Source organism: Centroberyx affinis, unplaced genomic scaffold (genome assembly GCF_046629955.1).
Source record: "Centroberyx affinis isolate AG114_WGS23_722 - 3 ecotype Tasmania unplaced genomic scaffold, CSIRO-AGI_Caff_v1 ptg001038l_1, whole genome shotgun sequence".
In the NCBI taxonomy this organism is placed as follows: domain Eukaryota; kingdom Metazoa; phylum Chordata; class Actinopteri; order Beryciformes; family Berycidae; genus Centroberyx; species Centroberyx affinis.
The window spans coordinates 1-144,179 of record NW_027279595.1 but is presented as its reverse complement, the minus strand read 5'-3'; the positions used below and the strand labels follow the sequence as shown (position 1 = coordinate 144,179).

Here is a 144,179-nt window from a genome sequence, read left to right as displayed (position 1 = left end):
TGCATAATTTGTTGAAAGTTGCAGGTTCACCCCGGTACACATAGTAAATATATATGATACATACCAAAGAAACAAAAACCTGAAGTAATGTTGAGTGGGTGAGGTAAAGGCAGAGATTGACAGTTTGAATACAGAGGAGATAAAGAGAGTGTGTGTATGTGTGTTTGTGTAAATCTTCCTTCATCTGCTGCACTGAACTCCAGATGTAAACATTGCAGCCTCGTAAACATTAAAAATGAAGACTTTACAAATGTCTTTGAAGGTAATAAATGTATTCAACGTAGTCATTGGGGTGCAACAACATACTTTGTGTCTATATGAGTGAAATTATGAATGTAAAAAAATCCATGTTGTTTACATGGATTGTTGGTCACATGTTGGTCACATGTTGGTCATCTTTAAATACTTGAACCTAGGATCTGTATTTTGCAGAAATGTGCAAGTGTATTGTGTTTATTTTATGTCATTCTTAAACTCACCTGTTTGTTGGATTTAACTGCAAAGTGCAGAGATAAATTCAGGAGGATTTTATTTACACAGAAATTCGATACATTTCAATCAATTACCACTGGAGAAAAAACTGAGTGGACTCGGAAAGCAAAAACGGCATTGCTCAGATGGAATGTGTTGGGATCCATGTTGTGTATATTGAATTAGATATAGAGTGGAAATTGAAATATGTTTCAGTGCTCTGAAAATTGGACTCCTATTGTATTCAGCATGAGTTTCAGCCGTCATTGAAGGACGGGTTTCATTTCCCACTGGGGCCACCCAGGCTAAAAATGCAGGCTTGGTGCTGTAAGTAGCTAATGGTGCTTTGAGGCATTTTGGATGAAAGCATCAATTAAACAGCCTATGTTATATATAATAGAAACTAGGTGAAGTGGCTTCTTAAAGTAAATGCATCATCGTATGTTTACACCGGCTGTGTGAGATCCACTGTTTCACACTGAGAAAGAGTTATGGCTGGTGTTGCTCAGCAACACTCCTGCTTTATGTTTCACATCCAGCAATCACTACAGAGACTGATAGACGTGGAGGGAAACAGGGAGATGATGAAAGAGAGAATCATGAACTGTTCAATTTTGAAATCATGTTAAAATAACTTGATCGTTCCAGAGGAATCGCCCGATTGGGTTAAAACATATGTCAAGAAAAAAGGAAAGGAAAGAAAGAGAGATGAGAAGGAGTGGGAGAGCCAGGGAAAGCCTCCTGCCCTCCCCATAGCCCCGAAGCCTGAGGCGAAAGGCAAGCGTAACACATCAAGCGTAGTGATCTGAATCACCTGAGAGAAAGTGTGTGTATGTGTGTGTGTGTGTGAGTGAGACATGAACAGACAGAGAGAGTGGGAGAGAAAGCAGGAGGGAGAAAGAGGTCACGAGCCTAATACCATGCTCCGAATATCACGTTGGGAATGTTGTCAAAACATCACTGGGCCTGAGTCTCCATGTGTCTTTTTAATGTGTGTGTGTGTGTGTGTGTGTGTGTGTGGGCGAGAGAGTCAATACTGTAGGTGGCATATCTGTGCGTGTGGGTTGGTGCGTGGGTGGGCAAACCTCACCTAAGTAAGTCTCTGTGTTTTTTTTCATCAAGGCTCCCTGCCAGCTTTATATCAGTGAAATGTGCCATTCTGTAGATGCTCAGCCACTTTAGAAATCATTTCTGGTTTTTGGCTTTGATTAGGCGCAGAGTCTGGACAGAATAAGGCCACGCTGAGTTTGTGCAACAATCCACCCTTACCTTTTATATACAGTAATCACACAAGACATAAATCATAATATACGGTTTGAGGGGCGCGAGGGAAAATGATCCAGACAGGCCGGGGGGGGGGGGGTAGCTCATATGCTGCATGTCGTCCAGACGAGCTTTGTAACGTGTTTTTACAATGCATAGAGTAATTTGTCTTTTTCTCCTAGATATCAGTAATGGTGGGTGCCATTGATCTCATACCAACCACCATCCAGTTGACAGCTATTAGCTCAGATATACTGTCCTGTCTGTGCTGGGGATGAGCCTACAACCAGTGTATGAAATTCACTTTTTGGCTCACCTGGTAAGGACAACAAAAAAAAACATACCTGCCAAGAATCATTTTTACCAGCCAAAATGACAAATACACTTTTCATAGTTTCAAGTAGAATCAGGTACTGTGTGAAACATTCAATAATGAGATGAGAGCAGATTTAGAGCGCTCTTACTTACACAATAGATCTTCTTTTGTCTTTTTTCTTTTTGATGGCCTCACACCTGCTATGTGTCGCCACATGGGAAGAAAGTTAAAAGTTTGCAGAAGTTCAGACGCTAGCGCTTTGTGTCGAGCCAGCGTTAACAGGCAGCCAGTCAGGAGCCTGTTTGAAAAAGAGTCGTTGTTTTGCTTTGATTTGATTGGCTCGCGGTCAGAGAGTGTACAGTGGCCAGCAGGGACAAAAGTTTGAGAAAAGGTAAAACTGAAGGCTGTATTAGAGCCGAGGGATTCAAATGTTATCATCTCAAAAAGTATCGTCAGTGCGGCAGGTGGTCCTTTACTGATTTATCAGCCAAAGACAATTTTATTTTTTAATTTCGGACCCTGCCTGCAACCGTTCGGTTTTTCGGTCAGCCTCTCCACCTCTCCACCAAGCTTCTCAGCATCTCTCCTGCTGGTCTACAGTATAAACATTTAGACTTCATTCGGTAATTTTCCTGTCAAAGAGAGATTATGTGTCTGCTCCGCAACTCCCTCTGGTCTCCTCAGAGAAGTGTGTCACCAAAAATGGATTCGAACAGAAATCAGATCACTTTTGTTTTTCTCAGCAGCAGTGCAAATATTTTGGGAGTGGGGAGATTGGGTTTCTCCTCTCTCTTTTTTTTTCTTCTTCTCTTTTTTTTTTTTTAACCGCCCATCGCTCCAAATTGTCGTATTGGAAAAAATCCTCCGCGTGGATTCTGGGCCAGGAAAGTTTTCCCCCGAGCTGCAGGCTTGGTCTGTTTTTATGGTGCGCTGAGAGGCTAATTGGCTTTGCAGACGGCCCTTCCCCACGCTGACCCACGGGTGCTAACGGCCTCAGCACCCATCCAGCCAGTGACAGGTTCACTGTCGCTGGCTGACTGGCCTGGGAAAATGAGCGGGGTCAAAACAACTTAAAAGACTCTGATGCGTGTGTCGTGTGTTTGTGTGTGTCTGTCAGTGTGGGTGTGTGTGTGTGTGTGTGTGTAGGCAGACAGTATTAGTTAGACAGGTGAGGAGCCTCTTATGAGTCACCAGGAGACTCTTATTAGATCCAGAAATCTCCCTCAGCAGCTTCTGGAAAATGACGGCTCACGTTTCGATCTGACGCGCTCCCAAATAAAAGGCTGAGTGGGATGTGAGCGATGTTTTGTTAAAGCCATACGTCTTTCACATGTCATTTCTGTGTGTCTTTGGCTTCCCGCACTGATAGAAATGGATTACTGTGTTTGAAGTCCCTGACAGATTTTAAGGCAAATCATCTCCAACCTCCTACATGAAACTGAATCACTCCTGAAGACGGACCTCTACAGTTGGGAAAAAGAAGGGAAGAAACGGGGTGTTTTTTGTTTTTTTTGCTTTAAACGTCAAACTCCCACCTACATGGCAATGTTTTGACAAGGTGGTTCTCCACATTAATCCTCCTTACATATGGTGTGTGGGAGGCAGACCCGGGTCAGACAGTATTTGCCAATATTTCTTAGTATTTGTTTTAACCCGTATGGAGTACCAGATGGGTGGGGTTTGCCGCAGAAGAGAATTCAGTGAGCAGTCCTGGAGGTAGCATGTTACTCTGTACTGCATTAGAGAACTTTTTCAATTATAATCTGTAATCTGTTATTAGTTACTTTTTAAAAATAGAATGTTGTTCCTTTTATATTTCTTTCATATGGTTTCATTTTTTTGTTTCATTTTGCAAATTCTTAAAAGAGAAAAGTGAAAATCCTGCAGCATCTCATGAAGACAACATGCTGCTAATTGAAAAAATGCAAACTAAGTATGCTTGATATAAAGAGATTGGCTTACTGCATTGCATTGTAAAACTAGAAGGGCACTCAGAGAGTGCAGACCTCCGCCAAGGTTCGTGCTATTATTGCTTGTTCGTGAGTCGGATCCGGATCCGCTCCAAAATTTAATGGGTTCTTCCTTGGCCCATGCTACACCCTTCCACAAAGTGTCATGAAAATCGGGCCAGTAGTTTTTCCATAATCCTGCTAACAGACAAACAAACAAACAGACAACCAAACAAATGGCACCAAAAACATAACCTCCTTGGCGGAGGTAACAATGATCCACAACATACTTGGCAGCACAAGCCATATTATAACGGCATGTTTTTGATAACGCAAAAGTACTCTAACAAGTTACTTTTAAAGTAATGATCACAACTTTTTCATATAAATAAATGTCCATTTTGCTACTCTCTACTGCTGATTGATACCATACAATACTGAATTACTCTATAGCCAGTTCATGAAAGCTTTACAGTTGCTGTCTCTCTGCATTTCATATGTACGGAAGCAACAGTGGTTTGTTTGGAATAAATAGAAGAAGGTACAAGAAATATAAGCAGTCACAGTTTACATTGAGTGTCTGTATTTATTACAGTATGTTGGTCCAGTGCCTACAAAACACCAAAGCAATGACCGCTTATCACCAAAAGTGTTGCCAAAATCAAGAAAATAACAAAATCAAAAATCAAATCAATCAAAAAAATCACCAAAAACAAAATCACTTTAATAAAGAGTAACTTTGTAACATAACTGATAACTTTCTCCAACACTGTCGATGAGTACCAGAAGGCAATCACAGGAAAGTATATGAAAATCAATTTGCCATACTGTTCTGTGATTAAAACAACTTACCTGGCACTATACGAATTATCCATCTGCTAAACAGTGTTTGACCCAAGTCTGGTGGTAGGAGGGGGGGGGGAACATGTGAGCATGCCTGTGCCTCCCAGCCCGTCAAAACAGTGGAGAGGGGGAGAGAGAGAGGGGGGAGCGGGGGGAAACAAAGATGGCCTCTGCAAATGAGCTGTGACCTGAGGCCGGGGGAAGGTGGGAGTCCCGTGAGGCGGTGTGGGATGTGGGCCAAACCGGGGCAGGGGGAGGGAATGTGAGAAGGTTGATGGGTGTGTGTGTGTGTGTGTGTGTGTGTGTGTGTGGGGATGCATCAGTCTCCAGACTCGCACTACCAGGTTTACATGGAGAGCCAGCACCAAAAAAAGAGAGCGAGAGTGTGTGTGTGTGTGTGTGTGTGTGTGTGTATGTACATGTATACATAGGCACGGACCATTTCCAGAGTGTTAATCCTCAAAGACACCCTGTCTGCGCTCGGCCCCTCTCCAGTCTCCAGCCCCGATCGTGTAAAACTAGGTCACGTTTTTATTGCGTTTAATTATGTTTTGTGAAAGCGAGAGCGCTCGGGTTACCAAGGGGGCTTGTGGGATAGACGGTGTGGAGTCCCCAGGCACAGGGCTACTACCCTGCCTGGTGTACATAAACAAAACACACGCAACACACACATACAAGCACATGCATGAGCTCCCAGCGCAAGCAAACGCACCGTGATGCTCGGCACATGCACTCTGTTTTCCAGGGGAAGTTCTAACACACACACACACACACACAAACGAACACACACATCACAATATAATTGGTCCATTTATCAGAAGATCTAATAAAGCATACGTAAAACCTGATATACGAGGCACTATTCCAGAAAAATGTTCTCGGACACATTGCCAGCTCTGAGAGATGTTCTGTGACACCAGAGAAGATGTTTTAATGGGATACAGCGCAGGGTCAGACAGTCAGATATGAGCCGCTATCTCCACTTAATGTGCTTGGCAAGACCAAACAGAGAAGAAGAGATGAGATGAGATGAGATGAGATGAGATGAGAACAGAACAGAACAGATGAGGTGAGATGAGATGAGATGAGATATGATACAGTTCAGCTTTAATTAGCAATTCATCGTTTAATAACTACTAAAAGACAATTGATAATATCCTACATTGTAGAATAATTGATGAAACATTATGAACCCAAATGTTGTCCTTCCTCCTCCTGCTCCATTAATGAAGTCTGACTCCTAAAAGAGAGTTGGGTTCAATACCAAATAACTTTAGTCTAAACCTGGGACTCGGGCCTAGTTGAAAAATAATAGTAGGGGAGACCGGGGAGTGTTGTAACAACTCAACAACAGTTGTAACATACAATCCATCCAATCAGGAGCAAAAAACCACATTAAAAGACTGCATGCTGACAATAAATTGAGATAAAGATTATAAAGATTTTTTTTCTCCTAAATTTGTTTTCTTTGCACAGTACTATTTAACTGTTAAAATTCTGAAACTTACAGTATATTAGGTCATTCGGCAGACTTAAGCATTTAAGAACAAGTGATTGGCTAATGCTGAAGTTACACCATGAGGACTCAATAGCTGGCTGTATAATGGCTGCCAGGGTTGAGGATAGTTGTCACAAATTTTTCAACATGTTACAACTAACCCCAGTTAAGTTGTAAGTTGTTTTGTTTTTTTAATAAATACGACTCAGTTCTAGGCAGACAGTGCAGACAATTTATGTGCACCAGTTCAACCAGTATACTAAGTTTTTGAGATGTGAGATGTCCAAAATATGTTTTTAATGATTTTCAATAGCATGTTTCTGATCTCATCTCTAGATTTCCCCATAGATTTTACCCTGACCACTGACAACCATTTCAGGCTACAGGGAAAAAAATTTAACATTTCTCTCCCTGTCTTTGAGACAAAATATCTCCCACTCTGTTTGCCTTGGGGATGCTGAAATCATTCAATTTTGCAACAGACACATCTGGGAATTTTACAGCAGAGTTTGGAAAATCTAATTTGAACGAGCCAAGAGATATTAACAGGAATGCAAAAAGTGTCGCAACACCCCCTGGTCTCCCCTAATCTTGCTGTGTTGCAACCCACCAGGAGCAGACTCACAGTCAGTTTTCACTTTGGACGTATGGTTTAACAATGGCCGACTTAGTCCAATGGCAGCTTGTGTTTTTTGGAAACTTCTTCCCCAAATTTGAGATGACAAGGTGTTACTTTTATTCTACCTAATGTTTTTTTCCCGGCCAAGGGAAGCTGGGGACACTGAGCACACACACACACAGGTTCAGGCACACACAAACTGACACTTACAGGTATTCAGGTATTTCCCTTCCAAAAAAAAAGGTACATTGGTGTACAGTACATACAGTACACCAGCACACACACACACATACACACTTGTGCTGCATCCCCTGTGAGGCACCTTCCCTTGACCACATTTATTCCCAAGCCCCAAACCCTAATTCTAACCCTAACCCTAACCACTAACTGTAAAATGGCCTCTTTTCAAAGTGAATACCAACCACGATGCCTTCAACTTCCACAAAACATCTTACCTCCAGTGTTCAAATCGGTCCTCAAGCGTGTAGCGATGCAAGCACACACACACACACATACACACACACATCCAGGGCACAAACAAACACAGCTGTTTTCTGTTCTGATCAGCTTTGTCCAACCATCACTTTCCATCTGTAAAGGACCATTGCTTTCCCGTTCTGCCTCACTGTTGCTCTTCCTATCATTAACGCCTTGTGTATTTACCATCAGATTAGTATTTATCTTAGTCGGACAAAGACCCCCATTTCCCAAACATCACATTTGAATTTTTTGTCAACAGATGCATTTCCTAACCTCGCCTCCCCCTCTCTAATGGATATGTCACAATTTACTGCTGTGTTTACCAGATTTCAAGGGGAGAGACGGATCCCCTTCGCGGTCCAACTTCTCCATAAACCAGCGTGTTTGAGTCACATTTCATCGGCGGACGTCAGGCCCCGTCAAACAGAGAGGGGTTGGGTTTCACTAACACGTTGCACCATCTTGATCCGGGTCCGGGCCAAACAGTCGATTGAATTAGCTGTCAACAGTAGATGTCTGGGCCGAGGACGGGACGCTGTGTTCGACCGCAAATCTACCTCAGCTGTTTGTTGATGTGCAGTGTGTGTGTGTGTGTGTGTGTGTGTGTGAGAGAGAGAGAGAGACTTGCAGTGGATGCTTTGGCTCATGTGTGTTGGCGGTGGTCATGCCTAGCGGCCTCAACGTGTTTATGAGCTGTTTTTCTGTGCAAGGTATCCACTCATACATGGTTACACACATACACACACACACATACATCTTGATATCCCAGTATGGAAATCCCCTGAATTTACACGATTAGAGTTGCTATATCAACAGCAAAGCTACAATATTAGATAACCAGAAGCAGACACCAGAGCAGCGCTGAGTCTGCAGCCTCGTGCATCATGGTAATACTTACTCATCTGGTTTCAAAGCAGTAGACTGAATCTCCTGGCCTTGCACCGGACTATCATGATACATGAGATGCTTGATTAACTGAATTTATAGCTACCTTTATTAAAAACTGTGGTATATGCTTTCATGAAGCTAGAAATTGCCTAGTGTTGAAGAAAACAACGGCTTGACATCAGTAAGGAAAACTACAGTCATTCTATACTAATTCTTATAGACAGATTCGGCACACTGGTTTTCCATTGCAATTTTGAACATATGGGACCCTGTCCAGAGCACACATGTATCACTATAGCAACAGCAGAACCATAGCAACCAATGTCATCATCAACAACAGCCATGGCGGACCTGCTGGAGTCTTTTTTCATATTTTGCCTGGGATTGTATCTTTCTTTTGAAATAATACAGCATCAAAACACAACCACTGATTGGTCTTTTTGGAGGAATTAAGATCGCTTTGCACTTTCTTGCCATCCCATAACATGATTAGCGATTGTATGTCTTCCGTTTCCCACTATTCCAGTGTTTGGTTGTTTGTTATTCCCCGTTGTTTACGTTTTGTTTCTTTCTCAACTTCCTCTGACTTGCTAATTTCGTTCCATTTGTTTACACCAGCTGGGTATTTAAAAATCTCGGTTGTAGCTGACCATTCACCCTGCTCATGCTTCACTTGTGCGATGACGACAATCCTGCCAGCACTCTTTGAAAGCGGTCTGGTATTAGATACATGAGGCTGTTGCATCAGCACACTGTTACTGTATCCTGTAACTGTGCTGAACAAAAGGTAATGGAAAAACATGCAGTTATATGACAGCACAGGTACAGTAGTGCAGTGGATAAAGCATATTAGATTATTGGTGAATCAAATCTGCACAACTATTTTGTATTTCTGTTCGCCTGTCATGATGTCATCAATGACAGGTTTTAAACATTTGGCTCTCTGACTAAAACGTATAGAAAACTTTGTAATGCTATCAGGCCTAAAAAAGCGGCTGGTAGCATGGCTAGAGAGACCCCACATGGCCGGAGTGTATCTGTCCTCCTTCTGTTTTGGTTTCCATAAACTCCCTGCTGTTGTCTCAGTGTTCAGTCCAATCCAACCCAGCGGCTAATCAGATTTGAAACATTATTCAGTCCATGATTAGAACAACTCAAACAATGCGTATGTTATTGTTTTGGGCCCCTTCTGATTTTTTTTTCCTTCATTGCAACTGTTTAATTGAAGCTCGAAAAATTAGGGCATGTTCATTTTTGGAAAGATTATATTGATTTTTTTTTTTTGTCCTTTTTCAAAATCTTACCCCAAATCTGTTGACACACTAAACCCAAACATCAGCGGGCTGCCAGATTGTTGCGTGGCTTGAGCAGTTTAAGAGGGTTAGCCCATAAGTCAAGCATATTCTTAATATTTGTTACACCTAAAACAATGGAGGGGAATATTGCGTAGTGTGTGTGTGTGTGTGTGTCCACTCACGTGTATAAGAGCACTTAGGGATATGAACTAGTTTTATTTACCCAGACTTGGCCCTGACCACCTCTGAAGCCCCGAAACTGTCCAGCTGCTTCACACTGACTCACATCTGGGCCGGGTCTGGTAGTGGTTAAGCAGTGTGAGCGCGCGCACACACACACACACACACACACTCACAGGCACACAGTAAATCCACTTACACATCCATACGTACAGAAGACATTTCCACTTTTCCCCCTAAAAAATGCCTACCTCAGCGACGTACGGTTGTTTTTGTTCCGCGGCCTTGTTTTGCCCCCAGACCCCCTTTTTCCAATTCTGTAAAACGTGAGCAGATTTCAAGGAAAAGCAGGGAGGCTTTTCCCGGGGGGAACGGGGGTGAATAAACACATCCAAAAACACCCACTGGCCCTCTCTCCTCCTCCCCTCTCTTCTTTCTGGACTCATCCATCCATCCAGCCTCAGTGACCCAACTTCTCCCCCTCTCTCTCTCTCTCTCTCTCTCCCTCTTTCTTTTTCCTTCACCTCCTTCCCTCGCACTCCCCCTTATTCCTATATACAGCTCCGTCAGTGTGCGGCTGCTCCAGTGAGACTGACCCACTTGGCAGAGGATCAGCAGTGTGGTTAGAGCAGGATAAACACAGGATCCCCAACCCACACACACACACACACACACACACACACACACACATATATATACACTCAACATGTTCAGTGCTTGCCCATATACGTCTCATGCCACCAGGTGTGTATAGTGGAGCTGTACAGTACAATGAGCCGCTTTAGAGTGCAGCTCACTTCCCTGGGTCGACCTGCAGATATTGTTCTGGTCTGTTGATCTAGATGGTTCAAATCTTTTGGTATGAAGCATCACAGACTGGCCGGGTTGGTAAACATGAGTGTCTGTGTGCTCTTTACTGGTTTCTGGGTATTGAAGTTGAAATTTTTCAAACTACCTCGCTGCCATTTGGAGCGGCCAACTTGCGAAGCTGCCTAGTGCAGCTTGAAATAAGATTAAAGATTGAGATCAGTTTGTAAGTCGATTTACACAAAGCAACTGGAATTTGTCTTTTGGAACACACCCCACTAAATATACACACACACACACACACACACACAAGAAATCCCCTTACAATATGCCTTTCATCAGAGAGGTCAGGGCTGGAAGCAGGGTCGACCACAGTGCAGCGGCTTGCTCCTGGGCACTTTGGCACCGAACCAAAAGCCTTTGGTGACTAGTCACTGTCAAGGCCTTCACCCAGCTGTTCTGAATGGACATATAGAGTTCACCCACTTATCCACTGAGTCACCACTGACTCATACTGAATGGTGCATTGGCTTAAAATAAAAGCTCTGAAAATGTCTTTTAGCCTTTTGGATTTTAGCCTTTGGAGTAAATGAGGATTTAATTTTTGGATTTCTGGACTCTTTTCAGATCCCGAGGTTTCGTTTGACTGGGTGATGCTGTGAAAAACCGCAGTGCAGACAGTGCAGACAGGCAGGCATGAGCCATGAGAGGAGGCAGACACACAAACACACTCATTTACAGACACTCACACACTCACGGTCCCACTCTGGCCACGTCTAGACACACACACACACACACCTAGAAAAGCACGTTGGCCGGTTTGCGCGGACAGGCACCGACACGTGCACACTTGCCAGATCTATATGCGCTCATGCAAACGCATACACACTCGCAACGCAGACATGCGGACACACACATGCACGCGCACACACACACACTTAACGCTCAACCACCGTCCTGCCGCGCTCGCTCACCCGCTCCTCTGAAGCGGAGGGCGGCCTGTCAGTGTGTGAAATGGTCTGGAAAGGAGCAAAAACAAGAAGAGGAGAAGTGGTTGAGAGGAATTCATCAAATCTCCCAAACGGGCAAAATCGCCAAAAAAAAAAAAAAGAAACGCCCCACCACATCGCTCAGCCTGCTGCAAGAATGCATATAGGTATGCGTGAAAATGATCACTTCGGGCGCTTTTCAGTGAACTCATACGCCGCTTCGTCTTGCAGGCTCAACGTCTGACTCATAGCTTTTTCCTCTGGCGATGCAGAGGGCCTCTTTGAAGTGAGCTGAGTGGGATATTGGCCTAATTGCAGCGACTCGCCAGATCCGTCGTCTTGCCATATGCTTCCAGACAGGAGAGCGATAGATCATCATAGGACATAAGCATACAAACCACAGTATGCCCGTGCAAGCATGCATACCACACACACACACACACACACACACTTTGCTGAGGCCTGAGCGATGTGAAGTTAGGTTCCTTCTCTAAGAGGTGTTTAGGAGGAGAACGATTTCCTGCCTCTCACGTCAAGTCCAGCTCTGCTCTGTATGCAAATATCTGGTCCCATAGGAAATATACTGGAGTACCTCAGTGTGTGTGTGTGTGTGTCTGTGGTGGTGGTGGTGGTGGGGGGGGGGGTGGACTGGGCCTTACCGTTATGGACTTTCTGTCAAAACAAAAATAAATCATATTGGACCTCGAGTTAGATTTGCTGCCTGACAGCAGGGGTTTTGCTTTTGTGGTTAGATGATGGGAGTACCAAGCATAGGGAGGGAAGTAAGAGGGTGTGTGTGTGTGTGTGTGTGTGTATGTGTGGTCTTGTACTTCTATCCTTGTGAGAGCCAGATTGAATTTTAGACCTACCGAGTGCGGACATTTTTGTGAAGTGAGGACGTTTTGGTTAGTCCTCACTTCTTCAATGGGCTATTTTAGGGTTAGGACTTGGCTTTAGGGTTAAGGCTAGAATTAGGATTAGATTTACGGTTAGGGTAAGGGTTAAGGTTAGGCATTTAGTGGAGAGAGTTAAGGTTAGGGATTAGGGAATGAATGTAGGTCTTCATAGGTCTTCATAAGGATAGAAGTATAAGGATGTGTATGTATGTGTGTGTGTATGTGTGTGTGTGTTTGTGTGCTTATCGTTTGTTTTACTCCAGTTAAGTGCCAGAGGGTTTGGTTTTTCCTAGGACAATACAATGAGTGCCAAGAAAAGTTTGGACAATCACAGCAAAGTATTTGAAAGTCAATTTAGGAAACTGCCATTGACAACTTACCTGAATTTCCCCCGAATTTCCCCTAAACCCCACCCATCTGGGACCTCACCCGGGTTAAAAACAAAGCACAAGGACGTGCCTGGATGCGTGTGAACGAATGAACGAGCGAGTGAATGAAAGCCATTATGCCGGGGCTCTATTCTCGGCGCGGTGTGGTCACACAGGAGTCGCAGTCATGCACCGGCCGGCCTCCGTCTCTCCTTCGGTTACACTCACACAACGGGCCTTGTTTACTTTGGTCGCGCTGACGTTGTCGCGCGGCGGGAAGCGCGGCGCTCCGCTAACGCTGACTGAACTCATTTCGGGGTGGAAAGTCACCGCCGTCTTCCTCCCGCGAGAGAGTGAGAAAGAGAGAGGGAGAGAGAGAGAGAGAGGGGGGCCAGACAGAAATAGACAAGCCCCGCTGCCAGAGACCCAGAACTAGGCTTCCCAAAACCATCCTGGCACCGAGGACGTCATTGTTCCACCGTTAAGTCAGCCGGGACGCTTGCGAAGGCGCATTAATATTCTGATATCATTCGGGATAGTCAAGTGTTCCGTTTTGGTGTCGGGGCATGTTAATGGCTTTGTCCTATTTGCAATAACCCACATAAGCTCATTCTGATCTTGAGAAGCCTTAATATGCTGGAATTTGGCGATTTCAGTGGGAATTCTGGGGCATGTAAACACCATATCCTGTTTCCAGTTGGTTGTGTTTCCATAGCGATATTCAGAATATTCTGTTAATGCATATATGGTGGGATATTTGTGGTCAGAAGATGTATATAAAGAGCTTAACCTGAATATGAAAATCCGAAATACTCTGCATGTCAGTGAAAAAAGACGATCTAAATTCTAGGAAAGCAGGTCAGCAGAACACAACAGGAGGCAGCGTATTTTCGGCTGCAGAAGAAGAATGCCGCTGATGTTTTTAACCTTGCGAGGATTACTTTTGTGGTAAAGAGTCGTTCTTCTTCTGTGGTAGGTAGCGCTTTTCTGACTGGACCTCGACCGAAAAAAGGCCCACCCACCACTAGCTTTCGGAGCAGTGATTAATACGCATTTGCACGTCTACATGGCGAGCTAGAACAGTATATTCTTTGAGACGGTGGAATCTGGGGAGAAGCGTTGGGCCAGGCCAGGCAGGCGCACATTTCCATCTTCTTCTACTGTAGGTCACATTTGCCGCATGCGTAAATTTCACACACGTTTGTAGGTCAGTTATGCGGGCATGGGAGCAGACGGGAGCAAAAAAAAAAAAAAAACCCACACGACTTCCATGGGCCAAGCTTGTAGTCGAGCCGCCCGGTCTTCGCTGGAAATTCCCAACCGGAACTTTCCATAGTGGGTGTACTGCGAGGCATGAATACTACTACTACTGTGAGTCACTGTTCACCTCAAATGGGGTCACAGTTGTTAGAAATAACAGGAGCAACCTCTCTTGAGCCTCTATGGTGCCACGTGTAGCATCTTTAAACATCAGTATATCCTTTTCCAATTAGCTGTGGTGCCTTGGTATAAGAGATGATTGATAGCCTCTATTTCACACTAGTGGTATTGTAAGTTTTAAGACCACATTTCCCATAAACCTCAGTGCTTCTTTCTGCAAAGAGGATGTTGATATTTGTCCCTCCTCCCCCTCCATGGCGTCACCCTGTGCATGTTTGTTTTCTCTTTGTCTTTACTGAAGAAGGTAAAAACATGTTAGAAGTTATTTTTCTATCAGTCTTTCACTCATTCCAGCATCTGCCATTGGAAGAAGCTCTGAAAGCTTTAGCTCTGTTTGCTCTGGAAGAACAGCGCCCTCTTCCTGTTTTGTGCCAGAAAGCAATCTCCCTTTGTGCTGTAAAGCAAAGCGGCAGATTTCCTGCCAAATCCGATCCAGTGGCACCCAATCTTCACGGCGATAGACTTGTTTGTTTATGGTAATTATACTAATGTCTCAAAACTGATGATTTACTGATGTTAAAATGCTACACATAGCACATGATGACCTTGCATGTTACCGTAAACACAATGCTACAGCTAATGCCAAGACGGTTCATGATGACTTTGCTGATTTTGAGTAGAAATGATGATATAAAATGGATTGAATGAAAGTGCCTGCAATTCACTCTGTGTTAATTGGCCCAAATGGGAGAATCATGCATGTGTGTGTATTTTCACATAGCTCCATTCCAAACAGCCACTAAAATTTAATGAGGAAACATATTTTTTTAACTTTTAAATCAATAAATTATCTCACCAGGTCTAGTCAAGTGAAGAGATAATGGCTAATGTTAACTGCTAAGAGCTCCTCAGTGATTCACTCCCTTCCATCTTTATAATTAACTTCCAACATTTAGCTGCTCAGCGCTCTTATCCCTCATTCAGAGCTCATTTGGCTTTCTCTCTCTCTCTCTCTCTCTCTCTCTCTCTCTCTCTCTCTCTCTCTCTCTCTCTCTCTCTCTCTCAGCCCGACAACAGGCAGTCGAGGAAAAGCCTGAATCATCAAAACAAACTGTAAACCTCCATGACCCCAAACATTCGCCCTAATGAGGTGGATTTCGTGTGTGTGTACGTCTGTGTGTGTGTGTGTGTGTGTGTGTGTGTGTAAACAAGCAAATGAGTAGGTGAGAGAGAGGTTGTGTGTGTCTGTCTGTGTGATGTGGCTTAGTTTGTTACAACCGAGCCAATAAAGATTAAAGATCCACATCATTATTGATATAAATGTGTGCAGTAAGCAGCTTCCCTCATTATTCCCTATAGCCGTTAATTACTCACATGAATCAAGTTTTAATTGGCTTTGTCAACATGACCTCTCCTTTAAGAAAATAGTGTTTAAGTGGATCAGAGTGGAGACTGTATGGCTATTCAGAATAAGTAATAAGTACTGTACATGTAGCTGAAGTCCGTCTCTGGCTTTTTAACTTAACTGATATTAGTAACTAACATTACAAAAAAAGTAACATTCCTTGTTCTCACCTGCATTTGAAGAAAAGTCACTGGTTTATTAAAATCTTTTTCACTCACTCGTGTGAGTTACTTGAAAAACATGCAACAATGAACATGAAAAAAGTTACTATGGCTAAAAATGTAATCTTGGAAAGCGAAAACTTCTACACCAACAAGAGAAATTAAGCTTCACAGATTGCATATCTTATATCCTTTATCCTATACATGATTGTACTGTGTATATACTCTTAGCATAAAAGGCCTCAGTGGTCTCGCTTGAAAGAAAAGAAGCCTGGCAAGAAAGCTAAAGAAAGATGACTAGACAGAGAGGGGAAGGGGAGGAGAAAAGTGAGCTGTATTGTTGACATTATTTGAGTTGGTGTGTACACAACACTGCATGAATCAGATTAATTTTGACTGAAGGACGAGTCGGTCTGACCCGGTCCGCCGCTTCAGAGCACAGAACATCACATCCTCTGTGTCTGACCTCAGAGAAAACATTCGCCGGTCCTCTCCTCCTTAAAAACTCCTCAGCGACTGAGGCGGACTGATTTTTTTTTTATCTCAGTTGGATTGAAGTTGATATACAAGAGGATCTGGTTCTGGTAGTGTTTGTTTTAACCTGGCTGGAGTAGCAGATGGGTGGAGTTTACCGCATCAGAGCAATTCAGGCGTGTTGTAAATGGCAGAAAAGCATCCTTAACTGATTTTCAAATACTTCTTTATGATTGTTTAAACTTTTCTGGCACTCATTCTGTTTCCTTATGAGGCAAACTCCACCCATCTGGCACTGAAGCAGGCTAAAACAAACTATGAAAAAAGTATTTGCATATACTATTTGAGCCAGTGTTCTGCACTCACAATACATAATCTGCACACACACACACACACAAACAAACACACACTTCCTCTTCCATTCCTCCCTATGCTTGGTACTCCCATTATCTCACCACAAAAACAAACGCGCCTCGGTTAGACACATAACAAATCTAACGGGAGGTACAGTAGGATTTATTTTTGTTTTGACAAAAGCCTGTAAGTTTAGAGCTGATCCCTGCTCGCTCACGTTAAGCGTATTGTTGTTCCTGCTAAAGATTAAGTGTGAATGAAAAATGGTGACAAGCCAGTTTATCTGCAAGAGATTAACAATATCCCAGCAATTAGTCATAGCCATAACATGTAAGAGCCATCTATCGAGGTTTGGTCTAATCTCTAGAGCGAAGAAGGGAGTGTGTGTGTGTGTGTGGTTATATGCACGTGCGCATGTGCATTTTGTGTGTGTGTGTGTGTGTGTGTGTCTAGGCTGAGCACCGCTAGGGAATGATTAGGAGGCGAAATAACCCAGTCAGTGTTTTTATTGGTCCTCTGTTGCATGTAGGCCAAAATACTGTGTTTATGATACCCCCGCCCACACACACACACACACACACACACACATCTCGGCATCTCAGCGACCCCCCCCCCCCCCCCCCCCCCCCCCCCCCCCCACCACCACCACTAATTTTTTCTCTTCTTCCAGCGATCTGCTATAATGCAAAGCCGACCTTAACAATCTACAGCTGTTTGAGCGCATGAGCCCAAAACAATGAGTTGGGCTCACATGACCCCTGGCAACACACACACACACACGCACACACACACACACACGCACACACACACATATGCACACAGATATACATGAATAAATACATGTGCACATATACAGTATGTGGGTATGTGGGAGTATATACAGTATATACTCCCTAACAGGTCATGATAACATGACTAATGTATAGGATGAAGGTTGTGAGAGCGTTATAAATCTCGCTTTTGTCCTCCAGTCTGCTCAGTAACAAATCTATTTTATTGCGACTTCATCAAAAAGCCTCTTTCTTGGCCATAACAGTGAATTAAACTCTGGACTATATGCAGTCTTAAAGGAAAAATCCACGCTAAAGCACTTAAACGCTGTTAAAAAAAAAAGATGTATATTTGAGATGTATGCTGCATTTCTGGGTCCATTCTGTTGTTTGTTGGTGTGTTTCTCTTATTCCGGTGGATAACTGGCCAAACGTAGACGCATGATCTCACACTGAGATATTTCCAGTGCAGCTATAATGGAGTTTGATTGCAGAAAAAATGTCTGCTATATCAAACATCAACTGTAAACGTATAGTTTTGGTGTCAGTGCCTCAGAATCAAAGGAAAGGGCTTCTTTCTAGACTCTACATTCAACAATCACACAGGGAGAAATCCATCGTAGAAGAGGCAGAGAGACCAATCCATCGACCAACCAGGCAGAGAGACCAATTTCTCCACTCAGGCAGGTTGAGGGGGTGGGTAGACCAAAAAAGAAAATTACAACACCTCATCACATAATAACTATTTTTTCCTTTAAATCTATAGCTGATCATACACAAGAAGGGACTTACCGAAGGCCTTGTCATGTGAAGAATCCACCAGAAACAGAGATGTAAGCCAGTTTGGGTGGTGGACCATAGTTTTATAGAAACCAGTCTCTAGCATATTGACAAGTAGATGTTATTGAACAAAAGCCACACAACTCTGACTGCATGACCCCAGCTTCCTTACTCCCAACATATCTTGTTTTTTTCTCAATAAAGAGAAAATGCTCTGGTTTTTGGAGCCAACGCCGTCTTGATGAAAAAGCGTTTCATCTTTGTTTTGTTTACATTCAGCCTGTCACATTATATGAGACGCTTGACTTTTATGATTGTGGGTTTGCAGTATTTCCCGCTGCAGCAGTCGGCTGAGGTTTGAGGCCTGCAGTGCTGCGGCTCTCGCTCGGCTTGTCTGTTTTCATGGGTGACTTTTATAGGAGGCTCACTGGATTGTCCAGGGACTGCAACCGGCCACAAACTGACACTGTGACTAGGCCGTGTGGTCTGGTCTCTACCAGGCCCGGGTCGGATAGTAGTCGCAAATAATTCTTAGCGTTTGTTTTAATCTGCTCGGAGTACCAGATGGGTGGGGTTTACTACATTAGGACACTTGAGATAGCGTTGATTTAGTTGTTAATAGAGATTGAAATACTTTTCTGAGGCTATCTTAACTTTCTGGGACTTGTTATATTTTCCTATGTGGCAAACCCCACCCTAAGCAGACAAAACAAAGCATAAAAAGTATTTATAAGTACTTTTTCACCCAGATCTGATGTGCATTCGGCTACATTGAATCTGAAAAATGTCAACCAACCAGTAAACCAAACCTGTGAAGCAACATTCATAAACCCAGTTGCATCAAATACATGAGAATGAGTGCAGAGAAATATAATCACCAGCTCTTTCTAAGAAACAGATCACGTGATTCCAGATTAATCCATATAAGATGTAGGTGAAGGGGAGTAGACAGGTAGATTTTCAAGCTTTGAGACTGAAAATGTTCTATGCTCGGTGTATATTAGGCTAGGTGACGAATCTACAACTGAAGCATTGAGGTAAGTTCAGAAAGCCTCCCTCTCTCCCTCCCTCCTTCCTTCCTTCCTTCCTAGAGAGAAGAGCTGAAGATCACGGCTGGCCTGCGACTTGTTGGTCTAGGCCTGTTGACATTTATGGGAAGTTTATTGGACAGTCTTGGCAATGGGACCGGCCACAAAACTGCCATGTGCCGAACCACGCGGACTGACGTGTGCTCGATTTAACTCTCCGTCCCAAGTCTGTGATATAACACTCAAGTCAGTCGGGAGTTAGGGAAAAAAATCCATCCTCCAGGTATTACAGAATCCATTTTGCTACTATCAAAGTGTTCAAACTGAGTAGTTGGCATAGACATTTCTGCGACAGTGTAGCCAAGTGGATAGAAAGATTGTCCCGTATCCAAATGGTCACAGGTTCAGTCCCTGCAACAATCAATAGCCCCCTTTCCACTGAGGGCCAGACCTGGTGCTTGAACTTAGTTCCAGAGTTCCTGACCCCTTTCCACTGGATGGCCTAGGCCAAAACAGGGCTAGTCCAGGAACTCAAGCCCCACTACTTGGGCCTTCCAAATCCTCAGGGCCAAAGCTGTTAGCCCTGATGCTTATACATCATCACATTCTATATTTTTTCAAATAGGGGGTGTTGCTTAGTAACGACTGTAACTGAGTGCAGCCATTCCTACATTAATGAGCATCTACCTGTTAGAAACTAGGTAATTCTTAAATCTGCATTATTTTCAGCTGCTATCTTAGAAAAAAAATGCATCTTGCTACACATAGAAAAATAAGACTGTTAAGAGTTGGAAACAACTTTTTAGCCTGATACCGTATATTAAAGCCAACATTGGCCTTATTTAGCTGTCTAGAAAATACCGCAATTACTAGGCTATCACTCACTTTATTGAGTGATAGCCAAGTTTGACACACAGTATTAAAGGACTAATGTTAAGTTTCTGGGCAGTTGCTGGACAGTGTTTAAATCACTGCCCAGCAATGACACTTTTTTTTATGTGAATGATGTTAACTTCATCCTGCAACCTACTTCTTTTTTTAAAACTTCCCACAAAGTAATTAAAACTAATGTTAACGATTATACGGTACATTTGACAGCAGCGTTGTCTGCCATGTTTGATGACAAGCAGTTGTGTAAGTTAGTTGTCATGGTTACGCAGGGACCAGGTTGCTCAGGGGAAACACTTTAACAAGTTTAGCCCAGTGCTTAATTTCCAGGCTAGAGTTCCTGGGCCACAGTTCTTGGGCTTTTGGCCTTCAGTGGAAAGGGGGCTAATGTGTCCATCAACAGCCATATAACCTGCCAATGTGTCCTTAAGCAACACGGAAAGAAATGAAAAATAATAATAATAATAATCCATCTGGGGTGAGAAAATTTCATTTTTTTTTCAAATGCAAATCAACTTGTTCCAAGACAACTTGTTCCTTGAATCAAATTACATTATTTTGACACTAGTTGAAAGATCTGCCTTATTTCAAGACTGAAGAAAATTCTCAGAACAGGTGAAACTTCACTGGAAGCAAGTGAAATTATTTCAACACATTGGCAGATTTTTAGGAAAACACTTGCTTTAAAGGGGAAATAAGTCAAATGTCTAGCACACAGTGACCACAATATATCTAGGGGTTTGATAGGGCTGTTGATCAATACCCATAATCATACCCATACCCCCCCAACACGCACACTCCATATGTACCAGAGACTTGCGTAGGAGGAGATCAGTTCTATTAATGTTGTTGCAATTCCCACTGGTCACCAGTAGAGGTCAATAATGGTCATAGATTACTTAACCCCTTAAAGAAAAACAAGACTTAAGACTCAGTATGACACTGAATGACTTGTTAAGAGACATCTGCCTGCTCACTCATTATAAGTCACTGGATGAGAGCGTCAGCTAAATTCTTAGTGTTATACGCATGTTGAGTCAGCAGTAGCCTCACGGTCAGAAAAATGAACTAGGTCGGGGAAGTGAAAAGCAGCAGTCTCCTTCTCTGACCATCACTGCAGCCTCCTGGGAGTAACACTGCACCCCCAGCTGCTCGCTGGCAGACTGTGCGAGACTGTGGTTGTACTGGGCCGCTCCCAGGTGTGAATGTGTGTATGTGTGTGAGTGTATGTGTGTGTAACCCTCCCTACAGCTAACTCCCCCAGGCTGTTCCTGTAAATAAGACTGCGCTCTCAGTTAACTTGCCCGGGTTGAATAAAATAAATAAACCCAATTACAGCTAGATAAATATCTCGCATTTTCGTTCCGCGCTTGCATCCTTGCGGGCGGATCGGCGGTTCGCAATTGAAGTTTGCAATCGCAGAGGTTTTGTAATTGTTGACTCATAAAAGCGTGACACGAGCCCAGTCCAGAACATCCCGTCCAGCCCAGAAACTCAGCAAATGACACTGAAACTAAATGTACTGTACCGCAGGACGCTTTAAGGGGAGGATTAGCTACAGCCCCTTTAGCCTTTTGCTGCGCTGGCAGCGGCGGAGGCGGGCGATACGTGCCAGTCGCTCGGGTCCCGATGATCCCCACTCGTAAAGATGCCACTCCGACATCTGAGAGAGGCAATTAAGGGAAGAGAGGAGGAACTAAACATCCAGCTCCATCAGTCTCTATTAGCGTCAAGGCTGGGGAAGGTTTCAGCGGCGGAGCGTTTTTTCGCGAACCGCCTGGCTCGGCAGACCCTCGCCTGGTGTGAATTAAAATGACTCGAGTGCATCTTGTGGGTTGTAAAATCCTGAATACAATGAAACTGACAATAACAACGCAGGAGAAGTTTTAGTTTCAAGTATAAGAATATATCTATTTTACCCCGTTTCACCGGGGTCCGTCTGCTTTGCTGCACCTGTTTTGGAGTGGCCCGAAATGTAAAGTGAGGCCCATGTGCTTGTGATTTGAAGTCATGCATAGTGTCTTTGTTTTTTTGCCTCCACTGCTGGTTTGTATTTGGCAAGCATCTGCAGGGAGTTTGTTCCAGAGAGTAGCCTATCCAGTGATTATCAGTGTATGTGAGGAGCAGAAGCTTAATATGATCGGAGAAGGAGATATCCAGGAGAGAGAGGGGGGGGAGAGGGAGAGAGAGAGAGAGAGAGAGAGAAAGGGTGAGGGGAACTTGGTGTTTAGTTATGAAGATGTATACTGCCCTCCAGTGGCAGTGGACAACATTTTGATTTATTTATTACTTTATTATGACTTTAAATAGTAATCAGACATCCTGAATTTTTCGTGGGTGTAACAATGTTGCTAATGTTTTCATATTAACTTTCTATGAATGAGATACATAGCATAGTCCATCTTCTCCATACACTTATGCATGTTTGTTTATGTGTAGAATATATACCAGAATAGAAAATATACCAGAATCATAGATCCACTGACAGTACAGTCATGCCATACAGAAGAAATGTCCACCTTTCTTCTTCTGACATAAAAGAAGTTAATACAATGTTTCTTTCTCTGTCTCTCTGCTCACCTTATCATACTATTTGTGAGTAATTGTTAGCGCTTGTTTCAACCTACTTGAAGTGCCAGATGGGTGGTGTTCACTGCATCAGGATGATTCTGATAGTTTGAGGTAAGTTAAGAGTGGTCTAAAGTCACTTTCAAATGCTTCTTATTTTGCAGTATTCATTCTATCTTCCTCTGTGGCAAACCACACCCATCTGGTACCACAAGCAGAGCAAAACAAACACTTTGCACAGACTGTTTCCCCTCCGTCTGCTTGCTTTGCTGCAGGCATTAAACTGCACAGTAACAACCTTGGCAGACACAACCGGCTGCTGTAATGTTTTCACCTCGCCACTAGAGGGAAGAAGAGAATAGCAGACAAAGTAACGACTTTCCAAGATATACTGTATACTGTATGCATGTATTAATGTGCTGATTTATCCATCTATCTGTCAGGTTCTGGTGGTGTCTTCCTGTTTTCCTCTTAACTTTACTGAAAACTTTCAACTGGCTTGGAACATTTCAAAGTGTTCCACACAAAAAGAAAGAACATATTGCAGGACACAGCAGACTGGGCAACAGATGTTTAGGTTACATTATGTTTCCAGATTAACTGTGTTGTGTGGATCTTTGTGTGTCTCTGCTGCATTCTGGTTAGCTGGTATGCGGCATGCGCTTTCACACACACACACTCACACACACACACACACACACACACACACACAGTTGCTGCGTCTGAATTCTTTACACAATTGTCACGTTCTTTACATACATCGTCCCCGGTACGGCAACCATCCTGTGCACCGTCATGTGCAGCATGTGACAGTTTGAATCCCAGCTGGGAAAATCTGGGCAGGGAAATTGAATGAATAATTCCCCCACCCCCTCCCCCTCCCCTCCCTCTCCCTCCCCCTCCCTCCATCAAGCACTATTCTAGAAATGCTCTTGTGCAAGGCACTGAACCCCCAGCAGCGGCTCAGCAGAAGAGCTCTCAGGTGTGAAAATTTATAACTGTATGAATGTCAAGCAGGGCGTTGCTTGAAAAAAAACAAGAGCTCAACAAAACCATTTCCAGGAAAAATAAAGGTTAAAATATGCTAATTTAACCATCATAACATTTTTTTTTGTCTGGTTAGTGTTTTGCTGCTGGCTACTTAATCAAACCTGCAAAACAGTGTAACATCCTGGCATTTTCAGCATAAAGCATTGGTTGGTAATGGTAATCAGCAAGATCCTCACATTTTTTTTTATGTTAATGACATCTTGCCAACAGAATTTATTCATAAACCAGGATTTAACCCCGTTTAAACATTGTCCTTGTTGGTGCAACCCAGCCTTAAAGTGGTAATCCTCAACTTGTTTTTTTCTTTCATTTTGTCTTCATCATTGCTGTGGTGTTTCTGCACTGCTCTTCCCAGAGAGCACCTGTCAATCAAACAGTGTGTCCAGTACTGTGACGTCTTCTTCCTTGGATTTTCTGTTGATGCAGTTTGAGTTTCTGTAGGTGGTGCAACACCCGATACCAGGTGTTGAGAACAGCAAATGAAAAAGCTTTCATGAACTGGCTATAGGTTGAATCAATATTGTGTTATATCAATCAGTAATAGAGAGTAGCAAAATGGTGGATTATTACTTTAAATTGTATCTATGAAAACAGGCTGCTAGTCAGTAGGTGCTGTTCGTTATTCAACAGGACATTCCTCTTTCTTCCTCAAAGATGCTTTAAAGATGGACTCAGTCTGTCTCTGGGAACAGAAATCAATGTTTTCTCCCTAGACCGTCACTCTAACCACTGAATTATCTGTCCGTCTGATAGAAGGAGAAAATCTAGGGATCAACTCTTCAAACATGTTAGCCTGGCAGCAGTACAGCTCCCCAGTCAGCAGGCTCCTTTGTTGGACTCTCTCCTCTGCCTCAAAACTTCAAGCCTAGACTCAAATGATGGTATAAATTAACGGGTTCATTTGCAGGTTTCTTCGTCCAGGGTTTCACTCCAGTTCGCGCTTATTACAACCAAATACTGAATTTTCTGTGATTAGTCTGTGTCGAATTGCTTTAGTTAAGTTTGTTTCTTTCTGTAAAATTGTGAGGATTTATGAAAACTGTGGCCCTGTCATTTTCTTAAAAGATTTTAGGGGATTGTTGATGCCTTTATGCACGAAAAGGTCAAAATTATAAGCAATTGCAAAACCAGCTCTTTATTTTGGAGGGGAAAAAGTCTTGTGATGACAAAATCACAGATTCCTGGAAAACTTAAAACAGATTTAAATGGTAATTTAAATGATAATTGGGAGACCTAGCGGAAGATCTGGGAATGGACGGAAAGCTGAGGGAATTCTTGACACACATAATAACCGTATTTATAGATTTATGTGAAATTCATGTTTAGATGTAGGATCTCAGTCAGAAAACTCTCTGTTGTAAAAGTCAGCAGTCGGGCCGCTGTGGCACCAGGGTTGTGCTCAATTTACTTTCAATTCAGTCAATTTAAATTATGAATTGAAACTGCAATTCACATAATAACAGCAGAGCCTTTATTCTCAGTTCTTTCTTTATAGACTATTTATACGAATTGAAAGGGAATTGACCCCAAACCCCGCATGGTACTATTACCTGATACAAACCCTCTGTTTCCCCTTCTCCAACTCTGTGGAGGTGTGAGAGGGGGAGGGGAGGGGAGGGGAGGGGAGGGGAGGGGGGGGTGGCTGTTAACCCTCCCTCCCCCTGTCTATTTGCTTTCCCCTCAAAGGGACTATGCGAGGAATGCTGGGAATCCGACTGATCCCGGTGCGTCCCGGTATGGCTCCCGGCGCTCCTGCTCGCTCACGTTCTGGGAACAGCAGAGCTGTACCTGAAACCGGACACCGGTTGGGCCGGCCCGCCGTGGGAAACCGGCTCGGGACGAAAATACACCCCAGAGAACGTTTGGGGGACATAGCTCAGCTCTACTGGTGGAGGGCGCGAGATCCCATGCGCTTGTAGCTAGTGGCTCAATTTAGGAACTCGCTCAGTCACTATATTGCACAAAGTGTAATTTGCAATATGTTTCCTGGCCTGTTCCCCCTGAGAAACACAATATGCAGCGTCTAAAAGCATAGCACAATAAGCTAAAGCAAGTGTTTCTCAACCTTATATTTTGCTTCTGGCATGTTTTTTTTTTACAAAAGCATCCAAGCACAAACTGAGACCATCCATTGGCTTTATTGACCAACAATGAGCCATGAACAAAATTACTATGGGGAAACTGGGTCCACATCTGGAAACCAAAGCACCGCTGAATAAAACAAAAACAGAGAAAAACCTAAGCTGGACCCAAAGCCGAGGCACCAGTACATTCAAACTGGGTTATTCTTGGTATAATATGTTGCCAAAATCTCTCCGAATCCCTGCAATGTGGTGCAATATACTGCTTCAAATACTGAGCAGTAAGTTAGTTAGAAGTGGGATACATTTTGCTTGATTAGCCCGCATAATAGCCTGCAAAAAATAGTTTGAAGATGTGGTGATAATCAGAGGTAATGGCTGAGCTGAAAGCTGCTTTAATCAAGCTTTTATTGAATCTTTTCTTTTTTTATCAGATTCTTTCACTTTATAGCTCGAGTGTTCTTCAACTCTGGGTCTCTAGTGTTTTTTTTCTCAGTCACACAGTCGATCCAATCCACCGCCGCTCTTCTCAGTCTGTTCACCTCACCTCACATCCTCCATTTTTCTCCTTTTCTCTCTCTCTTCATAGTTTTGTCTCTCAGTCTCTCCTTCCTACAGTAGTTTCCTTTCTAAACGTGCTATTCATCTCTCAGCCTGTCACGCTCACTTCAGTTGATTCAATTAATTTGATTCAATTAAAGAAGCTGCAGTATATTGTCATGATAAGATCCAATAAGATTACCAATTATCACCTTATCTCAAATTAGATTACAGTTTTTCTCAGTTGTTGACACATTAACGCTGTCACTGGAGACACAATGACAAACCTGATGCTCATGTAACAAAACCTTAAAACAATACAAGCACATTTTCTGCGTTTACCTCAGACTACACTTCCAAATCAGACTTTTTGCAAAACACGACACGCAATTCGGTGTATTTGGCACAATCTTCATAACTAAAATCCTCTTTGTTCACATGGAAAGCAGTGTCGTGCAAAATGCTGAACTGAAATTACCATTTGGCCACATCGATTACTCACAGGTACAAACACTGGCTGCTAAATTGAGCCCAACCTGAGTCGCTCCACTGTAGCTTCTGTTGTCCGTACTTTCAAAATGAGAATAGCTAAATAAGCTCTACTCTACACAATGCTACTGTTTACTGTAGCACTACATATACAATCAGTATTCAAATTGATGCAAATTGTGATTCATCATCAATCCTTCTATTTCTTTATTGTATCACATATAGACAGAACTGACAAAAAATACTACAAAAATTTACAAATACACTACATGTGAAACCAATACGAATATTACAGGTTAGAGTATTTCCAAATGGTTAAGGACTGTGGAAATTTCTGATAATGTATTTTCTAATCAGTATTCCTGTGTGGATATAGCTGAATATATGATCTAATCAACAGATGGCATGTGTGTAGTTTAGAAGTCGGTAGTTGATTTCTATTACTGTAACATGTCATCTGAAAAGAAAGCAGAGATTCTTTCACTTTGTAGCTTGAGTGTTCTTCAGTTCTGGCTTCCAAGTCTTTTATTGTATTTCTGTGTTTGTTTTATATTTGAGTGGTAACATGATTATCTTTTACAACAGGCTACTGTACATATAAGTGTATAATAAAGGTACTTATTGTACGTCGCTTTGGACAAAAGCGTCTGCTAAATTACATAATGCACTGTAATGTAATGTAATGTAATGTAATGTAAAGTTATTCATAGTGGTGCTTTCCACTGAGCACATCAGTGTGCAATTGGTTCTTAGAAAAATTGATTCATCTGATGGTGTGTGTGTGTGTGTGTGTGATTTGAATGCAAAATTGAATCTTGAGAAGACATGGTTTTGAATATAATGTTTCCTTTTGCAACCGATTAGTTGAGTTTTGCATTCTGTGTCCGTGCTTTTTGGATTTGTGTTTAGAAGTTTGAGAAAATTAGGTATTTCAGAACATGTGTGTGTAAAAAATTCAGAAAAACAGAAAACCCACACACACACACACACACACACACACACACTCCCCAAACCCAAGTATGTCCCCCTCCTCTTTGACCTCCTCATCAACCTCCTCATCAGGTCACATTCAGAAGGAGGTCGGTTGGGGGGGGGTTCTTAGCAGCAAAGGATTGTGGGAAACCGTGGAGAGGCCAATGAGAGCCCTCCAGACAGATCGCTGCCGGGCATCGCCACCCACCTATGACTGCTCTCCAACCGTTGCCTTGGCAACAGCAGCGCTTGACAGGAGAAGATCCTACTTTTTAAAAAGAGACGTGTGTGTGTGTGTTTCGGTGCATGTAAGTGCATATGTGTGTGTGTGTGTGTGTGTACATTTGTTTAAATCTTGAAAGCCAAATTCCTCACAGTTGACCTCCATACTTAACAACATTTTAATAAGCATCAGAGCGGACCTCTAAGCTACATAAAAAAATTAAAAAAATTTCGATACTGGCCAGAACGCTCTATTGATTTATTCCTTCGCTTCGATTTTAAAATAAACTTGGAAAAAGAAAAAAAAATCGGAAAAGATTTGAACATAATGACATTTGACGGATTCACATTTTCAGCTAGATTGAAATGTTTAAAGATTAGAATTAATCAGTACGTATGTCACTCTGTGTGTCTGTGTGTGTGTGTGTGTGTGTGTGTGTGTGTCTAGGAGGGCTGAATGTGTGTGTGACTGGGATAGAGAGAGATTTATTGTGTGTTTACACGTGTTTTCATGTTTGTATGTGTGTGTGTGTCTGTTTGCATCTGAAAGTGAGGTAAAGGCAGAGATTGACAGTTTGAATACAGAGGAGATATAGAGAGTGTGTGTGTGTGTGTGTGTGTGTGTTTGTGTGTGTGTAAATTTATGTATATGTGCATATGAAAGACAGGTAACAAGAAGATTGAATGTGTGTGTGTGTGTGAGAGAGAGAGAGAGACAGAGGCAGTGGGATAAAGAGGGAAAGATTTGTTGATGTGTGTGCATTTAAGAGAGAGGTACAGAGGAGAGATTGACTGTGTGTGTGTGTGTGTGTGTGTGTGTGTGTGTGTGTGTGTGTGTGTGTGTGTGTAGGCACTGTTACATTGGCGTGGGCAGTGTTGTTCATGTTTATTCATAGCAATGCTGATCTCCTCTCAGGTTTGGATATTTCTTGCTCTTTTCATCCCACCCTTCCCTCTCTCACCTTGTCTCCCTCTCTCTCTCTCTCTCTCTCTCTCTCTCTCTGTCCCTCTCTCTTCTTTTTGTTTCTCATCACTCTCTCTTGCTTGTCTTAGTCCAAGCAAATTATCTCTCTGCCTGCCTGTTTCTCATTTTCTCTAGGACTCTTTCTCCTATTCTCTCTCTCACATACACACACATACACACGCACACACACAGGTGTGGGTAGCTCAATAGCGGGGGAGAGTTGTGGTGAGCCTACACACACACACACATACACACACATTTAGAAGTGAGTCGTGACTAGTGTGGAGTCGCCTTCACAAGACAACTGAATGCACTCTGCAATGATCCTGGATTCCAGCTAGCAAACTGTGTTACTCAGTTACTTGCTGCCATTTGCAAATACAAGTAAAAAACTGTTGAAAAGACATAATTAAAGGTGCTAAGTGTAACATTTTAACATCAATAAGTCATTATCACATTCATTTTGAGACATTAGTGTAATTACAATAAACAACCAAGATCACTGATGAGAAGACTTTGCCTTAACTTTGAGAAACACTACCACTAACAATACCACTGGTATGAAATAGAGGCTACCAATCATCTCCACCATGGTTTCATTTGTTTATGGTAATTATACTAAGGTATCACAATTAATGTGACAATGATAGATTGATGTATAAAGATGCACCTTTAAGGAAACCTTCCACATTTGTCTCTCCACATATCCCTCCTATACAAAAACACACAGCACCCTGCATACATGTATTTGATCAGCCACAATAGCCGTGGACTGCCTTGCTCAAGCACTTGGGTAGTCTGGGCACTGCAGATGTAACACACAGGGAGCCAACCAGCAACCTTTTGGTTATTAGTCAGCCTCACTACCTGCCTAGAAATGACATGCTGACATTCACCAGTCAAAGGCTGTAATGTCACTATTCACCGATTCTGCTTTCAACTTTCACTAACTTCGTGACTTGCTCATCTATGTGGTCGAGTATATTTCATTTATCTGATTACGTGGCTCCTTCATCGTTAGGCTGCGTAACAACGTTCCAGCATCAAACCCGCACCGAAAACAGCCTTCCTTCCTCATCACCTGCCTCTTCCTCCTCCTCCTCTTCCTCCTCCTCCACTTCCCCTCACCATTCCACCCCTGCTCTGCGTTTGTTTGACTCTTGTCCTCTCTCTCTCTCTCTGTGTGTGTGTGTGTGTGCGTGTGTGTGTCTGTGTGTGTCATATTTTTGTGACATTTTTCCCCTTTTACATATTATTCCTTTGACATTTTTTGCTACCTAAGTGCGAGGCAAGATTTTCTCTCTCTCTCTCTCTCTCTCTCTCTCTCCCCTCAAACTGTCTTCCAGTCCGTATTTGAGTGCTGCCCAGGTACTTGAGTGGCTTTGCTGTGATTTCACAGGTTGCTGGCATTAGAAACAGACAAATGTGTGAATTATAATTCCCTTAAACAAATAGAAAATAGATATTTAGATTGGGTTCACTGTGATTTGGATGTAAATATGCGTTATGAGTGGGTGTATGTTTCCTCACTCCGTCTGTGAAAAGAAAATAGGTTTCAAAAATGTAATCCATTACATATTACTGATTACCTGATTAAAAATGTAATAATCTATGAAATAATCTGTTGAATTAGTTCAATCCAGTAATGTATTCTGACTAGTTCTTGTTATTTTTAGGTTGCTGTGCCTCCAAAATCGACACAATATGTCAGATAAAGTGTATTGTCATTTCCAGCCTAGTTTAAATAGAGATATTATCACCTTCTATGAGAAGAATAAACCAGTATTTCACATTGTGCGATCCAACAATGAATCATATTTATCGGAAAGTATCTGCATTGTGATGGCTGTTTTTTTTCAGCATTTGCAGCAGATTCCAGCCAGGAATTAACCGACGAATTACTGTAAAGCGCAAACACACCAACACACTCTTCTTAGTGCTTCTTGTCATCAGCGGGATTCACACTTGACTGTTGCCATGGCTCTGGGAGTCTGCCGATGTCTATCCGTCAAGGCCAGAGTGTTTGACAAAGATATTGTCTGGAACGATGATTCACTTTGCACTCAATAGGCAGGGTGTGTGTGTGTCTGTGTGTGTGTGTGTGTGTGTGTGTGTGTGTATGAAAAGTGTGTGTGTGGCGGAATGCAGAATGCAGCACATTTGTGTTTGTCCACTCTATCAAGGGAAACAAGAATATTAAAGTTCAACACAATGTCTGTCTCTACAAGCAGCCGCTCCAATAAAAGAGGATTAGCGAGAGGATTTGGCCTTCGACGTTATGTGATTTCAAATGTTCAGCCGAGTTCGGACTCAACACCCTCTCAATTCGCTCAGTTCGACATATAAAGTGAGGCTGCAGAGCGCATAATGGCGCCAGAAACCTTCAATCTTCTACAGCGTCAAGATAAGAACCTTTTTATAGCGATAGATTTCTGGGTTTTTGAATTTTGTTTTTCATAAAATCCACCTCCTGATTTGCATGAATTAAAAGGAGCATAAAAAAAACAAAACAGGTGCATGCTTAGTGTTTTTCACACACAAATCCATCAGAGATCAGACTGACTTTGCGGCGGATCCCGGGCTCCGTGTTGAGAATCTTTTCTGGCTGCGAGAGGCATTATCACTATTTCTCAGATATGAAATGTAGCATTTCTTCTTCTTTGTTGGAAGAAGGCAATGTGACCGTTCTTTGCCAGAATACACCCACGCGCCCCATGTGTTCTTGTTCTCTTCTCTTGTACACAAGGCACACACACACACACACACACTTGAATACACACCAGCCATACCCTGCATCGAGTCGGATCTTTCTGCATAGTAACAGGCTGCGATGTTGATGAATAAATGCTCGCTATATCAATACATGTATTGTGCCAATAGCTGACGGTGTGTATATGATTCTTTTTTTATACATAACAATGCAGCTAGATAGGTTCACAGTCACTAGATTCACTGACAACCAGACCGACACCAGTCCTGGACAGCAGGCGGGTTTGTGGAATATTCCCCAGGAAATATAACATTTTTATGCTTTTATCATCCTTATTATAGCATTCTTGTTATGTTGTGTATTGTGTCTCAAATGTGGATTGCTGCTGCGACGGTTGAATTGAATAAATTTTAGTCCCTACCCAGCAAGCATTTGATGGCGATATGCAGGGAGCGGCCAAGTTCAGCCTCAACCCAAACAAGCACAAAATTTCCATAATAATGATACTGTGGCATGGTAAAAAATCATATTAAAACAGCTTTGGAAACTGTTAGAACTGATGTTAGGAAGATATTTAGGTCCTGATTTCACAAAGCAATGCGGGTAGTTTTCAATGTTGGTGCAAGTTGTCTATCTATCTATCTATCTATCTATCTATCTATCTGTCTATCTCTATCTGTTGTCTATCTATCTATCTACCTCTCTGTCTATCTGTCTGTCTATATCATAACTCACAAGTAGTTTTTTAAAGCCTTTACACCCAGTGAAGTGTTTTCTTTCAAAGTGACATATTCACCATTTGAAAATAAAGGGACTACTACTCAAAATGATTGACAGTACAAAATTAAAATAGATGATGGTACTTTATAGCTAAAATCCTTGGTTGACACAGTGATGGTTCTTTTATAGACTGCATCCAGACATATTGAAAGATGAACTTCACGTCATGGCTGTTTTTTTCTAAAATGGATCTATGGTGTTTTGAAGCAGAACTCTTCACTTGCTAAACATGTATGCAGTTTTTCATCAACATTCTTTCAGCCTGGACTGTGAAGTCCTGATCCAATATCGTGATCCGCATCCCAATCCGAACGTCTAACACCCCGATTTTGGTCCAGGAGCCACCAGTGTAGAAACACTGCTCAGCTAGTGCAACTGCCAGGTTTATATTTTTAATCCTGGCTCATGAAACGCTTTGCTTCTCTTTTACCTCTCACCCAACCCCCTTTCCACCAGCATTCAAGTTTGATTTCTACATAGCTGCTCATAATTTAGTAGAAATTTAGTAGGATGGTAACATTTTACATCAGATCCTGTGTTTTGGTAAACTGACTTTGCTTTCGGTCTCTCTTAAGAGTAATTAACACTGATCATCTCACTGTGTCATTCAGATACTATTTGTTTCATTATTTGTAGCTACTAGAGAAGACTGGCCACGTGCCTAAAAACAGAACAAAAACAGAACAATAGTATTTTTATGTGACATGATGACATGATGTTGTCATGGTGACATCTACGTTTTTCACATTTTCATATTAATGAGAAAAAATTGATTTTCTTGAAACAATTATAACTCCTTAATGCTTTAAGATACAGAAATCATATTAATACTCCCCATGCGTTATGTGAAGATAGGCATGTTGGCATAGAAATAATTAATGTAATTAATGTATTAATTAGCTTTTTTACAGTAATGACCTCATTAGCATTACTGATTATGCTGCTATAGTATAGTCATCATGTCCATAACTGGGTGAAATAGTAAGCCATGCAGGTATTTGGGGGTGCAGCAATAGTGATGCTACCAGTCTGTCTTCATGCTTGTTAGCATTAGAAAGTTATGTATTTTCTTATTTCTTCTAATTTCTTCTGTATTTCCTTCTATATTACAGTCTATTTGAACAAAATGTCGTGGACAAAGGCGTCTGCTAAATGACATAATGTAATGTAAATGTATTTATGGCATAGACAGTCATAAGTAATCTGACATGGGTAACATCATGACAAGCAAACAAAACAAGAAAAAAAGATGTTTGATGATGATATTTAGTGGTTTGAATGGGAAACCATGTCCTTGCTCGTGTGTGTGTGTGTGTGTGTGTGTGTGTGTGTGTGTGTGTGTGTGTGTGTGTGTGTGCACACGTAACAACTCTACAGCTATGGCTTCATCCTTACATCTTCAGTGTGCAAACCCTAGCAGATTCACACACCTCCTCCACCTGTATAGACACCAGCAGGTGAATCCAAGTGAAAGCTTGAGCTCCCTCACTGATTTCACCAATTGCACCACTTCAGTCCAGAGTGGGAGATGAAGATGAAAGACAGATTAAAGAAGGATTATTAAACCACCATATTTTTTCATCTTTTTTTCTCCTGCCTTGTCCCTCCTCTCCAGGTGTAAAAAAAACCCCACCAAAAAACGTTTGATTGATCTTACTGAGTTATCTTGAGTCTCAGTTCAAATATGGGAAACCATTCTGAGAGCTTTTTTTTTTTGCCTCTCCAAGGTCAGCGATCACTCTGCTGCCATCCAGGGTGACTCATTTGCTTAAAGCACAAATTCCTTGAAAGTCTCAACGCATGTTATAATGGATGTTATTGCTCTCATGCTTGCACCCCCACAGTCTTTGCTGCCGCTGCGCCTCCCCACACACACACACACACACACACACTTTCGGTACACGCACACGCTCATACACCTACACACACACACACACACTGTCTATGGAAGCGAGTTGTCGAATGCTGTTCATGCATGTCTAGCGGAGTTGAGCTATGTGGAGAGGATCTTTGATCTCAGCCAGCCAGCCAACCAGCTTCTCCACTATTTGCATTTCGTCTCCTGGGTCTGTCGGCTTCTTGGCCCCTCACCAGCTTCAGATGCAGGTTACAGAGGTAGCCAGAGGGAGATTCCCACACATTCCTCTGTCTGTGTGTGTGTGTGTGTGTGTGTGTGTGTGTGTGAGAGAGAGAGAGAGAGAGAGAGGAGAGAGAGAGAGAGTGTGTGTGTGATTTCTTACATGCACAACCCCCATGTCACAGGCTAAGAATATAGCCGAGCAGTTTGTGTATCTGTTTGAGGGGTAAGTGTGTGTGTGTGTGTGTGTGTGTGTGTGTGTGTGTGTGTGTGTGTGTGTGTAAGAGAGAAAGAGAAAGGAGAAAGAGGGCCAAGTGAGAGTACCTGGGCCAGTTCCACATCAAAGTGCAGCAGGCTGACAGAGAGAGAGAGAGAGAGAGAGAGAGAGAGAGAAAGAGAGAGAGAGAGAGAGAGAGAGAAAGTGAGGAATAAAGAAATCGTGAGGGAGGGAGAGAGAGAAATGGAAAGAGATGGAGAGCAAGAGAGTTTGACAAGTTTGACAAGTCCAGCTAAAAGCAGCGACATTCAAATCGTGATCACATCAAAAGAAAATCAATCAGGATAACAATGGATAACACAGATATTAAAAAGCTACACAACTGTACTGCACTTTAAAAGAAAGGAGCCAAGAGAGGGAGAGGGAGACAGAGAGGAAGAAAGAAAAGCAGAGAGAGCGAGAGTTTTTGAATAGAGGAATGAGTGCAGAAATAGAGAGAGAAAAGTAGAGATAGAAATAGAGAAAGAATGAGTTGAGGGGAGAATGAGATACGAGGAAAGGCAAAGAAGAGAGATAGAATAAGAAGAGAAAAATAAAGAGGGAGAGTGAAAGATGTAGAGTGGCAGAGATTGAGAAGAATGGAGAGAGAGAGAGAGAGAAGTAGAGAGAGAGGGGTAGAGAGACAGAGAGGTAGAAAAAGAGAGAGAGGTAGATAGAGAGGGAGAGAGAGAAAGAAAGAGGTAGAGAGACAGAGAGAGGTAGAGAGAGAGGGGTAGAGAGAGAGAAGGGGTAGAGAGAGAGAGGGGGAGAGGTAGAGAGAGAGGGAGAGGTAGAGAGAGAGAGGCAGAGAAAGAGAGCGAGAGGTAGAGAAAGACAGAGAGAGAGAGGGGTAGAGAAAGACAGAGAGAGAGAGAGGGGTAGAGAGAGGTAGAGAGAGAGAGAGGTGGAGAGAGAGGCAGAGAGGGAGAGAGGTAGAGAAAGAGAGCGAGAGAGGCCTCTCCAGTAGGTCACTGAGTTTCTGGATCTCCGCTCCTTTTGTCCCACAGCACATTCCATAGCAACAATCTGACCAGTCAGCCAGGGAGCCGCAAAAATGAAACGAAATATAGAGGAGGAGAAAAAAGGAGCTAGCAGCCCACCTCAAACTGGTCCAGACACACTTCCAGAGGAGTTCATCTTATTCTGCCGCACGGACGCTGCAGTTTGACTTTCTTTCTCCCCAGGCCACAAACAAATTATACAAATGTTGTTGTTTTTTTTTTTACAGCAGATCCAAATTAGACTCGCTTCAGCGGCATTTACATTTGCATTCCAAATTCTCATTCCCAGTGCAATGTAAGGATTAAAACGTGATTTTTACCTACATTTTTACCTTAATTGTTTCAAAAAATACAAGTGAGGGTATAATCCTGCAAGCAAAGTTCTTAAAATACTTAATAATTTGACTCGGAATCCATAGCGAGTTTCACTTTACATAGCAGAAATAACATCATACCATATACCAACATCAGTATCATCTTTTAAGTCACTTCTTAAAACCTATGCTTATAATAGCCTTCCTCTATTTTAGTTATTTTCATTAGTTTTATTATTTATTGTATTCCATCTTTTAGATGGTGTTTACTATTTTGAAGTGCTTTATCTCTTATGATGATTTGACTTTTTAAACTCTATTTTTCTTGTTGTAAAGCACTTTGTTATTTATTATCAGTGCACACATTTTAGCGTAGGGGACCCCAGTGGGCATTGAACCCTTAACCCTGGCAGTGTTAGTGCCATGCTCTGCCCATTTGATTTCAATCACTAAAAAGTACTACTCAATGCACTAGGTATATAAAACAACTTATAAACTCATAGAGCTGTGTTTTCTTTACCATGTCCCTCTGTGAAACTGGGCCATGCTGTTTGATTGACGTCATTTGATTAAAGCCACACTCAGCTTCGCATGTTGGCGGCTTTAAATGGCAGCGAGAAGTGACTCGCTGAAAATTTTGACCTTCAATACCCACAAATCATGCGACGTGACGTCAATAAAACACATGCAGCGCGCTCGTATTCAACAACCTGTCAGGCCTGCGATGCTTTTAAAGGAAACCGAGGGGAGGAGAGAGGCGAAAGATCAAACGCTGGCGAGTCCAGCTCTCTCTGGAAGGAAGGAGCGCTGACTCACTGCTGTTTAGGAGACAGTTTGTTTTGCTCTTAAGTTTGGATTTGTCACTTCCGGTGGCAGAGTTTCATTTGGGCAAATAGGGCAAATGTACAGTCTTAGTTAGAGGAGATGAGATGCTCTTCTCTGTTGCAGCCTCACTTTGTCATTTAGGATAATAAGACAGCTGTAGCTTTACATAAAAATCTGTCCTAGTGCAGCTTTAAGCAACGCAAAATCCTCAAAATCCTCTGCAGGACAAATTCAAACTTCCCGACTCTTAAAATAACTCAAACTCCAAATTGAAAATTGCGTAACAATGCTAATCGTTTTTGGGAGAGTGAGACGCGGAATGAGATGCAAGATAAAGCCGATTTGTTGTTTAAGTGAAGTGCCCCTTTAAGCTGGTATTTTCAACTATGCAAATCAGCGCTGCCTAAACATAGGAATTCTAGAAATTACCTATTGCTCACTGATTTCACTGCTCTTAATGCATTTCCCTGCGCACCGGAGTCAGGGAGTTCGCTCTTGTTCCCATCGGTAATTTGAAATGTAATTACCCATCATTTTAGAGTGCTTCAGGAGCCCGACACCTACATCTCCCTCCCTCTCTCTCTCTCCCCCTCTCTCTCTTTCTTCTCTCCGTCGCTCTCTCTCCGACTGTTTTCGTATGCCGGTGGAGAATTGTATATTTTCCGCCCCCCGCACATTTTTGAGCGCTACCCCTACCATTACCTATGTAAATGATTCAGGCTCAGACAGGCGGATTACAGAACTACCTCTCCTACACCATGACTAAATGAGTGCTTTTACATGCACACGGCGCTCCGGATACCAGATCATATCCCTGTTAAGGTCATATTCGGGAAAAGCTGTTTATGTGCATCTTCACATAAACCCCCCCCCACCCCGGACCGCAAATACCCAAGTGTGCATGAATGAGCATATAGCATATTCCTGGCATTACAGTGGGAACGGAACCTATACAGTTGGAAAAAATTTGAATAATGTGTTCAGATGCCTCAGTAATATATATATATATGTGTTAATATGTGCATGTACCAGCTGTTATACTGGGGTCACTAATAATTGGGGTATGAGCTTCCCAGCTATTATACTATAGCTCAATTGCTATAGCCTACTCTAGATAGATAGATAGATAGATAGATAGATAGATTTCCTCGTATCTTATATCAAAATTCCCTTACTTTTGCTTTTACTTACTTTTACTTTACTTTTCCAGGAAAGCAATATATTTTTGGTGGTTACTTCATGGCAGTAGGCGTACATAAAAAATTCCAACCAACAATACCAATATCAGATTTTTGAACAATCCTCCCTCCCTCTCTCCCTCTCTCCGCCCCTTCCATCATATAAAACCTGCATTTTTGGGTGTTCACCCTCGAAAGTTTCCTTTTCCATGGTTGTTTCCCAGTGGCTGGAATTGAACAGTTTTGAACAATCTGGAATTTGTGACAGCTAATTGCGTTGGAGGAGGTGAGCGGTGCTGCTGAGTCACTTTCCGTGTTTGTTATGGTCCAACCCGCCCACTTTTGAACAGTCCCACGTTATGTTATGCAGTATGTCCCGTCCCAACATCATGTTACAACTGCAGATACGTCAAATTACGGAGGCGAGACACAAGTGAAGATCCGCAAGTTCGTGACTTTTTTAATTTTGTCTCAATCTTTGTCACTAAGTGCTCACAGCTGTGGTGTTTCTGCTCTGCTCTTCCCAGAGATCACCTGTCAATCAAACAGTGTGTCCAGTACTGTGATGTCTTGTTGCTTGGATTTTCTGTTGATGCAGTTTGAGTTTCTGTAGGTGGCGCTCTATTCTGTGTCTGTTCAGACATGGTGGCTATCACTGCTCATGCTAACTACCCAGTTCTTCTTCTATTTATTCCAAACAAAACGGAAACGTAAAACACATCACTTCCTGTGTGGCAGAGGATTTTTTCCGGGAAAGACCTACCAGACACCGAGGCCCTCATTTATGAAACGAACGTACGACAGAAAACTGGGTGTACGGTCATTTCCACGCAAAGCTCAGCATTTATCAATTTGGACGTGAGCGGAGGTTACGATCAAATCTCACGTCAAGTCTCAACTCGTGTACGCAAGTTTTGGAGTCAGCATCAGTAAATCTGGCTGAGTCGGAGAATTGTTATTAGACCATATATTCTGACTGGCATCTAAGCATATGCAGCCACATATTCATCACTTAAAAATATGTAGCCTATAGCAAAATATTCTATTTTGTAAAGGCCTACATCGACTATGTGTCATACAGCCTATCCCTAACATAAATAGGTATTTTCATATTGTTTGCAATTAACGGTGTTAACAGTTTTCTGGTGATTAATTACGATTAATTTCTCTTTCATTTTGAGATAGCCTACTTGTTTGAGGTCTGACCATTTTTTCTTCACCTAAATGTAAAGAATTGCGATACAAGCTTTATATTAGGCTACTATTATATATATAGGCTATAAATATCACGGATGTATAAATTAAATATTCAAACCTCAGCTGGAGTTCGATTGTTGATCGCTGTTGACCGCAGCAGTGATTTCTTTCCATACTGCATTTTTCCGACTTCCTTTGATGACTTTTCAGGCTGCCAAATAGAACTAATTGGTTCAATTGGACTTGGGACATAAGAGTTTCTATTTCGAGGCCGGAGAAGTTTCTCTTCTTGGACGTATTACGCCTCTCCATGTCGTAAACTCTGGGGGCGAGGCCTCTAAACCGAGAATATTTAGGGGCGTGATATTTAAATGACGATTGTTTTCAGTCGCCACATTTATCAACGCCCGATCATTCTTACGCTGTGATTGACGAGATACGAACGTTTCATGAATCACACGTGAACCCTGTCGTAAGATGATTTCTGCGCTCGGATCTGCGCTGGTTTATACGGTAGATTGATAAATGAGGGTTTAGAACAGTGATTCTCAACCTTTTATATATCAAGGACCCCTCATTTAGTTCACATTAGAGCCACAGACCCCCATTTGATGAGATTTTTATTTTTATTTTTTTTATTGTTAGATATGATTTTGTCCAGAATTCCATGATTATCTGTATTGTAGCTAGAGAGATAACAGTGAAACTATGAACAAAACAGTCATTCTTCTACATACTCTAATTGTGTTAACTTCTTCTAAATGAAATAATGGTGAAGTTTAACAATTCATCAATTTGCTCTGGACCCTCTGGAACCCTCTCGAGGACCCCAGGTGGTCCCCGGACCCCACGTTGAAAACCACTGGTTTAGAATAGCAAATGTAAAATCTTTCATGAACTGGATATAGATTGAATCACTGCTGTGTTATATCTAACGCTGATAGAGAGAAGAACGGTCATACTGTATATTAATATGAAAATGTTGCGGTTTATTTCTTTAACTTCACAGGAAACCAGATTTACATGAGAAAAACTTTGATCAAAACACACTTTTTGGATTTAATAATTCAAGCTAGTTCATTGATCCGTATTTATATCATTTTAAAGCACTGAAAGCCTGTGTTTCCATTTGGTCTAAGTGTAGCGCATCCTCTTAGACAGAAACCCAGCTCCATTAATGAGTTTTTTGAGGCCTCAAACCAGCAGCTAATTTGTTGTGATTAGATTTGACCCCTCGTGATTCCTCCGCTGAATCACTTGCATTGATTCTCGACCGATCGCCTCTCCTCCTCAAGCAGCGGGCGGAGCAGGGTGAATTTAGATGACTATTTATAACCCTGTTGGGCTGGAAGTTGCTCACATTCCCTTAGCTCCAAATTAGCTTGAGCCGCTGAACGGTTAAAACCCAAGCTTTGCGTTAAACAACTCATTAGGAGGGAAGGCAGTTGACACCTCAAGATGTTCTTGTTACCTCGTCTCTCCATTATTTCTGAGCTCCTCTGAAAAACTCTTCGAAAAGGGTAAAGTGTGACAAGCTCAGTCATGATCTCAACCAGAATTAGGCTTTTTCTGTGCAGCAGGGAAGTCAGGGAAGGAGATATAGCTATGAACAAAGTATTAGGGAAACTTACTCTTTTCAAGAAGTGCACTGATGAGGTGAATCCAGGTAAAAGCCATTATCCCTTATTGATTTCCCTTATTAAATCTCTACAAAGGAGGAGATGTAGATAAAGAAAAGCAGGGGGATTTTGAAGCTTTGAGACAATTGAGATGTGGATTGTAGTGTTGTAGTACTCGAGATCGGTCTTGGTCTCGAGACCGGTCTTAAGACCACATTTTGATGGTCTCGGTCTCGTCTCGGAATCGACTGCATTTTTACTCGGTCTTGACTCGGTCTCGGACAAAGAGGACTCGGAATTCTATTTCAAGACCAGTCGAGACCACAATTGCAGTAACATCATTACCTGCCGGTGCATTGTCTGATTTATTTATTTTTACTGTGATTGGATATAAAACTTTCCCCTTCAAATTGCGACCAATAACTTTGCCTATTTTAAGTTTGAAAGTTTATTAACCATTAAACGCTGCCACCCTCACCCCCTTCTGAGCTGCGCCAAGAAAGGGAACGCAGGATACAGGCGGAGAGAGCACCATGTGTGGCTGAAGAGGAGAGAATGAGATAATGCAATTTGCCTACAGAAATCACAGAGAGTTTTGCAAAACAGTTCTAAGAACAAACATCAATTCCATACAGGCCCATGGCCCGTTCAATTCAATGCGGTGCATTAAAGCATTGCGACACAGTTATCAGTTAAATTATAATTTCACTAACGTTACTTAAATTCCACAAGGTAATAACGTTACCATTAAAGTCTGTAGTGCAGCAGAAGACATGTTATCAGGTTACTGTTTATACCGTTACTAACACAGGCGAGTACATTGTGGAATTTTAAGTTTCACTTTCGTCTGCACAGCGGGGCTCTGGCAGATTGAGTAGGGGAGAGCGGGGCAAGTTGTCACATTGGTCAAAGTCAAAACACTATCACATAAAAACAATTTGTAGCATATACATGACAGTAAATTATGTTTCTTCTCATTTCAGGAATCAAAATAATTATACCTTGTGACATAAAAGCAAGGGTCAGCTATAACCTGATAATAATTTTGAATGTTTTAGTGAAGCTACGGTGCTCAGGGTGTTTTAACACTGTCTTGAGCCTTTCCAAAGGTCAGTGAAATTGAATTGCAATGTTTCAGATCAAAGGATTGCCTTCTGTCACTGAGTACATACTGTACATCCATTTGTATTTTACTTAAATTCCTAAATAATGCTTTCTTTCTTTTTGAATTTTAGCAGAGAAGTGGTGTAAATGTTGAGCCATCACTCTTGATTACATGGTCTTGAAAATGGACTCGCATTGGTCTGGTCTCGGTCTCGACTCGGTCTCGCCGCCCTTCGGTCTTGGTCTTGACTCGGACTTTATACGCTCTGGTCTTGGTCTTGACTCGGTCTCGGTTTAGGTGGTCTCGACTACAACACTAGTGGATTGTGCAAAAGGAGCAGAAGATTTTGTAGGCCTACATTCACTGTACGCCTTTCTCTGTTTCAGTTGGTAGGGATCACTTGTCATGTTTAAAATTCAATAGTCGGTGAAGTGCTGGACAGCTCCCAAGTGTGCATGTGAAGGCCAATTTTGAAAACGAGCACTCATGCTTTTGATGTTGCAGATGATGTCAGCCATGCCGACTTTTACATATCTGGCTGCCTCAGCTGTTAGAAGACGGTAAAATGGGTACAAGTGAATCATTTTCTAATGCTAACAGGCATAAAGAGAGAATGGCAGCATTGCTATAGAATGAGCGCTGGATGGCCTGTGTCTATCTATTCAGCCACTATAGGGAGGTAAAGACAACATCACATCCAGTATAGACTTTCCAGAATAAATTACTAAATATAAGCAAACTATGCAATATGTCACGGGATTTCAAGATATGTTCCCACAATTTGAGTTCAATTCAACCACAAATACACAAGTTCTGATGTCTTGAACATTGTAGGGATTACTTCATCATTTCTCTTCCTCTCCCCAACATCTGATGTAAATCTATCAAACGAGCAATCATTTTTCATAATAATCGCAATCAGGTCGCCCATAAAACATTCCAGGCCAAGTTTTCAAGTTTAGGAAAAAACTGTGGAAAATCACACATGATTTATATGTTTATGATGGGGAATGTGCTAAATTTAAGGGGACGGAGCAGAATTTCATGTCATTTGACTATATGAAGATGTACATCAGTGGGTCTATACCAGATGTGGATCTCCCTGTGTCACCCAGTTGTGCGTAGAATGGATAAAACTACTCCCATCAGAAGCTCCTCTGCTTGTCTCTGGATGAGTCACAGGTATCCGGAGCGCTTTGCTGAAGATGCTTTCGGCTCTAGAGCTCCTGCTGCTGCTGTCGTTGCCCTTCTTAAGACTCCAAAAACCCACCACCTCTTGATTACCGATGACACTGGAGAGTGGGCTTTGATTTTAATGGCTTCACTGTGTGTGTGTGTGTGTGTGTGTGTGTGTGTGTGTGTATGTGGATGTACGGGTGTGTTGAGCACCTGCGGGCGCGTGTGGGTGTGCTGGGGTGTTGCGCACGCATTCACACACACATACACACGCGCTATTGATGCGTAGGGGTGTGGAGTGGTCAACTGATGAGGCACTGTGGAGGCTGAGAGCTCTGGAGAGTGGTGTGTGTGGGTTGGAAGCCTCCTCTCCTCGCGGCAAACACACACACACACACACACATAACACACACACACATAGAGTAAAGCTGGGGGAGGTGGAGGCAGTAAAGCTTGCTCGCCGGTTGCCCATTGATCAGTGGAGAGGTTGGGAGTCTTAAAAGATGAGAGTAGAGACGGAAGATACCGGCATCCCGGAGGATATGGCAACAGCGGCGGAGAATCAGACAGACAGAAAGCGAGAGAGAGAGAGAGAGACAGAGAGAAAGAGAGAGAAAAGCCAGAGAGAGTGGAAGAGAAGCAGAAAGACAGACAGAGAGAGAGAGAGAGAGAGAGAGAGAGAGAGGCAGAGAGAGGGAGGGATTGTCTCACTCACCAGTCCATCTCTGTATGTGCACTGCTGCAGAGTAAGTCGAGTGAGAGACAGATGGAGCGCCGAAAGAGAGAGAGAGAGGAGAGATGAGCGAAGTGAGTGTGTGAGAGAGAGAGAGAGAGAGAGAGAGAGAGAGAGAGAGAGATGAAGGCGAGAGGAGAAATAAAGAGGCAGATCACGCCGTCTGGGTTGCCCTGGGTTTTAACTGTCTGGATCAAGCCTGCTGGTAAGCACTTGATATCTCTGTGTTTGTGTGTGTGTGTGTGTGTGTGTGTGTGATATGTACATATACATCTAGTGCTGGCTGTGTATTTGTATGCCTGTCTGTGTCTGTGTCCATGCCACTGCAGAGCCATGCCAGCCGCTCGTGTCTCCACAGTGCAGCAGCAGGCAGGATGAGTAGAAATCTCACCGCTTTCCACTGCAGACAAACCATTCAGTCTGTTATCTCTTCAATTAGAACAGCAGCAGCAGCAGCGCTCCTGCCTTCCACTGCTGCAGGATTCATTCAAATGTGTGTGTGTGTGTGTGTGTGTGTGTGTGTGCGCGCTGGCGAGAGAGAGAACGCAAGGTGTTAGGGTGGGAAAAATCACAGAGACTTGCTTGCATTTCAAGTTGTTGCCTGCGAGGGAAAGAAAGAGTGATGCAATGTGTGTGTGTGTGTGTGTGTTTGTGTATCCATGAATTGGCACTTCAGTGTTTTTCATGAAATGTCATCATCTGCCAAAATGACTTTTTTTTCCCCCCATGTGTAAAGACAGGTTCATGTAGTAGAGGGGATCGACAGACTGGTGGATTGTACTGATCCATCGCATGCACAAACCTAAAAATCCCATTAACAGAAACATGCAAAATGGAATCAGTGTAGTCTCTCTCTCTCTCTCTCTCTCTCTCTCTCTCTCTCTCTCTCTCAATTAGTCAATCAATAATCAATGATAGTAACACTGATAAATGTCAGCAACATCAGTGCTTTAAATCATGATCTTGGATGGTGTTGCAGCCTGTCGAGAACCTCCCTAACAAAAAAACAATCTCCATAGTATTCCTATAATATTCCTATAGTGACTCATAGTGTGTCTGTGGTACTGAATAGTGAGTTTATACTGACCTTATCAATACTTTATAGTATTTTGTTTTTTCTCCTATGGTATCAGCATAGTATTTCTATAATATTCCTATAGGGACTTATAGTTTTGCTCTTTTTTCATAAGCGCAGTATGCATTCTGTAGCATTTCACACTGGTTCCAGTAGCTGCAGTCTGTGTTAGTACATACAGTTGGGGATTGATGCTCTGCAAAATGTAAACTATGGGATGTCGGTAGGCTAAAGCAGGGTTTTCCCCAACATTTTCAAGTCAAAGAGTCCCAAATATATATAAGCTTTTTTCCCACCTGAGAACATTTTTGTAGTTCGACATGATCTAATATTGAATTTCATAACTGTCTGACTGCAGGAGAGCACAGTCATGCTCATGTATTCTCATTTCTTTAACTTTGAGGGAGTGAAATAATGAAAATGATAAATAAAATAGACAGTTCTGGTGCTCGTTTCTGATAGGCTGGAGCCACTGTGAAATAGCCAATAAACACACCTGTTACCGCATCATAATTAATTTAAATATGAATGCACCAACCAGAAATTACCCCTCATATCTACTTGTGTGGCTTAGCAACCACTTTGTTTGTCAGCCACTGTCGAAGAACTAGGCTGTATTAGGTGAAAGAATAATTATGATTGATTAAAAAATAAAAGATTTCTTGAACATTTAGATTTGTTTTATTACAGTGCTGTTTTATCAAAGCAATACGTTTCGAGATTTACAGTATAAGTTTTGATTTACAGTGATTTTAAAACAGCTGAGAGGGTTTTTAGTCATAGGTGTTAATGCAATACGAGACTCAGAATAGTGAGTGCAAATTTGATCTTGTAGTTTTTAAATCATTATCATAGACTGCAAAGATCACACACAAATAGCCAGAAATGTATTTGGAATTTATCATATCTACAAAAAAAAAAAAAGAGAAAAAAAAGGGGAGCATTCAGGTCCAATGTTCCCTCTAAACTGATACATCTAATAATTTATCATGTTGAAAGCAGTTTGGAAGTTTTATTTGTCTGCAAATGATATTAGATGCAGGGATTTTACCACATACATAGGGTTTAATAGATTGACACCCCTTGTTTTAGGCAACAGCCTCTCAGCTCTTCTAAAATCACTGTAAACCACAGACGCTTGTGGTATACTGGATTAAACTATCCCCCATTCTGCCGGGAAGAGGGGAGGGGGACCACTCTGGGGCCCCCGGGAGGTCCCCGGACCCCGGTTTGGGTACCACTGGGTTGCAGGCAGCAGCTGAAGAATCCCCTTTATGATATGGAGGCAACATGCGTTGACGTGTCGCGCTGCGCTTCCGACCACTAGTATCGGTATGCGTCTCCTGCACACAACACTCTCATGGGGACATGCGGCCAGCAGACAGCCACGGTAAGTGGACCCGCTTTTCATACGGCACTTTATTCCCCAGGCAATGCTCAATATCAACTTTCTCCAGCCTCGACCGCTCGTTGTTGTTGCTGCCCGTCGGGGAGAGGGAAGTTTAATAGACTTTTTCTCGTTCGTCGGCACCATTCTGCCTTATCGTATCCATGCAGATTGCGCAACACGGTGTGCGATCGGGTTGAAAACGTGAAAACAATTCAGTATTGTTGTTGTTATTCAATAGTAGTGGCGTTACTAACGGCGGTCCGTGGCCGAAATCCATCTCATCACCTCGTTTATTCTTTGCTTTAACCATGCGGGGCTTCCCCGAGGAGCAGATTTCAATCTGTCCACTTTGTTAAAAAGGGATTTTCACGCACCAATTGTCGTTTTTTGGGAAGCAAAGCCACATCTAGAGTGTTGTTGCCGACCGAGAATCAGTTGTTGTTTTTTTCCAAGTTAAATGGTAGCCTAGTTTGAGGGCCAAGTGTGCTGGTTGGTCCCGTGTGTGGGGGCAATGCGCAAAGTGTGTGGTCTCCAAGCTCTCCACCCCCGCAGAGACGCACGGTGGCGCACACACACACGCGCGCGCACAGGCATGTACGCACGCACGCACGCACGCGCACACACACACACACACACACACACACACACACACACACACTCGCTCTGTCTCTCACGGCCGGGCATGGTTGTCTCTGGATCTCAGGAATGCGCCCGGCGTTTTCTCTGTATTTTTCACATTAAGACCAGTTTGGGAACCGCTCTCAACCCGCTCTCTGAACCTCTGCCACCAGGGTCAAGCTGGCTTCAATTAAAGCGAAGGTTTCCGGTTATAACTTTCACAATAAAAGCCACATTGAGGAACGCGCGCAACGTTTTTGAGTGATGCAAAGTAGCCTAACCAAGTGAACATAACGAATATATTAAAGGAGGAATTTGTAGTTGCCTAAATGATTTTTTTCTTCTAAAATGTCCTTTTGACAGCATATGTTCATATGGTCATATGCATGTGTAAGATGCCATATTTCGGCTACAGCTTCACTCTATAATGTCATGAATTCACTATTTCACTGTAATTTTTGCTGATGTGTAGCTACAACATGGGTTAGGCTATAATAAATTTCGAATTTGCATCCGTTTTTATTTGGATTTTATTTTGACATTGGAGTTCACTGTTAGTTTAGTTTCACTTAATGATTTGCGAGAAATGTTTAGTTTTAGTTTTTGTTTCATGTAGTTTCAGTTTGAGTCATGCACAAGGACAGTTGCCATTCATGTAGGCTATCCACAGGAGTTTAGGACTAAAATGAAACTTTATCACTTTATCATTAGGTAAAAAAAAATGAAGTAGCCTAAAATATGGAAAGCTTCACGAATTTGTGGTTTCATAGTATGTAACTGTTAATGAAATGTCATGTGATTTTAACTGATTTCTAGATAGTTCTTTCCAATATCTTAATTTGACTGAAAGATGTATGTTGAAAGTAGCCTAATATTTCAATATTTTTCATTTATCTCAGTTAGTTTTGGAGGCAGTGATTACAGTTTTAGTCTTTTTCTAGTCTGGCTTTAGTGGCTTTTATTTCGAAGGCGAAATCACCTAACTTCCGGTATGCGTCTAGCGAACCGCGGGCGACTTGACGCAGCTGTAGGGAGGAGGGGTGGTATGCCTGGAGAGGAGAGAGAGGGGGAAATTCTTGTGTTTTTTGGTATGCGATTACCCAGTGGAGAACCCATGACTGAAGAGGAGGAGGAGGAGGAAGAATGGGCCGACTTTAGGATGCATTCCTGGCCCTCATCTTTAAGTTAACCACATTATTTGAGCTGCTGACACGTCGCCTCCTCACATGACACCCATGGGCTCCCAGCTGATACATTACAGTGGACAGAGTGGTCAGATGACCTCTTCAACTGAGGAAACAAATCCACATAAGGAACCAGACTTCCTATAGGTAACATGGCAAGGATGCTGCACAAATACCACAGTAAAAGTCACTATAGGAAAATTATAGTGATACCTTAGGAGAATAACAAAAAGTATTATGTCACCATAAAGTCGCTATTGAGTACCAATGGCACACTATAAGCTCCTATAGGAATAATATAGGAATATTATCATGATACCATAGGAGATCAAAATAACATAAGGTATGATGTCACCATAAAGCCACTTTGCGTACCAATGACACACTATAAGAATATTATAGGAATATTATACTGATACCATAGGAGATAAAAATACCATAAAGTATGATAATGTCATTGAAACTCACTGCTGAGTAGCAATAACGCACTATAAATCAATATAAATATATTATAGGAATATTATAGTGATACCATAGAAGATAAAAAAAAAAAAAGTACAATAATGTCACTATACACTCACTATTGAGCAACACATTCCCTTTAGGAATATTATAGGAATATGAAAGTGATCTATCTATCTATCTATCTATCTATCTATCTATCTATCTATCTATCTATCTGTTTATCATCTATGTGTCTGTCTATCTATCTACAGGCCACTTAAGGCTAGACTAATGTTAAATTACAGTATGTTTTTCCACTTCATGATCGGTGTGGTTTCCCCTGCTGCTCCGCTCCTGACAGCTTGATTGGCCTATCAGCCCCTGCAGGACTGCCTTTGCTCAAATCTTTTCTCCAACTGAGTCAAAGAACTGAATACAATCCGACACTTCTATCAAATTCCTTTTTTTTTTAATCACTAACAGCCTGTAAGACCTTCAGGTGGCCAGTGTCACACACACACACACACACCCTAGCTCACTGTTAATGTCACAAATACACTGACATTACATTTGACATATTAAATGGGGCTTGCCAGATTTGCATAAAACCAGCAGAGATTTGCCCATTCTTTGGCATCTCTGTCGAAAAGTAATCGCCCACACGCTAACGACAATTATTATAATGGACCGATTGTTGGATTATACCACCAAAGTGGTTTTAGCACACATCTGCATAATTGTTCTTAGCATATACGCTCCTGGCTGCCATTAACTGTTGCAGAGCGGAGGGTGATTGAGGAGTCTTTTGATGCTTGAAGAACAGCAGCAAATTGTGTGCCAACTGTGTGGGCGCTCCCTCTGTCTCCCTCTGTGTGTGTGTGTATGTGTGTCTTCATAATGGCATTGTGGAAGCGGGTTAAACTCTCAGGGTGGAAACGCGCTAAGCTTTGTCTAATTGAAGATTGTTTTTGGATCGGCTGGACTGATCCGTGCTGTTGACAGACGTGGGACCGGTGGGATTCAAACAGGGGTGGGGAGAGGTGGGTGTCACTGACAGGCGGCAGGGTGCTGTGAGGAGATGGGAGACCGTCCAATAACCTGAAGGCCCGGTGTGTGTACATGGCCCTGTGTTTTCCTTTGGGTGCTCTCTGTGGAAGGGGTGGGAGTGAAATCAAATATAGGTGGGGAAAGAGAAAGTGGACGAGTGACACTCCCCCTAATACTCTAAAGATGCAGCTCAGTGGCCAACAGTGGGACTGTATGAATATGAAGCAGGGTCTTGCAGGGAAACAGCAGGGTGCTGTGAAACATGTCGTCCCCCTTGAATGATGCAGGCAGCCCTCGGGCCAATCAGTAACACTAACAATCACATTTTTCATCAAAATCGGGCTGGTGGTGTAGCATTTATGGCCTTTCAAATTTTTACATTTTGACCTTTAATTATAACGGCCATCAGGACAATTAGTGTCATTTTTTTAAAAGCCACAGCACAGTGCGGAGATGCATCATCCATCTACGTCTCATCAACACTGGACCAGTGGTGTGATTGGTGTGAGTTAAAGACCCCATTAAATGGCATCTTTACTTTTCTTTTACTACTACTGGATTTGACGCACTTCCTGTTGGAACAGGATGTTGGGGTGGGACACAATGCAGTGAGGGATCATTCAAAAGTCTAAACCAATGGAATATGAGTCAGAGAGAGAAACGGTATTTGATTTTATGAGATGGGTGAGGAGGGGCGAGATTGATAAAATATCTGATGGTTTTATTGGTTAGAAATGTATATTTACGCCTATTAGTGCAGCATGAGGTCACCATGAAAGATACTCTGTTTTCCAGGAAGTAAATGTGATAGGAGTTGACTTCATGGGGACTTTAAAGATTTTTGACCTTTAGTCATAGCGCCTCCATCAGGCCAGTCAGTGACCCAGACCAACAGTCAAACCTCCTCCTCTTCCTCCTCTTCCTCCTCTCATTGCTCAACACTCCGCTTGAAAATAGGCCCACATCCCACACACAAACTCATGTTCTCTCTCTCTCTCTCTCTCTCTCTCTCTCTCTCTCCTTTTCTCTGAACAGCACTTTATGCTAATTGCTCTCGGTTTCCATGGCAATGTGCTGCACCTCTTATTTTTTTTTTTTTGGCAACTTGGGTAGCCAATTGCAAACATGCACCACATCACATCATTTGATTGAGGAGACAGTTTATATTGTTCTGGTTGACTGGACACATTTTCTATGTGTTAACAGCCTACATTTATCCCTGTATTACCGAGGATAACACGAATCAACTGAAGACTTTTTCCTTTGTGGTTCTCGGTTTTAAAGGAAAAATCCACCTTTGGATTCTTTTATAGTGTCATCAGTCTGTGATGTTCTAATTGTGTTCTAATTAACTTTTTGGCGCATCCACTTTCCCTCAACCTGCCTCGTCTACTTCTACTTCAGTTAGTGATTTCCTACATTTCCCAGAATGCCCTCTGACACCCCTCAGAGAACGGGCCTGAACTTGTTGCATCCAGCTGTGTGTTATACATGTGGGTGGCGCAATAGCGTTAGCAAATTTGGCTACGTTTAGCCAGTTATCTGCAGTAATAAGAAATACATTCCACTATACAATAAAACAATAAAATGAACCCAGAAATGCAAAGTACATCACCAACAGCTGTTTTTAACAACACTTTTTGGGTGGATTTTTCCTTTAAAAACATGGACAGCACACATTTACATTATGGTTTATCACTGGTGTGCACAGTCTACTGTATTAAAACAGATGTGATAGTGATATTACCATAAACTCTCATTATTAATCAATATACAGTATGTTTGTTTATGTTAAAACGTATGCATCTGCTTTGGGGTTTTCACTCAATGCATCTCCCATACTTCATAAAAGCATCAGAGCGGCCATTGTTTTATACATGGAGACATTTTTCATGAAGTTAGGAAGTGGAGTATGAGCATCATGTTCAACTTGACTGAATGAATCCGCAGTGTCAGCCTCTCTCTCTCTCTCTCTCCCTCTCCCCCTCTCTCTCTCGCCCGCCCCACCCTCCCGCTCAGCCATAGGCCTGTTCTCTGGGTGTCACACGTTACATACGAGTGAGTCACTTTGACACAGAGTCACACATGTCTATATATAAGAGTGTGAGTTGAGGGGGAAGAGAGGAAGCGATCGACGTGGAAAGGGGGCATGAAAACTGGCACAGGTGGTGATGAAGGGGGGGGGAAGAAACGACACGAGGGAGAGTCAACCGCTTCAAGGAGTATTGACGCTTTTGAGTTGAACCTGAGGGCGATAGCTTGAGAAAACAAAAAGGAGAGATTACCGCCGAGTCCGACTGACCCTCAGTTCATTACTCATTAAACACACAGGAATTCTCTCTCTCTCTCTCTCTCTCTCTCTCTCTCTCTCTCTTTCTTAGACTGGATGGAGGCAGACTTTAAAGGATAAGCATTCTTTGAATCCCACACATTATTGACACCTTAACGTGTGTCAATAACGTGTTTGATATATGATATATGTCAAATGGCATGGGCCGGATTTGAACCCATGCTGCTGCGATTAGGACTTGACCTTAATGGTACGCACTCTACCAGGTGAGAAATTGTTTGCTATAAAAAAAAGATATAAATCAGATATAATTGACAAAATAATTGATAACAGCATCATTAATAGGTGAGTTGCAGTTTCAGTTTGTTTCCATTTTGAATTGAATTGAATTGGAATTGGTGTGTATGGGGGATAAACAGGAGTATGGGGGGTAAACAGTGACCTCCTGTCAGTGAGCACCTTAAGGCATCCACCAACATAAACAAAAATCAATTATACTTTCAGAAAAGCATTAATTTATCATTTTTCCGCTTAAAAGACCCATATCTTCATTTTACTTGAATCTCTCTGATACTACTTACTCTGAACACTATGAATTGATATCATGAAGATTTATGTCAGGCTAAAAAGGTGGGCAAGCTATTCTGGAAATTAAAAGGTGGGTAAATTTAGGTGGGTTTACCCTCCACTATATCGCTGCGTGGGGCATAATATGAGAATACACTCAGTGTGTGTGGAACACTGTGCCACACTCAGTGACCCTGCGTTTTATGAATGGGCAGCAGGAAGCTCTGCCATTGGCTGAGATCGAGAGCCAATCAGGGGTGGAGATCATTTGCGGCAGGGGGGAAAGGGGGAAGGGGATGAATGGAAGAGTTAACGATTCAGACATTTTTAGAGGTCAGGGACCGGGGTGTGTGTGTGTATGTATATGGTGTGTGTGTGTGTGTGTGTGTGTGTGTGTGTGTCGCTCACACACTGACCTACTTGGTTTATTGCAGGCGTCTATACATAGCTGTGGGAAACACAGACGGACAATCGGCCCGGGTTAAAATTAGCAGTCAGGGCCACCTGTCTGCTTCTCACATAGACGGAAACGCAGGAGGACACAGAGCAGAGATGGAGGGAACAGGAAGGAAAGGGAAGAGGGGGGGAAGGGGGGGGGTGGAGGTAGGGAAGGCATTGATCACTCTGCTGGTTTCCCTTGTTCCCTCGCTCGCTCTCTCTCTCTCTCTCTCTCTTTTCCGCTGCTACACAGGGAGACATTGTTAGCCAGTTGAGGGGGGGGGCAGGTGGGGGGGTTATGGTCTGGGCCAAGCAGAGTTCACATACCTCTCCTCTGGATCACTGCCAGATTTCACAGAGGATATAGGTGGAAGATATAGGGGGAGAGAGAGAGTAAGGGGGGTTTAAAGTGCTACACTGACTTTTTGGGAGTTTGGCCCATTGGTCCTTACCCAATATGTGATGAGAGGATTGGCAAAAATTATCTCTGTGTGTCCAAGAGATAGTTCTGTCCAGTGTGCATGCTAACGCTTTAGCATACAATTCAAACCCATGCCATTGTGAGTAGGACTTAGCCTTAATGGTACACTCTACACTCTACCAGTTGAGCCATCAGGGATTCTTGGGTAGTTTAGGTTAATGACACGCACCTAAATCTTCTAGAATTGGTAAAATGCACATAGAATTAGACAAAAACAATGCACCTTCAAAGGCAGACTATCTTTCTTTCCACGAGAATTAAGGGCAATTTGTTTTGTTTACACAGTAAGGGTAAGGGTGCCGATCCTCTTGTCACATCTTGTTAACAGCACAAGAGAAGCTGTCTGAAAACACCTTTACGCCTCCTACAATTTGGAAACATTCAATATTGCACTTTTGATATTTTCCAAGTAATTCTCCCTCTCTACTTCTGGCTCTTGTACAGAACAGACTCTTCTCACCTGTATCCCCTCTCTCTTAACCTTGAATATCTTTATCACTGTATGGCACAAATTGAGTTTCCTGCTTTTGTCATTTCAGACAGTGAACAGGAAGCCTTCACCTTCTTTGTTAACACTCAAATTAATGGCATCTTGTTTCCTAGAGTCAAAATCTCTAAGCCTACACCCCCTATGTGTACCTTCTCTAGAGTTTTTAGATTTAGAGTAGGACGGAGTAAACCTTTAATATCTCCAAGAGGCCATTTGCTTTACAGCTAGGAGGCGGCAAAGGCAAAAATGCATTCTTACAACATGTATTAATACTATGACTAATTCAAATGCGCTCAAATGTTATTGAATATTAAATGTTGGGTGCTTAATTTCCCTCAGGGATTAACTAAGCATCTGTGTTGAAAGTACAGCATATATGTAGTCTTTCACTGTTCCCTTGCACTGTATGTGAGGTCCTGCTGTCCTGTGTGTCAGTATGTGCTGTAAATCCCCGTATTATTTACTGGTCTTGGTGATGAAAGTGATTCTCATCTTGACTCCTTTCTCTTTCAGGACTTGCATCAGACAATCCGACCGCAGCTCAACAGTCCAGGAGAAGCGGCAGAGAGACGCTAAACTTCTTCAACATCTGTCTTCAGCAGCCAGAACGGACACATCCACACTGAACCAGACTCATTCCACAACAACAACAAAAAAAAACGAAGCACGATTTTAATTTCGGCTTCAAGTGATTCTCGGCTGGATGTGTTTAATTACCGGTTGCCAGGATGTGGAGAGTGATTCATAGGCGGCCATCTTGGTGTCAGTGTGGGAGCGGAGGGACTGTAGTATCAGCTCAGATGCTAAGAGGCGAAAAGGGAGATGCAGGGGGAAGACAATAGAATTGAAAACACCAATTCTACATTTCTCTTCAGCAGTTTCTTTCAATCTTTAATCTGTGTGCCGATCTTTCTCTCAATTCTGTTCTTCTCCTGCATCTTCCTTCAGGAGAAATCATGAACTCAGCCAATGTCAAAGGCATGTAACAACTGCTGGAACAAAATTCAAACCTGCTTGTCTCACTCACACAGTGAGCAAGGAGTGAACAAGGAGGAGACGATATTAGGGTTTGACCCATATTGGTTCTTGAAGGCCGATATTAATATTTTTATATTAAAGCTGCTGATAGTTGATATTTTGGGCTATTCTGCATATTAAAATTTGACACATTTCTTGCCAAAAAATCAAAAACTTAACCAGGATTCAGTGTTTTCCCCCAGAATTGTATTCTTATCTGGGAGGAAAAGCAAATAATAATATGACAAACTATAAAAAATATAAAATTATATCCTCACCTCCATCATATTGGCAGGGGCCAACATTGACTGTTCGATTTTTATTGAAAGGCCAATATATATCGCTCTAATCCTAGACAATATCATGAGTCAAAATGCAGGGTCCAACACATGCCTGTGACATCTTGTGAAATCCAGTCTGCAAAAGACATGTACAAGTGCATTTGTTTGCCGTGTCTGAACTGAATTACATGACATTACATGACAAACACAATCCTGATGGGAAGCGAACCGTCCGGCACACTGGAGCAGGCAGGATGTGAAAAATGTCAGGAATGCCTGTGACAGCTTGAAGGTCCCACATTCAAAACACACTGAAGCCCAAAGTCGGTTAAGCGTTAGGCTACATTGTTGTGGCTGGTTAATTTTTCCATCATGTCAAACCGCAGGGCATTGTGGGTAATTTTTCATACTATTATATTAGCATTTTGCCTTTGATGTTGTCTCAGTCTCACAGGAAAACAGCAGAAATTGTGATATACTGTATGTTTACATTATACTGATGTTGGGAGAAATATTTGCCTTCTAAACTCACTATAGTTGAATTCAATCTAGTACCACACAATTTTTGTCATATTCCCCACTTGTTCCTTGGCACGGCACTGTTTTCTTCCTCATTCTTTCCTCCTGATTGCACTGTTGGCAGCTGGGAGGCCATCTTGGCTCCGAGCGGAGCCGCGGAGCCATTGGGTGTCCAGCAGTTGCTCAGTAGTCAGTGTAGATCCTGTGGGGCCGGCAGCAGCTACATCTGGCTACTGGGTCTCTGCTGGCAGCCATGCTTTCCACAAGGACCACGACATACTGTATGATCAATGACGGAGACATGCAAGTCTGCTGCGACAGTTTTAATGAATCCCCATATTCAGAAGCCTGTAATTGTTTAAATGTATTCTGTAAGTCTTTTTTGGACAGATCTGCCATTCATTTCTATTGAGATTGCTGTATTTTTGCTTTTTTCACAATGGTTTCTAGGTAAGATCCTGAATCCTGCAGCCTTTTTCTCTCCGTGCCCTTTAAATTTCAAAGAAGTCTTGAATGTCTACCCACCGTTAAGCAACAGGTCTCCAGCAGAGTTAATCCTTGCATGGGTGCATTTGAGGACAGTAGGAATTTTAAGCGAGACTAAAAATGAACTGGATGTTTTGACATGTGCTGGGTAACTTCTGGACCTGGCATACAGTGTAGGATTCTGTGTGGGTGAGTCTACAGCTACATTGTCTGCTGGGTTTCAGGCTGTACTCTTACACATCGGAGTCTGCGTCAATATGTTGCAAGTAATGTTTGTTTTGTTTAAATCTTACGGTAAGTTCTCCCACCTGTGATTCTGTGTATTATGGCTGTACCGCATCAGAAATAAAAGCTGTCCACGTTCAAGAAATGATGTTAGCGAGTACTGTGGTATGTCAACATTCAACACATGGATAATTTGACAACTTTGTGTTTATTGACTCATCATAAAACATTCTTCAAACAATAAAACAATTTTAAATGTCCGTTTCTGTACAATGCTTGCTAAGCAGTTTTATTCATATATAGAAAATGTAAGAGGAGTCGTGTTAAAATGACAAAACTCCTTCAAATTTAATGGCAGGTACTCTGGAAAAAATAACAGCATTCCATCAACAAATATTTTCAAGCAATAAATATGTATTTATAAATAGTGTAAATTTACATCAAGATTAGAAACATAACGAAACAAAATCACAAATTAAACTTTATTCCATAAGTCTATGTGCAACCCATTTTCTTTGTGACTTGGCTAGTAATTTTTTTTTTCTAAAATTTTCCTTTTTTTACCTAAGAAACAAAAACAAAACTGAACGTCATAGTTTCAAAAAGAACGAGACAAAGATAAAACATAAAAGCCGTAAAAAAAAAAAAAAAAAAAAAAAAAGGAAGAAGAAGAAAAAAAAAAAAAGAAATCACCTAAACTCTTCACATTACAAATTTTTTTTTTGGAGATTTTGCTGTCCAAAGAGTCTTAAAATTACTATCTACCATAGAAAAAGACCAGTTAGGCTAGTGCTCCTTAGAGGGGGAAAAAAAAGAAGAAAAATCCTGGGGAATTCAATAAAACAAGAGGGGAAGCCAAAGGTTCATCCTGTTACCAGAATACAAAAAGAGAAGAGGGAGAGGGGGGGAGAGAGAGAGAGGGGAAGGGAGAAAGGTTGTCAAGTCAGTAGTCTTTTAAGGGTGGTGTTGCCAGTTGTGACAGTTAACAATTATCTACAAAACATTTTCATCACGCATTAATAATCCCACTCCTCCCCCCAATCCCCCCTATTCCCAACCGTTTTTGATTAAGTCCTCCATTAAAATAGGGCAGAACCATTGTCACTAGAGGGGGGGAGGAGGGAGAAGAGAGAAAGAGTCCTGTATTGGGTTAGCGTGCTCGGTGGCGCCCCCCTCTGGGAGGGCCGGGCCCGGCACTTCAAACAGGTTGCATAGACAGACACTCGGCCGCCTCGGCCTCCAGCCGTCGCTATGGAGACCAGCCATGTGGGAGGGGGCGGTGGTGAGGGTGGGGAGACGGCCTTGGCTTTCCTGAATATCAGAAATGGTCCGTGTATGTAGGTGTGGTTTTTGTTCCTTTTTTGTTTTTTCTTTCTTAATACAAGTTCCTGTAAAATGGGCTTGATGGCTCCACAGCAGAAGAAGAAAGGGGGGTGTTGTCTAATGTCAAGATGAAGATGAATGAAGAGGAGGGGCCTGGGGACGAAGACGAGACAACAGAATTAGTCTGGCAACTGAATTCACTGGCTTGGGGTCTGTAGATTTCCTATCGCTGACTTTGAGCTAGGTTTCACACCAAAAGTTTGTATTTTAAAAATGAAAATACAATGTAAATGTTAAAACATCTAATTACATAAGGCACGCATTGCAAAATGATTGGGGAAATGTAAACTAGATGTAGACAGAAGTAAATGGGATATAACTCTAAAAGACACTGGCATTCTCCTTTAAGTATGAAAAGGCAGATCAAAAGTTTCCATTTTACATTCAAGTTGAAGTCCAAATGAATCATGGAGGTGAATAATACTTGAAGTAGAATTTTTCTGAAACGCTGATTTCCCCATCCTCACATAAATGTACAGATTTTTCTTTCAGTTTGATAGAGCTGAGCACTGTGTCTGGTGACTTACTAATGTGAACTGGTCGTAGACCTGCATGAGGTCCTCCATCCTGTACTGTTCCAGCACCACAAAGTTGTCCAGCGTGGCACTGCCTTTCCTGGCACAGTCCTGGCAGTGAACTACGTACTGCTTCCTGGACAGCAGCTCACTGCGCACAAACAGCAGGTTGAACACCTCCACCTGCAACACACACACACACACACACAAACAAACAGGTAAGGGGTGGCACAAAGTGCGTGAGTGACTCCATGCATTTAATAGTTACTGCAATAGTTACAGTTACAGGTTCTGTACAGTCCCACTGCACATATGTGGCAATAACATATAGACCTAAATAATTGTCCCCCACCAAAGGGGGGGACTATGTATCTCCGTCCGTTCGTTCGTTCGTTAGTCACACTGTTAACGTTGACTTTGTGCCGCTAGGGGGCAGCATTGACAATGAATGGGGACTCAGTGGTAAAGCAATACAGTTAAAGTTATCATAGGTAACATAATAGTCTACACACGCTACACACTTGGAGACATCAGACTGGGTTGATGTGTTGAAGTGAGAGTCAATGGAGAATTTTTGGGCAAACCTCTAACCACAAGACACTGTAGTTATTGTACAGTTGTTGGACTGTTGTACTGTTATTGCATCATCACTGCACTACCACTGTGCCTCAGTGTTAACTACTTATATCATATTACCACTTACCTACTGTGCAATACCATATATCACTTATCATTTAGCATTTATATTATTCATAACACTCACGCTCCTGGTGTTGTATGTTATATTGTATATTGTATTATAAATTGTATTGTAGTGTAGATTGTGTAATGTATGGATTGTATTTATTGCGTATTGTAGTTCTTATATTTTGTACTGTACGGAGTAAAAACAAACAGAAAATTACAGTTACTACATTTCAAGATATAACTTGTTAGCCTAATTCTGAGGAGAGTAGGCAACAGAAATATATGGTCAATCTGTCCTTTCATTGTCCCATACAAAAATGCTTATACAATTTCACCCATATTTCAAGTATACTCAGCAATCACTGACTGACCCAAGGGTGGAACTACATCACTGCTGGGGGACAACATGTTTACTATTTGCTTGTTATCATTTTATGTGAATGTGATCTCAGCTCTCTGGCTCCCTGGTTGATCCACTGCCTTCATCTCCTCTATGGAGAATACATTAATGTAACTTGGCTTGCTATTTCACATACAGCAAGTTGAAAAAATAGCTTATAACATACTGTATTACATACATAAATAGAAGCACTTCATATAAAACAATCTGATTTATTATAAAATACCAGAGTATGTGTTTCTTACGATCATCAAAAGATTTAGCTACATATATAAACATCACAATATATGACAAAACTGAGGAACCCAGGAGTACGTTCTCCCATTGTGTGACATCATCGAAATCATTTGCATACCAGGAGATGATTATGGGAGTTGTGAGTCTTAGCTGTGAAAACTCACAGCTAAGATGGAAGGATTCATAGTTCAACTTGAATTTTCAGTTATACAATATTTACTTGCTTTGATTCAATATATACTGCTTAATACAGAACAGACTGTTTGTAGAAAATGATTTTTACCACACCGTGACAAAGTTTGATAGCATCCAGATATAGAGCTGTAGTGTAATGGTGAAGACCATGGCACCGCAGTGAAAAACACTGATACCATTTCAAGATTTCAAAATATGTAATCGAACATTTTGGGTCAGAAGTCAATATGATACACAGTTGTGAGGTAAAATGACAGTTAACTTGGTCATGTCACTGTAGCTGAAGATTATTCTTCACAACGATGAATATCATGGCAGAGGGTCTACACCTACCTAAAATATACGGTCATGTGCATTGGAAACCGAACAATATTTTTTTTCCTCCCATACTTTTCCGCACATTTTGTGCGAATCCCTAAGTTGTCAAGACCTGCAAATGATCAGATTTAGACCTGCACAGACACCCGGGCAAATAGATTTGGTTCCAACCAAGCATGTTTAGGGGGGAGGGTGTTATTCGGGATGTGAACAGGAACAAAACAATCGAGAAACAATAGCCTTCCAATAGAAATAAGTATGAGTTGTGTGTCGAAAAAGCTGAAATCCTGTAAAACTTCACACCCGATGATGAAATGTTGGCGGCGGGCTCACTGACCTCACAGATGGTGCAGTAGTGGGCCGGCTCGTCCCTGCTCCTCGGCCTCAGCACCGTTTCCTTGCCGGCTGACGCCAAGGCTTCCTTCACCCACTGGCACTGCTTCAGCGTCCGCAGCAAGCAGTACCTACACAGGATGGACAGACATGCAAACACACGCGTCACATGAAAGGATTTCAGCCTGTGCAAACTGCAAGCTCAAACACTTGAGCAAACATATAACACAGCCACACAAACTCGACATGCTGACAAGCTTAACAATTGTTAGAGTAAAGAGGGAAGGATTTTGTGACTCACTTGATCATCTCAAACAGCTTGTGGTCGGACACTTTGATGTTGCGCGCCATGTTCCAGGAGAGGTGCACCATGGGAACCATGGACTTAACGCTCTGGAGCTTATTCCACTCGTACCGCTCCACAGCCAGCTTGTACTGGTGGGCTGAAAGCACAGTTTAAGTTTTAAGTTTATTTGCACAGTGGTAAAACAGACACAGAGAAATACAAAGCAAGTACAGATTGCATTCAGCCCAAAGGCACATTCATGGTTTTGCAAGCTACAGCTCGCTAGATAAAGCCACTTCAAAGACATTGTAAAAGTGCAAGTATCAGCCATAATCCATGTCAGGCAGGGTTGTAAATTCTAACTTCCTTTTGCTAGTAAAAATATGTATCTCCAGTAGTATACCTCTAAATAAACAAAGGAGATTTGTCCTCAGATGTTGCTGTAAGTAGTCAAAGATAGAGTCAACGGAGTAGCTTGCGGTTACGAGAAGAGGATTGTGGGAATATTTGCAGCTAAGGTGTGAGGATTCATAGCTCAGGTTAAATATTAACAATAGAATGAATTAGACACTGCTCAATAAAAAACAATTATAAACTGTGATTGATCGCGTTTAGGTATAGAGGAGCGAAATGTCTCACCTCTGACTGACGTGAATTTGCCTCACAAACTGATAAAATGTCATAATTACACAATAATCTGTGCAGGTGAGAAAAAAACCTAATAAAAACATCTCACTTCAAAACAAAACGACAGCAAAAATTGACTATTATTTACCAACAGAATCACTGAAATGCTGTGATTCTGGGACATTTCCATATATTCCAAGAATTTTCGAGACCTGCACGAAAACCCCCAACATTACTCCTGTATCCCATAATCCCCGGTTTACCGGTGAGAGGTCCGACGTTCCAGGCGATGTTGTTGCACCAGCCGATGGCCTGCACCCAGTGGACGGTGCCGGTGTTGAGCCACACCAGGTCGCCCGGACGCTGGATGAACCGGTAGATGGGGACGTCGGCCTCGTACAGGTCCTCCAGGTTGGGCCACCACGAGCCCATCAGGAAGTTGATGTTGTTCCTGGAGGGGAGGGAGGAAGGGTTGGGATGGATATACGTATGGAAGGACACAGGGAAGAGGGGGTGTAGGATGGAAAGAAAGAGGGGAGGCGATAAAAGTAAAGAAAATAATAAAGGAATGAGGAAGTGTGGGGAGTAAAGAGAGAAAAGACGGAGAGATGTAAGGAGAGGATGGGAGAGTGGGAAGGAGGAGGGAAATGGTATGAAGGATGTGTGTGTGTGTGTAGATGTGGAGGGGGGGGCAGAGAAGAGAAATGGATGAGGATAAGAGAGAGAGAGTTCAAATGAGGTTATGTCTGGTGAGATCTGTCACTCTACTGCTTTACTTTTTTTCCCTTTCAGTCCAATTCTTCCATTTCCTTTTTCGTCAAGATTAAAGTGATCGATTTTCTTCCCCCCCTTGCTGATTGTAATTCAAGTCATCTTCTGTTCCCTTTGTTCCACTCACAAGCGCACAACTTTCAACATGCACATGTCTGACTGTTATGAGCATACGTGGCATTTCATTCCCTGTATTCATCTGAGAGTAAAAATTCTTAGCTGATGTTTTTTGGTCATTATTTCTAAAATACTAAATGACTACATTCTTTATGTTCCTTTTTTGTAATGCAAAGGTTGTAGGATCACTCATGTCTTCAATAATATTCCCCAGACAGACAGGAGAGGAAACCTGAATGCTACTTTGCTTCTCCAGTTAAAATGCTACGTGATATTTGGACACCAGGCTCTTCAAAAGCAATGAAACGCAGGCACTCCAAAGCACTTAGGAAACGGTCTAAAAAAGCTTTTAAACTATTAACTGTTCATAATAACAGGTTAAAAACATTGAGTGTAATGGTTTTAACCCTCTGTGGCAGCCAAGAGAAACAAGACTTTTTAATTTTCTGGAGTGCTGTGGATCCCTCTTGTTCATTAATATTCCATAGTGACTTTCAAGTCTCATGCCAGAAATAGGCACATTTTTAAAAGAGATTTTTTTTGGATCTCACAGTTAAGAATGAAGCTCTTACTTTTCACAGAAGTTGCTCATCACTCCCCAGTAGGGCTCCGGTACGGCGAACCATTCACAGTCTCCTGGTCCGATGTTGATGTTGACCGAACAGAAGTTATTGTGTTCCTGGTGACCTGGAGGGACAGAGGCAGCACCCGTTCACAAACTGGACTACTGTATACCAAAACTGACACATTAATGACAAGCTGGACATTTTTATTTATACTATTATAGAAATTCTGATATACATAAAAAAGTGAGAATCTTCTTGTACTGACAGAAAATGTTTGCTGGGGTGATTTCCGTTGCTTTCATGTAAATAGTGTGAATGTGTGCACACTGTGTGCCTGAATGTGTGTGTGTGTGTGTGTGTGTGTGTGTGTGTATGTGTGTGTGTGTGTACTAACCTGGTATCCTGCTCGCCGGGACCTTCATGTAGAGCTGAACGGTGTTCATACCCAGGATAGTGTGCCCCACATGGCTGAGCAGGTTGCCGGCTGATACCACCCGGGCAAAAGCGGGCAGTTTACTGAGCTCCTGGAGCTGCTGCTTCCACCTGGAGGAGAGCGGGTCAGATAAGGACACGGGTTCAGGCTCAGTGATACACAATGCTCTGTATTAGCTTGGTTTATAATGGTGCAACAATAAAACAAGTCATGAAATTTTACTCAGTTGTTTTGCTCAAGGCATGGCAGTAATCCTGCCAGTGTTAGGGGTTCGATTCCACTAGGGCCACCCATGCTAAAAATATTATTAACTTTTGGTAGTGTAAAAATTGAAAAATGTACACATCAGAAAATCAGAATATCAGAAAATGTGTATCATATGGCATATGATCTTATGATGGCACCAAAAACAAATCAATTATGATTTGTGTGATTAATTCTAGTAATTAGGATGATAGCGTTGAGCTTTAAAGTTGAAATGTTCCTAAATGCAGCTCAATGGCACCAAAAGACCTAAGATGAGATTTCAAGACCGGGGAAGTAAAAGGACTACAGGAGAGATTCAGAGTGTATTTGATTCAGTGACGAAATCCAGACTCACTTCCTTTCATCTGACACGTCGATGTTGGTTCCAAACTTGATGTGCTTTAAGGGTCCCCTTCTTTTGCGTGCCACACTGAACACACAAGTACACAGAAAATATGATTAACCACATGAAGTTAATCTGATCACCACCTTCTAATAATAAATTCACAGTGATAAAAAGATTGAACCAGATTGCACCAAGTCCAAGCCAGTTATAAACAAGGGCTGCAATAGCAATTCGATCAGGTCTTATGTCATCATAGGGTTTGTTAATGTGTCATGTAATAACCAAGTTACCTCAAACTCATTCCTCAAAATATAAATAAAATGCATCCAAATACACAAAATATGATACCACCTATCAGCCTCTGGAATCCTTTTATGGAGGAGAATGCTAGGGCAGCTAGATGTGAAGAAAAATATAAGTGTGGAAATGTGAAGGTATGTACCCCTCTGCTGACGCTGGCTCAGTGTCTGAGGGCTCCTTTAGTGCCTTCTTCTCATTCTCCTCCTGGACACAAACAGGAAAGGCATCAGTAAGTGTGTGTCTACCCACAAAAAGGGACAAACAACTCAGAAATTCTGTTCAGTCTCTACAGTATTAGGTATTCAAGCTGGAAGCAATACTTGTATCCTTAAATGTCCTTAAACCTTGTTGAAGCTCTGTAAAACTTCAATCCTGCATAAATTGTAAGTCAACCCAGTGGACACAGGTAAAGCATCTAAAATGTTGCGTTATCCATTGGTCACTGACCCGTAGGGATTCCTGGAAGGAAGCAGCCTGATACTGGGCGTATTTGGCGATGGTGGTGTGGGCCCGGGCGCTTTCGCAGCGCCACATCTTCTTGGTGCCGCTCGGGTCCCAGTTCTCGTCTGCGGGCTGAGAGAGCTGAGTCCGAACCTCCACCAGGTGCTCCGGGTTAGCCTCCACCAGCGTCTTGGTGGAGAACAGACCCAAGTCTGAGGAGAGGAGGACACCAGAGAGAGGGGTGAGTGAGAGGGAAGCTAATAAGACTTTTGAATGCAATAATGATCAAAAAGTTATGATTTAAACTGCAGTGCAACACATTATACGCACTTGTAGCCTGTTTAAGGATGTAATCATTTTACTTTTAGTACCAAGGGCAACAATAGAAATAAGTCCAACTTCACCTTCTCGACAAGGTTGCATATGCTAGTCCAGTGTTTTTTACATTTAATTGTCAAACTAAACAAAAATGGATGGAAGGCCAAATTCAGGACATTTCCAAGTATGAGTCAACCTGCCTATATACTGGAGCTACAAACTCCTGTCTGGCCTTTACCGTTTCCAAAAAGCATCTTAGAGTAGCTGAGGATACAACTCAGAGCTGTCTATTGAAGAGAAGCCAGCCAATGAAATCACAGTCACCAATAGTTGTCAAGGTTTCATGAACGCTTTGTAAACTAATGTTGCCAAGCAACATAAAATTGTAGCCTATGTTCAGAATTATGGCTAATTGTGCTTTGAAACAAAACGTAGCTCCAGGGAGAAGACACAAAAGAAACACCAGTGGCAAAACATAACTAGACCCCTCATTATTGCAACCATGTTAGATATGCATCTGTGCTGCACAGAACTGCACCCTGATCCTGTGCATCGATATATAATATAAATCTGTTTTACCCAGTTTGAGTGCTCCAGCCAGTCCTCTGATGACGGTGACGGGGTTGGAGGGGTTTGTGCAGAACTGGTGCAGTGGGGGGAAGAAGGCATCTCTCTTGTTCTCCAGCTGACAGAGAAAAGAAACAGGGAAAAATGGGTTATCACACATTTTGTGTGCAAAGTGCTGCGAGCACCTGCTCTTTCATGAATTAGACTGACCAGGTGAAAGCTACTATCCAGTATTGATTTCACCTGTGAAATCCCCTTCAACTGTAAAGGCAAGATGTAGATGAACGGGAGACAGAATAAGGAGGGCATTAAGACTCGAGAAAAACAATATGAACTGTGCAAAAGGAGTGTGTGTGTGACAAATTGTACTTGTACACTCACAGTATAGCTTAGCTGTGTCATGATTTAGCTGCTTTAAAAAAAATCTGGTTTCATTGCAAATGTTTGCAGATAGATTAGGGGATATCATAAAAAGACAGAAATGGAAAGAAAACAGTGCTCTTCAACTACAAATAGTTTAGAGTAATGTCAAAAAAACCAAAAAGGAATAAACCTAATAATCCTGATAAACACTGGAAAAAAACAATCTGATCATAACCACTCAGACACCTTGCCAAAGCGAGAATAAACCCTAAGTCTCCAGCAGACAGACAGGATTTTGCAGGTGACATAAAAAAACATGGGACTAACCTTAACCCTAAAAAACAAACACACACAAAGAATAATCAATGTAACAGACAAAAACTGATTAACTAAAAAATTAACTAATTTCTAGTGTATATTTTCCCCTCTCTCTCCTGTCGCCCTGTCACGCTGTCAAAATGCTGCCAGTTGTACCATAACCTTTAAATTTCAATCCTAGCCTATCACAGCACTATTTGACATGACCACAGATATATATTTCTAAACAAAAAAGGTCTTTAAATCAGCCCAATCTAGCTTGCAGCCCTCTGGGTAATACTTACATAGATGCTGGGCGTGGGGGGGTTGAGTTTGTCCTTAGGCAGGACGGGCGAGGGCGGAGGGGGCAGGCGGGGCGGGGGACACTTATCCAGGAGGATACTGCTGTTGGAGAGACCATTCTTCCCCAGGTTCCTGGACAGACAGAACGCAGAAAATGGCTTTAGTGGTAGAGGTGTTATTGCTGACAAGATGCTGATTATAATCACATTGGTTACTTAGGTGAAGGCTGGATACACTATTTGAACTAATCTGCTCAGTTAAACAAGCAAGGTGGGAGGCTACATTTTAACCATCAAAGATGAATTGAGAAATTGTTCATGTCCATTTGATACTTACAAGAAAAGTGCTTCCTCAATGGAGGAATCTATTCAAATTAATGTTTTGTGGTGAATAATATCTGCATGGCAACAAGACTGTCCAGTAGCCTTCGGTTTTGTTTACAGTTACATAACGGTTTGTCTCTGATTTTGTAGTTACTCTCCTATTCCACTGGGGGGAGACATCTTCAAAAACAAATCTGAGTCCAACCTCATGGCATCATCCTTCTTTCATTTGCACATTTGAATGCAGAACCCTTTAACCTTCGCCTTGATTAACCTCACCAACAGTTTTTACTTTGTTTAACATACTTTGCATGAAAATTATTGGTTTAGGCAAGAGGCACCTCACCTGAATTTCCCCACTGCACAGGTAAACCTTATGATTGAGGTAAAGACTGCTTTCAAGAAAAACTGCTTCAGGAAAAGCTCAGATTTAATATTTATTATTTTATAAACCTTATTAATAATAATAATAATAATGAATTTTATTTATATAGCACACTTTAAAATACAACAAAATCTCAAGGAATGCATCTTTTCTGCTTGGTATTGCTTACTATTGTTCACACTGGTAACTTTTTGGGATGATAACACTGGAATGGCTTGTTATAGAAAGTCTTCGGTCTTTGCCTGTTTTCAAACTTTTTTCCTGTTGGTCACCTACACTCTCTCCAACCGTGAACCAATCAAAGCAAAGCAAAACAGTGGCTCTGTATCAAATTGTTGATTGGCTGCCTGTGACTTCTGTTGAAACTTAGTTGTTAAACGTTAGTTGAAACGTTAGTTGAAACTTATTCCCATGTGGTGACACATGGGAATAAGGTGTGAGGCCACCAAAAAGAAAAAATAATGGAGACAAAAGAAGATCCACTGTATGAGTCAGCAAATTTTAAAGTAAAACAAAATCTCTATCAAAAATGCCTATTACGTATTTTGGTGAGTAAGAATGATTCTTGGCAGGTACATTTTTTAGTTTACCAGGTATTGGCAGGTATTTTGCTGTTGACGACACCCCAGTTTCCTCGCCAAGACCATCATTCCCACCATGAGGAATAAAGCGGGCCAGCAGGCCTTGAGGACATTCTGATGTGAGAAAAGCAACAAGGCAGTTCAGTCTCACCTGCAGGCCTTGAGCACATCTGTGGAGCTGGGGTAGATGGATATTGAAGATGACGATGATGAGGAGGAGGAGCTATGTCCGTGTGGGGGCGTGGCTTTGAGACTGGTGGTGACGGCGGGCGGTTCGGCCTTCAGCGGGCTCTGAGAGTCCTCAGAGATGCCTCCTTTGCCGTTACCGTTCATGGCGGGTGCGGTAGATGTGGTGGTGGTGGTGGTGGTGGGACTGTGGGCGCCCGTTTGGGTGTGTTCTGAGGATTTGGGCGAGGGCGTAGCGGTGGATATGGCAGAGATGGGCGAGGAGGCGGCCGAGCTGCCCTGGGCATGGGGGGTGGAGGGCAGGGCGGCCGGGTGGATGTTGTTGATTTTCTTGTGGGGCTCGGGCGTAGCGGACGCGGCCCCCACCAACTGTCCGTCACCCTCCTCCCGGCCGTTCCCCCCCGCCAGCAGGGCAGATAGCCTGGGATTGTCTGCGCTAAGGCTCGGCTTCTCGCCGCCCTCTCCCGCCTTGCCGGCGTCCCCAGAGTGGACGTGATTGGCTAGGCCCTCCGCCTGCGCCGCCGTGCTATTAGCCGGCGGCGGTGGCGTCTGGCCCTCGGAGCCCCCGTTGCCGGGGGCTGCGGTCGCTGCGCCGAGGGCGGTTGCGGTGTTGCTATCTTTGGTAGGGGGCGCGCCGGGTGTCGCTCCACCTGAGGTAGCGGAGTGGGGGAGGGCGGGAGGGGACGGGAGGTGGTTGTGAGCCTGCTGCCGTGGCGACGGGGCGCTAGCGGAATGTCCGACCTGATTGTTGGGGTGCGGGGGGGCGGCGGAGTTGGGCGTCTGGGGGTGAGACAGGGTCCCCTCACCATTGGAGCCCGGCGCATGGGGAGCGGACCCCTTCTGAAGCCCCTGAAGGAAGAAGACATGGAAGCAAAGAGACTGTTAGAGTAAACCAGAAAGAACAGCTAGCAGGGCTTTATTGATTCAATAGTTATGAAGACAATTGGTCATATTGGTCACCAGGTACTAGACGGACATTATTCAGCATGGAAACTTTTAGTAATTGATGTCAGAAGGTGAAGGAAATTTTGGTCTGTATCAAATTTGAACCAAACAAATTTGATACAGCTGCTGGGGCAAGATATTGTATGCCACATTTCCCCCAAGTAGAAAACGTGAAATGAAAAGTGAATGAACCAAGCCTAGGAGAAAAGGCCCTTGTATTGTATGTCAACACCAAAACATTCCAAAAATTCCATGACTAAGAGATATCCTGACACTGGTTACTTAGAGATTGTGTTGTATTGAGAAACTATCATTGAATTCTGGGAACTGTGTTTTAGGCAGTTTGATGAATTCTATGATGCAGTCAAGGAATATCAGGTAACTTTACAGATGTGTTAAATTACAGGAATCTACTGGGATGGATTTCACAGCTTGTTTCATGACATCACTTGAATTAGATGGATTTTCTCAGGTGTTTATGACATTCAACTGACACTTTTTTTTACAGCAGGGTCAAGTAGACCAGTAGGAGCAGACTGACCTATATTAGATTAATCCTTTTACAACAGAAAACATGCCAGGAGGGAGTTTACATTTTTAGGACAATGGAGATGCTCTGCCGTAGGAATGGAGAAGTCATGGCAGAGAGCGCTGAAACATGACAAAGGCAGTGAGTGATGTCTGACCTGAGAGGAGTTTAGGTGCAGGGCCCGGCACGCCGTGGCGTCCTGTGTTTGGGTGCTTGTGCAGGTGTGAGGTAGCAGTGCTGCGTCGCCGCTGCCGGCAGGCTGCAGGTAAGGCACGTCTCCGTTGGGTCCTGTGGCCGTGGGCCCTGGCTGATTATTACTACTACTATTACTACTACTGTTACTACTACTGGTACTATTGCCCACAGAGAGGGAGTCCGAGTGTCCGTGTGTCCCGTGGCCCAGGGGCCCGTTGGCCAGTGGCTGAGGCGGGCAGGGGGGCCGGTGGGGTCCCAGGTGGGGCCGGGAGGGGTGGAGGCTGGGGTGGGGAGAGGGGAGGGAGTTGGTGGTAGGGCCGTTGGGGAGAGACGGGCGCAGCTGACCTCCTGAGGCGTTCTGTCTCATCTGTGGAAGGGAAATACGACAACCGTAAAACACCACGCTATAAAGTAGTACTGTTCAGGCTGTCTCAAATACTGTTGGCAAACACTTTATTGTGTTTGTTTGAACCTGCGTGGAGAATCAGATGGGTGGGATCTACCACACCGAGACAACTCAGAGACAGTCAGGGAAACAGAAACTTAATTGACTTTCAAATACTTTCACGGGATCCTTCTAACTTTCTGGCACTCGCTTGTATTGTGATACATGGCAAACCACACCAGCCTGACATTTAAATAGGCCAAAACAAACAATGAACAGAATTTGAGCAATCTGAGCCCAGTCTACTATAACTACTTTTAGTATGGGATCATAAATCATGCTTTGTGTTTACAATTTCTGGCTGGATGAGGTTACCCATTAATTTCTTCTGACATCATGGTTTGAGCCTTGAGCTACATAGTACTGTCATGTTTATGGAATCCTGATCTCAATGTGTGCCATTACAAAGGCAGCTGTTTTTGATGGCAGCCATGTTGACATACTCAAACCCGTTTCCATAGTTATGCCTTTGTAGACTGACAGGTAGACCTTTATGCATGCATGCATACATTTGTATCTGCATCTAAATTATTCATTTTCTATACTGGTTCCGTAAATTGACTATAAATTATTCAAACTTTTGTGCGCAAGCATGCATGTACATGGGTACGTGTGTGTCAGAGTGCATCTGTGTGTGTGTGTGCATCATATACGAGGGTGTCAGTGGGTATTTGTGCATGTAAATACATGCTGCTGTGTCAGACCTAGCTCTACCAGTATGTGCAGATACTGTTTGTTTTAACCTTGTTTCGAGCACCAGATGGACAGGGTTTGTCAGAAAGGACAATATAGTGACTGCCAGCTCAATCACAAGAACGTACTTGAAAGTCAATTTAGTTTACTTTTCTGTGATTGACAACCTTGCACTATCTGATGCGGTGAGCCACACCCACTTGGTGCTCCCAGCAGGTTAAAAACATTAAGATTCATCAGCAAATATTAGACAGGAAACACACTTGACTGTCTAACGGCCACATTGGCTAGTACAGCGTTTCCCAATCCTCTCCTGGAGGACCCCTTGTCCTGCATGTTTTAGATCTCTCCCTGCTCCAACACAGCTGATTTAAATGATTAGCTTGTTATCAAGCAGTTTCAGGAGTTCATGAAGAGTTCATCACTTGAATCAACTGTGTTGGAGCAGGGAGAGATCTAAAACATGCAGGACAAGGGGTACTCTAGGAGAGGTTTGGGAAACGCTGGGCTAGTAGATACAAGCATCTCACCAATTAACTGGCCGAACTAGTTTTCAGAAAAGATAAGAATCTCAAAATGAGTATTGTTTACCTGCAAAAGTAGCTGTGAGAGTAGACATGTCACAACATCTCAGGGTTCTTACACGTTATGCTTTTCACAATCACATACTTCTTCAATGGATTTGAGGATTCCAATTCCAATATGACATATGTGTTAAATGGCTAGGCAGTTTGAGTGTCAACTAGGCCGCATCACTCTGTAGCTGGAGAATATTCCTCACAACAACAAATATTTCAACATGTGAAATAAAACTACATGAAATCTGTGGTTATATGTGTATTGGGGTTGAACAACAGGTTTATTTTCCTAGTTTTCCAGACTGTCCAAGTCCCAATGGAAATTATCAAATTGATTTTTCTGGTGGCTGGTGTCCACCCCCCAGTTCTGGGGTGTGTGTGTGTGTGTGTGTGTGTTTGTAGTTTTTTTACCTGCTGCTGGTGCTGCTGCATCATGGTGAGCTGAGCCTCCAGCTGCTCCAACATCTGAAGCTGCAGAGGCTTCAGGCTGGCCCGGTTACTCCGTAACTGTTCCAGCAGCTGAGGGCAGACAGCAACATACACATGGTTAACTTATAGTCCCAAACACAGCGCTACGGTTCCAACAGGAATGGTCTTTGTTTTCTTCAGTGACTGAATGGCTTTCCAGGAATTAGAGGCATTCTTCCTCTTACTGCATTCCAGGGGAACAATGTTACCCAAGACTTAACATTGATATTGATATGAGAATGGGAAAAAAGAGCACAACAAGAGCACAACAGTCCACATAAGGTAGAAAACTGACTTTGACCTCAGCTGGGATGAAAAACTGACATGCTTAATACATCAGAATATAATATGGTGTTACCCACCTGTAGTTTCTGTGGGGAGAGGTACCAGTTGGGAACTGGCTGCTGTGCTGAATTACTGGCCCATGAATCACCCTGGGAAAACACATTAAGAAGATTAGAATATTACATGACATACGACCTCAGAGACAGGACAGGAACTGAGAATTAATGCTAAAAAAGACTTTGCAGATATTACAATTTAGGAGATTTTACTTGAAGTATATTGACAGCAGAGACATAACTAACATCACAGGCAAACAAAAATTAAAATGGGAGGTTTAGTCTTGGTTCACCGATGAGCTAAAAATATTTGGTTTGGATGGAAAGCTAGGAGTGGGGAGCTAACGTGTATTCCTGTAGAGTATATGAAAAAAAAAAATCATAGGTATTCAGTGTTTCCCCCAGAATTTTATTGGCATGGGGAAAGACTTCTGAAACAGCATTTAAACTATCATGTGACACTAAAACTTTCCATTTCACCTATTCAATAGTAGGGGGAATTCTGAGATACAGTAGGTCTTTAAATGAAGACCATAACATTCCATGTGAGTGTTTGTATGTAGCATAAAACCATCATATTGGCAGTGGACGACATGACTGGCAAATATCTGATGTTTAATAAAAGGCCAATATCAGCAAACCACTATGTTGGTCAAACGGCAGCAGGTAGTTACCTTGGTTGGGCTGGAGGCTCTCCTCCTCTTGGCCGGGCTGGACTGGTCCTCTGCCTGGCCCAGAGCGCCCATGTGAGGGGGCAGAGACTGACCCGAGCCCCCACCCTCTGCACTGTGATGGGGCTTACAAGCCTAGAGAGAGAGATGGGGTGGGAGGGGTAGGCAGGAGCATAGACAAAGGGAGACACAGGAAAAGAAAAGAGGAAAAGAACAGGCAGGTAAAAGAAAGGACACAGCAAAAGGTCAGGGAAGAGAGAGAGGGGTCGGAATAGAGGAATAGGAAAGAAAAAGATAAAGGAGTGAAGCAAGCGAAGGAGAGAAGAGCAAAAGGAGAAAAAACAAATGCCAAAAAAGGTGAGAATGAGAAAGAAACAAAGGAGGGAGAGAACACAAGTGAAAAAGATGTAGACACGCATATTTGAATATCAAGGCGTAATGCGGCGAGATAAAAGAGCGATAGGGAGGAAAAAAAGCATGACAAAAAAGAGGCCAGAAGGCAGAGCAAAGCGATGGGGAATGAGGAAGGGAGAAAGAGGAGAGCGCTACTGTGATATTATGTTAGCACTTCAACAAACAAGCAGCACATGTAGCAAAACATTCCTGTCTATCTAGGTGTTGCTTCATAGGGCAACAACAGCCCCGGGGCATTTTTCCTGTTTTTATGGATTACAGGTAGAAATTCACCACTACTGCTTGTTGTCAACACTTGCAGCACTAAAATCACTATTACAGAAACAGACAATTCATATTGGCTTTCAACAAAATCGTCTTTCTTCACAGCGATTCTATGCATTTCAAATTGCACGGTCAGACTTTGTAAAGCAGTTGCTGCTGCTGAAGCGTACATGTAGCATAACTCAACCTTTAAAGCAAAAGGTTACACCACATTCCACACACTGACAACCTTATCCTTACCTCTGAAGACGCCTATGGGCCAGATCTGACTGCACACAACTTTAGCTCAATAATACTTTACTGTTGTTTTCACATAAGTCTCTCATGTTCACAGAAGTTTCCAGTCTCTATACATTTACTCTATATTTACTACAATTTCATTCCAATCTCTAACTGTCACTGCAATTTGAAGGTTCAACAGTACAATCAGTGCTGTTTTGCTGCCAACAATATATTCATGCTACTTAGAGAAGTGACATATGAAGCTTTAAAAAGGAGAATACCGGTGTCATTGAGAGTTATAGCCCATTCACTCCTGCCTACCTCTAGTTTACATTTCCCACAGACATTTTGCAATGTGTGCCTAATGCAATTAGATTTTTAACATTTACTCGTTATGTCATTTTTAATAATACAGACTTTACGGTGTCAAACCTAGTTTGAAATTAACTATTACTGACAAAGGCGCTCTCAATAAGACACAGATGGGGCAATGACATTTCTAAGGCAACATGTTTTTGAGGGATTATTTCCTGGTCGAGACATCTATCTCTTCCTGTGGGTGTCAGCTGATTGACAGTAAGCACAGCGTAGCGTAATGTGCGCATTCATATGAAAACACTCAACTAAAACAGAAACTTTGGCAAAACCAAACGAAGGCTTCATATTTACTGTGATGGATTATCTCGCTGGGGCAATTTTCTTTCTGCCGAAGTTGTTTTTCATACTTTACAAAAATAAGTGGCAGCAAATGGCTTCTTCTGAACGGAGGAAAAGCCCTGATATGTCCAACTATGCTGACTGTGTACAGAGACCACCGGGAAAAATGTAAAGGAGAGGGGCAACCCAGGTGACTGGCACAAACTTAAACACTGGTATCATCTTTTAAAGCAGGGTCATTCAATTTCAATTATTTTTGCAGATTATACACAAATATTTATCCTGTGTTCTCAATTTTGGAGCATGTATGCTTCTCAGGTAAAAAAATGTCACTGTAGATCACTGTGGCTGAAGCCAAGTGATCCAAGCTTCACCTGATGTGTTATTCTGTCTTCCATCGACCACAATGGAAATAAATATTTTAATTAAGACATTCTCATCATGTTTCTTTTCTCTATTTCCCAAATCAAATCAGACATGCAGTCACATCTGACCCATTGAAAACCCAAGGCTTTGTCTGACTATCCATTTAGAACTTCCCCAAAACACCTTCACACTGTAAATAGACATCTTACAATTAAATTTACTGGAACCAAATCAAATCACTGCTGAAAATCAACACATTCCAATGCCAAGTCAACAGCACAACAGTGAACACACACCTACGTGGACACAATGGAACTACTGGCCTCTATGATGGGAATCGTGAATGGAATGAGTGGTAATGCAACACTAGGGGGCACTGCTGGGGCTTTGCGAGCAGCTGCAGGACACCTAAGGTCAACTACTAAAAGGGGGAGGAAGATGGACAGAGCCAATGGGAGACCTGGATCTACTCTACGGCAGCACGACCTCACCAATCACGTCCGGGCAAGGTCAAAGGCCAAACGTCAACGAGTGTGAGAATTACAAACACTTGGCTCAGAATTAGAGCGTTTTAATCTCTCCAGAAAGGCGATAGTTTTCAGCCTAAAGCAAAGCAGATTAGGAACAAACAACAGCATGGTGCAGGTACAACCACAGATTCCCCTCCCCCCCCCAAAAAAATGGCTTTGTCAATGAACTCCAGAGAGGTCAAGTCAGATTAGGATTAGAAGAAAGAGAAATATGGGAAGATTTTTTTTGAAGGAAGTAACAATAGCCTGCACAACTGCTTTATCCATTTATTTAGTTAAACTTGTGCTGAGCGTGATGGGTGAGGCCGAGTGACTACTGTGCTGTGGAGAAGAAAGGGAGTAAGGGCTGGGTAACACTTGGCTGGACCCTTCCTCAGCCGTAACAGATGCCATAAAGCAGCCGCGACGTTGACGTGTTACAGTGGCCATTTGAAAATGTTACAACTGACTTGACTGTGTGCTGACAGTACAGTCTAGTGCTCCGATCTGAGTGAAACAGCATCCATGTTGCAGTGAAGTAAAGCCATGACACTTATTGATCAGTTTAGTTTTGTGAGCGTACCTTGATGTTTTCGGCTTCTTTAGGCATCTGCGTTCGCACACAGAGTGTGGAGGGTGGAGTTAGGCTGAAGTGTTACCCATCGTCGTGTGTGTGTGTGTTTGTGTGTCCACCTTGTTATCAATGGGTGAGTCAGTGAGTGTACACATGAACGACAGTGCATGCGTGTGTGTGTTGACCTGCAGGTATGTCTGTGTGTACATTAAGATTATGTGTTGGAATGCCTGTGTGTCTGTGTGTGCGCTTGGTAAAAGGCAGGGGAGGGAGGGGGAGGGAGGGGAGGTGTAGTTGCTCTATCTGGTCTCTCACCTGCTGCGGTGCACTGCTCAGGCCTCCCTGCCTGGAGGTTAGCTCAGCTGGGATTGGTAGACTCCATGCCTCCTCAATAAGAGGGAGCATTTTACTTTTACCCTGTAGGCTACTGAGCTGGGGGTTACTCAACTGAGCCTATGGGAATGGAAAACGACGTGAAAAACAAAACAAAAAAATAAATAAATAAAACACAAGGTTTTAAAAAACGATGACCTCAAAAGAAGGAAATGATCAGTAATGGTAAATAGGTAGAGGTTATAACACAAGTGAAGCTAGGTTGGAAATCGATAGCGACATCCAAGCTTGTGCCTTCAAATTGTTTTGGCTACATAGTATGGCTGCTAGGCCCATGTCACGCATCAACCAAACAAGGAGGTCTTAATACTTGAATGACGTTCAGCAACAATATTGCACAACCCAATAAACACAATCACAACAGGTCCATTAAAGCAAGCCACTGAGCTTGTCTTAATGCCATGGAATTATGCTAAAATAACTGGTGAAAAATGTAACGTTCCTTCATGCATACGTACAGGGAAATGACATTGCTTTTACAAAAGGCTTGGACAAAAAAATAAATGAATAAATTAACACATGGGATAAGGGGATTGGCAAGATCCCAACTATTAAACCTAATGAAGGCAAAGGGTGACTTTAAGACTAGCTATGATTAACCTGATCATGAATCCATCCCTGCTCCAAACCATCCGCCCCATAAAGATAAACCTCAGAATAAGGAAAATAACTCTCATCTTTCCTTAAGGGAGCTAAGGTGGAGTTTTCTTACCAAAATGAGAAGGGACCAAAGATTTAAGCTCAAAAGAAGCTCCACTTAGGAGCAACCACCCTGTCAGCCAGACACAAGTATAGATCTCAAAGAACAGGATAGGTATAACCCAGTAAAGTTAAGATGCCACCAGAGGGAAAGACAAGCCTGGGACCACCTGGATTCTACCCATCCAGTCAGCTGAAGATCTATACAAACATCTGAGCAACACAGGTAAAGGTGCTTCTGGACAAAGGCTCTGGTCAAATCATTTAAGAAAGGGACAATTTTCTTCTCTTTACAGGAAAACGTTAGAGCGGAACACCCAGCAGGAGAGGAAACAGAAATGTGATTTTTCAGAGCTTTTTCTTCTAGGATTTCAGATATTTTTGGATACATAAGTTTCATTCATGTCTAATGGGAGTTTGCTGTTTTCCTGCTTTGTTCCCGGCTTTTTTGTACTCCTAATCACATCCCTATGGAATGATACACGGAGTAATCCAACATAGCTCACCGGGATGCGAACATGAAACGACAAAAAGCAGGAAACTGTAATCTCCTCTGTGCAACAAATGGTAGTTATGTGTGCTAAAGAGCAAACCCTGAAAAATTATATCCGTTCCTCTCTGTCCTGGTGGAAGGGGTTTTAGGGTCTGGGAGGTTTAGGGGGGACAGAAAAGGAGGAGGCCGCTGATGTTGAGGGAGCCAACCATCAGTAACGTTTCTTCTCAGATCTTGGTCAAATAGTATCTCCAAATAATTATCAGCGTTTGATTTAACCTGCTTGAGGTGACAGATGGGCATCAGCTATTGTCCCTCAAGTTGTCAATTACAGAGAAGTCTAATAAATTTAACAGCCAATTGCAATTGTCTACATTTTTTTGGCACTTATTGTGGGGTTAGGGTTAGAAATCCATTTGTAATTAGCTGTATGTTACATTTGCTTCATAGAACTAGCGCTAATGAGATGGCAGTATAATAGCCAGCTAGTTCGTCAACACTAACCTGATTAGCTTAGGGTTAATAGAGTAACTGATCTTAGGCCTGAACAAAAGATAAGATACTGAGCTCGCTAAATGAAATAATCAATAAAACTGCTGCCAAAATATAGCTTATTTAGATATAGGCACACACAACTGAATAAAACAACATCAAGTCCAGAATTATTAGAATACACTGAAAAGAGCCATATTCACATATATCAAAGTAGGCTCCCATGGCATCGGCGACTCCTGCTTTTCGTTTTTCCCCTCCACAGGGAGGGACCTGCTCCCCTCTCCACCCACCTGCAGGCATTTGATGCGGTGGGTGAGCGCGGCGGTGTTGGTGCAGGCCTTGCTGCGCGTGGCGTTGATGTAGCACTTGATGGCGTCGTGCGGCTGGTTGCAGGACTCGTACAGCGTGCCCAGGTCCATCCAGGCGGCGGCGTGGCTGTGGTCCAGCTGCACGGCGCAGATGTAGGCCTGCAGTGCATCCATGGGCTGGTTCTGCTGCTGGTACAAAACCCTGCAGAGAGGGGCGGGCGGGGGAGGAGAGGAGGATTGGGAAGTGAGGAGAGAGGGAGGGACGGGCAGGAGACAGAGGCGGAGGGAGACAAAGGGAGGAGAGGAGGTATGGATGGAGAGGAGAGAGGGATGGACAAAGAAAGATGGATAAGAGGTTAGAAGTGGTTGTTCATGGAGGGAGAATGGACATATGGGGGATGATTGAGTGATTGAAGCAAGGGTAAAATTGGGAGATTGAAGGTACAATTTTGAAAACAATTGTAGGGGAAGCAGGATAAAACATTGAGAGAGAATAGGTGGTTGCAGAAGAAAACAGGAGATTGTTGGATATATGAGGGAAGCCAAAGGTCAAAAAATAAGTGCATAAAAATAGGTTATATGGCGATGGTCATCTGAGAACATCATTGAACAAACTGGCCCTTACCCTATAGAGCACCAGGTATCTGCACTGGCCTCCGATTTGTCTATGGATTGCCGATAGGAGATGAAGGCGTCCTGGACCTTGCCAATACTAGAGTAGCACCTGGAAGAGACAAAGGCATGTCAAGCTTTTGCTGTAGACAATGAAAAGCATTCACAAAGAAAACAAATACACCAAGTACCTTATAAATAGGGTTCCTAAAGATTTTCCCCATCAAATCTCCATACTGACTGGGCAATAGAGTCATCAACTAGGCCCTATCACTCTAAAACTGAAGATTATTCTTCTAAAATGTGTGGTCACATGTGCATTGGGACTGAAATCATTTTCCATACTTGTAGACTTTTTGGGGAAATGCCTTCACTTTTCAAAACTTTTCGTGTATACAAGGTTCTTTCATACTTGCTAAGCAAATTCCATGACCTGTCCTATTCCATGACATTATGGAATTTCCAGGACCACTATTTGCCAGTGTCTGTGTTCAAATGTTACACTGTTTGCTGAATAGCTGATTAGAGTGTCTGTATATCCTTGTGTAAAAAAATTTGTAAAAATGTAGCTACCTGAAATTCATCAATCAACATTTCAAAAACAGACGATTCTATTGGCAAAGACTATTTTGGTGCCAGAAGAAGCCAAAACATACTAAAAAGGGTGAGTACACAGCCTGCTCTCTTGCAAGCAAAGGTCATGTAATCACTTCCATTTGTTTTGGGGTTATTCTTCCTTCAAAAATGTGTCCCCAGTACTGCTAGCGGCCAAGCTTGAAATTAAACTCTTAACCAAATGAGGGTGGAAAAACATTCCATGACATTTCAGATAAGTGTCCTTTTCCACAAGTTTCAAATTCCTTTACTTTTCCACGTTTCCATGACCATAGGAAGGAACTGTATATTTGTGCTGTAAATGTACCAGGGTCAGACGCTGGGTATTCCCGGTGGGGTTTAATGAATCAGTAAGTTTCAGATACTCTCAGGTAAATTGTCGATGACAGAAAAGTAGCTTAAATTCAAATACTTTTCTACGATTGTCTAAACTTTCTGGTACTTGTTGTACTGTCCTCTACAGCAAACCTCCACCCATTTTGTACTCGGTTGAAACACACACACACACACACACACACACAACCTACCTGCCAAGGAAGTACCAGGACTGTCCAGAGTTGGGGTCGGCCTCCAGAGATTTCTGCAGACACTGGATGGCATAGCTGTCCTTGTTGGCTCTGTCCCCGAGCTGTTCCACTGTGTGATGCATCCAGCCTGGAAAATCAGACGTGAATCAAATCACCTCAGCTGTTCATCAACTGAAGCCCTCAGGCAAAGAACCGGTTTGAAATCGGTCCGTTTTGAATTTTTTATGAGAAGCCAACATAATCACTTGCATATGAGTGTTATATATCACCTCAAGGTAAACAAACTCTACTCTGCCCAACTATTTCTTGTGTGTTTTCAGGGTCAAATGCTATGACTGGTTTAGATTTCATATCAGCAAAGTTTACACCCATAAATGCTACTAAATGCCATCCAGTCCAAATCTGTATCAACAGTCACTTTGTCAGGATAGAAGAGAAACTTTGAAGTAATTTTTCTTAGTTCCACTTTAAAGGTAGTGCCCCTGAAATCATAAAATTGACTTATATGGTTCTTTGAGGAAAGGCTTCAATCAGTTGGCTTGCAGGTCAACTAAATGATTATATAGTACAGGCTGGGCTATGCATCAATCAAGTATCAGGTCTTGAATAAGGACAATCACTTATGTATATATTTGTATATTTGGTATAATTTGTGGATTTGTATAATAGCTTCATTCAATGAACTGAATACGACTATACACAAAGCCGTTTTATTGGTCAAATTGATTATTTCATCCATCAAAGCTCATCTTTTCTGGCTAGAGCCATTACTACTTTTTAAAAATTAGATTGATCAAGTTTAGTTAGGCAGAAATCAGTGTATAACAAGAACAGAAAACTAAGCAATCAATAACTGCAGGGAGCTTGCGGTGATTAGAGGGAAAAGCAATGTGTGTGTGTGTCTAAACATTTTAAGTTGTAAAATCCCATACTTTTTCAGACACTGGAGATCACCCTTTTTTAGGCAAATTATGTTATCAATTCTTTGTGCTGTACACAGTCTCTCTCATTTTTCATACTTCATGTGCAGCACGTGGGTGTTCTTACCTAGTTGCTGCAGGGTAGTGGCCTTCACCTGTGCAGGGAGATCCTCCGTCTGCAGAAGGCTCTCATAGGCCTCCTTGGCAGCCCGGTATCTCTTCTGGATATGCGGAGTGGAGGGGCAGTGAGGGGGGGGGAAAAGGGGGGAGAGAGGGGTGAATAGGCAAGAGATAGTGGGAGAGAGAGCAACAGGGAGACAAGTGTAAGAAGAAATCAACAGAGAGGGGTGAGGAGACGGTGACAAGAGAAGGAGGCAGAGAATGAAGCGATGATTGAAAAAAAAAAAGCTGAGATGCATTTGAAAATCCCTCCGTTGGGGCATCCATGTGGCTCAGCAGGCTAAGTTGTTTACCGTGTGCTAAAGACCTCATGGATTTGAAATCAACCCATGACCTTTGCCACATGCCATCCTCTCGCCTCTTGACCAGCTTTCCTGTGTCTCCACTATCCAGAAGAACAAAGCAGGACCGCCAAAATAATCATCTTGATGAAAATCCCCCCCCCCCCCCCCCCCTCCAAATCTAGTCACGCTTTTGCACCCAAAGATTTGCTGCACGCAACGGAAGCCTGAGACTTCCACTGCAGCGCTCGATTCTGACACAGCACAAAAAACACATTAGTCCTAAAGCGCTGGCACTCCCAGAGCCGGCGAGAGCTACTGTACCTCTCCACTGAAACACAGAGAGAGCGAGAGAGACCACCAGCATACAAAAGAGGGGGAGACAGACTTTCTTGTTTCCGTGGCAACCTCGCTGCACGGCCAAGAGGAGTCTCCCATCCCCTCCCACCCAACGCCCACCCAGCCACCCACCCTGCTCCCTCCTCAATTTGTCGGCACCTGGTTCAAAACACAAAAATAGGGCTATCCCCGGCGTTCAGATGCATTGTGATTTTACCAAGCTAACTAGGCTAGCAGCTATAGCCATGGTACTGGACGTTCAACGAACTATTCTCATAAATTAAAATGACAGAAAGAAAACAAGAGTCTTGTGTCTTGGGAAGGAAATTAAATTGAAACAGAGGTTTGATAAAAGAGCAAGCGCTTACCTGAATCTCATACAAATGAGCAATGTGGAACTGAACTGTGAAAGGAAAGGAGAGAAAACACACATTAAGCAGAGATTATTTGGCATTTAAGAAAGCCTTTCTCGCCCCTTCTCAGAGTTAGTCCTCCATATAGGAGTCTTCTCAAAAGTAGCGCTCCGGTGCCAATAGATGGGTCTTAGTTAATCCAAGGTTGCTTGTCTACGCTGAGTGTAATGGAGCAGATAGGTAGCTGTGCTCCTGGCGGCACCTTCCTTTGTCTGGAGCGCTGCAGTGTCTCTGATCTGAGCTGCCTGAGTGACTCTCAGCAGATGGAGGGAGAGAGAGAGAGAGGGAGAGGGAGGGAGAGAGAGAGAGAGAGAGAGAGAGAGAGAGAAAGAGAGAAGGGAAGAAAGAGAGAGGGGGGGTGCCCTTGGTGTGTGTATGCGTGTGTGTGAAACAGAGAGATAGAATGAAGGGACATAGTGAGGGAGAGGCAAACAGTGAGAGCCTTGTGTGCATGTGTGCAAGTAAGTGTGTATGCGTGTGAGTGTGTGTGTGTGTGTGTGTGTGTGTGTGTGTGTGTGTGTGTGTGTGTGTGTGTGTGTGTGTGTGTAAATAGCAAACAGGATGAGTGTGTTGGGGTAGAGAGACAGATAGAGAGCGCGAGGCTGGGCAAAAATGGATATTGCTGTCTCCAAGGTAACAGGTACCGGGGCCGGGGAGGAGAGAGATGGCAGCGGCATATCAAATAATGCCAGTATCCTACCCAGGCTGAACCCCACCAGTCTACCATAATCAAACAGTCTGTTCAGACAACATGGGAAAACAATTAACAACAAGATTCAAGCCTTTTTTACCAGCGTGTCCTGTCAGATTTTTGGTAGGCCTATATGAGCAGACGGGGGAGTGGGAGTCCTGGGCCCATTCCAAGATCAGTTCCTGTAGGTGTTGTAGTGCAAGAATGGCTCTCATTTGGCTATTTATACCATAATATGTGGACAATTGTGCTGTAATTGCAGCTGCAATATTTTTTTGGTGGACTGAATAATAAGGGTCCAGATGCTGAATTTTCATTGCATTTACATTTTCTAGCTGTGGGGCAATTTTCCTGCTGTCAGTGGCCACCACAGCATAATGAATGTATAGGAAAGACTGCATTGTACCGAGCAGCATCAATAACATACCGTCTAATCATGTGAAAGAAAACAGTCTTGCTTGTGTTTGCTGCATTATGTGATACCACTGTTGCAGTATACAAACCATGAAAATGAAAAAAGGACGTTTTTGTGAATGAGGAATAGACTGCATTCTTTCTCACTGAAGCACTTGAATGAAATACTACAATGGGCTTTTAACAGGTTTCAAGGGCCCAAGGGTAACAACAGTCACTCAACACCACATACAAGCATGTAGGCTTTTAATTCAAAGGAGAAAAATGTCAAAACTGCAGCAGCAGCATTATGGTGTTTACTCTGCTAAGTACAGTAAGGAGATTGAGTCAACGCTTTCCACACTAAGTAAGTACATTTTCAAGGCTTCATTCCAAAATGCTTGATATCAATTTTGACCAGTGGTTACCTGAAATCTATCAGTGTTTCATCTAATAACTTAAATGTCTTTTTTAATTATGTCAGAGTAGGTGTCACATTTTTCCCCAAACGGTGACCTCTCATTTTGGAATGAAACGTTTAATTTCTACAAACCTATATTTCTAAGATACTTCTATGCAAATCAATATTATATGATGCAAATTTTTTGAAAGGAAAACAATTCAAAGGATGTTGCTTACTTTCAGCTTTGGACAAAGTGCAGGGGTTGGAGTCAATCAAAGCCAGCTGAAAATGCTGTTGAGAGAACATTGGTGAAAATCAGTAAGCACATACAGAATTATCACAGCAACTCTCCCTCCCTTTGTGCACTGAAGGCAATCTTGAACCTTAAACACATTAAAGTCCCACAGATTCCGGCGTGTTCCGTTTTTTGGCAGTGCTACAAAAAGCAATGGCTTCAAATCACTACATTAACCACCCATTCAAAGTAGCACGCTAAAGCTACAATTGTCCTATGTAGCTCAATGGGTAGTAGGGTTGCCATAAGTATCGATACTAAAAATTTGAAACGGATACAATACTCATTTGCAACAGTATCGATACCAGCAGTGCTTTCTCTTAATGAAAAATCAAACATATTATTTCTCCGCCTCCACTAGCCACACACACACACACACACACACACACACACACACACACACACACACACCCTGCACCGCTGCCCAGAGCCCCTCCTCTCACTAGTAGCAGTCAGCTGGGTTGTTGCTCAGTCAGCAAACAATGCTACAGTGGTGCCGACGAAGAGGGGTAACACGTCAAATTTGGCGAAGCACCTTAAGGACCAACACGCCAGTCTAAATAAAGAATTTCGAGAGGTTTGCGAAAGCTCCCGTTTCAACATCACTGAAGCATTACACATTTATCATAAACATTAACGTACCCTGCACATCATCTGTTTTAGTTTAGCTAGCAAACCAAACGTTAGCTACAGAGCTAGCTAACGTTATCACGTAGGTTTGCCAGATGCCCGGTTTTCGACCGGACTGTCCGGTTTTCAGATGCATTGCCCGGGCCCGGTCAGAAGGCTCGACCGGACGTTGCATTGTCCAATTAAAATCATTCTGTCAATAATAATCCATTAACTCTAGCCCTGCTGATTTTTCCCTATCATTGGTGGGTATCTGTTGCTTCAACAAGCTAAAAGTGTTCTGATAGGCTGATGACTAGAGCAGGGTAATCTGCTGTGTAAGTGCAAAGTTTTGAATGAGTTTTATCGGGCCGACGTTATGGAGAAGCGTGCGTCTGTCCGTCTGTCCGTCCATCTGTCTCATTTGCACCGGGATTTCCCCCTGCGTTGTCGGATATTAAGGGACTAATTTGGGTCTCTGTGTCTATGTTTTTTGCTTAGCTGCTTACAGTGTATGCTGCAGAGGCCAGGAGGCAATATGATGTTTCACATGCTTGTGCAGTATAAGCTCACTCCCCTCAATAAAAAAGAGCAAATCATGACGGCGATCGACACCTGTCAATCAAAAATGTGTTGTTTGATCTCAGACAACTTTAAAATATTGTTTCATGTTAAAATTAGATTTTAACATGAAAACAATATTTAAAAAGATTGAAAATAATTTTTTCTCCCCCGTGGTATAGAAAATGGTATCGCATATCGATACTTTCCTGGGTATTGTATCGAAGTTAGAAATTCTAGTATCGTGACAACCCTAATGGGTAGAGCACAGCACTAACACTGCCAGGGTTAGGAATTACATTTCCGCTGAAAATATATGCACTCATGGCACTGTAGACAAAAGAATCCGCCTTATGGTTAATATGTTGTTTTTTTCACACTAGTCATTTTTTTCTTCAGCTAGAGTTCTGTTTACAGCTAGATATTTCAGAGGTGTAAAGTCTTCTATCATGTCTGGGTCGAATAGCTTTGGGTGTTTACCTTTCTTCTTCCAGTCAGCTAACTAACAAACTAACTTTTGCATCCCCTGACCACAGTAGAGAATTTACTTGTCACCTCATTATTTCTCCCGCCAGTTAAACAGAAATGAATCTAAAAAGATAGGTTACTTGCCACAGTGGCTAATAGAATAGACAGAAGTACTACCACAACCAAAAAGTATCCAAATTTGACTGCTGGCTGGTGTTAACTGCCTCACTGACAGACAGCCATATATATTTCTGATACCTGAGGTTAAGACAAGTCAACAGCCATGATGTTAAATCTGTGTGGTTTTCCACTGAAGATCCATTTCCATCCACTTAAACTAGAATTAAGTATAACAGTAGGATTAATCCATGATGGTAAACCTGAACTGTGTGTTAAAGCTGTGGAGTGGCCCTACCTTTAGGCTTGACTCGTAGTCTGTGTTGACCTTGAACATGAGACCCAGGCGCAGGTGGATTTCCTTGGCCCGGGAGAAGCCTGGGTCGATGTACAGCACCTCCTGGAACGCTTTGATCGCCCTGCAGGAGGGACGGAGGGAGGGATGAGGTAAAGGAGGGAGGGGAGGATCAAAGAATGAGGGACAGAGAGAGAGAAAGAGGGAGAAAAATAGCACTTCAGAGGCCAAGGAAAAAATAAGATAAGCCAACATCAAGACTGGATAACTGGTCCAGGTCCTGGATAGCTGTCAGATTGGACCAGTGAACCAATCAAATATTAGTTTTTCCTATATCATGTTCATACTTAGGAAGACCACGCAGGTAGATTTGTGTTTTAGATTAATTTTGGGTGCTGTGATGCACAAAGCTGGCATTTCTCATTCATGTAGTTTTCAAATCCCAAACGCCGTAAAGCTCTGACAGAGTGTAAGTGGACTACAGTGATCATAATTCATTGCACCTATGATGCAGCACAAGGTGTCAGTCAGACAGTCAGCGCTCCTCAGAGTCTCGCTGTGTCTGTGCTGACATGAACTGAATAGCGAGGAAGCATGAGATGTTGCTTACACAATATTCTGTGGAGGTAACCCATTTGCAATCAGCTGTGTGTTGCATTTGCTTCACTAAAGTAGTGATAATCAGATGGGAGTGTAACAGTCAGCTCATGTTGCAGCAGCAACTTAGTCAGTGCTCGCCTCATTAACTTACACTACAGCAGGATTCAACGGTGCAAGTGTTTTACTCACATTTGCTCCTAAAAATAGAGTGAATGAGAAATATCAAACACAAGCAAGCACCTGTGCGAATAGAAATTTTGCCTTCTAACAGGTATGGCTACACTGCAGTTTTTTATTTTAACGCTGCCGCTGTGATCAACGTGATCGTTTTAAAAAAACACAATTCCAAATTTTGTGTTGAGTAAATGGTACTAAATGAAGTAAACCTTAGTCGTAAATGAACTACAAGACCAATTTAAAGGTGGCAGGCAACTATTCTTTTGTGAAGGGGAACCTTGATTTGAAGAGAGACACTGTTGTTAAATACAGCGTCTAAAGGAAACACATTAACTGCCATGACTTGTACTGAAAGAAAAGCAACCACTGGTGGCAGCTGTAAGGAGGCAAGTGGTGTTATCTGTCACACACACACATGTGCGCGCACACACACAAATGCAAAGGGAAACTGACTCTGTATTTACACGCATTCTCAAATGAAATCCGAAATGTCTGTTCATTGTTTATTAATAAAACCTAACACTTTTAATCTGTAAGTATGCCCCTAAATTTATTTTTGTGCTCGTATGAAATGTACTCTGAAGAGTGACATGAAATGCTGAGATGCTGGGCTTGTTAAATGAAATGTAGCAGGCAAGTGGGAAATTAATTAAACTCTGTCCTTGGTATTTTGGCTCATATTCCAGCCCTCTGATGACATTCTCAGAAAATTAAGCTTATACAGTAGGTCACACAGAACTGAAATGCTAAAATCTGTTGAGTAGCAGTAAACATTAAACAAATTAATAGAGGATTAATCAGAACTCAATTACAGTTTTCTTGTTTGGGGACAGCGCAGATTTATTCTGGACAAGTAGATTTCTGATGTATTGGCTCAACCAGGCCATTGTGGGGAGAAAATATTTAACCTTTGGAAGATCAAATGACCACGTGAATCAAAGTCTGTCCTGGAGAGATGCGCTTGTCCTTTCATCATTTTTAATAAAGCTCTGGGGGTAGATCTTTGCATGAAAGCGGCTTCTAGCAAATGCACACATCACTTAAAAATGAGTGTGCCGAGATAAAAACTTCAAATAAATAGTTGTAGCACACTCATTCACCTACAGTTTGATGCTCTAATTGTATCCCATCCAGATGGCCCTGTTACGTGACTCGGCTACTAAAAGGCCTTATTTGCTAGCTTGTAGCTATCGGATACTTGTTGGATTTCTAAAACAAGGCAACAGTAAACATGCTGTCCCCTACGAATGATGAAGTCCCCACCTAGGCCTATCAGTAACACATACAGTATGTCACCTTGTTTTGAGCTGTAATTGTCGTTCCCCCCTTGGCCAATCAGTGTAATTTTGAATGCTGGAATGCAGTGGTGTCTGAGATATTGCATGTGACAACTGAATGAACAAATGACGTTCCTCCAATTTAATTGTGGGGAACAACTATTAACATGCCAAATTTAGGAAGTGTGTCAACAAAAGTGGTAAACATAGCAGGGGATCCACCAACGTTGGCAGTCCAAGGAATTAAAAATCAAAATTATCAGTTATATTCACATGAATACAATCAACCATACCCATGAAAATCAAAAGAAATAACTGGTGTATTTTTTATGGTTGATTTTAAATTATAAAACACAAATGAGTTTGGGTGTGGGTGTAAAACACATCAAGAACACTTCTGAGCTGAAGCCACAAGTCATTCTTCTATTACATGAACGCAGCAGAAAACCGGTAGCCAGTGAAATAAATAAGGAAGTGTGTGAGCAACGCTAAAAAAGTATCAAATGGGCTATTACAACTGAAATGTCGTGATCAGTGTTCAGTCGCAGTTATACACGTTTAACTGCAGCGTGAGTGTTGTGTGAAAGAACGTGTTTTAATCGCTTTTTGGGTTCAACCATTATTTATGTATTGGACAGCAGCGCTCCCAGTAAACTGAAGCTATGTCAAGCTCTACAGTGAAGTAAGTGTTATTATCCTTTAAATTATCCTTTAAATTGAGTAGTTCTGATGCCTGATTCTTGTTGGTACTTCAGCCAGAACCGAGTCTTATCTGGTAGTGGCGTTACCATGGAAACAACACACCACAGCTTCACTCACAGGCATTTTCCAGCTGGTAACCACACATACACACACAAATACAGACACACACATATAGAGACTACAACAATAGCACCTAATCGCGGTCTCTCATTCACACATGCCATTCTATGGATAAGCAATCACTTGAATGGAGATGTCTTTCCATTGTGTATTATACGCCAAGATTACAGTGTATTAAACAGCATTACCATCAAGTCAGTGGTGTTTGCTGTTTTGAAGCACCACTGAAAATTGCATAGCAGAACTAAATTAAGTTAAGTGAATTGAATGGAGTTGGTACTCACCACTGAAAGGCATTATAGTGGAAGTAGACCATCCCTAGGCCGTATAGAAAGGCAGCATTCTGGGTGAGTTGGAGAGAGGGGAGAGCCAATTAGGACAAATAGTTAAATGAAAACACACTTTAACAGCTACCCACATTTCTCTGTAAGTGCACGCACACAAAGAACGCACACACACACACACAAGTTTGACGCAGACAGCTGCTAATGCTTTTAATGGCTAAAGCACAAGTGATGGAACGATGTTTACAGGAATAAAACAGGATTATCAGACCAACAAAGAAACAGAATAGATAGTTTCAACATCAGCAACAACACTATAGAGTCCAAAAACAGAAATCCTGCTCAAAGGTGATAAAAAAAAAGGTACTGTAATTTCAAAATATACATTGATGAATCATTTCAGTGTGGTGTTCAAGTGCTCAAAAAAATATCAAAACTAGGAGGGTGCCTGGCAGTGTCAGAAATTAAAGGGGGCATCGGGCTTGGGGCAAAAATGCCCTTGGAAGTTTATAAAATGCCTGTGAAATTAAACATGACAATTAGGAGCACTGTTTTTTGCATTCCACATTTTGTGTTGTCAAATATTCAGGTATGAACGTGACAAATGCCCCCCATGGGCCACCGTAGGTAATTCAGGGTGGCGTTCTGGGCAAGAAAAATTGAGTGGCCGTTGGTCAGAAATCAACCAAGCACACAGCCTGAAGTAGAGGAGTAGAGGAAAATGCAGACCCCATAAAAACCACTGCGTCAACAAAAAATAAAACCAATACCATAAAAAATCCAATCAAGGGGCGGAAGATGGAGTGGTTAGGGAAATAAAGTGGGGGAAATGGCACCAATCCTCTTCTGTAATGCCTGCTGCGGGTTTCCAGCAATGGGAAACAAACTAGTACAAATACAGTGTTTATTTACCAATATGCAATGAAAAATTATTATTTCATAGTTAAAGTAAACTGCTGCTGATCAAGGAGGCAAACAAAAATGCCCTCCGGAAAAAGTTAATTTTTCATTTCCTTCTGTCTAATAGTCAAGAGGTTGCAGGTTTAATCCTAAGTACCAACAGTACCTAAACATGCCCATGAGTCCCGGAGTGAGGGTACCTATGCCCTGTGTATATCTACCAGCCTGCTCCAAACACAGGTATTGATAACTATTCAATTAAAACATCAGTGATGGGAGGGGCCAACTTCATATGCCCAATGATATATCATGCACCCCTCGTTTCTCTAAGCTAAGGTTCCTACATAGGTGCGCACCTAAACAGCACCTAAATAGCAAAATCAGATCCTGTGTGTTGGTAAATATCTATCATTGAATAACTACTGAGATACAATAAACAGCAATACATTCCTGTGATTGTATCCGTTCTTGAAAAAACAAAGCATACATATTTACAAAATCTTACAGCTACTTGGTACAGCTCATTGCAATAGTGAGACTTTCATCAGAATACTAATAACCAGCCTTCAGTCTCACCGCAGAATCTCAATACAATAGGAGCGAAGCTCAAAATGACTCCAATACGAAACCTGAAACCGCATCTCTCACCAGAAACCAACCCAATCATGACCATACATTCATCCTGTGTGTGAGTGGGTGATAGTGTCAGTGTGGGAGAAAAAGCGCCAGACTGTGAGAGTGTAATTGACAGGATGTAAGTGTATGAGTAACTGAGTAAGCAAGTAAGTGAGCGTGTGTGTGTGTGTGTGCATGTGTCTTACCTTCCAGTAGTCTGACTGTAAACTGTAGTACCTCTGGTATGCCGATAATGCTGTAATTAGAGAAGAGGGAAGCTGAGAGTTAGTCGGGATATCTAACCGCAACACCATGGAAGAAAAGCAGCCAGCGTTACAATCACGTTACGATCGATATCGGGACAATTCCATGTCCTTGCCAAATTTAGAAAGGTGAAGAAAACCACAAAGAGGTAGTAGGAGACAATGGTGTATGTGTGTGTCTGTCTGGATTACAATACAGTAAAGTGACAGTTGGCTGTTCTGTGTGTGCATGGAAGTACAGCTACACAACCCCCAAAGTCCTTCAAGGCATAATAAAAGTTTTCACATATGGAGGTCTTAACAAGAGGAAAAAAAGGTTATTTTCAGGTTAGGACTAGGCCTTTAGTGGTGAGAATTAGGTGCTCAGAAATGAATGCAGGTCAATACAAAGTGCTCAGAAATATAACATGTTAAACCAAAGGTGAGGATGACACAAAACATTTGACTTAGTATGTCTGTAAACAAAAACAAGAGGCTGCGTGAGGAATGGATGATTAATTATTCGTACCAATTGAGTACAGTGGAAGAGAAGAGAAGAGAGTCGACCCACTCACCTTTCGGGTAATCCTCTAGGAGGAGGTTGAAGTGGCCTAGCTGGCAGAATAACTCGGGCTCCACTTTGCCCTCGGCTTTCAGGATGAGCGAATCATAGCAGCGAACAGCCTGGGGACCACACAAGAACAAACTGGCTCAACTTCAGGACATGGGGTGTGTGTGTGTGTGTGTGTGTTTGTGTGTCTGTTGGACATGCGTGCACACACAAACCGTGCTTGAGAGAGGTGAGCAAGAGCATGTCACTATCTATGTCTGTGTTATGCAAAGAGAGAAAGAGAAGAAAGAGATAGAGAGAGCACAAAAGAGAGAGAGGCAGAGAGTAAAGAAAGACAGAACTTTTGAAAGTCACAGCCAGCCTGACGTCAGCGCCCTAAGTCTGGCCAAGCCGACTCAATTTCATTTCACCAGATAAAAATCAGCCCGAGAATAACTGGAATGAAGTTTGCTCTAGATAAGGACTCATGCTTCAGGGGTTTTTTTTGCCTGCAATTGTGGAGACGGTATGCATATTCCTGCCTTGATAAAGGATGTACAAAAGTAGTCGGCGCCTGTGGCAGGATACACACTACCACATCTCTGCAGTTAATTTAAAAAGATGGCAACAGATAGGCTACTTGTAGATGCCAAAACTTTAAAAGGCATGGAGGTAGAGTGCCTCTGGTATATATCATCATAAGCATATTCAAATGTTTTATTAAGGCATGTGATCAGAAGATTTGTGTGCGTGATTTGATCGCAGAGCCCAGCTTCAACAGCTTTGCACGGATACAAAATCTGTCATGTGCAAAGTCCAGAGTGGAGGAACTTTGTTTACAAATCACAATTTCAAACTCCATTTGGCTTGGCGAAGAAACTATTTTAGTATCATCAGATTGGAAACCAAGGTTTGTAGGTTTACACTTAAGAAAATGTATTGCCTCTAGTTCATGTTTCCTCAGATTTGAGCCCATTTCACATTTGTAACTGGATAATCAAAAGTTGGAAAAGCATTTATTACAATCACCTGTTATTCTCCTACCAAGATGTGTGGTGATGTAACAGAATACTATGAATAGGGCCAATAGACACTCCAAAAATACAAACACACCAAAAACAATGGATCTCAGCTATGTATGCCAGAGTTTTTTTTACACCCTCAGAAAAGACTGAATATATATTTTGAGAAAAACAACCGTTATTGCCCATCAGGGCTGGGCAATAGTGTATCAAATTTAAACATCATAATCATAATTTTTGCCCCTGCGTCTGCTTCCCCATTTCTGTGTCAGTGTTTCCCCTGAAGAAATGTGTTAGTCGAGGTGGTAGTGGCTGACTAACTTTAATACCTAAACAAATAACACGCACAGTTAATGTTTTCCATCTGCCATTTCTGGGGAAAATCAAAGGAATTCCCACTGCCAATGGACACAGTCTGTTGCCAATCCCTGATGTTTTCGTCCAATCACCCAATCCTATCGTCCATGCTGCAATTTATATTGTGATATGAATTTAAGGCCATACCACCCAGCCCTGTCCTGAAGCGACACTTTTTTCTGGCAATATGCATACATTTAACATTCTGGATCAGAGGTGTTAGCGCTACTATGAAATAAACCCCAATTAGATATATAAGCTGAAGCACGCACAAACAAGTCAACAAAGTCATCTTTTCATATACTAAAAATGTAACTTCAGTAACCCTGTTACAAATACCAATGATGCCAATTAGCAAGTGAAGACTGACTCGTCTTCTTTGCTGATGCCATGCTTCAATACCAATAAGGGGGTGTAGAAAAATATGTTGTCATTTTCACAAAACTTCCATCTTCTATCTCACTCTCTGAAATCTTCCATTTCAGAACAAGCTCTGAAATCCATCCTTTATAAACAATTTTCTCTAATAACCCTTTCACACCGGACTAGTGAAACAGGAAATATCCAGGTCATCTGTCAGTGTGAAAGTTTCGATGCGACAGACAACGACTCTGGTACACAAGTGTGGTGTAAAAGGTGCACTATACAAGGGTGGTGTTTACCGAGCTGGGACACTGTCATGGTGACAGAGGCGCTGACGACATCCAACAATCTACAAAAGAAGAAATGGACAGCTGGCGAGATAACAAAATTAAAGAACTTCTCTTCATTCAAGGGGAAGAGGAAATTCACAGCCAAATAACAGGCACAGCAAGCATCATGTGTTCCTCCGTGTCGACCACAGAGAGGTGATGATGAAGAAAGCACACTTGCATGCGGGTCTGTCCTGAATGGTAGTGACAGAGTACATTCCTGTATACCAGGCTCAGTGGGAATTTCCTCCTAAACAGAATGAACCCGAGTCAAGGGTCTAGACAACTTGTTTTTCATATGCCTACTAGGATTACCCCGCAGTCAAAACCAGCTCCTGTCAACTGATCCTCCAAGTAATAATTTGATTGCACAATGTTGGAGACTGTGAGGAAAATATGAGGTTGTTCACAAGAGGGAATTCATAGTTTATTTTACTTTAATACTTATTTTCTCAGTTATCTCTCCTTTCACCTATTCTGAATTGAGTGCATTAAACTGGAGCAGGTGGGCAATGTTACCCTAGCCAAACAATGCTAAGTTGCTATAAGTTTATCTACTCTTGTAGGGAACCAACCACCATTTGTAGGTCCTATTTTGTTCAAAAATCTAGTTTGCTGGTAAAATAGTTACAGTAGCTGGTGAATTTTGAAGTTTAGTGTCCTGCAGTCCTGTGGGCATCGGTATTGAAAGTAAAGAACAATGGAAAAAAAACGATACAAAACACTGTAAGAGCAATGCAGGAAACTGACCAATAACTATAGAGGATTCTCCCTCTCTCTCACACACACACAACATGCAGTCTGGAAGCTCAGAGAACCAAAACACAACCAGGAGTTTGCACTGAGTGATATACAAACACATACCAAATCTTTCAGTGGTTACTTCACCTCTGCTTCTGCATTACTGTCAATAAAGCTTGAGTGCATTTAATTTAATAATGAAGTATTTAGCCTGGGTCCTGGGATACAGAGCGTTGTGATTCTTCTGTGAATGCCAAAAGAGGTCAAAGCAAGATGATACACTCCTGCCAGTTTATAAACTCAAATTGCTAATCTGGTCTTTATATTCAATTTATGCTGCCCTGTTCTTTATTTGTCATGCCACACAAGTAAGCCTTAGGCAGTGACAATGATCTTTTGACATTGATGAGGTTCACAATCATGCTTTATAATTTTCAGTGTAGCCCCAAGAAAATGGTGAGACAAAAAGGGACTTCATCAGCACCTCATGAGCAATGTACCATGATAAAACCTTTAGTTTCTCTTTTGACAGAGTTTCAAACCTCCTGTTGCAGAGCTACTTCAAAGAAAGTCAATAATGTCTGACCAATGATTAACCTGATGGCATTACGTCTTTTCCTGAAAATGTCTGTGTGCTAAGAGGGGAGGGAACAAGGGCAAAATGACCGCTTGATCCACATATGTGTAGGTCTAGAGCCTGGCTGAGTTATCCAGTACATAACGAGGGTTCTCAGATCAACTGAGCCCATTGAAGTAGAGCAAGTAGAGCAAGTCAGAAAAGAAATGAAGCGTATGACGTAAATGTCACTTTCCACAACAACTTCATAAAACAAAGCCGAGGGTGGCCTTCCCTGGCACTCAAGTTCCCCTGACGCCACACTGAGATCACATAAAAAACCGCCTCAGCTGGTCCCCAACACCGCCCCTTCAAAGCCAGAGAGCAGCAACTGCGAGAGCTGTGAAACTGAGAAATATGACTTTCTAAGTTTGGATTGGCGTTACAGAGGTGGATAATATATCACCAGATAGCATTTACGGGGACATCTTTTTCTCGATATGAATTCTAAACCCTACTCATGACCTTTGTCCTTTAAAAAGACAAACAACACTAGGTCAAAACCTAGTATATGGCTGCACCGTGTATGGGTGTGCCACGCATAGAGATATAACACTAGAGGGGGCATGACGTCATTAAGCATGGGATAATCGTCCGCCATCTTACCTGGGTCCAGTTTACCTGTAACTACAACAGCTGCATATGGGAAGCAACCACTGTTGTCCTTATCTGGACCTAACTGCTGCACTAAAAGGACCAAAGAGACCAGAGAGGCTGGCATCACCTTCCACATGTCAGTAGAGTAGAAGATGGAGGCTGTTTTATATGCTAAATTTAACAGACACAACTTAAAACACATTTCTGGCTAGTAGTAGCCAACAGACTGGAGTTCTATTTGAAACAGTTTGTAACGGTATGTGTTAGCTAGTTAGCTGTTAGATGCAATCCTTACATTTCAGCTGTATGTTAGTTGGCTAGCTCTCTGCTGCCATACAAACACGTTGTTTCTGAGAACAATCAGCACACATCATTCAGCATTATGTCCAACCAGTGTTTATATTCTACTGTGGCAGGTCGCCACCATAAAGTCGTGACCCGCCATGCTAAACATACCTTCTATAGTGTTTTCTATAGTATTTGTATAGTACTCAGTAGCGGCATCACTGCTGAAAATGCGCCGATTTTTTTTTTATTAATTGCAGGCTACTTCTGCCAAGACGCACCTTAATGATGGAAGTGACACATAGTGACGTGTGGTCGCAGACAGAGAGGACATTCATTTGCATATCTGTATAGACTACTGTGGATTTTGATTCAAGTGTCGAGATGTTTGTTTTTACTGTAGTAGCCTACTTGTTTACATGATGGCATCTATATAAATTATTTCTTTATGGATTGTAATCTTAATTGTAGGCTACGAAGCCATGCCAATTAAGTAAAAAAAATGTGAGGGCTTATGTCCATTATTACCTGCTTAAATTGGCTTAAAGCTGTCACACTAACCACTTAATGGCATTACATTTGCCTTTTATTGTATATTTTATCTGGGTGTATTGTTAGGTGTGTTTCAGTGATGGTGATATTTAATTGCTGCCAACATCTGTCTATTGCTACAACAACAGATCATTTGGGGGTTTTACATTAAAAATAAGCAGATTTTCATATATACTCTTAATACAACTACTCTGTACCAAAGAGTACCAAAGAAATCAGAGAATTATAAAGTCTTCTTGAAAAAAGGATTCACAGTTTCTGTAAAGTAAATGCACCATTAAAATACTTCCAGAAGATAATCTTTATGATTTAAAATATAATTCCTTAACATAGTTTAGCTATTTTTATCTCCAAACTACAACAAATGCTCATGTTTGGTACCATTTTAGACAGTCACAGTTGTCTTGCATACAGTGAGCTAAATAAAAAGTAGTAGTGATGTCTCAATAAAAAAAATATTAGCATTATAATGGCAGCATAAGGCACTATTACCATTGATTCTAATTACAGTCAGCTGAGAAGTTGACCCAGGTAAGATGGGTGACATGGTCCCATTCCAGAATAGGAATTCTCTATGACAGGTCCCCTCTAGTGTTATATCTCTATGGTGCCACGTGCCACGGTCAACCGATGGTGTAACTAACTCCGCTGTAGACTGTACAGAATAATAGTCCATACATCCATACTGATCTCCGTTCCAGCGCGTCCCGTCTCCTCTCTCTGCCGCTGTCCTCTCAAAAACGCTGTTCACCGGACACCCGGTGACGCATCGGCATCGGGACCCCCGCCGAAATCTCGGCCGGATCACCGGGAACAAATCGGCACCCAGCTATCGGCACTGGCCGGAACCGTGTCCCCGAGAAACTCCGGGAAGCGTTGGCAGTAAGCCCTCTGCGCGCTGAAACCTCCATGTTTGTCTGTGTCTTTCTCTCCGCCGACAGAACAGAGGGCTGTCAGGTGGACTGAGGTCGCGCATATGCATCGAAATAAACGGCAATATGATATAATTGTATAGATTCTACTTTAGCTTCAGTTAGCTTCAGCTTACATGCATGATATTGGTCAGCCTGTTTACTGTGTGGGAGAAATGGGCTCCCGATCTTAGCCATGATCTCTGCGGAGAAACAAGATGGTGGAGAAAACGCAACTTACAATTTCTGGCTCTGTGATCCTATGATGTGCCACGTGCCACGGCCGACCAATGGTGTAACTTCATCACTCAGTCAGTCAGTCAGTGAGTGACAGACATTCACGTTTATAGGGCTGGCCCCGCTGTTGCGGCCCCGCCAAAAAGTACTCACTGCTATTTGTCTTTCTTGGGCAGTGTTCATGCCAAAAAGCAGCTTCACGATCAACTGCGTTTAATTCACACAATTATGAAGACGTTGAAAAGCCCAAATGTATAGCCAAGACAACACATACCACATGTGGCAACGAGGCAAACCACAAGACAAAGAGGGACGCTCTCTTTCAACAGCTGAGCTGGCTGTGTGCTGAGTGATGGAGTGGCTGAGGACAGACGAGCTGCGACGCCACTGAGGCGTGTTTACACTGGAGGAAAATCTGGCTTTTAACGTCTCGGAGAACAGACCTCCAGCCAAACAGAAAAAACATTTCATGGACTTCAGATAATCTATATTGAAGGCAGGTTCTTCCTGTTCAGACACAGGTTTTTGTTTTTAATATCAGTGAAGAAGTATCCACAAGGATTATCTCAATACCACAACTGTTTACTCAACAACGCAATGCAACAGTAAAACGGCAACCATCCTCATTATCACAGAGAATTTGAGGTTACCGTTTCACCAGGTTTACTGGGTCATACTGAACAAACAAAATGTATATACACGTGTATGATCTCAGCTGCAAGTAACAGTTAGGCTATACGCTACATAGGCAATGTGGATGAGATGGAGTAAGAAAAGAGCGGAACGAGTCTATCGATGTAGTTATTTTACAGTTCAAGGGCCTGCCACCTCTGCAAAATGTGTTTTATGCTTCTCTAACCAAAATTTATGACATGGAAAAAAAGGATGGTGACCATTCCATCATTGGAGAAATCCTAGCAAAACATGGATGCAATAGCACAAACACATCATGCAAAGCAACTCACCTCAAAAATAATTTAGCTTTTAACTCTGTTGGACATAGGTCAAAATTCAAACTATGTAGTAGTGCATCAACATAATCTGCTATTCCATATGTGCAGTTGAATCTGATCCTTACAGCTCAGTAATATTTTGTACTCTTTGGTAGTGCAATTCTTCAGTAATGCTAAATCATTGTCAAACGTGCCAAAATAGCCAAAACAATATTCTCTTAACATCTGTGTACAGGCTAGAGGTTTACTGATGACGTGCAAGGGGCGGGACCAGGCAGATGACTGACAGCACAGGTGTGTCAAAGGTGTGTGCGGTGTGTGAAGTGTGCAGTGGGTGTCCAGTTGACACTGCAGATGACTGGAGGCACCCTTGCTCGTTTTCCCCCCGTAGTTCCACTGCTTATACTGGCAATAATGTTGATGGACACAACTATGTCTGGCAAATGGAGACACTTGGCTTGCTTGTTTAGTCTCACTCAATCAGAAAGTAATGGAGATATTCAAAATGTGGCGAGACATGTAGACTAGGAGGCCAGTCCATTTTTACGCAATTACAATGAGTCTATACGTGTATGCACGAGTGAACACAAAAACACTTCAAGTTTTTCTAGTAAATTGGAACAGATTTGCCATATGTGCCACAAATCAAAAAGCTCCAGGAAAAAACTACACTAATTATCCTTGATAATGAGATCCCACAATGCATTTGTTTGACTAATGAGCAGAATATTATGACGTGTGATCTCCATAAGATGATTCAAGTCAAATTAACACTTCTTAAATGCTGAATTCATACTCCCCCCGCCCCCCCAAAAACAATTATTCAATTAATTTACATTGTCATTCATGAATGCAAAATACGTTAAATAGAAAGAAAAGAAAAGCCCATGTTTTACCTCAATCCTTATCAGGTTTAATACATGTTCAGATAACAACAAATGAGTATGAAGTCATTCATGCTGGAAACAAACCAAGTGGATGAGTTATTTTGGTTTGAAAGACTGGTAGGAGAGGGCTATGCTGAAACATCACTTTGGTGAGACAGTCCATGCCAATTCCTTTTGGGTCTCTTCTTAAAGGCAAAGATCACTGTAAGTAGACATTTTCTATATTGTGTATTGAGCTGTGCATTTTATTCTGAAACCATTGCTAATTTGCCAAGTTTTTGAGACGTATAGTTGAATCTCAAAAGCATCTAAACGGCATACAGGTGTTACTACTCCTATGGTCAACCAATGTTTGTGAATATGAATAATTCTCTTGCCACAAAGCTAGGGACCAGCAGACCAAGTCTCTGATTGGTAAGGTCATCAAGAGTTAAAACCTGGACTCCACTGGCACTATATAGGAGGCCCAGGGCATGTTTCAATTTTAGTTCACTCTAGTGCCAACAGAGATGAAACTTTTAACTCTTGTGTTTCTAGCTATGGAAGCCATTTGTTCTTATACACCTAAGTGAGAAAGGCTGTCAAATCAGCACTTACAGACCCTAAGAAGTGGAAGTGCGAGATAAGATCTACAAAATGATGCATCTTTCGTTTAAATCAGAGAATAAATGAGAAAGCTATGACTTGATAAATGTTCTTCTGCTGTGACACATTTGAGAAAATGCCTTTCAAAGCTTTGCTAGTTTTGAACTCCCACTCAGTGTATTTCTATGGTAGCATGCATATATTCCCAACAGCAAGAACTATATAAAATGCAATTTGCACAGCAGAGGGGTTTTCGCATTTCCATCAACTTAACATGACATCCTGACACGTTATCCAAATAGGCCACTGATTTCTGATTTCCCCATTACTCCAAACCTATTCCAACATTTAGACCTGCATGTGTTACTTATTATCATAGAGATGCAAGTTAGGACTGTGATTATCAAAACAATAAGGTAACCATAGCAAGCATACAGGAAGCTAGCATCACAGGAGCTGGCTGGCTAGCTAACCGATCTGAGCAAATAAGCAGACACATTGAAGTTGTCATAATCTTACAGAATAGACGTGTTTTACTTTAAGGAAATTCAATGTACAAATCTGTAAAGTGTTGCTGTGCATCAACAACAACTTTTTAAACACTACTATTAATAACAGTATTTAATCGCTCAATATGGATAAAAGGATATCCTAAACTGATTTATCACAATAATTACATGACAAGGCTGGAATATTTCTTGTCAAGCTGACACTGGTTAATGACTACTAGCCAGCCAGCTATGTCTCACTTTCCTCTCCTCTCTGTCCATTAGGGCTAAATCACAAAATGATGAAATTACAATATTAACCCCTGAATTTGAAAAGCAGCTGGATTTTTACAGAGGGAACAGTATATCAGACAGCCTACTAAACCTGTTGTGGTGCTGTGCATAATTTGTCTTGTAAATCAAGTTGCAATTCAGAGAAAATTGTCATTGTATTAAACCCTAAGCACTGGCACCTCACACTCAAAATTCACCTTGCACAGAATTTGAGCCAGGATGGTTTTAGAGGAGGTCACATTGGCCCCCCACTACATATCTAGAGGGTCAATGCCTTGAGGGGTCAACAGAAAACAATGATCTAGAGACTACCACAACACAAACTAATGCATATATCACCTAGTGAATATACTGCATTGCCACTTGAAATTAATAAATTAAGGATATTTATGGAATAGCTACTCAAAATGCTGCCTTTGAACTAGAGAGAAAACAACAACACATAGCTCATGCTAGGGCTGGGTGTCATTTGGAGATTTCTGTTGCCAATACCAGTATTGGTACAGTGAATTAAGTACAGATACCAAACAATATCTTTTTCAATACTCTGTGCTAATGATAGGGATGTGCAAAAACAGGATCGTGAGGATGTGTAAATGTTGTTTGTATTATTTTTGTACTTTTATTCATGCCTGGTAAATATTTTGCCAAAATGCAAACCAAACGGAGAATGAAACAGCACTGATGCACTGCAAGCCTTTCCCCCGACACAATGTCCTCAGCCATCAGAGATGTCTGATTGGGCGATGTGACGATGTGTAAATGTTGGACATCGAACAACCCGAGACAGAAGGGCCTCCCACCAGCAGGGTCTGCCTGGGTGGTTGCGACATCACATGGGAGAGAGCGCAGGGGACGAGACTAGTGCTGGTAGTGGCAGCTGGGTGGCTTTTGGCTTGAAATATAACCATCACATTCCCTTAGTTTGCTCTTTCTTAGATGAAACATAGATTAAATAAAGTGAAACAAAATGTGTCATGCAGCTTGTAGTAGCAGCAGCAAGGCCACTGTTGGCTTGTTGTGTTTGACTTGGACTCAATATCGCATTGATCACATTGCATTAAACATGCACAGAAGCAGAGTTTGTTTTTCTGAGTTGTGTTGGAATGGGTTGTGTGTCTGGCATGTAGCCAGTAGCCATGCAGGTTAATGTACAGCATGTTGCTGCCCTGCCAATCACAAGTAAAGCTGAACACAAAAACACTGCTAGCGACTGGCTGAGAAGAGCAACAATGAAAGGGATTTCTCCGGAATCTCAATTGAGCGTGCTGACCAAATTCCACCAGGACATTTTATATTTAGGGGGCGCGGCTTTGATCAAACCCCGCCGGCATGATGGTCAATGGGCAGCTGAGCCCTTTTTAGCCCTTCTTATTTTCCATGTGTATAGGTTGCATTCAAAATTGCAATAAGGACTAGCTGAAGTATCTTCAAGATTGCTATTTTCTGACAAAAAAAAAAAGGGGGGAAAAAACTCCAACAGCCAAAATGACAAAAAGTGTGCCCTTGCCAAAAATGGGCCGGTGCCACGAATGCCTTGATGATTCACAGTGTGCCACAAAAACAGGACTGCCCTGCCAAAGACAATAGGAATGACAAGTAGCCTGCTTTATGGTTTAGAGTGAATTTTCCCTCCTTGAAGTAGATGGTCAAGGTATAAATATCTGTGACTTGTTTACTTTGGGAGCAAGAAAACAGAATCAACTGATGCAAATAAATTGAATAAACCTCTTCATGCAATTAATCAAACACAACTGCAACACCAAATTGTGACACACCAAGACATACTGTGTTCATGTGTAGCTTAATGGGCGGAGAACAGCACTAACACTGCCAGGGTGAGGGGATCAATTCCCACTGGACCACCCTAACTAAAAATTTTGATATTCATTTTGGATAAAGGAATCCAACAAACAGTAGGCTATGTTATATTACATATAAATAGTATGAGCCATTACTGTGATAAACTCCTTGCAAGTGCAGTGCACAAGATTTGTTAACAGTCAGGTCCAACAGACGTAAATTAAATACCATTTATGTTCTACATTAGGCTACCCAGTGTGAAAACAGTCATACATCAACACTGCACACATTTTTAATGTAAAAAAAAATAGTCCAGGAGACCTCAAGTAGAAGATTTGTCTTTCTTCTACTTAATCTAAGTCTACGTCATTGCCACCTAGTTATTGGTGGTGATACAGTGACCCAGTTCTGTCAGAAATGTTGAACCCACGGTTATCTGGTGTAGATAGCGGTGCAACAGAGCTGCAACACGGCCGTCGCAAAGTGCCAGACAGGGAAGTCACTCAAAACTAATAAAGCTGTAGAAGGATAGCGAGTCATAAAATGCATCACGCCTAGAAAAACAATTGAAATATTTGGCAAGCAACGGAGAGAGGCAGGTAATGATGACAGTGTATAAAATCAGAATCAAACAGAATCAAATACAGAATGTCTGAAATGTTAGTCTGAGATTAATCGCCTGTGATGCCACATTCTGGGTCATGTGCCGTTTTGTTTTCATGAGTACTCCTCAGGTGAAGACACAAGAAAACCTATGAAGACTCATAGTGTCATAGAAAGACATTCTTTAACGCAATTAGGGAGTGTTTACACTGGCAGATAATGTTCAATAAAGCCAAGCAAGACTTAGGCCTATAGGTTTGCTTTCTGTTTGTACTGACACTGATAATGAAAATAACTGTTTATTTGCCTCTAGAAACAAATAGTTAAAATAATATGTTAATATAGTACACCTAAGCTATAAAGTTGTCAATAAGCAATATTCATAATAGTCTTATTGTGTTCTACACAATTTACTGGTCCAGTTTGAGCATGAGACCTATGCTATATAATGTGTGCTGCTCACCTGACTAAACTTTGCTAAGAACATAGGTAGGGTTACGGTTAATATCAAGTCCATAAACAGAGAAGACTTGTGCACACTTGGATCAATGTCCTTATAAAGGTCTTGCAGATGGAAAGCTAGTGATAATTATGAGAATTGCATCGATGTAGGTATGCAGACATTGTTAGGAAGAGATGTTACATAACCACTCTGAAAGTTTGAGGTTCAGATAAGCAAAGACAACAGTTACTGTAACATGCCTAATAAACAAAATATACTGCAATGTAAACATTTTCTAGTAATTTTTAATTTAGGATAAAAAAGGCTATACTATCCTCCAAAACAATTGCTATCTGAAGAAATAATTTTCTGTTTATTCCACTGTCCACAAGTGAATTTCTTTAACACATTGCAGCATACGATATTAAAATTGATCTGAGCAAAGAAAAAAGACAAAAGGAGTCTAGAAACCTATAGGCTAAATCTACATTGACAACAAATACATTTATAAAACTGCATCATGTCAAGTTTGTTGTCCACAACACAAAGCTTGCATCAAGATGTGTGGGGTGAATGGATGCACATGACTAAGTGAGGAAGAACCAGTGGGGTACACACATTTTCCACGCTTGCAGATTCCCATCCAGTCCACAGATTTTTACATTATCAGTCAAGCAAATCTAAACATCTCACACACTTGGTGTTTTCGTTAGCCTGTCATGCCGTCAGCTATGTTTGCTGCTACACACGTGACTAGCGTCACTGTTAGACTGCAAAATGGTCAGAATGAATATCTTCACAATGATAAAAGGCTTACAGGCTGCGAGTGAACTGTACGGGCGACAGTGCCCAGATGACCTGTGTGCATCTATACCACGGTATAAAACAGTGGGGCTGCATTAGGGCTCCGCACCACTCCCTGTAGAGCAAGATCTGTTTTATACCATTGTGAAACGTCACTGCCACCAAATACCCACCAATGCCGCATTCATTCTTTAAGACACAGGAAGTGTTCGAATCCAACAATTTCCACACTAAGAACAAACTACATGTTGTGCGAATGACATGCAAAAGTCTTGTATACACGCTGCTAACAGCAAACCAATTGCACAAGGCCTGAAGGTGACCAACCAGCCTTCTCATCGTGACAGGGTATGTTTGTTTTGACGCTATGGGCGAGCTTGTTTTCATGCCAGTGTACCCATACAGGGCAGTAAACAACTGATTGAAATTGTCCTGTTTGGTAAAACAACAAATTATGCACCCATTTTCTGGACTAGGTTAAACAATTCTGCAAAGGAGAAAGTAAGGGAAAGAATAAGATGCTGATAAACTTGCTCTACTATGAATTGGGAACTGGACTGTTTGAGTGAAGACTACTGCCCGTGTTGTATAGTACATCATCCATATTATCTAATAAGTCTATCTAGCTCTACTGCTTTACGCTTTGTCTGTGCAGCTAGATGAGCCCACTTCCTAGGTATCCCACACCACCTAGCGAGCAGATTTTGAGTCGTGGATGGCCCCTAAAACCATGAGCTGTCAACAGCACCATCTTTTTGGATCTAGGGTGCAACACAAATGCACAAGGGGTGCGTTTTGCTCTTTGTTAGCCGTGCACGGTGTTACCTACAGGTTGATCGTGCCCGTATAACACGCAGCTTGCTAGCTGGGGTTCATGGAGAACACATGCAGAGCCAGAGAGGGGCAATGAAAACTGTAAACAAAGGACTCTGACACCACTTAAGTCGGGCTGAGAAACACATCATTGCAAACGGTCGGGAACTGAGAAATAAACGCAAACCCGCTTCGACTAGAAGTAAAAGCTTTGAGGCAACATATTCATATCAAATTGGGTATATAGCTATCGGTGTCACTCCGCCATGTCCCGCCATCTTGGACAGGCAGCCAGCCATTAACGTTACTTGTAACGTTTATCAACTCGTTCACATTGACTTGAGTATCCACACTGAAAATAACCAGAATCCATCTTATAGTCCATTCAGTAGAGCGATGCAGTGTCACAACACACACTGACACAGCGGCCAAGACACTAACGTTACAACACTGTAAGTGCACATACAACGCAACTGCTACTTGGCACTAACCTTACCAGCTAAACGGGCAAGCTGTAGTCGCTGCACCCTGGAAGAAAGCTATACTTCCAACTAACGTTACACATTCAGATACTTCTGTGTTCATAGCTTAATATGAGAGTCTAGTAATAAATCATTTCAAGACAACATAAAGTTTCCTCATTAATAGTGCAATGTTTCCAAAGAGTGCTACACAAAACCGTGACGACGTTGTGTTATGGGTGATGCATTTGCAAGCGCACGAAACTGAGTTGTACAGAATAGCTACCCAGCTAACCGGGAAGGGCGGCTGCCTAGCAAACATTAACCAACGTTAGTTAAAAAAGAGAACCGTGGCTAGTTGGCTAGCTTGGATAGCGACGCTGCGTAGCCGCAGGTGCAGGGTCGCTGTTCATCGGAGGATTGTAGCTAGCAAGTTAGCTGACTGGCTAAAGAGGGGCTGCGGCTAACTGGCCTTGCTCTCCTCAGCGAGTGGGCCTTGTACACTCAGACTGGTTAGCTAGTTTGACAGCAAATACGCCGCCCTGTGTGATAGTTGAGGGGTCGGTGTATGTCTTGTGGACCGCGGTCCTGCTTGGTTGCAAGATAGGTCCAGTTAGATTTGCTACCTTCATCAGCAGGGCCTTCGTTCTGGCGCCATCTTCATGAAGCCTCTGAAATCCAAACAGTGAGCTGCAAGCAAGAAGACAACATAGGCGGCTCAGTATCACTTGCAGAGCGACTCAGATAATTTTTCGACATGCAAACAAAGAAAACAATTTAATTTCAAAAGGAACGTTTCGGTGTGTGTACGGGGCTGCTGTTCCGACCTGTCAATCCCGGCCAAACTGTCCCTCTCCTGGGCTGTCAGTGTCGGAAAGTCCTCCTCGGTTTCACTCGCTTTTCCCGCCGCCATTTTCTTTTCCTCATCACCACCAGAAGCCGAGCCGAGACTCCGAGCAGCAGCGCAGGCAGCAACGGCGAGCGACACACCGCACGATTGCATGGAAAATCGCGACGCGGGGACGAACGGTTTGCTCCGCCGAATCAAACAAGAAAAACTGAAAAAAACAAAACGATCAAAAACTTTTTTTCCTGGAGGAAAAGATGCGATTCGATATAGTAAATCCTTTCGGGGGGACAGAAGCGCTCTCCGGGTAGCTCCTCAAACGTCACATTTTTCAACACAAAGTGATATTGTGTCTCTATTTAAATGCGAATTACTGAGTACAGTATCCAAGAAGTATGTATTTGACAATAAAATCCGTTACAGCCACGAAGATAAAGTTGTTATAATTGTGTCACCCAAGCGAACCCACGCGCCGCTCTAGCCACGCCCTCTCGTCCCTCTTCAGCCAATGGGAGCATCCGGACCCCACCATATGACTTCTCTTGCTATATGATTTTTTGTCTTAAATATTCATATTCTCTCTGCAAACCACTCATCTATATTCCGCGATTATTCTGGAAGCATTATTGCAAAAATTATTTGCTGGCGGAATGTGTCCGTGGTTCCTGTCCATTGCTGTGCATTGAAATGCTAAAACAACTTTTTTCCACTGTCGAAAGCCATAATTTTCATACGTTAAAAATTAAGCTCATATGTAATAAGTATTGACAGTTGGTTGTCAGTTTTTCTACACAAACTGGTCAAACGATGACTGCAATGCATCACTGCAATATTCGTGCCTTTCACACCATGCAGTCTCTCTAAACACTTTTTTAAGTCCCATCATAATTCTGCGAGATCTTTCCCATGTGGGCAGAAGTTGCAACATTTAAGTAATACAGTAGCTAAATTGCTGAGACTAATCAAACCAGATCAAAGCATTATAACTGACGTGGCAGAGCATCATACAGAGTGGGCGGGGCCTAGTATTGTCAACATCCTGGTGACACAACCAGCTTCTCCAAAATGGCGGAGGTGGACCACAGAGAAGGTTAGTGACTTTGTTTGGTAGCAAGACCGGCGTAATGGCTCCGTTTAAAAGAATAATTGAAAACGTTTTACACCTAGGTTTATGAACTTGTGATCTGGCCATTAAATCGACGCTAAAGACGTCCGGACGGGAGTCTCAGTGTTTATTATATTGGCTTGGTAGCCATTTAACGCTAGCCAGCTAACATTAGCTAGCCATTTCATTTATATGGTAGTATCTAATTTAAAAAATAATCAAGTTGCAGGGCGGGTGGTAGCTGGACGGCTGTTATAAATATTTGAAAGGTCACTGTGGCAATTTGGTTTTATACAACTACGTGTGGAGCCCTAGCAAAGTAACTGAATCATTTTGGAGCGCGTTCATGTGGGAGCGGGTGCGCGTAATGTGTTGTTTGGGTGAGGTGATGTGCAGCAGTACATATTTGTTTGATGGCTGTCTACACATGGAGGGGCCTAGTTCTGACGGACCAGTGGTGCTGCTAAGTAGGGTACTAACTCACTTTTTTGTTTTTATACATAATTTTCCTCATGGCAGGTCAGGACGAGCCAGAGAGTGAGGATGAGGTTTATGAGGTCGTGGACCTGACAGAATATGCCCGGAGGCACCAGTGGTGGAGCAGGGTGTTTGGGAACAACTCTGGCCCGATCGCTGAGAAGTATTCCGTGGCCACACAGATCATGATGGGAGGGGTCACTGGCTGGTAAGGCTTGGGGAGCTGTTCATGTGTCACGTTACACACACTTCAATCATTTCCTGCTTTGAAACAATGCTTCAAGTCAAGAACCAAAATCTTGCTGTATCTTGAAAGTGACAAACAAGGTTTCACATATCACACCAAAGATTTGCATGATTCACGTAATTCAAAGCATTTGAGAAACTGACACTCAAATAGTTTACTATCTTTTAAGGAAATTATGTCTTATACCTTTAAAAATGACCAAGATAAATAAACTGCTACAGGTTATTTGTTTCTGATGAGGAGCAAACTGTACACTCAAGGCCAAACTCTTGTCTGTAATTCATGTGAAAACATAGTAATGAAAAACACTGAGCAGATGGACAGTTTGTACTCATTTATTAAGTCGACCAGGTAGAGCCAGAGGTATGCCTGTTGGAAATGTAATATTATGGTCAAGTAAATGTGGCATGGAGGAAGGTTTGGTTTTGTTATTATTTGGGATTGTCCTATTTTTGTCGCATTACTAAAATAGCACAGTAAGTAGCATTATATCAATTGTGCGAGGCAGCTGTGAGTGTCAGCTTTTATTTCTCTTGGTCACAAGCAGTGTCCAGTCAATCGCTAGTCAACTGTCCATGTTCTGACTAGTTGTCTTGACAGGCTGAGGCACACATACACACACACTAATTTATTAATGCAGCCATGGGCCATAGCCTGTGGCCCGTCATGTAGCTGAACAGGACCGTTAATAGTAGAACAAGCTGCTTGAAAAGACCTAACACTAAAACACTTAAGCATGCACATAACATAATGAAATTATAGGAAAAAAGCAATGATTTAACATTAATTAATTAATGTAGATGTGTCCAAAGTGTCAAATATATGATATAGAGCCAAAAAGTCCTAAAAACCCTGACATTGTTCATCATTGTCTGTGTTTTGACCCAGATGAGCCAAGATTACATTGCAACCATCCATCTGTCAGTCAACTGGTTGATCAAAGAGCTTAATCAACATTGTTGATTGGTTCAGTCAAATAAGGAACACTCCCTCCCTTCTTCTCCCACATCCAGGTGTGCAGGTTACCTCTTCCAGAGAGTTGGGAAGATAGCTGCTACTGCTGTCGGCGGAGGGTTCCTCTTGTTACAGGTGAGAATACTGTAGCATAATGTTTCTATATAGTCATAGTGCATCATTTGACACGGCTATAGTGTCTTGAGTGATAAACACAGAGCATCATTTGTGAGATTCACATTTTAACAACTACATTGACGACTGAAGATGCCAGCTGGCCGGCATAATGCGAGGCTGGTCCTCTCTACGGCAGAAAGACTGGCATTGTTTGTCAGCTGGCTATAGATGGACACGGCCCATCTGGGTACATATGGGGCGCAGCTAACTCAGTCCCGATGCTACAACTCTGTTGATTTGCCTTAAAATTACAATGCAGTTAATTCTTACCATTTCACCATCTTAAAACACCAGAGACAGCCAGTTAACAGGTTGAATAAAAGACAAAATAGATGTTTAGATTTGGTTCAACAGCAATCTTATTCAAAGAAAAGCATCCACGCATAAAACTGAAGAGATGGCCAGCCTACTAGAGCGAATCAGATAAGAGAGAAAAGAAGAAAATCAGAACCGATGGTGTCTCCTACCGATATGATTAAAAGGTTGATGCCTACACTTATAAAACCAATGCAGGCATTAAAGTAAACCACATTATAGGTTTCTATTAAAACTATGAGTCATTTTAGGACCTCAGCCTACAAAAATAGTTATAGAGTCATCTGTGGTTTTGAAATCTTGGCTGATGAATTGTGAATTCAATCTTTATTGTCCCTTAATGGGGATTTCTTGCAGACAGGGTCTACAGTAAAAACACACAGTAAGAACGTATAACAGAAGCAATAAAACACATAATATTAAGTCAACATTACAAATCACCACAACATACTGCAATATACTGTAGACAAACTTCAGTTGATGAGACCAGACAAGGAGTCAGTTGCTCAATAGAGTGCAATAAAAGGTTGCTTATTAGTGTGTACGTTATTGTGCAAGCATAACATGCTACATTAGAAGACAATTTTGAGCACCAGGTCTTTTTCCGCAGATCGCCAATCACAGTGGCTACGTGCAGGTGGACTGGAAGAAGGTGGAGAAGGATGTGAACAAAGCAAAGAAGCACCTGAAGAAGAAAGCAAACAAAGCAGCCCCCGAAATAAACTCTTTCATTGAGGAGGTAAAGGTACCTGTAACAAAGCTTCATTTCTTCATTTTTATCTCCTTACTGCTCCCCATGCATGAGATTGAATGTTTAAAAAAATTAATCCAATATTTCTAATTTGCATTCTTTCTGTACAATAGAAAAAAACTAGTCAAGCACTATATTTATTTTAGGTGTGGGTATTAATTATAATATGTTTATTGTGAAAATGTCTAACATTTTTTTGATGTCTTGTCTTTTGTGGAGGGGGTTTATTGCTCGATTCACAATAAACCAGTAATGCCCTCTAGTGTGCAGTTAGCTGTTATTACACCCACTACCTGTGACACAGGAGGCTGTAGAGAGATGGTGTATACTAGTATGGATGTTTTTCTTACTACATGTCCTCACTTAATCAACCACGCTAGAGAACTAAAGGGCACAAGCATGTTTGCTCAGGATTTTCCAGTTTACACTTTGGGCATGTAGCGGATACTCTTATCTAGAGTGACTTATATCAGGTGCAAAAGTTTTTGTTTTTTTTAATCCATGGAAAGGTGACTTAGTGTGCATGCTCCTTTTCAGCAATGCCCTGCTTAACGCTCAAACAGTTACACCCATTCAGAGCTGAGAGTCTTCTACTGTTGGCTACTGAGCAGCTCCTTTACAGCAACTGGGCATTTCTCAGGTTTTACTTAGATTTTCCCAGTCTGTCTAACTCTATGGTCTGAGCTGTTGGTCTTCTCCGCTCACTCTCCTGCTTTTCCCTCCCTTCTTCTAGGCCACAGACTTTATAAAGAGGAACATCGTCTTGTCCAGCGGGTTCGTCGGTGGCTTCTTCCTGGGCCTGGCCTCCTAAAGCTGCTGCACATGCTGCAGTCAACATTTACTGTGAATCCAGTCACTACATAGGATGTTGTCATTTTCCTCTCCGTTGTTTACCTCTCTGCCAAAAGCGTGCATTGATTCTCTCTTTATTTTATTTTTTTTGGTGAACTGAACCAGGGTTTTTGAGTTTAGAGCATGATCTGTTGTGACAATGGTATTATCACTTCTTCCATTCTTCATTGCACCAATCCAGGCTAATTATTTCCTATGGGGGGGACTGAGTGCACATTATGAAGGGGAGGTACAGTAGAGATTGGGGTGCTTGGATTGTACTGTGAAAAAAGCCTCCCACCTCTCTACTGTCAGACCTATCATGGACTTGTGCCAGACTGCTGAATATGTCAAGCTGCCACAAACTTAATGCAGGTTCCTCTTTGCTTTTTCAACACTGATCCGATTCTAGATTGTCCATCCCCTTGTTTGCTGGTGGATGCTGATCTCGGATCAGTAAAACTCGGCCTGTGTAGGCACCCTTGTAAATATATAGCCAATCCCTCTGAGAGCTGTAAATAAACACACAAGAGTAAATATTAAACAGAGGATATGTGGATGGCAGCAGGGTGGGAAGTTATCACCAGACCTCAGCCCAGTGCTTGGATGTTTTTTTAATGCGGCTGCTAGGTTTGTCTGTTTCACAAGCCATGTCAGCAGGTTAGAGTTTATGAAATTGGCGATACTGTGGCTGGGAGATGAAAAGTCAGTTTTCCACCCTGAACTGGACTTCTAACCAATATACGACACATATCATTAGCATAAATCACAACTCTAAACTCAATGTTAAATATAATGTGTGACTTTTCTCTACTTAACTACAGCGAGTACGGGGACTTAATACAGAGAGTATTCCTTTATTACTGTAATCCTCAACCCCATTATGCCCTTTAATTACTGGCCTAGCATCTGCTGTGCCCTAATTACCACCATCACACGCTAGACGCCAAAAGAGACACCAGTCCTGTCATTAAGGGGCATAATGGAGCACCAGTTGTGATTCCTGCACCTTTGCTTTTGTCATTGTACAATTAGAAGTGTCAGTGTAGCAATAAGAGAACAGCCATGCTGCCGAGTCATGTGTCATCAGATTAATCATCTAGATAGGACATGCACAGTTACAAGTGCAGTTAAGTTGCTTACGAGTTGCTTATTTTTTTTGGCCTTTTTCTAACAGTGCAATATAACGTTCCAGATGTAAGATGTATGTTTCTGTTGAAGTGCTAGTTACGTCTCTTACTGGCGTTTTTTTATGTTCATATTTCCACAGTGTTATTTAATTTTATTATTTTGAAAACCTTAACTGAACTGTATGAATTGGGTTGGTTGTCTCTTTTGAAATAAAGTTGCCTGGTTTTGTTTTGAGTAACAATACAAAAGACTGAATAAATTAATTTCTAGTTGTTGGGATGAAAGAATTTGATTTTTGCAAAGCAAACATGTTTTTCTTGGGAAAATATCTATCACTTCATGGGTGCATAGTTGTAGTTGCTAACAAGTTAATTATTGTATCTGAAGTTTAAAAAATTTTAAAAAATTTACTTCATCCTTGTGTGTGTGGGAGGGTGCAAACTCACCACTTGCACTGTAACTGAATTTGGTAAAAGAAAAAAAACTTGTCAGAGTAGAGAGAACGGAAAGAGGAAGAAATGAAGGTTTCCAGTACAGGGCCAAGCCAGCCAGGCCTTCTAAATAATATATCTACCTGACCACATATAATGCAATGCAAACCCTATGTTATTATCAAATGAATCAAAACAGTAGTTAGCAGACTTTGCCAATATAAATTTTAAGCCAAGTCAAAATATTGAGAATTCTTGCAATGCACATGTGCAATGGTAAGTTTCTTGGTGGCCCTAATAAAATAAAACATTTAAGATTTTTCATAGGGAGTGGTGGCCTGCAAATGATTTCCATCAAATGCAAAGTCACTATGGAATGATAATCCCATTTGGCAAAAACATGCAAGCCTAAAAATATATAGGCTAAAACACATGAAAACACATTATGCAATTTGACACAAAGGAAACAAATGATGCTCCCAGAGACACCCTAATGAAAAGGAACCACTGGTCAGATGGGGCCTGTTCAGCGGTCATGGATCATACTCTCACACTCACAGACTTGACTAATAGCTTCTCTGTTATGCCTTCATTACCCAAGTAGTAGTATCTCAACAAAGCTACAATGTGCTACTAACAATCATAATTAGACTTAATAAATAGAAGATTTGCACTGCTGGCTCCTTTAAGGCCTGCTCAGCAGAACAGAAATGGTGCCAGACTATGTCATGGTAATTAAACTAGTACAAATATACATGCAAAATACAGCATAATAACACTATTGAGTTCCACTCAGCAGTTCATCAACAAAATGACAACTGATACTGCTGGCTCATTGACACCCACACCATATCAGACACTTAATAAATTAACCACAAAATGAAGTTATCAGAAAAAGGGCAATTTTATAAAAATGAGTTTTCATTTGAGTCTTTGAGACAGAAGATGAATTTGCAAATCATATTTCCTCAGGCAGTTGTTCCAAAGAGAGTGTATCCAGCTGACAGGCAATTTACCCAGACAATTCATACACTTGTTAAACAGTGATACTTTAGTGGCATTTTATTATGAACCTGTCCAACTGTTAGTCACCACACTCATCTGTTTTTTGCTTTTATTTACAATGATAAAAAAGACAAAAAAATGTATGAACAGATGGATATTTATATATTTACAAGATGGGATGGAACTTGGCAGCAAAGTAAGCAAGGTAGACAACATGGTGAGCCACCAGGAGCAAAATGCTTTCCCCCGCTAATACTGTCAGTCATAATTGTGGCCACAAGTTTTTCTGTTTATTTGCTGTAAAAAAAAAAAAAAAAGTGTTACTATAGGGGATAAAAAAAACTCAAATAAAGATACTGTTGGTCGTGCCTTCATTAAAACTGCAAAGACTTGTAAAAACGTCTTTCACTGTTTTAAAAAACAAAAAAGGGTTTACTCTAATAAAAATACATCTGGACAAAAAACTGCATGTCCGGTCTTCCTAGGCAGTGTTTTTTTCAAATGAATGCTGCAATTGCAATATTGCATTTGCTGTTGGAGAAAAGTCTTTATTCTATTGTTATTCAGATGGGCATTTTGAGGAGGGCGCACTCTGTCAGCAGCATCAGGGTGGTGATCATGTAACTGCTGTTGGAGATCTGACAAGGAAGGAAACAAACATCAGAGCAACACCCACAGTGACAAGTTTGTGCTTGATGGTTTTCTCAGTGGTTGTAAACCAGCAAACAAAATGATTGAAACTAGAATAAACTGCTAACATTTGTTTTAGATATTCCAATCCAATCCCAGTGTGTGTGTGTGTGTGTTTTGAAGGGCATTTTCTGAAAAGAGAAATTTCTCATGTGGACATCTTTGAAAAACATTCATTAACCAGCAGCTGTTTGTGTGCGATGTTACCTTGATCCTGCCGTTGTGCTTGGCCGACCCCAGCGCTGTGGAGACCTGGTTCAGCCTTCCAGCGGACAGGTCCACCCTGAAGTGTCTGTAGAAGTGGCTCTTCAGCCCCTGCATGAACCCCGTCACCTCCTCAACATCAATGCTACCCTCCTCCTCCTCCTCCGCTCTCCCCCCTCCTCCCTCGCTCTCGTCCTCCTGCAGCTGCCGCCTCACGCTCCTCCACAGCTCCCAGGCGTCTTGGGGGTGAACGGTGTAGGTGACCTCCAGCGGCGGCGCCACCGGAAGAGTCCACGTCAGTTTGAGGTGCTGAATGCTGGACTCGGGGTGGCAGTTTGTCCATAGCGCCGCCAGCCATTGCAGGTTCACAGGGTTGATTTCCAGGGGGCCGAAGCAGCAGTCGAAGGTCCGCTGGAACCAGGATTTGACCAGGGAAGTGAGCCACTCGGCCCCGCTGCTGCAGAAGAGTGGCAGGCACACAAAGTCTTTGGGGAGCGAGTGCAGGTAGTCGGGGCTGCCGTTGACGCAGGTCAGCCAGCCGCTCCACACCAACTTCTGGGGCTCGTCCTGCCCGGCAAAAAAAGACTTCGAATGGATCTGTGGTGGGAAGACAGAGAGGGAACGGTTAGAACATTTAAAGGTGCAATGTGTAGCATTTTTAAACGTCAATATCTCATTGTCATATTAATTGTCCCGATTGGAATTGAAAAAATGTGAGTCCAAGCAGCTTGAAGCTTTTTTTTTGCCGTTCACACCGATTAGAAACATCAGATCTGTGTCAGAAACATCCGAATTGAGACACTTTTGAGCTGCAGTGTGAACCCTGCGCTGACCTGTAGGAAGACGGTCTCGGCGTCGGCGTTGGTCTCCGCCACCCCCTGCACCACAGAGAAGGAGACTCTGAAGCTGCTGTCCGTCCCCTCCACCTCCACCGCCAGGCCCTGCTGCTTCTCCGCCACGATGAACGCCGAGAGCTGCCTGGAGTAGCTCTTCAGCAGGGTGTGTCGGAACTGGTGGAGCGGCGTGACGTACGACAGCTGCCACTCCTTTTTCACCAGCAGGGCCAGCTGCTCGGGGCTCACCTTCTCCTTTAAAGGTGGAGGAGAGGAGAGGAGAGGAGAGAATGAGAGGAGATGGAAGGAGTGTTATTGAATAGGGTGGAGAGTAGAAATAAGAAAGAGGATTGAGAAAGGAGATGAGAAGGAAAGAGAGGGAAGAATGTCAACCTTGTTGAATACAAAAACTTTTATATAAATTACATTTTGATTACTCTTTTGATCCACCTCGTCACTTTTGAAGTGTTTAAGTAGACATGATGATGAATTGCATGTTGCTGTGCGTCCCTCTTCAGAAATAATAACATGCATTGATTATGGTATGTTTAATATAACATTGGTATATTTGTGATGTCAATAAGACTAGCTGCCACTGCATTTTAAATTGGGAATTGGACCCCTAACCCTAGCAGTGTTATTATGACTTAAGATTTTTTTGTACAATTTTTTACCCATTAAGCCACACAGGGATCCAGTTCAGAATCATAACTGGGATCCAAACGAATGACTAAGAGAAAAAGAGACACTGACAAACATCATGCAGCCTATTGTACATCTAAACCTATATCTAAGTTTGCCAGTGAGTGTAGCAACAGATAATAACAGACACTAGGCAGGATGAATGAGAAATTTTCACCAAGCCATTTCTAGACAATATATACATTGGAGCATAGGAGGGAATTAGAAAACAGGCAGGATGTGATCAGAACAACACAAAAAAGCAAAAAAAAGTGGGAGAAAAAGTAGGAAAACAGGAATCTTTGGGAGAACTGAATGGGGAGCTACATGTCCAACACAACTGAAATCCTGGATGAAACTTGAGTATAACAGCCTGGGCTAACTCACGGTGATACTGCGGGACTTGGGAGCTCTCCTGCTGGTGGTGAGCCTGCGTGTGGCGAGCCCCGGGGTGAAGCCCAGGTGCGAGGCCGTCCCCACACAGCTGCGGTACGACTGCCGGTAGCTCTTACTCCTGCTCCTCCTCTGGATGAGTACGCTGTTGAGAGGAGTCCTCGCCATGCTGAAAAGACACACACACACACACACACACACACACACACACACACACACACACACACACACACACACACACACACACACACACACACACACACACACACACACACACACACACTGTGACCTCTCGGTTTCCTCTGTGTTTTTTTTGTGGCAGTAGCAATAGAGATAGTGATTGTAGTGCTCACTGTAGAACTGAGCCGCTCTCAAGTGGATGCTTTGCTGTTTTTAAAGCGCTGATTCTAAACATTGGGTCAGTACTTACAGCTGAATTGTGGTGAAATATACATTTCCACAGCCCACCTTTTCTAGCAGGAGTGGCACTTCACTTTCTCTGGTGGTGACACATCAGTTCTGAATGAATAACAGACTCACTGTGTTGAAAATACCCTGCCTACTTGCAATGCTGCAACCACATTCTTACATGGCGAGTGTCTGTAATCTGTAATTTTTATATGATTTACCCCCCCCCCCTTCCATAAAAACATATCAGATTCTTCACAAAATGCAAAAATGCATCTAACCTAGTTTTTATATATGTGTCAAGTTAAATTCCCTCTCTTTCCATAAGAGCATATCATCAATCAGATGTCCATACTATCAGCCTCAGTACAATTTAGCAATGTAGTGGGTCTCCACGGTGTTTTTTTTGCATCCTGATGGGTGGGGAAACAGTCACACCAAGAAGCTAACATAAGATAAGATAGCACTTTATTAATCCCCTTGGGGAAATTCAGGAAGTTATTGAGCAGGCAGACTGGAACTGTGGTAAAAGGGCCTCTATCTTGTAAAGATTTCACTTATTTAAATTAGCCTGCACTAGTTCATAATAGTGAGTCTACGTTACATAGCCTGAGGAACCATAGGCTGTTCTTTCTTGTTTGGACACATGCACCGAAATTCATTCAAAAATATGGTAGTTTGGCGTGGCCTTGTCTATTAGCAAATGCACATGCCTGGTAAAACATGCTATTAGAACTATTAGACTTCTTGTAAATTCGGCATGTAGATACAACACCAAGCGGCACTATATTTCAATAAAATTGCAACTTAAAATGGGTTCACACTGTTCATGCCACCCTCCACGGTGTAACTTTTGGTGGAAGACGATTGCAGGAATTGAGGCGAACCAATTCTAAAAGGTGACATTTTGTTGAAGAAAGTGCTGCTTGGGGTATTGGGTGTATGCCGAATTGACAAATAAACCCTACCGATTCGTAAAAGCTCTTGTGTCATATTCTACCATTTATGTACGTTTCCCGATAAGCAAGCCAGCATTAAACGGCTAGTTAGAGTGGGTCTCTTCATGCGAGAGAGAACGAAGTATCGGGGCGAGATTAACCGTAACACATTGGTACATTAACTAGGCTAGTTAATAGAACTAGTTGTTCCAGCAAACTAAAATGCTGAAAATATAAGTGTTTGGTTATTAAATATTATAGAAATGTACCTGCCATGTCGCTCCATGTCCGAGACAACAAAACACACTGCACCCGGAAACAAATTTTGAACATCGCGCTTTCCCAGGAGTCCACGGGGTTCCGACCAGCCAATCACCGGATCATTCAACCAGGAAGTGGCATTCTGATTTTTCTGGTTACTAACCAATACAATACAAATATCGACACGATTTTATCGATCAGAGGTTATGTATTCAGTTAAATTTCGAGCGTAGCTGACCTTACATCACGTTTTCCCCTAAATTAGTTGAGATCGATTTTGCAGATTGACTGCTTTGGTCGAAACTGAACAACATTGACGTCACACCCGCGCATTTTTTGTGCACTTTTTGTTGCCTTGATGATGTCAAGATGTCTCTGTGGGACAACATGCATTGATAACGTTTCTAGTCATTTGACCTCAAAATAGTTGTCTTTACACATAACATTCAGTAAAGTGGTCAAGTTTGATATTCAAATATTTGTATTGGCAATGTAAAAGTGGTAGCGGTGCATCCACAGTACATGTAAAATACATTTTAAAAAGTCTCATTTGTCAGATGGAAAATGTATTGCAGGGTTTGATATTGAAAGAGTGTACCGCATAATAAATGATAAACAAATAAAAACCAGGCAGAAAAAATGTCACCAATCTGAAATTCCTCAAAATGTTTCCACTTACAGGATTGTTCTGCCACAGCATGAATTGAGTCTGTCTGTGTGTGTTTGTCTGCTAATCTCCCTGTCAGTCACACAGCTGCTGTCCTCATTCTGCTTCTGTGAGCTTCCAAAACTTATCTAGTGCTGCTGGTATTGACAGGGTTAACCAAGGTACCAAGGACCAAGGTAACATCTCAGAGGAGGTGCTGTTCATCATGATATTGAGCATTTCACAATATAGTCCACATGAGAAATTTGTCTTTTCACAAACGCCATTCAACACACACACACACACACACACACACACACACACACACATTATTCTAGTTTCAGTCATTTTGTTTGCTGGTTTACAACCACTGAGAAAACCATCAAGCAACTTGTCAAAGAAACTTGTCACTCAACTAAGAACAACAACACTTTTTTAAATTCAGAAACCATAGAACATTAAAAGAATAAAGATTGTGAGTCATTTTCACAATTCTACAGCAACCAACAAGCCTGTTTTGAAAGCACCACAGCAGTCATATTATTGTGACTTCTCATCTGCCTTTTATTTCCCCCACGAGTAGCACTATTACAGTAAATTAACACTGAAAATGATTTTTGCTGAGTGGGTGTTGGGTGTCAGTGAGCCAGCAGCATGAGTTGTCCTTTTTGTGAGAATATTCTTTGTCATTTTCTGCTTTATTCAATAGATCATAGAGATACAGGAAAGATGGGAGAAGATGACATGCAACAAGGGACATGACTGATTCAAACCTAGAACATTGCGAGAGCACAGCAAGATTCCCTCATTTGTCCTTTATGCTTCAATTTGATGGTGTATTTTGAACTGTTGAGTGGAATTACAAGTCAAAAGTGTTGTTCATTTTGTATATTGATATGGTTTAGCGACTACTTCTGTTCTAAATCATATATTACAGCGAAATCTTCTCAGATGGGGTTCCTAAGGTACCCATGATCTAATGCAAATCTATTTAGAGGCCTTTGATATGAAAATGTTTGGGAACCGCTGCCATAAGAGCGCTTTGAATAAAAGCCTGCATCATATTACACAGGGATTTCAGCAAAAAGAATGTTGTCACATTCCTTCAACAGAGTGTCAGGTACTGTAGCATTAACATCTTGGAAGATATTTCAGAAATGGTGGATTCTGTGTGGCATTGTTAATGTGAAAAGTGTAACATGATGTACAAAAGTGTCTTTTAAGGGCTGAGAACCTCAAATGCATGACATTTGAATAATTATCAATATCAATATCTATATATATATTACAATAGTTTTAGGGTACAATATAGATGAATATATCAATATTCATCTATCAATGCAGTATCAGTGCTGTTTATTTGATCTCTGCCTCCATTGTGACGCTTGCTGCCATTTACTGTGGCATCAGTGTGCTGGAATACTGAGGTGTCCCAAAAACATTGTGCACGTTTCTTCTGAATGCACAGCGATAGTAAGAAGTACTACTTGAAATTGGGTTGCCTGTTGGACAATACTTTCTGCAATTTCACACCGACTGATGCACTAAATACATCATGGAGCCTTGGTCAGGCCACTGCTTGACTAAAGTTCGTCATCGAAAGGTAAGTTAGTTTAGTTAGTTCAAAAGGAAAGATGCAATTCTTAAACGGGGCACAAAACAATATTCCACATTGTTTATTTGGACAGCTATGGACTTATAGAGGCCAACAAATAGTTAACAGTTAATTAAAAATATTTAATGAAAAATATCTACTTTTTTAATGTGTGAACTAACATTGAAAATTGTCACGTTTCCTCAGGTAAAAGGCAAGGATCTCCTATGCCTACAAACAGCCTGTGGTGCAAATGCCAGCAAAATCAGCTACAGTGCAGGTCTCCAAGAAAACACAGACAGGTAAGTGTTACATTACACTTAGACTAAATTATATTAGACATTACACTTAATCAAATAACCTCAAATATACTGAACCAGTGTTTGGCAGGCTATATTTCAGCACAAACACAAACAGAGCAGTACTCAAAAGAGCACCAAATGTCTGACCAGAATGGCAGTTGTAGTTCACAACACATTTTGAGTGCTCAACAGTATTACATCGTTGACAAGAAACACAAGGTTTGAACACCAGCTTATGCTGCATTCATATCGTATGGGAAAAACCATCAGAATGACTTGACGACTCTAAGCAACGACTTGGAAGGTTTCACAGCGTTCAAGATTGTTTGAAACCATCAAAGACCACAAATGATTTTTTCTGTAGGTTTTGGTTGCTCCTGATCAGATTTTTCACACTTAACATGCATGCACTTAGAGCGATACATTGGAGTTCATGTTTTACAGCAAACCAAACATTGTACTGTTAACCACTAACCATTAAAATTCCAGCAAGTTGCGGCCTGCCTTGACATTATAAGAGGTTTGATCACAAAATGAATCATCTCATGAAAATCATTCATTTAGCTGTTTTATTTGAATTGAATACATCATTCCCTATGCTTGACTCCAAGTGTTTCCTTGTCGGTAACGTCACAATTTGATTGCCAATCCTCAAATTCTAAAGTAATATTTACGACCTGAAAGCTGACATGAACAGTATTTTCAACTAGTAAGCTCGTATCTACAGTCTTTCCCACAAGACATGAATGCAGCATTAGTGCATAACAGCACCCAAAAAAAAATTCAAATATAATCAGTACATGGGAAACTCTGAGAACCCAATGCATTTAGAACAATGGTGGTAAAGATAGAAATAATAACAAATGCATGGTCTTGTCTATCTTATTTCTCTTTATTGTATGGCATTAACATATTTTCAACCTGACAATCTTCTGCAGAGTGTCCAGCTTTCAAAAAAAGTGTACAGCCTCTACACCAACTGGACCAGGGGAAACATACCACCACTGTGTGTTCTTTCAACCTGAGGAGGTTCCACTACCAAAAAGCCCAGGACCAGCAGACCTCAATGTGTCTGCAAACTGGACAGAAGCAGGAACTCCTCTGCAGCAACAGATATCAGAGAAGAAGTACCCGGATTTATCAAATGCAGGGTTTCCTTCTCTGGACGATGAAACTCCTGGTGTGGATTCCCAGACTCTAAACCTGCTGCCTCATGAGGTTCCACTGCCTCCAAGCCCTCCACCTGCTGAGGTTCCACTTGCTATGAGACAACCCCCCAAGAAGTACCCGAAATTGGCAAATGTAGAGTTTCCTTCTCTGGATGATGACGACTCTTGTGTCAGCCTGTTCCCTCATGAGATTCCACTGCCTCCAAGCCCTCCACCTGCTGAGGCTCCACTTCATATGGGACAGACATCAGAGGAGGACACAAATCTGGCAAATATTGGGTTTACCTCTCTGGATGATGACGATTCTTGTGTCAGCCTGTTGCCTCATGATGTTCCACTGCCTCCAAGCCCTCCACCTGCTGAGGCTCCACTTCATATGAGACAAGCCCCCAAGAAGAAGTACCTGAATTTGCCAAATGTAGGGTTTCCTTCTCTGGATGATGACGATTCTTGTGTCAGCCTGTTGCCTCATGAGATTCCACTGCCTCCAAGCCCTCCACCTGCTGAGGCTCCACTTCATATGGGACAGACGTCGGAGAAGAAGGATGCAAATCTGGCAAATATACGTTTTCCTTCTCTGGACGATGACACTACTAATGTGGTTCCACAGACTCTCAGCTCTCCACCTCATGAGGTTCCAATACTTCCAAGCCCGCTGCCTATTGCAGTTCCACCTTCTATGGGACAGACGCCAGAAAAGAAGTGCCCAAATCTGACAAATATTGGGTTTCCCTCTCTGGACGATGAAGCTCCTAGTGTGAGTCCTCCGCCTCATGAGGTTCCACTGCCTCTCAGCCCTCCGCCTGCTGAGTGTACGCTTCCTAAGGCACAGACTCTGGAGAAGAAGCACCCAAATTTGGCACACATTGTGTTCCCTTCTCTGGGTGCTGAAACTCTCAGTGTGCTTGCCAAGACTCTCAGCCTGCTTCCTCACAAGGTTCTGCTGCCTCCAAGACCACTACCTGCTGAACTTCCACCCATTACTACACAGACTCCTGAGGGGAAGCCTCTCCTGAGAAGCATCTCAGTCCTCCGCGTCAGGCGGTCCACACATCAGAGAAGATGCACCCCAGTTTAACTCAAATAAGGTTTCCTTCTCTGGACAATGAAACATCTAGTGGCCTTTTTATTTTTTTATTTAGTGGTCTCTCTAAGAAATTGCTTTTTTTTTAACATAAAAAAATATTTGCATTCATTTCATGATGTTTTGTCTCTTCTATTCAGTCCATCATTTTTAAAGGTAAAATGTAAAAAAATAAGTTTTCAACATGGTGTTTATTCTGATAAATCCAAAGCATGAAGAAAAACATTAATATCGACAGCTACTCGTCAGAAACACTTTTTTCAGACAAAACATGCCAAGTAGCCGCTTCAGAGAAACACTGGGAGTGTGTTGACTGTGGATCGGAAGGAGGACAGAAGAAAGGCAAGTGCGTGCGCCAGAGCACGTTCCCAAACAGGACAGAGCTCATTATAAATGTATAAATATTTAGCAAACATTTAGCAAACGTTATTCAAACTGTTTATTTTATATCATTTTATACTATACACTGTAAGGTAGGCTACAGGAAATGTGAGGTAAGTCGTACAATGCGGCACCCCTGAAGGGCAAGGTGTAAAAGAATATAAAATGCAGTCAAAGTTTATCTTGTATGTACCTCACATTTCCTGTAGCCTACCTTAATAGAAAGGTTTTGGCTGACACCGCAAACTTTTTTCTTTTTATTGTTGTCCTTAAGGGCTTCCGTAGCATGGCTCTTTGACTTGTTTTTAATAGTTTTTTTAATACAATGGAGTTCTATGGCTACTGGGACATGGCTTTATTGGGCATCGGCTACATGGACGAGACTTGTTAGCGAAACAAATTCATTGCTGATTTTGTTATTTCATAGGATTTTTTGATGGTAAGAAATGCATTAAAAAACACCAGCATTATCCTTTAAGCCAAACTGCATCACAACTCTTGGTGGAAGAAATCTCATGCTCAGGAACAGAGATGCAGCCACAATGTTCAGAAATCCACAGGAGGACGTTAAAAATAATGTTTAATGGTGTAAAAGTCAAAAACAGCATGATGTCTCAGCCATAAAGTCCAGCACCCTAACTCTAGGTGGGTGTCTCTTCTCTTGGGATGTTACCAGTTGTTCTTTTGTTGGCCTCCTGCTTCAGATTTGTTACCCCATTATTAGAGAACTGGGAATGACTGACTTTAGGTAGATACAGATAATGTAATAAATATCAGCACTAAACTACGTTAAGATTGTATAAGATTTATGGCAATTACAGCAGATTACGCTGCTGATGCATGTGATTCATTTTATATAAACATCTATTTGCAAATAATGCTCTGCCTGTCAAAAAGATATATTGTTTTTATATGCTCTTTCTGAGATTATATCAGTCTTATCTCAACACTGTTTTTTCTGCATGTCACTGGTTCTTTTTCCTCTTCTCTGCTTGTCACATTCTCTCTCTGTATCTCTCTCTTTCGCTCTCTCTCTCTCTCTCTCTCTCTCTCTCACACACACACACACACACACAGTCTCTCTCAACATTGGAATGTGATCATCTTCTATGTGCATTGGTCTAAAGTTTGTCCATGATGATTGTTGATTCCAGCTAAATGAAGGAAGAAAGGAGGGAAGGAATAACTAAGAAAGATTTATGTATGGATGCACATTCATAAACTATATATATTATGTGTGTGTGTGTGTGTGCACGCATGTGCATGTGTGTGTTTCACTGTAGCTGCCAGTAACACATGCAACCACCACAACTGCTCCCCTCCCTGTTACCATGGAAACTGCGCTCTTCCCTTTTTTCTCTCAGTGGTGTGGTGCTTCCTCACTTTCATTCTTTCTTTCTTACTTTATTTTTTACTTCCTTTATTTCTCATGTACTTTCCCCCATATTCTCTTCTTCTATCCTTCCATTTGCTTTAAAACTGTATTCTTCTGTCTGTGTAAGCGCGTGTGTGTGTGCGTGTGTGTGTGAGTGTGTGTGTGTGTGTGTGAGTGCGTGTGTTTTCTCAGTCTCTGTGTATTGAACGGCAGGGCGTTCCAAAGCACATACATTGCAATACATATGATGACCACATCATCAGCCAATCAGATCAACAATAGCTGCTCCGGGGCTTCAGCCAATGGGGGAAGCTTCCAGATGATGTGTGAGCAGGAGGGATGCAGCGCCATGGAAACTGCAGCGCATGCCATAAGAGAACAGCGCGCTCTAGTGGCACCACATGCTATTACTGCAGGGAAAGAGTATTGAGCTTCACCTTTGAAACATAAAGGTGAGAGTACAGGTCCACTTACTATTACTGGTTTACTTACTATTACTGGTTAGTACTGGGTGCTACTATTTTACTGAATTTCCAGCTCAGACTTACTGGTTTTTGTTAGTTACTTTGTTTCACCTCTAATGGATTCTGGAGAAAGACCTGGCTGATTTAATTATCATCAAAATTCTCATAAATTAGTAGTTTTAAATCATTATTACAATTCAGATAGGATCAGGTAAGTCACAGAAAATTACACTAAATTGACTTGATTTCCTTTCTGACACTGATTCTAATGGGCATGATGACTTTGATGATTGATTGATGATTTGATGATAATTTTGCCACTTATGTGACAAACCAGCCATATTCCACTGAAGGAGGCCAAGTCAAACCATAAAAGGTATTTGCAAATACTATTTGACACAGCTCTGGATTTAAAAGCCCCATATTATTCAGTATACATGATTTTGTTTTTAAATCTACTATGGCTTAGATAAAGAATAATGTTTTTCATAAGATTTTGCCAGTAAATATAGTTTAGTTAACAGCTGAAACAGAACTGAATTAGTTAAATTCAATTAATTTAACAGTCCTCACAGATTGAAACTTAAATTTAACCACTCAAACAAAACCAAATTTTAACATTTTAATTTTGTCTTCAGTAAACATCTTTGATCATATATGTGTATAAATAGAGGAAAAGTTGAATTCCTATAATGGGGAACTTTTAAGACGCAACCTCACAAGCCACCTTAAGTAAATCGACTTGGTCCTGTTCATACTTTCTGAAATGATATTAACTGATGATTGTATGTAATGTGAAATGTAAATATCAAGCATCTCATTAAAGCATGCTACAGTATCAGTGTTACAATGTTAATTCAGAAACAAATCCTAATATTCACACTGCAATAATTCATGAAAATTAACTGCTAGAGTACGGCTTACTGAAAAATTAATATATGGAGACAATTTTTGGTCCATTAAACAAATTATTCATGACAGAGAAAATGAAAATTGATCAAATTAGATCATTGCTCCATGAAGAGGTGCCTGCTTCATTGTACATTAGATTTTGCTGCTCTCTTCTCCATTACAATCTCAGATGGAATTTAACCTGAGTTTTGTTGTAATTTTGTTAATATTGTGTTGAACTGTATTTCATTAGAATGTCTGCAAGATGTGGGACAGGTTTGAGTTAAGGGGGATTCCTTTAACCGCCTCTAGGGGGCATCACCAACACATCTCAGTGCTTCACCTCCTGTCCTCCCTCACCTGACGACATTTCACCTGTCTCTCTGCACCTGCACCAGAGGAAATCCTGCAGAAAAATGAAATGAAAGGAAATGTACTGCATAGAACAAATCCTGGATGCAGCCCAGGAAATGTTGTTGTCTAAAGCAGGGGTTGCCAGACAGTTTCATGTCAAAACCCCCTAAATAGACACACCTTAGGCCATGAACCCCATTTGATAAGAAACTGTCACCATCTGAGAAGACTTTTGTTATTGGATATGATTTGGTACAGAGCTAGACAACTGTTTATACTTTTAGTGGGGAGTTAACAGCGGGTAGAGTGACACATCTGATCAAAATAGACACGCCTATGTCATTCTCTCAATGTCTTCATTTCAAATGCATGAAATACTACTGAAATTAACTGTTAATTGGTTAATTATTCCTCATTTTGCTGGGGACCCTTTGGAACCTCCTCAAGGACCCCTGGGAATTTGGTAATCACTGAAGGAAAATACAGTCATGCATTTCCATGTCTTCAAATGGAAAATAATGCCTATGGTTGATTTTTCTCTGATGACTGAGAATCAATATATGAGAAACAATTAATCAAAGATGAAGTCATTTTCGTTAGAATAATCTGCCTGTTGCAAGGATCGGAGATGAGAAGAGGAAAGGCTGACGTAAGGTGATGGGTTTGGATGGTCGACGCTTGCGCGGGATACACTGGATGCGACCGAGGAGGAGATTAGGAAACTGCACCTAGATGGACCCGCATTGAACGCCATCTTGGCTCACCCGTCAGTGAAATAACACGGGAGTCTGGGCGCGCTGGAGCGGCCATCCCGGCTCTGGACGGAGCAGTTTCCTGGCCGACAGAGGGAGGAGTCTGGCATTTCTGGAAGTCGAAGGAGCAGCCAGCCAGCATCGGAGGCAGCGTAGAAACTGGAGCAACGGTGGACGAAGGCTGGGCTGTTTGGAATACGATATAATTTCAATATCCAGAAACACGGGCTATATATGCAGTGGAATACTTGTCGTCGAGATGAACGTGAAGGTCTTTCATTTGGGGTCGGGAAGCTGAAGCACTTTTGCAGCCCCGTACGCTTTCCGAGCGGTGGGATAAGCCATCTGTGATACATTGGGTGTGCACAGCGCAATAACGGTGCAAGCCAACCGGCTATTTCCAACGACAGCTAGCTAATATTAACCCAGCTAGCCAACCATTTTAAGAGCCCCGTTAGCTTGCGGTGGAGCGAGCATCTTCTTCGGGGCGGGAGGTGTAGGTGGATGCTACAGAAGGAGTCCGGTATTAGGTGTTATCCAGCAGCAAGATACAACCCCGAGGCATGCAAAGAGGGGTGTTTTTCTGCAAACGAGCGAGGAAATCTCCACGCCCTGGGGTCTGGTCTTGTATTACTATTTAGCTAGCTAGCTGGCTAGCCAGCCTACCGGGAGAGTAGCCGAGGAGAAGGTGGGGCCGCGGAGTGACAGCCGTTGGAAGCCAGCTAATGTGGCTAGCCGGCTAGCTTGGACTCTGAGTAGCCACTGGTTCTCCTGTCATTGACATTGGGGGGGAATTAAAATACCTGGAGTCCGCAGTGTGGCAGTATACCCCTGTCCAGCGAGGAAATACGCTGCCATTGGCCTCACAAAAATCAAAACCTGTGTGGGTGGGATATCTCTAGGAGAGCATCCCCGTTTACCTTTAGACCATGGCGGACGACGACGTGCTGTTCGAGGATGTCTACGAGCTGTGCGAGGTGATTGGGAAGTAAGTAGTGTCATCAAACTCATCCACTTCTCCGTTTGTAGAGTCCTGTTTTTTTGTTCTTTTTTTTTTTGCATTATCCTCACATTTGTGTCACAACGAAGCTGCCTCTGTCTGGATGCTGCTCTCACATTTTAGGCCCATAGGTTTTTCAAGGGGAAAGTTCACTGTGGATGTGTGAGGTGAGGTCTCTTTTCCAAGCACGGCGACCCTTTAGCCTCACATGGGGAATCATAGCATTACGCATTATTTCATGATGCATTCAGAGGCAGGGGTTTTGTGCCTGACATCATGACCTCTGTGCAGGAATATAAATTTACAAGGCTGAGTAGAAGCCTGTGTAAGCAATTTTTTGGGGGTACAGGCTGAAAATGTGGATTGGCCCTGATATTCTTGCACCATGTTTTAATGAAGCTCTGCAAGTTTTCACTATATGTCTGCACCAAGACAAATTCCTGGAAATGTATTGTTCTTGGTGATTAAAGGGATTCCTATTCTGATTCTGAGCAGAGGCTGACTGCTAAACCAATGCATATAACAACAGCTAAAGGAGGGTATGTGTTCGAAAGATGGGTGAGGGTTAGTAAGTTAAGGAATCATATGGTTGCATGTCAAGAATTGCCTGCAGACCGGATTTTCTCTCTCTCTCAATCCCCTCTGTTTGACAGCAACCATATCTGCTTACAGGAACAGACAGACAGGGCCAGGCCGGCCAAACCAGCAGTAGAGCTGTAGGAGGAAGCATACGTTTTATGATACAACTGTGCTGTGGCTTTTCAAGAAACAGACATATGCACATTCAAACCACAAGATACGAAGCTAAAAGGTGCTGAGACTGTTATTCCTGTTAGGGAGTCTTTACCACAACAGCCACCTACAATCACTGCCTGGGCGCAGACCCTCCACATGCCTTTATTTTTTTAACCAGCTCCAATGAAAAACTGCATGTATGTTATTTTATCCTGCCATTTTACTTCTGTGAGGTCAAACGCTCCCCCCTTTGCTCCTTCTGGAAGTGAAGCAGGAAGGCTGTCCCGTCACAGCAGCAGCAGCACTGGGCTACTACCAGCCTGTTCCCCTCCCCCTCCAAGATTCACTCTCTGGAGGTCTGAGGGTCCATTAAGTTTGTTCTAGGGAAAGAGACACACTCTCTCCAGGCCCCCAGGCCCTGCTCTTTATCCTGAGACATCCCTGTTGCCCTGGTTACTAATTGATGGTTGGTCCAGGACCAGTGAGTCTAGCCTGGAGTCCCAATATTGGGTAGTAGGCGCCACTGGTCAGAGCTGGTCCTGAAACAGTGAATGACAGTCCAACTACCATTTTGTATGGTTTTAATTGACTGTACAAATCAATTTGGTCAGTAAATAAAGCAAAGTGGTCGGATAATTTTTGAATCCACTGGTCAGTGTGGTTGATGGATGAAAAGGTAAATTTTCCCATTTTGGTTTACATTGGCAGATGCCAGGCCTAGGTCAAATAGTATTTGAAAATGTATGGTTTGTTTTAGCTGCTTTAGATGTCAGATGGGTGGAGTTTGCCATATAAGCAATACAATGGATGCAGTAAAATGAGTGTGCACAGCTACCTGACAATGTCTCTTCTATGATTGTCAACTTACCTGACACTATCTGAATAGTCAGGGTGCAGTAAACCCCACCCATCTGGTACTCTGTGCAGGCAAAAACAAACGCTGAGAACTACTTAAATAATATTTGAGAGTCTGTTTGAGAGAGAGTTTTTAATCAGTACAAACGTAACAACTCTGTTAGTATGGTCACACAGGGATCGTTTCACCTCAGACATTGCAGTCCAGACTGGTCAGTACAAGAGAATACCCTGTATTACATAAGAGAAGAAAAGTATTATGAAATAATGTACTCAACTTATCTGGAGCATATCTAAGCTTCAGTAAAGTAGCCAAATACCAAATATGTCACAGAAAAGACCAGAGTATCCTTCTTATCCCTCAAGTCCTTTTGTGAAACTGCAGTTGATGGATAAAGTACGTTGAGTCCTGGTGTCTTGGGATATGTTGCAGGAAAAAGGGGGGATCATTTTTCCTCCACCCTGAGGTGGGAGGGGAAGGGAGGCTGAGGAAGATCAATGGAGACAAGTGGAGTTGGGAATGGGATGGCCCTGAGGCTAAGGATATAAATAATGCCAGCAGACATTGACTGCAGCACTCTACCATCACCCGTCGTGTTTTTAACCTCTGGTGTTACTGTCAGCACACGGGTAGGGAGTAGCCAAGATGCCAGTCACCCCAAGAAACCGTTGGTGGACATTCCCGCTCCTACGTTCAGCCCAAGTAGGTTTTGTACTAGAGACCAGGCAATTTTGTTGTGTAAGGGGGCAGCCAGACAAAATGGATTGAAAGCAGCATGATAGTCTGGCCATCCTATTTAAAGGGATTGACAATACTGGTGTTGGTAAGTGAATGAATGAACTTTATTTATATAGCACCTTTCATGCACAGAATGCAGTTCAAAGTGCTTTAAAATTCAGCAGCAAGTTTAAAACACACATACACAAGAAAAAGGAAGAAGACCAAAACAATGGGTGTTACTATTAATAATATAGCATTTAAAACAATTTCTTTGGAAAGAAGAAAGGCCTCCTTCAGGGTGTCATTAGCGCGGTTTGCCATCTTCTGCTTTCCTGAATGAACTGGAGGAAGGCTTCCTTGATTCTATTGGCTGAAGGGATGATGACAAATCTGTGACATATCTGTCTGCTCCAAAATGTTCAACCAGCTTGAAACTTCTTTTGGCCAAAATGGATAAATATCAGGCACTGAGACGGATGCTTCATCAGTCCTGTCCAATAAACAAACACTCCTCATTGAAAAGTACTGGACATAAACCTGGCTGACAGCTAATAATTGGATTGTCCTTTTTTACTTATTGGCATACAACGTTACTGTTCTGTCGTACTGATTTGTCACATTATTGGATGATCTTGGTGCTTTTGTGTGGACGCATGTCTCTTGCTGATCTTTGACCTCAGCTCCTTGCTAACATGTACTTAAAACCAATTATCGGCCCCCTCCCTCCTTCAGTCTTCTATTGTTGTCCAGAGGACTCCTCTATTATTGTCCCTGATCGGCTTGTGTCAGAGAGGAGCAGCCAGGCTGGGTGGGATTGGGAGCAGTGGGGATGCCATCATGTCCAGTAACCATCAACTCAGAGAGCCATGTTCCGAGTGATTTCGACTAAAAGATGGTCAGTAAGTGGATGGGAATTTTTTTTTTATGTCTGAGATTATGTTCAGTATATTGACAGTAATTTGATCCTATCTTCTTAATAGTGTCTTGATTAGCTTTGCTTTTGAGCACAACTACTCTCAATGTTTGCATAGCTCTTGGTAAATAAATGTGTAACATGATGATGCAGTATTGTCAGTACCTAGCCATTGAGTTTAGACTGAGTTAAAGCAATATTAATGCACACAGAAACGCAGGCATAAGCTGCTCGTCCACCGGGTTTTTCTTGTTACAGTGCTGACTTATTGTTGTCATTATTTTCGATGGAAAGATTGTACTGTTACACATTCCTGACAGTACTGAGAGCTTAGCGTGGTTTTAGAACTTTAGGAACTTTTAGGAAACGAGAGTCCTGCTTCATCAGGTTTTCAATAGTTGCATGGCAACAGCAATAGCTGCAAGTGTCTGTATAGCATCGGTAGCTAAAAGGAGACAGACAGTGGTGGGCACAGGGCCTATGTCCTGTGTTTTTCTCAGCTTGTGCATGTAAATGATCAGTCAACTCCCCTGTGGTTAGACTAACCGTATGTCAACAACAGAAGATCAGACAGGTCAGGTGTCATTTCGACTTCTGAGTGGGTTAGCGTCAATGAAAGACGACACTGGCTATTGAACAGACTTAGGTGGTGCACGCCTGGCTCATTATGTGCCCGTTGTCTGTCGTCTACATAGTAAATATATGAACAACAAAATGCAGTAACCACAGGCCTATTTTGGTCTTTTTAGGTTTAGTTGAAGGGTTGGCAAGGCGCTGGGGTAATTTAATCCATTTCTGTCTATAATGATTCTGTTTGAATAGGACTTATGTTGTGGAGGAGCGCTACTGGAGTCACTGTGCTCTTTATTCCAGCTCTGGGGTGCTCATTAGAGTCAAGAAGGATATTGGGATGTGGTGCTCACTCTGAACCAGTGAAGTGATCAGTCCTCTGGCTCATTCTGGGTTGGATAATTAAATTGCCTGGGTGACATTTAATTCTTAAATTATCATTGATCTTTTTGCAGTTTTTGTCTAGGCCTAATCATAGTTTCTCCCCAAACAGTTGTAAGCTAAAGCATACAGCTTTGTTACTGAAGAGGCTAAAATCTTACACAAACTCATGTTTTGCTACAAGAAGGCCAAATTGCTTAGCCACCAGTAGGGTTTGCTCTAGTTTGTCTCTCATTTAAGCAAGGGAGAAGTTGCCATCTTAGTGGCTTCGAGCAATTTTAACTAGCAAATTAGATAAATCCCACTTATTTAGGAGAGTTTAGATATTATCTTTTCTGATCCATTTAGCCCTCATCATAGAGGCAGATTTGTCAGATATGTGTGTGGAGTGTGTATTTGCAATTTGGAATTGGCCACAGGCCAAGGGTAGAGATATTGGGTAGTGATTATTCAACTGGCAGAATGCTGCCTAAAGAGCACTATCCTGAGCACTACAATAGATATTGACCATTTTAGTCTTGGTATATTGTTATGAAGAACGTTGTAATCTTTAAAAACCCATCTTCATGATTTTAAATTCAGTTTGAACGGTTGGCAAATCACCTTAAAAGTACAGTTAATTCACTAAGAACATCTTTGTCTTAATATTCACAAACATTACTGGTTTCATGCACACCTTTACTCCATCTAGCTCCTGTCTTGATGACTATGAGTAGGCTATATGCTATCCATTCACACGACAGCTTTGATTGACAAGTTGACTGCCAATCACACTGGAGGTGACTACGCATGTAAAATGTAAACAGTGTTGGACAGATGCTATGAAAGATTATGAAAGTTAACATTACCTGTGATTAAAAAGGGGTGGATTCTTGCAGATAGTTGCTTATTTGAGTTGATTAAAGGAATGACATCACATGTCAACCCAGCCAACTTGGAAAACTTAATGTGTCGAGTCAAATTCAGAATGCAGTCCACTGCATAGGAACGCTGAATCTAAACAGCAGTCTGTTACTTGCCAATTAAATACTCAAGCTCACTGTAAATTTTCCTCTTAGGCTTAGCAGGTTGACATCTTGGTATTATACAATGACGACTATCCACCACGTTGGAGTAGTGATTTTGGCAGTACACAAAACTCATTTGCTTCTCACAAGTAACTATGTAGCTTGCAACCGCAGCAGACTGATTACACTTGTGTGGTGAGAAGGAGGGTGGTGTGTTTGCTGGGACTAGGAAAGGTGGGACCAAATTCAATCAATGATATTTACTGTAATACTAGAATTTCACCCAATTCTTTTTCACCCAAGCACGCCATTTTTGGGTCACACATTGGTTGCTTATTTCAAATATCACAAACCCTGATTTTAAAATTGTGCTTTTCAATGGAATGGGCCTTTAAAATCATAGTAAATTGTCAATCTAACCACATTTGGGCAGCAGGATGTTCTAGTTGTTAGAGAGACCGTCCTTCACCCGGAAGACCCAGGGTTCAAGCCCCCATGCTGGCAAGCATCCTCCCTGCTGAAGCGTCCTTGAGCAAGACACTGAATCCCTACCAGCTCCAGGACTGTTGTAGCTGATTCTGACCTCTGACCTCCCTGTGGAGGAGAGGAAGCGAACAGAGAATTTCCCTACTGCGATCAATAAAGTATCACATTATTGCATATGGCATCGTCCCATCAGTTTTGTAGAGGAAGATATCAATAGATAGGCTGTCATTTTAGTGTCATTAAATAGCATTGTGAAAACCTGGGTCTTGTGATCTTTTCAGGGGTCCTGTATATTTAGCACACTGTGGACAAAGCAAGGGGTCTTTTCATGCTGTCTACCAGGCTGTGGCATGGGTATCAAATGGTGTGGAGTGAGGCTGTTCTTTGTCTTGTATTCTACAATATGTTTCTTATATCTGTATCTGTCTGTGGTTTCCCACACATTCTCCAGTCTGGAATGATTTCCACTGTATCACCTGTCTTTAATTGTTGCTTTCACAAGACTGCTTCCTGTCTTTCCTTTCAACTTTCCTCCACGTGTGCGTGCTCCTCTCAGCTGCCCACATGCAGCAGATCAATAGTTTTGAATGGATTGTGTAAGGTTAAAGCTTTTGGAAGATCTTGGCTAATTGGTTCCTCTTTCAGATTACACAAGTTTGAATGGGACCTAACATCCAACAAGGCCAGACTCTTCAGGGGGTTTAAACAAAACTGGATCCTCTTCTGGCTTATCTAGCAAAAAAGGATTTATTGCCAAAGCTCAAGAACATCCTGAGGGTATCTCTACTGTGAATTTCAGAATACTAATTTCCCTTCGAATATTCAAAGCGTTGTTTCCCTAATTTGCATAAGGAAATACTTTGGATTGAAGTATTGTCGCCCAGACATGCACAGACTATAGTTGAGCAACACTGAACTTCGAACTTGCTTAATTACCAGTATTACACTTAAGAGCAGTTTGGGTGATAGGGGAAACCAAGCGGCATCTATGCTGAATTCTATTTTTTCACTTTTGTGTAACATTCATTCATTCATACTTTTCAGAGCACATACTTTTGTGGATCCATAGCCATCACCACTCACTCAGTTTTGTTTTAAAAACTCTCTGAAATAGCCATCACCACTCACTCAGTTTTGTTTTAGAAACTCTCTGAAATAGGTTAATATTACTCACACATATTGTCATGTACTTTGCAAATTAGGCCCAGGTAATACAGTTTCCCTTTGTGGTCAGGGCCATGCTTTGCAAAAGGGCAAATTACCTCTTGTATTTTAAGTATTTGTGTGGAAAGCTATGAAAATAGAGCTGAATGCTGGTGGTGATTGAGAATCCCCATGGCAGCTCCTGGACTCCTGTGCAGGTGCGTTTGCTAAAAAGTGAAAATGACCCACTGAAGTGAAATGCTGCTTAAGCAAAGATGGTTGCTCTCAGGAGAGCAGTACTGGTGATACTGGTGAGTCAGTTTGGGACTAGATGTGTCCTGCCCCTGTTGGGGAGAAAAGAAAAGACCTGAAGAGGGAGTTTGGCTGATAGCCAGCATGGATATAAAAGAACCTAACATCCAGTCTTTGGTTTATATTGACCAAAGAGTAGAAATCAGCCAAGAGGCGATCTGTGAAGATTGCCACTTAGGACAAATGTTTGATGACTGCCGCTGTCGGATGTGAGCTATGTGTGGGTGTTTTATATGAGCCCACTCAGCACAGCTGTGGTGATGTCATCACAGCATGCCGCCTCTCCCCCTGCCCCCGGAGACACACACTCACTCACAAAGACTCACCCACAAACACTCACTTACAATGCATATGTGATAGCTACATGGCTGAATGGTCATTTTATTTTTTTATTCCAGATGCTGAGATGAACAGCATTTCAGTGTTATAAATTGAATACCAACCCCCACCCCACCCCCTTGCAAAACACAACTCCGGTAGAAACATCCCCATCCGTGAATTGATTTTCAATGCTGCTCCCTGGAATTGACAGCCAAGATTACAAATGGGGTTGATGCTTAAAATCTGGCAGGTTCGCCCAACCTCACCTCATTGCTTAATGGCGGTAATGAGAGTTTTATTGACACGCATTAGACCGGTCCCAAGATGGCCGTACCCTCACTGCCTCCCCCTCTGTCATTTGTATTCTAGTGTTTGAATCCCTTCAAGCCTTTCGACCAAAACCTTCCCCACTCAAATTATTAGATTGTTAGGTTTGAACAAGGTGGCAGGAGCTCCACCCACCACCCCTCCACCCCCATCTCGCTTTTCCCACACTGTGTTTTTTTTAATGGGAAACGCAGCTGCTGTAGGGCATCAAGCCGGGAGGGCAAAGGTCAGCGGGGTTGATTTTCAGACAGTCCTCTGTAGGATCCCTGTGGGACTCCCCAGGGAATAGTTCTGTTTAACGGTTGCCTCTGCCCACAGCGTGCACATAATGCCTGCATTCCCGCTTGGATGGGTTAATCATTATAGCAGAGGTGAGAGACGGACGTGTAAGCGAGTTGAGTGCTGCCCCAAACCCCCAACACGCACAGTCGCTAGAACTGGTTAGTTGTTAGTCTGTTGGTTTGACACTGACTTTACTAGGCGAGTTGACTCATTCGCAAAATTCAATTAAATCAAGACACCACTTTGCTTTTGCAATATGGGTGTTATTTTGTGTGTGTGTGTTTGTGTCTCCAGTGGCATTGGTTCCGCCTCTGAGGATTGTAGACTTAGGAGATTCAGAGACAGCTGTACAATGGCAGGGGTGTGTGTGTGCATGTGCGTGTGTGTGTATGTAAGCCTCTGTGGGCATAGGAGACGGACAGAAAATGTGCAAATGTGTAGGCGTTGAGTGTGTTTTTCCGCCACATTGCTACTGATTTAATCTCATACTTGGTGTTTGGTCACAAATTGAGAAAAAATTGTCAAATGCATCCACCCGACTGTAAGGAAATACAAGCCAGTTTCCACATTGACTCAACCCATGCTTATGTGTGAAGTAGGCTACATGCCACTTGGTGTGGCTGTGAGGGTGTTTACATATTCACAGACCTGTGTTTAGTGTTACTTGCAAGTAATTCTTAGCATTTGTTTTCACCTGCTTGGTGTAACAAATGGGTGGGCAAAACGTTTTGACAATGCTAAATTTATGTGACAGATTAGATACGATTAGATTAGATTCGTCCTGTTGTGGCAAACCCCATCCATCTGGTACTCCAAGTAGGTTTAAGGGGCATTAAGTAATTTATGACTTTTATCAACCACTATCGGCGACCAAGGAATTGCAACATTTTCACAATAGAATGAGTAAACTAGTTAATTCGAGCAGAGATCCAATAGAAGAGGTCATATATCACAGTGCAATATAGTACTGATTTGTCATTTGCTTTTTGGCTTGAGAACGATTTGTGTTGCGACGCCACTCACTCACTCGTTGCACGGTCCTCCATCTTTGAACAATTGAAAACGCAAGGAGGTCGTTTCCAAAACAGAGAGTACAGGCTGGAAAATTAGTTCTTGAAAGCCAGGAATCTCAGCAGCCGGCAAAGCAATCGTTGACTTTGTTCACCGATATTGATCAACAACCCTATCAAACCCCTGCAGTTATGGTATGGTCATTTTGTGCTGTGGGACAGTAAAATCTTACCTAATGCACCTTTAAAACAAAAGCAGAGAATTATTTGCATCTTGTTTGACACAGGCCTGGAAATACATGCCTCAGAGCTTCCAGATGCCAAAACCCACTGCAGTCGTATCAGGAAACACAAGCTTGCCAAGTCCGCCACCTCCTTTGCCCAAAACCACCCGTCTAGGCTCGGTCTCCCCACCTCAGGTCTCTGTAACATAGCTTTTATTTTAGCTTTTACAGCTGTGCTGCCCTTCACTGCTCTGTAATTCCCACTGGCACGGACACGGAGGCCACACTGCGTCCCTAACCGCCCACTGTAAATCCAGAATACCCTCAAAAATATCGCTAGCCGCAGTTCTGCCCATTGCACTTGGCTGGTGTGTGTGAGAGTGTGTGAGTGTGTGTTTCAGGAAGGTGGCTGGGATGAGTGCTGACTGAAGCTAGGGTAGTTCCTCTGCTCCTGTCACTGTTGTGAATATGCATACACGTGAGAAGCTTGTGTACAACAGTATGTGTGTGACTAACACAGTGTGTGTGTGTGTGTGTGTGTGTGTGTGTGTTGCAGGGGTCCTTTCAGCGTGGTGAGGCGCTGCATCAACAGGGACACGGGCCAGCAGTTTGCCGTGAAGATCGTCGATGTGGCCAGCTTCACCTCCAGCCCCGGCCTCAGCACAGAAGGTAAGGAACACAGTAGAACCGGGCTGAACAGTAGCTGCAAATTACTTCTAATGCTTGTTTTGCTATGCTTGGAGTACCAGATGGGTGGGGTTAACAGAAACAGGAAAAGCCAGATAATGGTAAGGTAAGGTGTCACAGAGAAGTATACGTTAAAACATGCTTATACTTCTGAGCCAACCTCTTTTTTTTTGTCCTATGTGGTAAACCCCACCCACTTGGTTCTCCCAGTGGGGTAAAACAAACGTCGGGAATCATTTGCAAATACTGTGTGACCCAGGTCTCAAACACACACACACACACACACACACACACACACACTGGTATGGCATGGTCTTAACACAAATAAACAAGGCAAGTCACACATACCCAGATGAATAATATGCCCTAATTATGTGTGTGTTATGTGTGCGTGTGTGTGTGTTTGTGAGTGTGTATCTGTGCGTGTGTGTGTATTGGTTAGGTCGTGTTGGTGAGTGTGTGTGAGGTATTGATGCATGGCATGTCTCACCATGTGGTTTTGTGCTGTGTCATGCTGGGTTGTGTGTGTGTATGTGTGTGTGTGTGTGTGTGTGTGAGAGAGAGAGATAGAGAGAGAGAGAGGAGACAGAGCATAGGTGTGTGTGTCGTGTGTGTGTGTGTGTGTGTGTGTGTGTGTGTGTGTGTGTTGGTGCTAGTTTTGGCGTTCACCATGTGCCATCTGCGAGTCCCCAGTCAGAGATTAGTCTGGCAGCCAAGAACAGCAGACAAGGAAATGAACCAAGGGAAGAGAAACACAGAAAAGGAGGAGCTCTACACCAGTGTTTCCCAAACCAAGGTCTAGGACCTAAATTATCTCTGGCATTACTATGTTTTCATGACCCTCAGACTAAATTTATTCACCTGAAAGCATATACCACCCACCAAAAAACATCTCACTGTTTTTCTTCCCCTTAGAAGTGGTTGTTGTGGTGTTGCTATCCACCTCAGTGTCATATTTAGCCCTGTGGTCGGCTGCACCAAGCATGCTAACACTGGCTTCCCTGCAATATGGTCTATGGCAAGAATCTCCCCCCTGCTAGCTTTGTTTTTGTTTTTTTTTAAAAAAGGCACACAAAGGATGTGGAAGTCTAAATAAATAATGGCTAGTGCTTATAGTTATTGAAAAATTCCTGCAGTAGAAATGTATATAAACGGTCAAGACTACAAAAGTATTTTCATGACAGTGAAGTGCCGGCATAAAAGTGAGGGTAAAAGCTATAATTTCAAATATAATTTCATAAAATGCACATTATGCACACAACTGTCTGCTATGAGCTACAGGAGAAGTCATTTTCATTCTTTTTGATAGTGTTGTTATTGGGCTATTTTTCAGAAACCTAGCCAGTAGGGAGATTCTTGATAATGCAGACAATTTGGGGAAGCTAATTGTCAGCACATCATGTAGCTACCGACCACTGGGAGAAACAAGTTAACAGTGGCTGTGTGTACATGTGCACAGTATTCCACATGCTGGCTCATATCCTGGTTAATGTCTTAATATGCGGGATAGGCTGTTTGTATGCAGCTTTAATGACACACTCTCGAATATCCATGTGAACGTAAATACACTGAATTTATTCCTGTCTGTGTTCTTCTGCCAATGTTTTAGCCAGTGAAAGGAGGAACATTACTTTCTAATATCACTTTCTAGCATCACCATCCTCAAGGTGACATAGGGGACATGTAGGTGACATAACCCTCTAAGGTCTTGTGCTGAAAATGTTTAAAACCCCCTGATCTGTCTCTCCCAAGCCCCCGTGCATATAAATCGCAGTTGGATTAGGGTAAGCGTGGAGGAGTTTGTTTGTTTTTTTCTTCCCCCACCCATATTTCTGACATTTTGAAAAGTCACGAGAGAGGAAAGGAGCAAGTGGCCACACAAGGTGCCAAGGTAGAGAACTGGAGCGCGGCCAGATTTGCAGAGTGGTTTCCTGAGACCACATACCTCGGCTTATTAAGAAAGAGTCTGGCTCAGCACAAATGTGAGAGAGAAAGGAGAAAAGAAGGCAGAAACTACATGCTGGACTGAGCTACAGCTGAGTAACAAGCATTTGTAGTTCTATATGTGTGTGTGTGTGTGTGTGTGTGTGTGTGTGTGTGTGTGAGTAAGCGTTAGAAGGACAAAAGATTGATAGCATAATTAAGAGTTTGGGAGTGTTGAGTAAAAGCAGCAGAATGAGTGAGTCACTGGATTTCTAAAATAACTTAATAAGGATGGATGGAGAGAATGAAATAGCAAGCGCACTCAATCAACATTAGAGCTTTAGTGGTATCTAATTTTCAAGAGAAGAGATAGAATAGCGCAATTTGCAGTTTTGTGAGTTAAATATATAGTATTGCAAGTATATATATATATATATATATATATATATATAGATGGTAAACGCCTCCACTCAATGAGAAGTTCTTGGACAAACTAACTCCAGTTCATGGCCAACGCATTTTCAATAAGCTGGCTCTGTCCGAGAGTCATGAAACATGCACTGGATACAGCTGACAAGATATTTTTTTCCCCAAGCTATCAAGTAACATAAGTTCAGTGCAAAATTATTTTATCGTTCGCATCACAAGTAGGCCTACTCAAGCCTAGCTTTCCCATTTAGGAATTGGTTTGGAACGGGCCCAAAGAACGGCGTTGATTTCAGCGAGATTGCTCTAGTCTTCTCCGGCCCCCCCCCCCCCCCCAATCCATCTGAGCGGTTTCCCCATCGCCGTCCGGATACTGGGCAGCATTGTTGAGTTCAAGAATAGATTTCCCGATGAGACGGGACCGAGAACGAGCATAAAGAGAAAAGGAGAGGAATAATGAAAGAGCAGGAAGAAGAGAATGGGGGCTCTGTAGTAGGGACACAGCGTCGTTTCTGTGTGTTGCATAATGATACTGGTCTGTCACGACACGATGAGCACACACACCCACACACACACACACACACACAGACACACACACACACACACACGCGGAGATCAGTAGACTTGCAGATGGGGAGTGGAGTGTGTAAATGAGGTTTTTATGGAGAGAGGAGCTCAACAACAGCTCATTGTGTCTGTCAACCTGGCTCAGCAGTCTGTCTCTCCATCTGACCGCTTGTCTCGCTACTTGTTTGTCATTCTATCTATTATTCCGCGTTTCCTTTCCTTTAAAGAAGCAAGTCAGTCCCTCTTTTTTTTTTTCTTCTCCCCCTTAGTATTTCCTTTACAGTCAGAAGACGGCAGAGCTGCAGAGCCGTCTTGCCGGATTGTGGATGCGGTGATAATGAGAGGGAGGATGTTGATGAGGATGATCCAGATGTGAGCAATATGATGTCTTTTCAATAGCACAGGAGACATGGGAGGATTCAATTGGAGGCTAGTGTGTTGCCTGTACAGCATCTCAGTCTTTCTGTTAGATACCGCTTTGCTATCTTGCTTATCTGTCTGCACAGGCTGTCAGAACTCACCTTGCTCTCTCAGAGGATCTTTGAAGAATGGCCTCCTTGTGCGTGTGTGTGTTTGTGTGCGTGTGTCTGTGTGTGGAGACCAAATAAAGTGCTCCACACCTCCCTCTGGTGGTGCAGTGGAGGCATGGCAGGTACGGTCGGGGCAGGTGTGAGAGGAGGACAGAGCGCACTGGGTGGCGTGCTGTGCGTGTCCTGATCGGTTTTCATCTCCTTAACTCGCGACCGAGGAGGGACGTGAGAGGATTGAACAAACCGCCGGGCCAACCGCAAATGAGGATCTCGGGCCGAGGCGCCGCCGTCTAGACTTCCCAAATGAACCTCGGGGAGTTTTCTCACACTCGGGTCATTCGGTTTGAGCCGAACGCACGGTGTACGCCAGCGCGTGCGTGCTCGGCGCGTTCTCAGCACGCCGCCTCCCGCCCCCATCTAAACCCCCCCCCCCCCCCCTCTCCAAAAAAGAAACAACTTAAAGGCGCGTGCCATTCGTCCACTCTGAGCAAGGCAGGTGTTGCAGCTCCCAAGTTTTGTTGTGATTGTCCTTGTGATGGGTGTGGATGTGATGATAATGAGAGAGAAGATGATCCAGATGTGCGCGTATTACATTTTCTCTCTCTTTCTGTCTCCCCTTCTGTCCACCTTCATCAGTTGAAATTTGTCCTCATGAAAGCATTCTGTGCATTAATAATTCTTCTTATGAGAACTTCCCACCACATCTGTTCATAGCACTCCATATTATATTTGGGGGGAAATAGCACAAGTTCATACTAGTTCTTCAGTGCCTAAAATAAATGTATTCTACTTAGTAAATTATAATGGAGCACATGTGCAACTTGAAATTAAACATAAGGATGGATAGTAGCAATGGAAGACTTTCCTTCCAAAATATCCGACAGATCCATTTGGGGGTGGGAAAGTGACAACTACTACAAAACGATTTGGAGCTAAAAACTAAAAACACTGATGCTATGTTTCAAAGGATAAATAAATGAAGCCCGCTTTTACAGACTGGATCCTTTACATTTTATGGGAATTGATGAACTTAAGGTTTTTCCCAAAATGGATACAATTTCACAGATCATGCCCCTATTGAGGCTGTATTTTTTCAATTTAGGTTCATATGTGCATCTAAAGTACTGGAAGTCTTTCCACTGGCATTTGTAAATTTATGAAATTAGGTTATTACAGGTAACTCTGTACTAACACTAAACAATACATGTAAAACTAGAAAAAAGAAATAAAAAAGTTAAAAAACTGAAAGTGCTGCCTCCAACTAACTGTAATCACATGAACACGTGTGTCTTTTGACTACTGCCTTCCTGTGGGTGTTCTGTATTGCCTACACGCTGACACATTCTGTTGAAATGGCAAAACTAAACTAAAACTGAGTATATATGGGGGAAAAAATAAACACCAAAACCAACAAGCACCCTATGAAAAAGAAACAGGGACTGAACTATAATTACCTTGGTATGAGATGCTAATTGTTAGTGTGAATCATGTCTCACTGTGTCCCTGTGTAATTTCTATCTCCCTGCCTGTCAATCCCAGACCTGAAGCGGGAGGCCAGTATCTGCCACATGCTGAAACACCCCCACATCGTGGAGCTGCTGGAGACCTACAGCTCCGATGGCATGCTCTACATGGTCTTCGAGTTGTAAGTCTGTGCTGCAGAAGCTGTATGTCGTAATGTGAATGTAATCAGACATGTAAGCACTGTTATTTGGATATGGTCCTGTGTGTGTGTGTGTGTGTGTGTGTGTAGTCCCAACCAGGGCAGGAAACGACTTCTTCTTCCACCAGCCACAGCAGCAGATCAGTTCCCAAACACACAGGGCCACTAGCACTATTTTACCAGCTTAATATGATTTTCAGAGTAGAAAATAACTTGTAGATGATGGTTGGTTACCTGCTGAAGTGGCTGGAAGAGAAGGCAAACTTAACAGCCGCAGTCTAAATTTACCAGCAGTTGGCTGGTGCCTGGTGGTAATTTCACACCCCGTCACTAACACTAACAGCTCCCTCATTTCAATAATTACAGTATTATTAGGGGCTTGACAGCAGCAAATCTAATGTGTGGTAAGTTATGAGTCGTTGAAGAGGAAGCTCAGAACCCGTTTACATTGATATTTATCTTTTATATTTCTTAAGATGCATCCAAACTCAACAATCTCGCCAAAGGTATTAAGTCGAGTAGGGTTGGGCGATGTCTACCAAATTGGCATATGACGATGTCCACAGTGAAACATCGTGATGGACGATGACATAGTTGTGTGTGTGTGTGGGGGGGGGGGTGGGGGTGGGGGATTTTATAGACGAACAAGAAAAGATCTTCCATATGTCCGTAATGAAACGGATATACTTTCTTTTATACTTTTTGCATGTATGTAGCCTATGTTGGATATTAATTACTATTTCCTCCCTATAGCCTACTTTTCCTCCCTATAGCCTAGCCTA

The 144,179-nt window shown here is 42.3% G+C and overlaps 4 protein-coding genes across 8 annotated transcripts; 2 read left to right on the top strand and 2 right to left on the bottom strand.

Annotated features, from left to right (window-relative positions):
- Window positions 1-56,777: 56,777 nt before the first annotated feature.
- Window positions 56,778-106,912, bottom strand: LOC139647052 (lysine-specific demethylase 6A-like). Of its 3 annotated transcripts, none has more exons than XM_071522873.1 (30): window positions 106,451-106,912; window positions 106,250-106,313; window positions 91,506-91,614; window positions 90,895-90,944; window positions 89,174-89,232; window positions 86,017-86,137; window positions 83,905-83,959; window positions 82,137-82,171; window positions 81,096-81,189; window positions 80,049-80,175; window positions 78,920-79,018; window positions 78,187-78,496; window positions 76,222-76,359; window positions 72,904-73,035; window positions 72,251-72,322; window positions 71,832-71,939; window positions 69,667-70,071; window positions 68,001-68,884; window positions 66,563-66,692; window positions 65,610-65,715; window positions 64,719-64,924; window positions 64,414-64,475; window positions 63,981-64,055; window positions 63,341-63,489; window positions 62,953-63,067; window positions 61,756-61,943; window positions 60,881-61,022; window positions 60,584-60,710; window positions 58,422-58,592; window positions 56,778-57,987 (listed from the first exon to the last, which is right to left on the bottom strand). In XM_071522873.1, the coding sequence occupies exons 1-30, from the start codon at window positions 106,624-106,626 to the stop codon at window positions 57,958-57,960; spliced, it is 4,539 nt and encodes a 1,512-aa protein (XP_071378974.1). In that variant the 5' UTR covers window positions 106,627-106,912; the 3' UTR covers window positions 56,778-57,957. The 3 variants fall into 3 exon arrangements, with proteins under 3 accessions (XP_071378974.1, XP_071378975.1, XP_071378976.1); XM_071522874.1 differs by having other exon boundaries at window positions 78,277-78,496; XM_071522875.1 differs by lacking the exon at window positions 76,222-76,359 and having other exon boundaries at window positions 78,277-78,496.
- Window positions 106,913-107,441: 529 nt separating this feature from the next.
- On the top strand, window positions 107,442-112,699 carry LOC139647050 (FUN14 domain-containing protein 1). Of its 3 annotated transcripts, XM_071522871.1 has the most exons (6): window positions 107,536-107,560; window positions 107,931-107,933; window positions 108,095-108,260; window positions 109,313-109,388; window positions 110,356-110,484; window positions 111,230-112,699. In XM_071522871.1, exons 1-6 carry the CDS (start codon window positions 107,536-107,538, stop codon window positions 111,305-111,307), a joined length of 477 nt encoding a protein of 158 aa, XP_071378972.1. In that variant the 3' UTR covers window positions 111,308-112,699. The 3 variants fall into 3 exon arrangements, with proteins under 3 accessions (XP_071378971.1, XP_071378970.1, XP_071378972.1); XM_071522870.1 differs by lacking the exon at window positions 107,931-107,933 and having other exon boundaries at window positions 107,442-107,560; XM_071522869.1 differs by lacking the exon at window positions 107,931-107,933 and having other exon boundaries at window positions 107,442-107,560; window positions 110,356-110,490.
- Window positions 112,700-113,864: 1,165 nt separating this feature from the next.
- cenpl (centromere protein L) lies at window positions 113,865-118,345 on the bottom strand. Its single transcript, XM_071522872.1, has 5 exons — window positions 118,311-118,345; window positions 116,690-116,864; window positions 115,622-115,876; window positions 114,792-115,385; window positions 113,865-114,532 (listed from the first exon to the last, which is right to left on the bottom strand). The coding sequence occupies exons 1-5, from the start codon at window positions 118,325-118,327 to the stop codon at window positions 114,458-114,460; spliced, it is 1,116 nt and encodes a 371-aa protein (XP_071378973.1). The 5' UTR covers window positions 118,328-118,345; the 3' UTR covers window positions 113,865-114,457.
- Window positions 118,346-127,462: 9,117 nt separating this feature from the next.
- LOC139647049 (peripheral plasma membrane protein CASK-like) lies at window positions 127,463-143,379 on the top strand (the record flags this gene model as incomplete). Its single annotated transcript, XM_071522868.1, has 3 exons — window positions 127,463-128,302; window positions 138,158-138,270; window positions 143,274-143,379. Coding segments are annotated over exons 1-3 (278 nt in total), but the record flags the coding sequence as incomplete, so codon positions are not given.
- Window positions 143,380-144,179: the final 800 nt, after the last annotated feature.

Coding starts and splice junctions, on each gene's coding strand:
- LOC139647050 (XM_071522869.1), top strand. CDS start 107,536: ATGGCGGAGGTGGACCACAGAGAAG. Junction 107,561..108,094: donor GGAGGTGGACCACAGAGAAG/GTTAGTGACTTT, acceptor TCCTCATGGCAG/GTCAGGACGAGCCAGAGAGT. Junction 110,491..111,229: donor CTTTCATTGAGGAGGTAAAG/GTACCTGTAACA, acceptor CCCTTCTTCTAG/GCCACAGACTTTATAAAGAG.
- cenpl (XM_071522872.1), bottom strand. Junction 115,877..116,689: donor CCAAGTCCCGCAGTATCACC/GTGAGTTAGCCC, acceptor CCACCTTTAAAG/GAGAAGGTGAGCCCCGAGCA. Junction 114,533..114,791: donor AGCACAACGGCAGGATCAAG/GTAACATCGCAC, acceptor CTTCCTTGTCAG/ATCTCCAACAGCAGTTACAT.
- LOC139647052 (XM_071522873.1), bottom strand. CDS start 106,626: ATGCAATCGTGCGGTGTGTCGCTCGCCGTTGCTGCCTGCGCTGCTGCT. Junction 76,360..78,186: donor GGGAGCCTACTTTGATATAT/GTGAATATGGCT, acceptor CCATTCCCATAG/GCTCAGTTGAGTAACCCCCA. Junction 72,323..72,903: donor GAGCCTCCAGCCCAACCAAG/GTAACTACCTGC, acceptor GTGTTTTCCCAG/GGTGATTCATGGGCCAGTAA.